The sequence below is a fragment of the Anas platyrhynchos genome, chromosome 2, assembly GCF_047663525.1.
Source record: "Anas platyrhynchos isolate ZD024472 breed Pekin duck chromosome 2, IASCAAS_PekinDuck_T2T, whole genome shotgun sequence".
Taxonomy (NCBI): Eukaryota; Metazoa; Chordata; class Aves; order Anseriformes; family Anatidae; genus Anas; species Anas platyrhynchos.
In genome coordinates this window covers 156,968,217-157,112,395 of record NC_092588.1, presented here as the reverse complement: position 1 = coordinate 157,112,395, position 144,179 = coordinate 156,968,217, and the positions used below count along the sequence as shown (strand labels likewise).

General features: G+C 44.3%; 1 protein-coding gene across 2 annotated transcripts; it reads left to right on the top strand.

The window, feature by feature from the left end:
• Nucleotides 1-31,318: 31,318 nt before the first annotated feature.
• WNT3A (Wnt family member 3A) lies at nt 31,319-125,085 on the top strand. Of its 2 annotated transcripts, none has more exons than XM_038175400.2 (4): nt 31,319-32,257; nt 80,882-81,123; nt 113,008-113,273; nt 116,484-125,085. In XM_038175400.2, exons 1-4 carry the CDS (start codon nt 32,187-32,189, stop codon nt 116,961-116,963), a joined length of 1,059 nt encoding a protein of 352 aa, XP_038031328.1. In that variant the 5' UTR covers nt 31,319-32,186; the 3' UTR covers nt 116,964-125,085. The 2 variants fall into 2 exon arrangements, with proteins under 2 accessions (XP_038031328.1, XP_071890013.1); XM_072033912.1 differs by lacking the exon at nt 31,319-32,257 and adding an exon at nt 40,663-40,771.
• Nucleotides 125,086-144,179: the final 19,094 nt, after the last annotated feature.

The following is a 144,179-nucleotide window of genomic DNA, read 5'->3' as shown; positions in this document are numbered from 1 at the left end:
TTCCCAGGGCTCTGGGGAGGGCAAATCACTGCAAGCGAGGAGCATCCTGGCCCTGATTGCCCCCATCCCATGTGTCCCCACCTCTCCAAATGAAGAAGAGGCCCCAAAACCTGCACCAGTCTGTTATTTGGGGCTGTTCGAGGCAAAAAGGAGAGCCTGTCATGTCACGATGGTCTGTGTGTAGTTATCCACCACATTTCCCCTTCCGTCAAGGACGGAGATGCAGGGACATGGGGGTGCCATAGGGCTATGCCTACTAAGTTTTTGTTTGCTCCTCTGTGATTCTACCCTAGAATGAGCTGATCTGATGAAAACAATCAGAACCAGGCCAGGGCACAGGGCTGCCATGGGCCAGACCCCTGGCAGGGCCCCTCGCACCAAATCCCTACAAGCAGTGGGTTTCTCTAACCCTCCCTGACATCAGAAGTCCCCTCTCTTAACTAATTACAGGACCCATATTAAAATACTTTGAAAGAGACTTACCCAACAGGTCCCAATAGGCATCTGTTACACAGCAGCAGCTAAATCTTATTAAGCTTTAGCAAGCACCTTACTCCTGGCCTGCGGTAACAGGCTCATGCAGATCCTTTCTCAGCATTGCCAGCTCTTGGTATAATCAGGCAATCTCATAAAATATGTTTACAAGGGGCCTCAGGAGGTCATCTGGTCCAGGCCCCGCTCCCCAGCAGGAGCAGCTCCTTTATTTATTTTCTTAAAAAAAAAAAAAAAGTATCAGCTAGGCTTCAAGGTCCCCATGGGGGTGAAGAATGATGCTTTGGCAGGACTCTTTATCCATTGATGAGATTAATTCATGCGGGCAACAGGGACTTTCAGTGATATGGAGAGAATAGGATGACTTGGTGGGTATTCCCCAAATAGCTGAGCCACAGGAAAATACCCACAAGGGTCCCCCAAGCCTTGGGGCTTGCTGATATTATATGTACATGTGTGAAACCAACTGTTTTCAAATGTTTTACTTTTATTTATTTCTTCATCATTAAAAAAAAAAAAAAAAAAAAAAAAAGGAACCATAAATTATCTCATCTTCTTGGAAAGCCCAGCAAATGTTTTTCTGAAGGCCCAGGCATTCCTCTCTCTGGCAACAAAGAGCATCTGTTTTCTGATCTTCCCAAGAGCTGGCAAAATGACTTTAAAACAACCTAAAAATGGGATTTTTTTTCTTCCTGCTTCCACGTGTATCATTCCTGAGTTGTGCTCTGCACTTTCAAAGGTTTTTCTGCTTAAGTACCGTCAAAATAGCCCCTTCAAGTAGACCCAAGCAGGTTGTCCTTAGCATGGACACCTCTCATGATTTCATGGAGAATCAGGAACTTCATAGCATGGACCAAAGTGACTTTTTTAATGTAACTAGTCCCAGTACAAAATAAGGTCCTTATTGTCTTTATGACAATCAGGCATGTTAGGAATGAATGTGTTTTTGTTAGACAGAGCTGCAGGAGGTGTTTTTTAGGTCTGAAGGAATAGTGCCAAGCAAGCTTGGACTCTTTTCACGATCTGCCTGAGCCTGTGCTGTAAAATGCAGTGATTGACCAGCCAGTATTTGAGGTTGTTTACTGATAGTTTGCTTCCTTGGGAAAATCAGCAGCCAGACAGAAGAGAGAGACCTGGATCTGTGCACTGAGAGGCCCTGGGTGAGCTCAGAAGCCCTTTTTAGCTTGCTGATAATACCACAAGTGTGGTGCCAGCCCCTGGCTGTGCTGCTGGGGGCTGCTGCAGGTGGTAGGGAAACAACCAGAGATGGGGAAATCGGGAAACTGAGGTTGTACATGTGTGTGGGAGGCTTTAGGGGAGCTGAAAGTCAGGGTTACTGCACGGACAGATACCAGGACACTGCCTGCAGATCCATAGGAGACCTCATTAGCTCTGTTCTCATAAAACCTCTTGTTTACCTCATCCTTAGGGTGACAGGTGCCCTGGGGTAACCTATTCCTCTATCTTTAAGGTCACACACCTTGCCTCTGTATCTTAGGGATAGATGGCAATGACCAGGGATATGCCCAAGTCAAGGGTCTTTGACCTTGAACATATATTAACCGCGCAAGGGCCCAGGGAGGGAAAAGGGGAGATATGATAATGTGGGAAAAAGGGGAAAGGAGCAGACAGAGAGAGAGGGAGAGAGAGAGAGAGCAGGGAGAAGAGGCTGATTTCTGCAGCCCAGCAGGACCCTGTTTGTGTGCCCTGGCTGTGGTCACTGCTGTCCCCTCAGAGGGAGGTACAGAGAAATGTGCAAGCCCTCCCAAGAAGAAACCCCATTAAATCCATGGAAACAAATTTTCAGTTGAATTTTTTTAATGGATTGTGATTTTCTAGCCATCCCAGTCTCCAGATGTGGCCATACACAAGTTTTTTGAAGTTCCTCTGAAGAACTGCTGCTCTCATTTAAAAATAAAAACCATCACCATCCTTTTATTGACTCCTCGTTTCTTGCCACTATCTCATTTCAGGTTTCTCCTTGCTGGTAATGGACAAGTCATAGCATCAGCTTTTCCCAAAGTGTCTTTGTGCACGTGGTTTGCAGCATGAGGCCAGATGAGGCTGAGATGGGCTGGTGTGTGTTGAATGTCAGTGAGTGGTCAGGGGAAGGAAGGAAGGAAAAAGTGTGGGTGCATGGGGCTGGAGAAGCTCATCTTGGATCCAGTTCCTTCCACTGGTTTCACTGTAAAAGGATATGGGGTGCTCGGTCAACTCTGAACATGGCAAAGTACAAGACATAATAACAGGGGATGAGGAGCAGATTTGGATAGTGTCTTCTATTTGGATAGTGAGTTTTCTGGAAATGGACATTTGGAAGTGACAGAAGATATAAATTCCTGTTGAAATGGTTTGGGCTGGAGAAAAGGTGGGAAAAATTTTCTGGGAAAAAATAAAAAAATCCTTGCCATGGTCTCAAGGCAGGTCCAAAATGCCAACAGATTTCCTGAGATATTTCCAAATGTGACCTTTTTTTTTTTTTAATGATACACTGTCTTAAAAAAATAATAATAAAATAAAATAAAATATAAAATAAAAAAATCTCTATATGCAAACCAAAGGCAGCAAAGGGAAGAGCAAAATGCTTTCAGAAAGAAACAAAATCAGTAACTGAGCCCAAATGCACAGTTACGAACTGAGCCAAAAGGACTTTTGTTGTTCTCCAATTTCACTTTTCTTTCTGAAAAACCTGGGGAAAAAAAAAATAATAATAATAAAAAACACCTCTGGTCTTTCCAATCTACCTGTGTTTGTTTCTGTCCCCACTTTCCAGCCCCATTTGGGGCTCAGCCTCCCTTGACTCTCACTCAGAACCAGCTCTCTTCACCTGTGCTGGGGCTGCTAGAGTTTTGCAGAGATGAGGCAAAAACAGGATCCAAAACTTTTCACTGCTAGTGCATGGATGGCAGGCGTGTTCCCAGAGACTTCTCCTGCCTTGCTCCATCCTGCAACCAGGCACACTTAAACAAAGGGAAAAACCTGCTGCTCCTTAGTCCTGCTATGCCCCGTTTGCAATATTGAAGCAGGACCAAGAAGCCATGGGTTGTCTTTCAAGCAGCTCTGGGCAGTTTCTCTCAAACTGTTGGCAGTTGTGGGGGCTCAGAACAGGGCAATATTTCTAGGATATATACGAGGGAGTCATTTCCCAAGTCCTGCCACGCCACTCTCTGTTCACGCCAGGCAGGTTAGCTAGCAAACCCATCTTATTGAATGCTGAAGCAGACTGGATCCAGCCAAGAGATCTGGCAAACCATCAGCTGCAAAACAGCCAGAAACAAGCTGAGGGAAAATATTTTTGTAGTCACAATATCAAGCCCACCCATTGACCATGCATCAGGTATTTTCCAGCACCACTGAAACTCTCTCTTAGCTTTTATTTTTAGACTAAAGGTGCTTTTGGTCATGTTATTTCATTTTTTATTTTTTTTGGGGGGGGGAATTTCTTGCAAATAAAAGGGTTTTATTTCATGGTGTTTAGTTTTCTTTTAAAGTCTAGTAAAGCAGGTTTAGGATTTATGGCTGCAACTCCAATGTCATTGTCTTAAAGGTTGCCCTCTCTCTGGTCTTCGGCCAGAGAGTCTAGGAGTTGGGTGTTTTTACCTGTGTTAAGGTGTGAGTAGGCTGCCAGATCTTGGCTCATGAGCTCCCAGAGGGCAGAAATTTCCCATGAGAGAGTCTCAACTCCCATGAGCAAAGTGAGCTTTTTGAAAATATAAAATAAAATAAAATAAAATAAATAAAATAAAATAAAATAAAATAAAATAAAATAAAATAAAATAAAATAAAATAAAATAAAATAAAATAAAATAAAATAAAATAAAATAAAATAAAATAAAATAAAATAAAATAAAATAAAAATAAATAAAGCCCTCGAGCTCAGAAGTCAGCATCACAGTCATTGGGTTGGTCAGCAGTGATACTCCTGGATGGATATTGGGCAAAACACAGAACCATCAGTGGGACCCAGATCCATCTGTCTCCTGCAGCAGCAGCTGAAGGACACCAGAACACTCTGGGGCATCTCAAACAATACCAGATGACCATGTCTGGACCCTTGAATTCCACCTCATTGGCTACACTTAGTGTCTTCATTGGCTGTAAATGGAGCTTGGACACCCAGGTTGCTTGAAAAGACTTAAATGTTTTTAGGGTTATGACTGCCTGAGCAGAGAGTACAGGATCATGCATGCTATGCTACCTGTCAGCTGCTAGTCCTGCTCTCTGCCTGCTTGTTCAGTGTTTAATTCCTCCCTGCACAGCCAGGGTGATGAAATAATCATTTTGCAATGTGCCAGCTGCTGCTCAGGCTCTTGCAAACCTTATCCCAGCCCACCACTGAAATCCTTTACCACTTCTTTCCACCTAAGAGGCAGAATAAAAATGCAGATCTCAATAGGGAACTCATTTCTGGGGAAAATCTGAATATCACTGCTGAGCTAGCAGTGCAGCTGGGGTGGTCTCCGAATACAGCCATTGCAATGACTCAGGGCTGAAATGAGTGATTCCTTCATATTTAGGTATTCGGATATCACTGATGGTGGGAGACCATCGCAATGAACAAGGATGATAATAGCACATACTGCTTGATCCAGTGTAAGTGCTTGCTGAGCAATCTCATCTCACTGTTTCCTTATGTTGTCTTCCCTCTCCACAGCTCGTTGCCATCTGAGTACAGTCTATAGGGTAGAATCCTCATCCTGGAGGTACCAGCTGGGTCTCTCCAGATCTATCCCAAAATCCAGCGGTTGGTATATGTCTGGGTAATCCGACTTCCACCCAATCCTTACATAAGGTTCACTGAGTTGCATGTAGATGACTCCATCTGAGTTAGACACCCACGGCAGGCTTCCACTATAGCTATTGGAGATCTACACAATATGCGTGGTGGGACCTAGATGGTAATTCTTCTCCCTTTAAACACCTAAGGCCTCATTCTAGTCAGTACAATCCATTCGTGGAAATCAGTTGTCTTAATACAAGCATCTTAGGCCATGTGAGAGAACCTAGGATATCCAAGACACCAGCATGTAGCTGGCAGATATGACTCAAGCCCTCCTGGACCAGCAGTTGTAGTCCACGCAAGACTGACTGAGACAACATCTCCAGAGCCACAGCCCTGAAGACTAGGGCTCGAGAGCCAAAATACACTGAGTCTCTTAGTGAGCAACCCAGGCAGAGTATTGGCAACTAGACCCAGGAGCACATGAGAAAGCAAAATAACCCACACCCTGCCTGACACTGGCATGTTGAGCACACTGGGGATTTAAAATATCTTGCAAAATGTTCCTTTAGCATCCAAAGATGTAATATTGTGTGCATGCAGAGCATCTGCTGCCTGAGCTGAGCTGAAGGTGTGCTTAACTCTAACTGTCCATGTCTTTGAAAAGTATATGTGCATCAGTTTGAAACAGCTGGGCAAGGTTTCCTATCTAAAAGGACTAGGGGTTTCTGGAAACGAAGGTTTTGTTTTATTTATAAAGCTATTTTGGGGAAAAAGGAAGTAGAATTTAAGCTCAATATGTTGAAGTGTTTCCCCTTATTTGTTTCAAATATCTGTTTTATTTTGAAATTTCTGTTCAAATGTTGGACTTCCATGTTTTTTTCTTTCTTCCCTGTCTTAAAACAGATCTTTTGTCTTCTGTCTTTTTTTTTCTCCTTTATTATACCAAACACCCTTAGCAATCCAGCTCTCAGACACCTTTGATGATCCCAGACTTAGTTCTGTATTTGGGGAACTTCCTCTTTCACTATTCCCAGGAACCCAGGTATCCCATATAATAGACTTACAGCTTGCAGAACACCCATCCAGTCTACATCCATGTACTAGCCTGAAGAAAAAAAGGTATCTTTCTGTGACAGTATCAGGTGTTTTGTCTCATCATGACTTTGATGACATCCTGATCAAACAGATTCTCCCATCATATTATTACATCAGAAATTTTCCTTCTCATTAGAAATTAGAGAAATGGAAAATTCAATTCCCTGAATTTCCAGCAGCACGCACCAAGAATGACAGGTAATTAGTACTGGATAACTGAGCATTCATAGAGCAAAAATACAGATGGGACGGTTGGACTGGAGATGCATCTAAAAATGTGAGAATGATAGCACACAATGCGGGGATTAATTAGTAATGATAAGCTAGAAAGGAGCGATTAATTCTGCCCCATGCAAGAACTGATTGTGTTTCACCTGTGATGAACCTGATGAGTAAATCTTGTGCTACAATGCTGCTGACCTCAGCCACAGCATTTCTGCATCCCCAGCAAAGCAACAGAAGTGAAGGTGCAAAACAAACGGCGGCTACTAAGCCTCCTGGGGTTGTATACAGAGCATGGATTCTGGCAGGATTAATTTCCAAGGTCAACATAGTGCCCATGAAAACGTGGGGAGCACCAGCCTGCGGCACATGATTTGTTGCGTGGGAGCCCAAAACGAGCCATTACATGGCAATATCCTCATGGCTCTGTCGGCAGTGGTGCTGGCGAGATGGGCAAGTCGGGGTGCTTTCTGTATGGGACCCATTGTTTGGCAAATCAGAGGACCTTCCTATGTGGTTAATGGGTCAGCAAACTCTGTTGCTTTAATGGTTAATCATCTACTCACATTGTTCAACGAGTAAACCCGTGCAGATAGTGCTCCTTGCCTCCAGCGCATGCGACAGGCCGACTTCCCAGCTGTGAGCAGGGAAAGTATTCGACACTGGGAGAATGGGAGAGAGGAGAAATGTGGGGCTATGGGGCTCTGATTCCAGCTTAGTGGAAACATCTGGAGCAATAGCACATGAATACATAGGTGTGTCCATACAAAACCAGGTGTGTGCACACGCAGCAATGCGTGTATGAACAGACACTGATCCACATGAAATGAATGTGTCAGCCCCACAGCTCTTTATGACTATCAGACACAACGTAAATGGCTGCAAGCTGACATGCAGAATTCACTCTCACCTTTCTTAAGCACCAGCTCAGTTTGAGGGCCATCACCACTTAGAACTTCAGAGTCTCAGTAGTACCTCTCCTCCTGGTTGTTTAAAAATCATACAACTCCTGGATCCCAAATTCACAAATCCTACCCGTAGGCCCTGCATTGTCTGCATAGATCTAGCATAGATGTTTTGGACCTCAGTTTCAGGTGACCTAGTTGTCCCTGATTTCCTGGTGTCATTTTGGAAGCTTCTCTTATTTGGACATCTCTAAAACAGTAACTACACTGCTGCTTCAAGTCCTGGGAGCACCTGGAGTCATCCAGATGAGAATTTAGAGGTTGCCAATGTCAAGGTGGGAGTCACTGAGTTCAGTTTTCTGATCTACAGTATTCAAGCAACAATCAAAGTGCATAATTATGTCTTGTCTAAAAGTCTCTGTCTTTATCTGGCTGAAGGCAATGGAGATTTCACTCCAAGCTCCCCTATTTTGACAGCAGCCTAAGCTGAGCATCTTAGCCCCACTTTCTCCAGATGGTCACTTCCAGAGCACGACATGTGTCTGCCCAGGGTGTCTCTAGGAGGCGATGGAAAGAATCATCAATGACCAGCATGCCAGGGAGACTTCCTCTACAACTGCCAACAACACGTTCCCGTCTCTGTCAATAGGATGTGGTGACTTCCCTGTCTGGTAAATCACACAGCCTGGCAACCTGAGGCTGGGGGAAATGGCACTTAACCTAGATGAAAAAGACACCTCTCAGACAATAACACCTTACAGGCCAGACAAAGGGCTCCCCACAGCAGTCTCGAAACGCTCGTGACCCAATACAGTCAACACACTTCAAGCCCACTTAGGAACAACAGCCTTGACTTCATGTCATCATCCAGGGTGGTAAGAGGCAATAGGAGAGCGGTCTACAAACACTTGCAGTGTTTGTTCCTTCCCAGGGGACACTTTTCACTTGGGAAGTACTTCAAGCCTTCCAGGTCACGGATGGGTAACCTTTGAAGTAAAGGTCCCCTTCCTATCCTGAGAGGCACACCGACACCTCAGCCTCGCCAACTTTTTTTGTCGCCAAGCAGTGAACATTTTGATGGATGATGGGGAGAGGTCATGGCCACGAGGATAAAGAGGAGGATCATCAGTAACAGTTCCTGTCTCCAGAGACAAGATGTGCTTAACTCACATCCTAAAAATGGGGGGAATGAGGCAGGCTATAGTTGCTCCGCAAGGAAGCAGGTTGAGATAACACTTACGGCCTGAGCTGACATGGATCTTTATGCCCTGGTTTGAGACATGAGTTCCTCCCCTTGTCCTCGTGCCAGAGGTTTCAGCACTTACAGAGGAGCCTGTGGGATGGAGCCTTGCTTCTCTCAGGTGAGCCCACTGCCTTGGCCAAAATAACTAACCCCACCGTGGGTAAAACACTACAAGGACATTAACCTCCCTCTTGCATGAAGCAGAGCCCTCTCACCCTGTAGTCCCAGATTTGGCCTGTTAGCACATACAAAAACTCACGACCCTTTACTCATCCCAAGGCAGGAATCCTCCTGTGCTTCCTGGCAAAAATAAACCTTGACCTGCCTCAGGCTTTCCATTGCTTCATGTGGATCCTCTAGAGAGGAGAAAGCAACCAAGAGGAAAAAAGAGCTCAAAAAAAAGGACCAGTGAAGGGCAATAGACTTGTTGGGTACAGGGGAGACTGAGGGGAGATGGGGTCAGTGTGTCCACGTGCACTGCTGGGAAAGTGAGGGAATAAACTGCTTGCTCATCTGGAGGGGAGAAAACTCTGAATGCAGTGACACAGGCTAGAGTTAAACATTAGTGTGACCCGTCTGCAGGCTGACCAGCACAGACCGGGCTCAAGTGTGAAGGGGTCACTCATAAAACAGCAGGTTGGGCCTCCCACCCTAGGGACCTGAGGACATTCAGCAAAATGTTCAGCAAAATGTTTAGCCCAGGGAGCTAAAACTCCCCCTTTAACCAAAGTGAATAAATCTGTTCAACAAACAATATTTTACCCAAGGGAGAAAAGGCAGAAGTAGCAATTCTTAAAATCCAACACAAATTCAAATTCCACCTCATTTTCTGTCAAAGAAGTCTGCAGTGTATAGAAAAAATATTAAATGGAGCCAGCCTTGGTCATTTATAACTCCATACCTGCCTTCAGATTTCACTGCTGCTTCTTGCAGCCAGTCAGCAGCTCCCTTGTCTCACTCTTTCAAAGCTTGTTCTCTTCTTCGCATTGTTAGAAAAGGGCAGGAACTGAAATTCTTGGATAGGCCAGGGATGATAGAGACTGGTATTCCTCCCAAAAGTACCCAGCACAAATCATTGCAATTCAATGCAAATAACCTGGTCTCTGCTCTCCCACACTCCTCTTTCCTACAGATGTAATGTGTTGGTCACAGTAATTGTTTGCTAAAATAAATAAATAAATAAATATTGTTCAAACTTCCATTTCTTCACAGGGTGATTTCTCTTTACAATGTCATTGCTGTAAAAAAAAAAAAAGCTTGTGGGTAAAGCTACCTGGATGCTGGTTTTCGGTGATTCCCCTTCTGAATGTCAACCACTTTCCCATAGCAAACCATTTTATATTATACTTTCTCCCTAAGTGCTCCACGTGAGCTCTGGAGCTCTATGGCCAGAGGCAAGGCTGGCTACAGCCCAGTGCAGCTCATTCATAGCAGACTGCTGGTCACAGAGCTCGTAGCCAACAAAATGATGCCGATGGTGGAGACCTGCCTCCAGTCCCCAGTTTCCAGATATTCACCAGCTTGGCTGGTTTCTGACATTTGCCACTCCCAGGTAAGGTCCTGCTGACAATAGGATGCTTTTGGATTAACCTCTACCTTGCAGGAGCAGTAGAGGCTGGATTTGGTTATACACAAAGGAGCCTGAATTTTGCTATGTGCATCTGGAGGCACAGTTCAGTTGTTTAATCACAAATACGTGCTACCACCTAAAATGCTCTCCAGCACATCCCAACAGCCTCCAGCTTCCACTCCATCTGAATGCAGGTATCTGAAAATCCCTGTGTACTGCAGGCCAGGCTCAAGGTGTCCTGATTGCCCCAGGGTGCCTCAAATAGCGCTAGATTCCTTCATCAAGGCAACTGAATCAAGCTTTGGGTTCTCCATCTGAGTGAACATTCGAGCTCCCATTATAACCAGTGGAGACCTGGCCACTGGGGACTGTGGAGTGCCTTAGCCATCCACGTGCTGGTGTCTCTGGGTCTCTTGCTCCTGCCAGGGATTGATGTCAGCACAGGGACTCGGCTACCATGGCATTTGCCACCGTCATGAAGGACATGGACAATCAGCCAGCTGATCTGGGCAAACACACAGCGACTGCTTATCTTCTGCTCACGTGCCGGACCTGAGGGAGCCGAGTAGAATTGCCTGAATGCATGGAAATATCACTTAAATTCATTGGATTCATCGCTGCCTTTTTTGGGGATGCATTTTTTTCACAAGTGGCAGGTAACTTGCACATCACTGTCTAATGTCCTCACTTTTGACCTGGTGTGAGAAGCAAATTTTGACCTTGGAAGGAGCCACAAAACAGCCTCCCTGTGGTTCTACATTTGCATCCTTCCTGACAGGGAGGTTATGGGAGCCCTGATCACTAATTTCCAGTTTATCTCCAGTTTACTTTTCCTGTCCATCTTTTGTGGACCAGTGCCGGATTTCCAAGGATGAGCTATTAGGAAAATGTTCAGTGGTGTGCTCTGAACACTCAGTCCTGTTTCTGTGTGTTGCTCAGAAATAGTCACACCACAACACGGGACCATGTGTACGAGTCACAGGTCAGGTGCTTTGCCCAGAAACATTTGCCCAAGCTCTTCATTTTTGCAAGAAAGCAGTGCATGTGTATGAAAAAGGGATCATAGAATACATGTGTATGTATACCAGTATGCAATTGCTCGGGATTTTTAACTTCCAGCCCATTTGGGGGGGGAATGCAGTTTCCCTGGGAGCCACCTTTAGGTCTGATCAGCTTGGGGCAGCCACCCTGTTCGGAAGGGATGCCACGCAGGTATCAGACTGTGCTTTGTGCCACTCTGCTTGCCTTCAGATGAAGACAACCTGATCCAGCTTGTAATACTTAGTGGCAGGAATTTTGCCACAGGGCTCTGGAGCTGGCCTCAGGTTTGGGAGCAAAAAACAGCACACCCAGCCATCCTGCCCAATGAATTCAGAATGGGATATGGCATTTCTGACCAGGGGAGTTCATATGTGATTTGGTGGCCTTTCTCAGGGGTGCAGGGCTCACCCCATGTCCATTCTGCAGCCCACTCCCCAATACCTGCCTGCTATCCTCATCCCTACCCTGCTGACAAACCTCAAAGCAGAGCAAGAGGGAAGCAATCTGCTCATCCCCCTTGCCCTGCACAGCTGGTGGCACTGAAGAGGCAAAGCCTGCGTGTCCCATGCCAGGACAGAGAGCTGTCAGCACACACGGGGCATTTCAGCACCTGCGAGTGTGTGTGTGAGCATGCAAAGCGCTCCTGGCCTGTAAATCATTGTCAGCATTCACACATATTAGGCCATAGTTCAGGGACTAACCAATGAAGCATCCACTCCCAAACATGCCATTGCACCCCTGATTTACCAGCAGCCCCAGCACAGCACTCCTGGGGCGGTTCCTCATGCTCAGAGGGGTGTTGGGCTGTGGGGAATTAAACCCTTGGGTCGAAAGGCAGCCTTGTCACATTGGGGTGCCTTGCACATGAACGATGCTGATTTCACCGGTGACCAAAGTGACAGAGCACACCTATAACATCGACCAAGGGTGAGGCCAAATTGGTTGTCAGCACCCACTCGAGCACTTGGCCACTCCGTGACCACACTTTCACGCTTGTGATTAGTGTGGGTGAGCCGTGGCAAGGCTCAGAACACCGCAGTCCATCGGCCGTGTGCCAAGAGTCTCCTCCGGGTTATCTGCTGAGAGATTTTGTGGTTCCTAAGCACAATGTTGATGGTTAATGTCAGCTGGAGCCAGGCAAACAGCAATGTGGATGGAAAACACAAAGATCACCGTGATCAGCTTGCATAAGCTTCTCTTAATCCCCTTCTTAACCTTTTTATCAGCCCAGGTATTCTTTTCTCCAGCCCTACATTCTTTCTGCATCCCACCTCCATGACAAACAAGTGCCTCCCAGCCATCTCCCCACATCTGTCCTCACCCCTCACTCGACCAGACACCTCCTGAGATCCTTCCCAATCCAAATTATTCTGTCATCCTACAATTAATAGGGAGCTTGGCCCCATTTGGACAGGGCTGTGATAGGGTTTCCACCACAATGGTGGCAGAAAAGGGCTGGAATGGGTGGCCTGCTAGATCTTTGCTACCCCATGTTCGGGAGAGGGTGCAGCACTCAGGCTTCCTGCCAAAAAAATAAAAAATAAAAAGAAATGTGTGCCTTTCGTTCCCTTCACCATGGCATTTTAAAAAGCCAAAGGCATGTGCAGCCTCCAAAAGCATGTTTCTGCCGGCCTTTGCTGCTGGGCAGATAAAAGCAATTCTCTTCTGTTTTACCCACCTGCCTCAAATCCTCAGAAGTATGCACGAGTTGGCCAAGGTTTGCTGGCACTTTTCGCACAGGCTGGACCTAGTCCATCCTTCTTTCAGGTCCTGTCTTGAAGCAAAGCCATCCTGAAATGTGTAAGGGCTCATGCAATTGCAAGTTACAGCAAATCTGGGACCGGCAGGCCCAGCTGTTACAAAGAATGAAGGTTTAGCTGTTGAGGGCAGCCTTTGTGCTGAAAGTATCTGGTCTTGTAGTCTTGGACAACAGGAGTCTAAAGCCTGGGAAGAGGCTTCAGGATGAACTAACTGGCCCTGAGAGAGGATGCAGGACACGGAACAGAAGAACTAGGATAGAACAGAATTCGTTGCAGTGAAAAAATTGGGTATTTTCACCCTGAGAAACCCAAGACTTTGAACCTCTCTAGAGGAGAGGTTTCTTCTTATTTTTGGCAGCCAGGAAGACTTTTATCTCCAGATGGTGGAAGGGCTTATTGAAACTTCACCTTTCCCTGTTCTGGAGAAATGAATGCAGCGCAGTCCTCTAGGAAGGGAGGATCCCTCAGCTGAGCATTTGACTAAATCTGCAGTGTGCATAAGTTCACAGAGACGTAGGGCAGTGATGGGATGTCTGGTCTAATAGGTGCTTATGGCATGGATATGAATGATGTATTCCCAAATGGTGTAAATCTTTTCTCCTCTTGGTTGTATGTGTCTGGATGCTTTGGGGCAGGATTGGTGTTTTTTCAGGTCTGAGCAATGGCACGTTGAAAATGTTATTAGTGAGAGTTAAATTGCATGAACTGAGGGATTCAAAATCATTTTAGAGTCCTGCACTTGATGAATGGAAGCCTGGTGTTAGCTCTCAGGCAACACCACCCCATCACTCTGTAGCCAATGGAGATGTTTTGGGCCATCTTATCCTGCTGATCTTTTCTTTCTGATGGACACCAAGGCCATTTGTCCCTGTCTTGTGATGATTTCTGACCAAGAGTGATGCTGTTAGCGGACACAGGGCTGGAAACAGAAGCACTTCCACCAGTGCGACTGGCTGTAGCCTTGTAAAATTATAGGACAAGTGGTCATCTGTGCTGAATTATGGTTGGTGGTTCAGACATGCCCTGGATTAAAAATGAGGCTGACAAGGCTATTCTTTGATGTCTTTTTTTCATAGGACATAGGCAATAATTCAAAAGTTCAGACAATTAAATCCACTCACCAAATGCTAGCTAGCAGGCCAAAGCAAGTCAGAGCGCCACTCCTTTTAAATTGACCACTTCATCATGTCTAAGGGCAGTTAATCAGCAGGAAAAATCTGCTATGGGTGTCTTTATTTCAGTTTTCTACGTGTTGAGGTTTTAGTGTCCATGGGAGTGAAAAAAACTACTGAAACTGGAAGAAAAGAGGAGTTCCTGTCTTCCTCTCCAACGAATGTTTCTCTGTTTCCCCCAAAAGTGGGAGAACTGGGATTTTACACCATTCTGGCAGATCCACTGCTGCTCCCAGATGCTGCTCTGGGAGTCCTGTGATTCACCAGTACAGAGAGGAAGAGCAGCTGATGACCTCTTCCAAGTGCCCTGAGTCACCAAATTATTAATAGCTCAATTTTCTCAGGGCACAGACCAGACCTGTAGTATCTCTGAAGGTGAAGAGTTCAGGGAAATGGATGGGTCACCCTTGGCACTGGTGGGTGTGGAAAGCGCTGGGGAAAGCTCAGTGCTGTTCATTCCTGGGGACATAGGACAGCCTAATTTCATCCCTGAGGAACCAGTGCTGCCCTCAGGTAGCTCCAGGCTATAATGGGAGGAGATCTGATAGGCTTTTACAATGGAAAAGAAGTGGAGTAACAGGAGACATGCTCCTGTCTGTCTTCTGGCCTTTCGCAAAGGGATGAAGGAGACCTTCATCCCTTCCTTCCTTCCATCCTATCCTTCACCCGGGCACAGATCTTCCCCCATGACAGCACCTCACAACCACATATATGGGAAGCCTTCTTGCCAGGCACCCGGGAACCACATCTGTGAGGAACTGGGAGAACCTTCTCTGGTGGACCTGAAGGTGGTAGGTTTGGAAATGGCCCCATCTATTGGCCACAGAACAGATCCCAAGCACCCAGACCATCGAAACCAAACTGAAATGCTCAACTATCACTGGATAACAGTCCTTAGTCTTCTGCTTTTCTCATGCTCACCCCAGCAAAATTGTCCTTTAATCTGTCTAGATTTGGGACTGTGTCTGCAAAGAGGGAATCTGGGGTGCAAGGCAATTCTCATGTTGCAGATGCGGATCTCCAAAACCTGGGCTCCAGTCAGGTGGAGACAAAGCTACACTTACGTTTCTAAAAAGCAGCAACCAACAAGGTCCCCGGGAACACCTTGAAGAGGGGCTTTACCCCAAGCTGAGGAGCACAAGCTGCTGGGACGGAGGTGATGCACCTGTTCCCACACCGTGCTCCATGGAGAACCAGTGCCATCTTCTGGCAGAAGGGACCTTTCCCAGCCCAGCTCTAGCAGGCAGGCAGCACTCTGCCTGGACATTGTCTGATGGTCAATGCAGGACACCAATTTTTAAAGCTAATTTATGTAGAATAAAAGCTTGTCCCTGCCCAGAAAAGCTGGAAATCCACCCCTTTTCCTCATCTGTGCATGATTATATGATTATACCATGAGATACTAGCTCAGTTTGGGGCTTCTCAAAGACAATGCAATGGAGACAGATTAACATAGACTTACTTCAGCTTTCACCATGAATGAGCCAGGATGTGGTAGCAATTTTGGTCCCATTTTGCTAATCCAGTGTCCCACAGGGTTTTGAGAACGAGTCAGAAATTTGGTTCTGGGAAGAGGCTTGGGACCATCCTAAAGGAACTCATCTCACAGGATGCTGAGGATGAACAATTGGGAAACAGCCCCTTCAAATCACATTCCTTCCTAGCAGTGGGTCCAGCTTATGCTGCAGAAGTCAGAGCTATTAATTAATTTAATGACTTTAACAGTCTACTAATTGAAACCATTGGATGCAACCTATGTGACTCACCCGTAGCTCAAGGACAACTGTAGGAGCTGAACAGGCAATAGGTGCCCACATCTACTAAAACACCCTCTCTATGGATAAGACACCTCCAGCCAGGTGTAGATATCGACTGTGTAAGCATCCAGCCTTATTTCTGAGCATTGGTAGAGAGCGAGTCCGTGCTGCTGCTGAAGTCAGGGCACGATTCAGTCACCCAGAGGCAGACAACTACAAGCAGTGAGACAAATCTCAGCTCAGAAATGCACATTGCTTCCTACAAATGGTCTTGCAGGGGCTATTCGGATGTGCTCACATATTCTGTCACACTTGAATCTGAAGAGTTGAATCTCAGCCCAGCTTTTCCTAAGTATCTGGGCTACTAGTGCAAACCCTGATAGACTGGACCCGTTAAGGAGCTTCAGTGAAGCTCCCTTTCTACCTGCCCAAAAAAAGGCAAACAATAGACAGCGAAGCACTTGCTTCAGATGCAACCCTAAAGTATTTAGGATTAGGGTCTTTGAGGCTGAATGGTCTACTCCCTTCCCATGTCTCTTGCAATTGACCCTAAAGCCAGATTTCCAGAGGCTGTGAGCTCCCTGGCGGTCACTAGATGGCAGTGACTGTTCACATTTGGCAAAACTTGAGCTCTGAGGGGCATCTGAGAGTGAGAAGAAATAACAGTTTGGAGAAACCCTTCTCAGCGAGGACATTTCGGTGGGCTGCGGGGACGGACGATGACTGGCAACGCACCGTGAAAACCTAATCAAACCTACTCAGCGAGGCAGCAAAGCTCCTTCAGAGGCTAAGAGCAAATTTGGGTCAGCATCCCAACTGCTGGTACTGCCCCAAAACCACACTGGGAATCCCTCGGTCCTTGTTTTACAAGGATTGAGCAGAGTATTTCTCCGGTGACCCTTCTATCCCTCCATAAATCCTGCATTACAAGCACATTCTGGACATGGTTATAGCTAACAGTTTGGGAATCATTGGCTAAAAGCCTGCAATGCTGATCCAGGCACTCTGTGAAATGCACCTACATTTCTGAAGACTATAAGGGGATTTTTTCACCAGTGAAAGTCAGCACTGCAAGATACTGAAGCAAGACGACAGCCAATAATTTATTCCAATACCAAAATGGATTACAGATTTCTGCACGTTATAAAAGCATAGGGGTATGTAACAGCAAATGCAAATGCATTGCAATGCATTGCAATGCAATTCAATTTTAAAATAAAATAATAAAATAAAATAAAATAAAATAAAATAAAATAAAATAAAATAAAATAAAATAAAATAAAATAAAATAAAATAAAATAAAATAAAATAAAATAAAATAAAATAAAATAAAATAAAATAAAATTAAAATAAAATAAAATAAAATAAAATAAAATAGTAAATAAAAACCAGCATTGTGACAAGGAGGAAAGCATTCTCATTCCAGGGCAGAAAGCAACCCGTTACTTCTGTGTCTGAGTGATCTCCCACAAGATCATTTCCAAGGAGAGCACTTAATTGGGCACAGTTTGTAGTTAGTTATTAAATGAAGTAGGCAACTAATCTGATCAATTATGGTTGGCCCAATGCTTGCATTCTCACCACTTATATTTATCTCCTGAGGTAGAAAAGCCTTGGGTGATAGAAGGAAACCTTTGAGAATCTGGGCCTCAGGACACAGAGGAACCTATCTCTCCTTGGTTAACCACCACTCTGACATCTCTGAAGAACTGGCTCTGAGATGTTGAAGCCACATTTGAACACGACGTTTTTGCCTTTCTGTTTGAAAGAACATGGGTGGAGATGCATGTCCCTTCCCAGCTTAGTCCTCAGCCTGGTGGTCATCACAGGTTTTTCCTTCTCTACAAGGGGTGGCTTTCTTCAGTGACCTCATGTGGACATCACCGTGCCCGTGATGGAGCAAGGGGCCAGGAGGACAGAAAATGTTGTCCATAGTGTTGTCTAAAGGGCACTGACAGATGAAGAGGAGTTGGAGAAGAAGGAGTCTGCTCCCCACGTGAGGGCACTGCCCTCTACTCTTCCAGGGGACCATATGAGCACCATGAGCCCATGGAGGGGGTCAGTGCCATACAGACAACACAGAGGGAATGAAAAATACATCTTCAGAGTAGGCTTTTTGGATGGTTAAGGAAAATATATTTCATTCTCCATTTGTTCTTGAGAAACATGAAACAATCCAAGTTTTACAAAGTCATCAGAATCCAAATAATTATTACAAAAACATGTTAGGTGTCCCACAGAGTAAGGCTGTCATTGTGGCTGGAACTTTAGGGGCCTACGCTAAAAATAAGAAAAAATGCTTCACAAGATGTGTCTCACTGTGGTTCTCAAGACAGTGGCACATTTTCTTCTCCAAATTTGACCAAGGAATAAAATTCTTAAAAACAAACACAAATGGAATCGATTGATTTGGCTTTGTTAATTTTTTAGCTGATTAAAACTTTGACATTCCAGATGGACATAGGACAATGAGAGCTCATCTACAATGGGAATTTTTAATTTTGGACATAACACCCATTAATATTCTACAATTATCCCATGTATTCGGTGAATGTCCACATTCTGGTGAGTGTAGGGGGAAGAAAGAGAAATTTATTTGCAAACTCATCTCCATTTAGTCTGTGTCTGTGCCATCACTTTGGGAACTACAAATAAACCTCACAGTTGCAAGAAACTACATCCAATGCAAGCCACTGCTAAAAATCGTTGAGAAGGCTCTAGCAAGGCCCAAAACAGAGACTCTGAGCCATGCTAGGAATGATAATACATTTCTCCAAAAATTAATCTAGAATTATTTGATTTATCAGAGTATAACGTTGTTTTTTTCATTTCTGCTGGTAAATCATTTTTTTTTTTTTAATTTTATTTTAATCCTGTTAAATACCTGTGCTGTCTTGTGGCAGTGAGTTCCTTAGTTTAATCATTAGCTATGTATATAAATGCGTCTGCATTTACTGGTTTTAATTTTGTTGCTTTTAATTCCATTGGGTTGGTATCATGAGTCAGAACAAATTATAGCTTCTTGACTGATTCCTATCCTGTTCATTATGTTGTACATCTCTTACTCACAACCTCTTGGCAATGAAACCCTGATATTTTTAATCTGCACCTCTTTTTCTCTTTCACTCTTTTTTTAAATTTTGACAGAGGATGACTAGAACATGAGTACTCCAAACATCATTTTTGCTTTCTTCCTAGATATATTCTTATTCCCTTTCTCTGTTTTTCTATTGTTTCTTTATTTTTTATTTATTTATTTGTATTTTTTAAATCTTTCCTGCATAAGCATCTAACCATATAGGACAACAGCTTTTTTCAGGGCAGTGATAGTCCATGGAGACAACCTGTGTGGTGGCCACCAGTCTAGGTTCTTAAAAGGCAGCATCACCTGCTACTTGCTTTGGGTGCTATTCACCAGCCTGCAAGCTAATTGCCTCACTTTCTCATTGTCCATCAAACCCCATTTAGACTAAACCATCAGTAGATTTTTAATGCTTTCTTGCCACATCCATAACCTATATTTTAATAAAAATATTTGACTTGGATGGTTCCTCCTCCTTCTTCTCCTTTAACAGCAAATAGTGTTTTCTCCCCTGCCCAGACGTTTTTCTCTTTCCTCTTTCTTGTTCTTCCTGTCTCTTCATTTTCCATCTCCCTCAGCATTTTCTTTCTGATTTTACTAGATTTTTCTTCCAGGCTGGGCTGCTACATAGTTTCTCCATGAGCAATGCTCCTCCTGGATTCTGAGAAATCTATTCCACATTTCATGGTCCATGATGTCGTAGTAACCCCCAGTCTAAAGGAGGTGACAGGCCACTACTTTACATCCAGGATGATGCAGAAAGCCTGAAAATGCTTTTTTTTTTTTTTTTCCTGTATCCCGTGTTGGCTGATGTGGTGTTGCATCTGTTCAAGGATGCCACCACTGAATAACTGCAGGAATTGAGCAATGTTGGTCCCCTCCATCATGCTGTCCATGATGGACAGCAGCATTAAGGTTATCAATCAAACTCTAAAAGCATGAATTTAAAGTAGGTTCATTTGAGTAGGTTCAAATGAAGAGCTGTGGTGTCTGGTGGTGCAAAGCTCATGAGAGCATATTTCATCCAACCATCCAAAGCAATGACACATTTCCAAGTCCAAGAGACCTCTCCTTTCCTGCAACCTCTATACTGGTAAAGGAGGAAGGTGTTAACCTTTTGCCACCTAACTCTCACTTAAGAAGCTACCTATGCCCATTCTTCAGCTGTAACCTTATACTGGGAAATGCCCTCAGTAGCTTTAAACAAGGTCAGTGGGTCCTTTGCTTCAGGGCATTTTCCAGCTGCTTAGCTGAGATGAGAACATCGTTGTGTCAACCACCCTAAAACTCACTGTCCCTTGTATCTGAGGGAGCTCCAGAGTTTGTTATGTTTCAAGACAGTGCATAAAGTGCCAGCTTTTTGAACCAGTGGTATGGCTGAAAGACAGTTTGGACACTGCTTGTCCACCCCCCCAGCATCTCCCTCCCCACCTTTCCTTAACTAGCCACACTGAGCTAGTCAGTAGGGACTTATTCCAATTTCCTCCCACTCCCAGCTCCACACAAAAACATCACTTAGAATTTCAAAGAAATTATAGGAGAGGTAGGCAAACAGAATTTTCTTCAAAAATGAAAATACTTCCAAAATTTTGTTTTCTTTATGACTAGTCCTGCCTACCTCTTCCAAATATAGTTGTGACTTTCTCCATCTCTTGCATTACTTCTCCAAATATCTACATCTCTAAATTAAGTTAGCAAATATCTCAACCCTTAGTGGGGATTTTTTTATTATTTAATAATTTTCTTCTCAATCGACTGGCTTCTGGAGCCATGTCATTTTGTGCAAACATGCACTAAGTTTCATGATGTGCAAAATATTTCACAAACCATCTTTCCCACCTTTTTTGAAAGTTCAGAAACTAGAAAAATAAATAAATAAATCATGATTCCAAATGCCTTTGATTCCTTCAAACCTTATGGGGTTTGGGAGGAGGAAACAGAGGCAGAAAGAGCTGACTCCCGATGTCTGAAGTGCCAATGGTTTATTGCTCGATGTCTTCTGAATTTGCAGGCTCAGACTTGTGCGGCTTTAGCTCTGAGGAGTCCACTAAGGGAAGGTGAAGAGAGGATGAGAAAGTACCTCAGGAGAGGACTTGGCAGCCATGAACCATCTGCAGGACTTTCCTAAGTGGTAGCTGAAGATCTCAGACCTCTCCAGTGCTTTTCCAGGCACGTTCTGACAAAGGCAGTATTGCCTCCATGTCCCAGGGCTGGGAGCAGAACATTCTCTTTTCTGGGAACTGTAGGGTTGGGAAATTATAGGCCAAATGCTTCCAGGAAAATGGGACATCTAAACTGACCCAAATCTCACCAAAACAGTACAGACCTCACTTACCATGGGAACACAACCAAAAAGTACCTCTCCCTTCTGTCCACTGGTCCCTGTGAAGTCCCACCTGAAGCCAATAAGTCAGGGCCATGAGGAACCAGTGGGAGCTCCACAGTTCCCTAAAAAGAGAAATGATGTGTAGTGGAACCAGAGCAGGTCCCAGATTTTAGCACGTTTATAGGTAAGGGCATTTTTCCTGATGCATGACTAGCTCGTTCTTAGTGTGACTCCAGCAGGACAATGGCACATGGGTGACCCAGCACCCTGTGGAGACCTAGCCACTTTTTCTACCTGATGTGGCTGCAGAGAAGGCATATAAACCCTTTTTCTTGGAGGGGAAAAAAAAAAAATTGCACAGCTGCCAATAGGGCCAAGCCCTGCAGTTTTTACACCATTCTTACTCCATAGAGCCAATGGTATTTCTGGGTAGGGATTGGAGCCAAGGAGGGCTGTTAGGAGGCAAAGTTCTTCAAGCCCTGTGATTTCCTTGCCATTCCCATGAAAAAACCAACTCCAGCAGGGCCCGTCTCTGCTCTTGCTGAATCCAGCCAAATACAACCCACATTAAGGGAGTTGCTCTACATTCATATTGAAAAGCTGGTGCTTGCCAACCTTACGTGCCTTCAACTCCTTGTTTTAAACTCCTGAGCACTGGCCTGGGGAAAGGATTGTGTTGAGGAATATGTTCATACAGTGCCTGGCACTGGGGGGTTCTGGCTCATGACTGGGGTTTGTAAGTGCTCCTGCAAGACTTGCAAAGGGCTGCAATGCATTTGAAGTCTGGTTTCCTTGGGAAACTTGGTTTAACTGATTATGTTGTATGTCTCTATCCACTCATTTCCTCCCCTCCAACTTCTGAACCCCTCAGCCAATCCCAGTCAAATTTGGCAGAAAGATAAAAGTTTCAGGGAGATTAAGTTGTATGAAAATAAGTGTACAGGTAGGGAAGAAAGACCTTATTACTGTGTTTCCCCTCCTTTCCCCCTGGGAGAAACGGGCTGCAATGAGAGCTCAACCTTTATTAGCCACCCAAAAGCCCACATAGGAAGTGGGAAGGCTCAGCAAACACCAAGCATCACTAGGACCATTCCCCACTGAAATACTGGTTGCTTCATGTCCAGGGTTTGGAAACAACATTTTAGAGTGGTGTGAAGAATGGGAGGATCCAGGCTTGCTCCTCATCCTGCAAACAAGAAGCTGAGAGCAAAACAGAGTGATGCAGTCCCTGCTTTTACTCCTGCACATTGCCCTGCAGAAATTCCCACCTGTTTTGCTCCTGGGGTCCATACAGCTCCCAGCACACCACCACCCCAGCCACGACCACAGCCCTTCCTCACCTAAAGCATCCCATGGGCTTTGCAGAACTATACACCAATCTCCAGTCTTCACTAATGCTTAAGCCAGAACAAAATGAGAGCAAGCATCTCACCACAGCTCCAACTCCTGGCACTTTGCCCTATACTGATAGGTAGCCTCGGACTTTGGGCAAGAAGCCATCTGCAGGTGTCACTCCTGCACATGGAGTAAACGCACCAGGAGACAGTTCAGGACAGGTGGCCACCCAGCAACTACATTAAGACATCATAACTTTGACTAATTTGTAAACAGGCTGAAAGAACATCCACCCTCCCTCGAAGGGGAAGAAGTGTCTCTTTAAACCCTGGGGATATGACCTCTTGTCCTCTCTGTTTATAAGAGAGAGGAAAAAAAGAAAGGAGGGAGAAAGAGAGAGAAAGTCAGACTTGTTGCCGTGTTAAAACCTCCCCCCCACCATCAGCTTTTGTGATGAAAATGGTAGGAGACACTCTCCAGCTCCTGGTTTTCTCTCTTTGTCATTCAGACTTTGCAAGGGAGAGCTCCTTTCTGTTTATTTATCAACTTGGATCCCTTGTCAACACCTCACTTGGCTGAGGTTTTAGCACCTTGGTGGGGTTTTAGGGATTTTTGGTGCCTTTTTTTTTTTTTTTTTTAAGCTTGCTCAGCCACATCAGCCTGCTGTTTTGTTTTGTTTTGTTTTGTTTTTTCCTTTCCTGAGCTCAGGAAGATCTTTTCTTCCTGTCAATTTGCAAGAATGTTTTTTCTCATAGCATCAGCGTCTCTTACTGCAACAGTCCCAGGCAATCTCTCTGTTCATCCCTTGCCAACAAGAGTGATTTTTTTGGCATTCCTAAGAGAGATTGTTGCTTATTTCATTATTTCCCCCAACCTGGCAAAGCTCTGGCCCCACTCATCAGACCCTCACCCTCCCCTCCCACACTCTGCAGAGGTCTGGTAACCAGTGCAATGCAGCTAATCATTTTCACGACAACTTTGCATTCATGATATTTCATATTATGCCGATTTAAAATAAACTCAATTCCAAACAAGCAGATAATCTAACAACCTTGATGTTGTTCACTTATAAAACACATTGAAAAAAGGATTTGGAGAACTCAACAAGGTCTCTATGCAATACTGGGCAGTAAAATGATTGCCAGTCCAGCAGATGCTCCTAGGATTTCACATTGTGTTCTAAGTTCCCAGGTATCGCTTTTAAGGTATCTTAATTAGCCTTGCTCTATGCCTGAAGAGGAGACACTCCAGTTTGGGTAGTTTTTCAGTCCAGTGCTTGTCAGCAGCATAGAGTAATGCCTGCTTACAATGTATATTGATTTGGAAGCAAAAGACTTAATCTGTATGGATGGCATCATTGGGTTTCAAAGAGTGGTGTTAGGAGTGCATTTGCAAAGGGATGAAACTCTGTTTTCAATTTTAGCTTTTCTCTTATTTTCACCTGTGGCAGGTGTGAGGAGTGTGTCTTAGCCCTGTGAAAAGAGGTTGTTTGAATGTTTTGTAGGAGTGCTATTAGGAAATTACAACTTCAATGCTTTGATGCTTTCATAGCTAACTGTTTCTTTTATTGATCTTCCTGTTTCACAGACACTTAGTTTTCCTTGGTTTTGGAGGGAAACTTCCCCAAAAGCCCCGCTCTGCTCCTATGCCTTTCCTCTGAGAGATGTATTACTGCATTTGTAGTAACGCTTATTGCAGTACTGATTGTTAACTGTGAGAACCACTTTGCTTGATTTTAACTTTCTAAGTTTGGGCATATATCTGAAGGTAGCTGTCTAGGCTGTCTCTGTAGTTAACGAATGGTGGCTGCAGGAAACAAGGTCCCCCAAAGGACATTTGATTGTATCTTTGAAAGACATTTCACTTCCACAGGCATGAGCTCCCTTTGGGTAAGTTCTATTAACAAGTAGTGGTCCCCCTTTTAGATGCTGAGATTTCAGGAGATGGATACCTCCAGAAAGGGATGCAGGGCCACCCCACCCCACCCAAAGACCCTAAAATGTTCTGTCAATTAATTTGGTTAATTACTATTACTCTCTTGGAACAATTCCATTGTGTTCAGTTATTAGCATCTAAGCCTGCATCGCCCTATGAGTGGTTATTTGTACACATTATAGCAGGTTCAGGCCCTCAGAGATTATCAGCTTCCATTGCTGATTATTAGTCTTTTTTCTGAATCCAGCCTAGAGAAATTCTACATAAGTAAACACGTTACACTCTCAGGGCTCGGGTTATGTATACATTTATTGAATTCAATTACTTAAGGGCAAACTTTCCCTGACCAGATCCTTCAGTCCCTGTTTGGGATCGTTCCACTATGAATCTGAAGTTTGCAATGTGACAGAAAAACAGGACTACCCCTTAGGGACTCAGGGAGTTAAGGTTGCCTTCAAGTGGGCAGCTTGCGTTCAAAACAAATTGGATTTCCCCAAACCACATCCCGTGAGGAAGAGCCCAACTTGTCCTTCACAGCACTGATTTCTCAGAGGACGACCTCCATCAAGAGCTTTTGCTGGTGGAGGCCGTCTGCAGGAGTCTTCCCCTCTGTCATGGATGGACCTGCTGAGCAGAGCTCCGACTGCTCTTGCACTACCCAGAGGGGCTGTGAGAAGCTCTGGAGGAAACAGTTAGAGGTGACAAACTCAGCAGGTTTAGGAGGAAGTAGAAACAAAATAAAATGGTTATCTGAAATGAGACAAGGCACTGATTTCTTGGCTGCTACTGCTGTCTGATAAATAAAATATCAACAGAGACCTGAATACACGGTTTGTTCCCTTCCATTGCCATCTATCAGGGGAGATCTGGGCGCAGCCCTTGCTATTTCTAACAGCTACCATCGCTCTCACAAGACATTTTCCCTGCTGCTGTACCTACTTTTCAGCAGGGAAGAAGGCCAGGGCCAGGGGTGCTGGCATCCCCACCCAGCTGATGCTACTGAGTTGGAGGTGACAAGAAGTAGCAGCTTGGTGGCACTGTCCTAGAGCCCCAATCCCTCCTGAGAACTGAAGGGAAGAGGCTGGAGAAGAAAAAAACCCCACAGCTTATCCTCCTGCCTTTCAAGGCAAGACCTTGCTGCCTTCTGCCTGCCAGGCTTATCACAAAGACAGCCCACAAAGGGCATGGGGACAGGCCCCTCTCCATCTTGGGCTCCTCAAGGCACTTCTGAGGTGGGAAAGGAGACCCACAGAACCTCCTGCACCAGCGACGTTCTTGGGCCCTGTTGTTTTCTCAGCAGGTTTGTTCTCCTGCTGCACCACTAGGTGGGCCAAAGCCACGCTGGTGAGAGGCCTACCTCTCCTGCAGGGAGGCACTGCAGGTGGCTGCCTGATCCCAGCCAGCCAGGGGACAGCCATCTGAGGGACAGGAGATGCAGGAAAGGAGCAGGGAAAGGTGGCAGGGAGCTTTTAGTTCCACCCTGAGCCTCCCTGTCACTCAGCCCTAGCAGAAGAGCTCTCCTGACCTAAAGTGACCACCTCAGGGACACAAACCCCCTTGGGAGGTGACATGTGCCAGTGGAATTGTTTGAACAAAATGACCTCACAGACTGGTGGCAAAGGCAAGAGCAGAGCCCCCATCATCAACCCAAGGCCTGGCCTTGCCACCTACTGCCTTTCTGAAGGAGCTCCTTGATGCTCTTCAGCGCCTGGCACAGAAGAAACAAAGTCAGCATGAGTGCCAGCAGGTACACCTGGAGGCACACAGGACATGAGAGAGGAAACCTCCTCCAAATAACATTTTTCTTCACCCAAGATAAGGTGACAGAAGCTCCTGTATGTAAAAGTCCAAAGGGAAGGGGCATCACCCATGACGGATCTGCTGTACTCTGCAGAAGGTCTGGCTACTGGTGCATTGCAGCTATTTTGGTGCTCTGCTTCCATTAAGCAGAAAATCATGCCCTATACCTAGCCCTTTCCATCCTCTCAGGGACATACCAGTTCTGCACCTTATGTTTTCAGCCATCCTGAATGTCTCTTCTGAGCACTGTGATTAGAGGACAGCATCACCAATGCCTTTTGTATAGAAAAGCTTTGATGGAAAACCAGGAACTACCAAAATCCCAGTCTGCCACTGGCACAGAATAACCTGTCCAGATGGCAGCCATAGCCAGAGATGTTTTAGGCATTGCCAAATGCCTAAAATTGCCAATTGCTCTCCACTTGTAGATGGGGACAACTTACAGCCCTCACAGCTGAGAATCCCACCCTGAATGTGCTGGTCTGTTCACTGCTATCAGTGCCTCTTCAGAGCCCAGAGAAGAGGCAATAGCCTGTAGGCATCTCACTTAACTTCAACCATCTGAAGATTAGGCACCAAGTAGAAACTAGATATCAAACAGAGAGCAATGTGTTTCCAGAAGTAATTCACCCCACCTACCATTGACTACCATTTTCCATGGGCTGTGATCTCTGTTGCTCCATTGACCATGGAGCACCTGAGGTTATCTAAGTAGGATTAAGACAGCTACAATCAGGTGATGTGGAACCCATGCTGTTAGTATATTGTTAGTAAATTTGGCACATTTCTAGAAATCCTCTCCATCTCCAGCATCAGACCAACCTCCAGTTCTGGGCAGCAGCCACCTTGAATTTTCTCCAGTAAAACTGGCTGGTCATAGAGAGATCTGTCTTGAAAAGGGGTCATGAATCCAGCAGCAAAATGCATTCTTTCACTAGTTCTGCCACTGAATCACACTGTAAGCCAGCTCTTATCCATCTTCTGCCTCCTTCAAATCTGATGAAATCAATATTAACTAACCCACCTTGTCCCTATTTGCATTGCTGTGACTGCTGGTCACAATGTACAGATGAGACACAGGTGATGGAAGAGCTCAGCATTTAAGGACCTTAAAGACATAAAGGAAAAGTGACAGAGGGAATCAAATCATTTACCACAAATCAGCAGGCCTGTGACAAAGCTGGGCCTCCAGAAACACAGCATCCAGGCTTCCAGGATCCCAACACTTACATGATATTTCCTGGTCATCAGTGGAGGGAGAAGGTTTAGTCTTTACAGCATGTTTTGATAGCTATGTCTGGGAAGAGAAAGGGAAGGAAACAGTCTTATGGATGGGTTCCCAATCTCTATCACAGAGGTCAGCATGAATTTGAAAGAAAGCAACTCCTATCAAGGATCCTCACCAGGGCTGGTTTTAGGCTGGGAGACAAAGCTGCCTGGTGGCTATTTACTGGTCCTTCCATTACAGCAAGGGCCTCTTGTTGTGGAAGAAAAATTAGGTCACGGCTTTCTCATGCTGCTCCAGTGGTTATAGCCAGCCATGGGGACCACTTTGTCCAGAGAGGGTTGTTTGGGGCAGCCAGTGAGTAAACTGTAAATGGGACAACCAGCTATCTCCCAGCAAGAACTGTCCACAGAGGCACTTTGCAAAAGCAGTTTATGAATCAGATTTTACTAATGGAAATTCAAATATTAAAGTGAGAAGGGCAAGAATGCACTTCTGTCCTCCACCAAAAATAAGCAAAACCTCCCTCCTTAAGAGGAGCCTTCCTTGGCTCTGTGTTTGCTCCCGGTGAAGATAACCTCTCCCATCTTGCAGCCCTAACAAATCTTCTCCATGTAGGGAAGAGGGGAGAAGGAGATGAATAGCAAGACAAGTAACACACAGGGCATTTAAGACATTTGAGGATTGTGCTGCAGCATTCTACCCGCCTTCCCGTCTGCCTGGATCCCTCCAAACCTCCTCTCCTTACCCCTGATTTCTTTACATAGATGTCTTTGGGGTGGAAGCACCCTGGACATGCCTTTTTTTGAACAGAGAAGAGCACAGCTGTTCCCTCTTGTGACTAACTGCAGAGCGAAGCAGTCATGTTTCTAAATGCAGCTCTGTTTGCACACTCAAGTGGGCCCTGAAGATGCCAGCTGGGCCAGCCCCGTGAGTAAGCAAGACCAGAGCAGCTTGCCATGGCTTCATAAGGCACTCCAACCTCTGACTTTGGGGTCAGCTTCATGTCCTCCCGTCCCCTTTTCCCAAGCCAGTTCTTCTAATGAAGCTACCCATCCCCTTTTGCAGTAGGCTTATGGGCTGGAGGAATCAGCCCCACAACTGCAAGCATGGTCAAGGTTTTATTCTCCCATTTGATGGTGATGGACCTTCACTTCCCCAAGAAGTCAAGAAGCAAAACAGTCAATTACTTCGCTGGTGTAAGGCTGGGCACAGTGGAAGGTCTGTGCAAGGCAGGTCCCAGCTCCACCAGGAGTACAACTTGGTGTCTACCACTGAGGATCCACAACCCTGCACTCAAAACTTCTCCATGGGCACTGATGAGCAATGCCAAGAGTAAAGAAGCCAAGGCGATGCTGCGGTCACCCAGCTGAGGGCCAGATCCTGCCCATTGTGACACATCTGAAGTCTGGTCCAAATGTTTGGAAAAGGTGTGAAATGGCTGGAGCTCAGCGGACCAACATGGGTGAGCTTAGCCAGGGTCTGACACCAGGCCCTAAAACCAACTGCTGGGAGAAAACGCTGCTGATTTGAGCAACCAAATGTGAGCAGTCTCATATTCTTACAGCCCATGGCAGCCTTCTTCCTGGCCCTAATGGCCTGAAAAATCTTCTCCTTGAAGGGCACTGGTTCAAAGGTAGCGTTGATAATAAATAACCAATTTACAGTAGCATCCCGAGCCCTGGGAACAGCTACCATACACCCGACTGCCTTTTTATCAGTTAATTGAAAGCCGTTGGCATCAGAGCAAGTAGCAGTGTTGCCGGCCGAAGGAATCGATACGCTCCTGCCTGCCTGAGTGTGCTCCTACGACAAAGTGGATTATCTCCATCCTCCCCAGCCAGCAGCTGCTGCCTAAGAGGAAAAGGGAGAGTGGCTGAATTTGTACCTCCAGGTGAAGTTGCCTGGTGCTTCCTGGTGGGAGGGGCAGAGGCTCTGGGGGATGTTTAAAACTCTCCCCAGGAACAAAAGGAGGGGAGATTAGCTGGACCCCCCCAGGAGGGCCGGGTATCCTGCCCCTGCCTCCCACCCCCTCCCCGGTTTGCGGCTCGCCAGGACCCCAGCACCCAGGCTGGTGTCTCGGGGGTCTGTGTGCATGTGTGTGTGTGTGTGTGTGTGTGTGTGTGTTCCTGTCTGCAGTGTGAGCAATTTCACTTGAAAAGACAGAGAAATCCCCTCCTTTGAAAGTCTCAGCGTTTGGTTCTTTCCAGTAATGCTATAATTGGATGGGATTTTCTCTAATACAGAGGGAAAGTCCTTAAGATGATTTTTCACACACCACCACCACCACCCTCCTCCTTTCTTCCTCATCCTACCTTATGCAATGAAACTCCCTTCACCCTCTCCAGCCTCTGTGGCTGCTCTGGGGAGGGGAGCTGCTGATGGAGGGGGGCGATTTCATGCCCTCAGTACAACTGCGGCATCGACACCACGGGAATCTGCCGGGAGAGGCAGGGAGAGCATCAGTTCCTCCTCTGGAAGCAGCGAGCAGCCGCTCAGGTCGACTCAAGCTCGGCTACGCAGGGCGATTAGATCTCGGAGCACTTGCCAGCGCTCACATTTGCAATCACTTGTCATCCAACCCTAAAGAAAATAATCAGGGCCCGACCCCTGCCAAATTCCCAATGATTTAAATATCCCCGAATGAACTGCATTTCCAGTATAATTTCACTAGAATGAATATATCTCTCCATCTAGCTAAACACAAACATATCTTTATATATATGCATATAAAGCTCTGTGTGTGTAAATAGGAATATTCCCTACTAAGGGAAAATATATATGCAGTTCTTAATGAGAAAGAAAGCGCATTTTGATTTGAGCAAATGCAGGGTTGCAAGCCTTCCTCCAACAAAGTCATTAAAAACCGTACCTCTCTTTGTTCCGTGTGAGCCACAGAAATTTTCTGATTCACAGATAAAATGAAATAAAGTCAAATAAATAAATAAAATTGCACCCAGTTCTCTCTGCTTCATAATAATAATTAAAAAAAAAAAAAAAAAAAAAAAAAAGCAAACACCCAACAGGCAGCAGCCACAACAACCCAAAAAAAAAAAAAAATCACGTGAAAGAGAATTGTTGTTGTTATTCTGGGGAGAAAATATCTTCAGGCTCGTCCAGCGCCTCCATCCCCTCGGTTTCTCCTCTCCAGCCCCCTTTCAAACGACCCAGGGTAAGGGGAAAGCCTGTCAGCTGGGTGACACTTGCTCACGGACACGGCAAGCTTCAAACAATATGTTCCAGAGGAGCAGCAAATCTACCCGTGCACCCAGGCTCGAGGAGCTACATCTTTATAATAATACTAATTATGATCGCTTTTCTTATTTCCACCCCGCTGAAAACCTGCCGATTTTGGAACCACGCAATCCACCCCGACTCGCCCCCCACCACCACCACTGAAAGGAGAGAAATTGTTGCAATATGTAGAGAGAGAAATTAAAAAAGAGATCAATTACTAGTGCCCCGTGGGGTGGATCTGGTGGATGAAGTCGTTTGCAGCAGCGCGTTTGCAAGGTCCGGGCTGGGACTCCCGCAAATGGGGATGATCTGGATGAGCCTTGGTGAGATTTGCATGGAAGAAGTTGATTTCTTAGCAGATGTCTTCACTGGAGCCCTTGGATCTCTGGCTGGTTGGACTGGTGGGGACGGGGGCTGCATGGCTGCAGGGGGTGCGTGGCGGTGTGCGTGCGTGCGTGTCTGGGTGTAAGCCCTCTTTTTAAGGAAAAAAGGAGGAAAAAAAAAAAAGAAAAAAAGGAACCAACCAAAAGTTTCTAGAAAGTTACTTCAAATGCATCCCGACCATCACCGTGAGGAAAAGGGGATTTGAGAAGACAGCAGAATGGCAAGAAGGAGCAGACTGAGAAAATAATAATTTAAAGAAAAAAAAAAACTTCACACTTTTTTTTTTTTTTTTTTTTTTTTTTTTGCATTTTAGTAGCTTCGACCCAGGGAGTGAAATCCGGGCAGGTTGTTATAGCTACCCAAATCCACAGGGGTCCCCCCTGTCTATTTAAACCCCCTAAATCTTCCTTCCCCTTTTTAAAACTACATTTTATCCCTTGGCTTGTGGGCCAACGTGCCCCCTAATGAGTATTAAAACACTATCTCCTTGCAATTAGCTCATTCCTGACTTCGCGCTCCTGATTGACAGAACAAGCCAAAGCATCAGAATTCTCCCTTTGGCAATAAGTGCTGATTGGGTCCTTTTTAAGAGAGCTACTTCAAACTTTTTTTTTTTTTTTTTTTTTTTTTTTTTAATATTTGCCTTCAGTGTCTTGGCTGAGAGAAGAGTTTTTTACCTCTCTGAGATTTTTTTTTTTCCTTGAGAGTAGTAGAGGAAGCAAGAGAGGATTTACCTGGTCGGGCTGAGTTCACTTCATTTGACTTTTTTTTTTTAAATTATTGTTATTATTATTATTAAAATAATCATCCTGCCTCAGAAGAAAGGAAGGTTTTGGCAACTCTGGTTAAAAAAAAAAAAAAAAGAAAGACAACTTTTCATCAATGGCCTCTTTTGGATATTTCCTGTTTCTTTGTGGGTTGAGTCAGGCTCTGTCAAGTTACCCAATCTGGTGGTAAGTTTTATTCTTCTTTTTTTTTTCCTCTCATTTTCATTTATTTTTCCCCTCCTCTGTTTTCTCTTCAACCCCTGCGCTTAAGATGACTTGAAATTCTCCTTTCGTTGCCACTCAGCTAAAGAGGTGGGATTGTTCCAGCGCCAGCAAGTTCTTAGAACCTGCATTTCACCTCTTTTATTTATGCATTCACTTTGTTTATTTTGACTGGGTTATACCTGATCTCTCCTTCTCCTACTGTAAAAGAGAGAGAGCGAGCGAGAGCGATCGGAAAGTTATTTTTTTTTTTAAGTGCTTTGATCCTCTCCTGTGAAGAACAAAAGGCACTGCCTGAATTAAAGAGATAATGATACAAGTTGACATGAGCATTTCAAGGTGATTTCGAGCTAGTCAGGTGGAAGGAAGGAGGGGGGAAAAGGATGAAAACATTTTTTTTTTTTTTTAATTTTTTTTCCCCTTCGCTTTAAGGAATATTTAGGGAAGGAGGGAGTGCGAGGGAAGAAAGAGCAGGGAGGTGAGGCGAGGCAGAGCAACCTGGGCTGGCTGTGCAGGGACAGAGCAGGGGTCGGGGGAGATGCGCCCGGGGATGCGCGGAGCCCTGCGCGCCCCCAAGCTCCGCGCATTTGGGGCCGGGCCGCCGCTGCTTCTCCGCGCTCTCCCCCTACGCCTTTAAGAGGCTTTTCTCTCTCCCCCACAACAAGCAAATGGTGCTGGGCAAAGGCATGTAACTGCACGATCTGCTCTAATTACCCCGCGGAGGTAATTGGGCTGAGGGAAGCCCTAGGAAGGCTACAGCTCCGCGCTTCTCCGGCTGCTGCGGAGCGGTGCAGGAGGAACGGGGGCACCCCAGGGCTGCGGCGACACCCGAGAGCTGCGGGGACACCCGAGAGCTGCGGGGATACCCCAAGACCGCGGGGACACCCCAAGGCTCCAGGATACCCCAAGGCTGCGGGGACACCCCAAGGCTTCTGAGCGGAGGCTCCCCAAATCTCGGAGACGGAGCCGCTTGCTGCAGGGGTGCCGGGGCGGTGCTGTAAATAATCACCCCAACCACCCCCCTAAAAAAAAGAAAAAAAAGAAAAAAAAAAAAAAAAGAAAGAAAAAAACAATGCTAAAAATATATATTATGGTTGGAAAAATGCACGGCCCCCGGCCGGGAAGGGGGAGCAGGGTGCAGGTGGCAGCAGCAGGGTGGCTGAGGAGCTGGGGGCCGGCTCCGCGCTGCCCGGCGGTGCAGAGGTGAGGGTGTTGAAGGCAGCCTCTCCAACTATGTCAGGTATGTCTGAAAGCAGGGAATTCGTTGGGATGGGAGAAAGGCAATAAAATGCAAATGCGCGCTTGGGAAGACAGGCAGCAAGAGCACCTGGACGGGAGTCATTAAAAAGCAATCTTTTATTCCCAGCCACGATCTAACTTATAATTAGAAACTCCGCTTGCATTCCTGATTGGAGAAGGAAGCGCATTCCTCCAATACCAACATAAATATTCCCTTGTCACCTACCGAGGGGAGAGGAGGGCAGGGCGGCTCCGAGCCCCCGACCCGCAGAGGTGCCCGGCGCTGGTGAGGGCAGCTCTGCTTCCAGCCGGGGCTGCAGGTGTGACGGGGATAGGGAGGGAAATGCTTTTTAGTATTTTATTTTCTTCTTTTCCCCCTCTCCTCCTTTCCCTTGGTGCCAACCAGCGGTTTTAGACGTTTATTTTGCAAAGAGAGCGAGCCCCCTTAGGCCATGGAAATGCAAAGGAGGTTTTGATTGGGGTGGGGGAGTCGGAGGAGAGGCCGGGTGTTGTTACGTGTGCTGTCTAAATTCCCCCCCGTACACATCCCTTTCCCTCTTTATTTATCCCCAAGCAAGATATAAACCCAGAGGCACACCCTGACCGGAGCCCCGGACACCCGGAGGCCGGAGGTGCAGCACGGGGGTCCCTCGGAGACCACAATCACAGCAGTGCAGCTTCTTTTCTCCTGGCCAGATCGCTCCCTGCAAGGACAGCCTGCTTCCAAACTAGACCATTTAGCAAATCGATCACACTTTTTTATTTTATTTTGATTTTATTTTGTCCTTGCTTTTTTTATTTTTTTTTTTTTGACTGCAGGGAGGGAGACAGGGCCAGAATTTTTTTAGTCGGATAGTGCAAGCAACAAACATCTCATCCCAAACCTCTCTGTTTAAAGCCTCCTGAATGTTTGCTCCTAGCTGCTTGACTGCTTGGAACAGCAAATCTGTAATTTACCATTCCCAAATTGTGCCCCCCCCCCCTCACCCCCCCGTGAATAATAGTTTCTAATTAAAACGTAAACTCCCCTTAATGCACACAGAGCTACAGATACCTACTCTGCTTTCAGCTTCGAGACAATTTGAGCAAAAGCAGGGACTAAGAAACGATACTTTCCTGTAGGGCTTGGTTAATTATTCTCCCAAAGGAAAGAAATTAGGGGAAACACCAAGTGTGTATTTGTCAGGGAGAGCAAGTGGGCATGTGTCTGTTACTGTAATTGCCTCCACACAGAGCGCCTGGCTTGGCTGTGCTCTTTAAGTTGCTGTTCCCACCATGGCATAGGGGCACCTGTTTAAAATCGAGCTGTGCAGTGCTGGGTGGGCTCTGCACAACCCCAGATGCGTGGTATGTAAAAAAAAAAAAAAAAATAATAAAAAAATAGAATAAGGGTAAAGAGAACATGGAGAAAAAAGGGAAAGATCCCCCAGAGCTCTTGTGCTCTGTCCTCATCCTTTCAGCAGCAATGGGGGTAAAAGTTACGGGAGGGTCTTAGAGACAAAAATCTCCAAATAACGAATTTACAGAAGGGGATGAGATTGGCTTTGAAAACTATTATTTAAAGTAATAAAATAAGAGGGTGCCGGTTCCTATTGGGACCGATGTGGCAAGTCTGCAGGGACATGCTGGGGTGATTTATTGTGGCACAGTAACCCCATGGGACCTTCCCCAGCACAGCACAGCATTGCACCCTGCGACCTAAAGCAGGCACTGGTAGCAGCAGCAAGCTCTTCTGCACCCAGTGGGCCAGATTAATAGCAATATATATATATGTATATATATAATACATAATATAATAATGTATATGTGTGGGGTTTTTTTTGTTGTTGTTTTTCCAAATATTAGTGCTGTTCATTTTTTGTTGTTGTTTGCTTGTTTGTTTGTTTTTTTAAATAAAAGAGAGATCAGACTGGGTGAAGGAAAGAAAATTAGGAAAATCAGAAGCAAAATTCATGAGCGGAGGGGATTAGATGTCTCCTGTCCTGTTGGAGTATGGGGCAAAAGCAGTGTCATGCTGGCAACATGAACAGAATTACAACTTTTCCCAGCTAACTTGCACTGCCTTGGCTGGCTGGCTGATTGCACATGCAATGGAAAAACATTTTACTTTATTTTTTAATCAGTGGCATGATGCCGGACTTGGTCTGAGGACAGTCAGAGAGGCAGAAGTGCTTCAGAAGGGATAAGAGTTTGATTTAGGAAGAAAAACCAGCACTAAAAGATGAGCTGCAGTGCTGAGGATTGGTCTCCCCACATCCTGGGAGGTGGTGCCTGCGGGAGGAGATGGCTGAGCGGAATCAGAAGTATGGGCAGACCTCCTGGCCATGGCTGGAACCTGCCAGCTGGCATCTCAGATCTTGTTCTTCCTGGGGTGTGAGGCAGCTTGGTGCATGCTGAGTGGTAACAGCGCGTGCCTGGGGAAGGGCTGGAGGGGGACACCTCAGTGGAGGAGATGGTCACTGTACAGGGCTTTGTGTGGCAGCACCCTGTGTGTCCCTTCCTCTGTCCCACTGATCCCCAAGGGGCCTCGTGTGATGTTCCCCAGATGGGGGTAGCCAAGGAAAGCACAGTAGCACATGAGATCCAGTCCTGAGAGCCAGCTGCGAGGTCTTGATCTTGGGCCAACGCCTGGCTACTGTGCACTGGAACAGGGCTGCACAGAAGTGGGTGAAATCCTTTCCCTTGCCCCTAAGGGACCCAGCTGGGCATGAGGGGCCACCCTCACCCCTCCTGGCTTGTCTGCTTCACCCCAATGGGTTGTGCAATGTGAAGAAGGACAGGATGTGGTGGAAACAGGGAGAAGACACGGCTGCTCCTGTGTGATGTGACGTAAAAGTAGTCGCTGTGGTTTATGCTGCTCTTGCACCCAAACCTGAAGGTTTGGTAGGACACAGATGATGCAGTGTGGTCTGGCCAGGGTGCACTGGAGGTGCCCTATGTCAGAAGTGGCACAAAAAAAGGAAAAATGATGAGGGTTTGATGGGTGAGAGCTGGTGGACCTCCTGTCCAATCTGTTGCTCTCTGTAAGACCTGTGTCACATCCTAAGTGGGGAGGGATGAGATTGGCCCCATTACGAGTTGGGTAAGGAGATGAGTAATAACTGCTGGCAGCAGAGTAAAAGCAGTGTCACTGAAGATGCCAGGCCAGCATCAAGAAGTGGCTGTGAAGAGTGAGTGTTAGAAATATTTTCCTGTCTGTGACCTCGTTTTGCACTGATTTTAGGTTCTTATTGCTTGTTCTCCAAGACCAGTAACAGAAGCACTATTGGTTGAATCATCCATGTGGGATGAGGTTGGCCAAAGTTGGTGATGTTCTGCAGTAGCCACTTTACAGCCCAGAAAGGCTGGAAAAATGATCTAATGGATCTATCCATCCCCATTTTTTGTGATTCAGGAAATGTAAGTGCATGGGAGCAGGGTGGGATGGCAGCCTTGCCAATAGAAAGACAAGTGACCTGGAGGCATTACTCCAGCTATATGCAGGTTCAACAGCTCAATGTGCTCTGGATCCCATAAGAAACACAATTCTCCTTTCGTTGCAAATCCTAGAGAACCAAGCTGAGTCTTGGCAGGCTCTGCACTTGAGAAATCGAAGCTTAGGTTTGGCAGAGAGTGTATAGGTTAAGTGAGAGGTGATCTTTCCTCTTTAGCCAGGAGGGAGGCAGAGCCATGGAAGGTCACCCAAGGGGCAGCGTGAGCCATGCACATTGACATCAGAGCTCCTAAAGCAATCTCTAGAGCTCAAAAACATGAATTACATGTACCTGTTCCTCCCCTGCTTGATTAACCTAAGCTAGGGATTTTGACATTTCTGAGGCAATAGCATTCATCTTAATTTCCTCTGCTACTGTTTGCAGTATGATGTTAAGCAGCTGTCACACTCCTCTGCAGAGGTGGCTGCACTTCAGCTGTATGCTGTGCAATCCCTGTACATGCAGCCCTCTCCCACCCTTGCCCCAAGGCTTGGGAATTACCTTTATATATATAATATCTATGTTACAACACTATCTTACATGGCTCTGTTTTGCCAGCCAGTGTGTAATCAGAGAAGGATGCTTTAGCCTATTCTCAAATACCAACTCTCCCACCAGCTTGTATTTTCCTCAGCACAGTGTGCAGAGGGCAGCTGGGTAAGGAGACCATGTTGCATCAGCATAAGCAGTAGAACCTCTTGTGGGGTCTATACTTGGCATGTAGTGTGCAAAGGATAAAGCACATATCTTACCATCTCCATTTTTTCATGGTGGTACTGGAGAGGCAGACTCTAATATTGTCTCTAGCATAGTCCAGGGATGGAGAAATTGTGCCGTGAGACTGAGTGACTGGACCAAGGTCATACAAGTCTCTGTCACGACAAGAACAGTAAATTTTGCAAGGTCCTAACGAGAGTGTTAACCCTGTTTCAAATATGGGGTTGGTTGGGATACTCCCAGGGAGCACAGAGTGTGCTAAATGAGAGCCCTCATCTACTCAAATTTTAGTCTGACTTTAGTAAACAGTGTTGTTCTGATACACTCATTGATTCTTGTTTAATTATTTAATTATTTATTTTCATTTTAAGAGTATTTTATTAGGTGGCAACCTAAAACTCATCAAGTTGATATTCAAAGCATTGAACCAAAACATTGGCTCAAATAGGGCCTTTTCTAACAAAGAATAAAGAAAAGTGAATTATTCTGCTACCCAGCTCTTTTCAGATAGCTCCAGAGGTAAAACATACCTTTGCATACTTTGAACACCTCTAAGACATCTCACTTGAAAACCATGGAGCACTTCCTAACATGGCTTAAGCACTGTTAAGTACCCAGGAAGGAGGACGGTGACTTTTATTCCCATTTTACAGATGGATAAGCAGAGGCAGAAGACTTTAAAGGCCCTGTCCTGGGCCATACAATGAGCCCTGCAGCAGGACTGGCTGTAGCACCAAGACACTTAGTTTTCTGGTTCACCAAGGGAAGGCAGCTCTTTTCTCCTTCTTTCTAAAGACCTTTCTACACAGGTTCCATGTCCATGGGTGCTATTGCAGTGCACAGCATTAGGCAGGATAAAGAGGTGATTGCTTCAGGGAGACAGACATTAATGAAATAGGTGGGTCTTATTCTCCTCTCTGAGCTCCTGTACTGCTTTGATGGAACTTTTCCCTTGTGCACATGGTTGTTTGTTTGTTTTTTTTTTTCCATACTCAGTTGTAAAGCTAAGCCTGGGACATGGCCATTGCCCCTGCTTTATTTGCCAAAAAAAAAAAAAAAAAAAAGTCATTTTAACTGATCTCTCTAAAGGGTAATGCTGGAGGAAGCTTGGCTTTTGCTTTGAATTTGTGGTGTCACTTAGGAAAGAAAAAATATAGATTGTTGTTCTTATCCTGGAGGTACCAGGGGAAACAGGGCTGGTGTCTCCATCCCAAACCCATGGGATGCCCTTCCTGCTCACAACCCTCTTCCTACAGCTGGGATGAGCCAGGGGCTGTGGGGCTGTGCACCTCTTACTGCACCACCCGTGTTTTGCTGCTTCTCAAAGCAGCCAAAGAAGGATGCTGTTCTGTGCTAGATCTCTCCAGGAACAGATGTTCTTGCTTTGCATTTGCAGGAGGGTGAGAAAAGCCCAACAAGACAACCACGTGTCGAAGCACAGGCTTCCCCCTCGCTCAGCACCGGCCTTCCTTGGGGAAAGGTACCCATGCTTGCGTTCCTCGAGAGCATGATTCAAATAACCCAGCCACGTTTCAAAGGGCTTTATTGGGCATAATGACAGCACTTAACAAGCATTACACAAGTGTGTCACAGGGGGAATCCTCCGGGCTCTGAGTCACAAGCGCTCCGTTTGGACAGCTGGGTTTTATGCAGTGTCTGTGCTGAGCACACAGTCCCATCCCCAGGGCCTTCTGTGAGCAGGGGTGGACCGGTCTTGCTTCCACCAAAATCCATGTCAAAATTTCCTTGCTGGAGCAGGACTGGGCTCACGTGTTTGCTCTGGTTCCCAAAAGAAACATTACAGGGCCTGGAAGAGGAGAGGAGAGGCACGCAGGAGGTCTGGAAACCTTCTCTCCAAAGTCAGAGAAGAGGTTTCTAGGCTCAGAATAGGCACCCGATGTCTTTGGGTGATGTGGAGGTTGGTGCTTTCTGCCCAGTTAGGTGGGGCTGCTGCCAAGGTGTCAGTGTCAGGGGAAAAAAAAATAAATTTATATATATATATGTATATATATAGTGGATAGGAAGGAGAAATAAGAGAGGGAGGACTATGGGCCTGAGCACGCATGTCTCATTCACGTGCTCAGGTAAGGCCCAATGGGGCACAGCCCCAAGGCCTCAGCAAGAGCTGTTCCCATCCCATCTCACTGAACCCAGCTCTGCTGACACCGCCAAATAAAGGCCCAGGGTCCATCAGATTCAATGAGGCTTCATCCTGAAGGGAGGTGAGCACTCAGAGAAGTCTCTAAGGAGCCCCCCATGACATACCAGGGCTTTGCTGGGTTAGGCCCAGGGTGAGTCTTGCAGAAAAAAACACTCCTGATGCTGTCTGTGCTAAATGTTTCTGTTTAGCCTGGGTCACTTATAATGATTTTCTTCCCTTCCATCCCTTTAAAAGTGGCAAGGTTTGCTCTGAATCCTATTATAATCTTAGCACAACGTGTAAAACTTCAGCAGATCACCAGCTCTCTCCAAATTCTACCAGTGCTTGCAAAAAGCAAGGGGAGGGGAAAGAGAACCAATACATTAACTCCCTTGTTCTGAACTCTTAACATAGGGCACTGCTTTTAAAAACGACCTTTAAACCAGGGGAGAGCGTTACGCATCACAAAGACGTTGTTTGTCTCTTCCTTGCTTGTCACCTGCATATTCGCAGTCCCCTTCCCACTTGGGTGCTGCTGATACCCAGAGAGCACTTTGCATTTGTAGAGCCTGGGCCATCAAAGGAGTTCAAGGTGCCTTTGGTCTCCCCATCGGTTTCTGTTCTGGTATCAATATGAGTCAGTTATGCTTTTTATGGTATAGTGATAATTCTTAGCAGGGATGCTGTTACTTTTCTAACATGCTTTTTCCTCTTCCTACACCATACTGATGTGAAATGCTTTTCTCTCACTGCATCTTTCCACACCCTGAGGCATAGCATCATAGAATCACAGAATTATAGCATCACTGGGAAGATCATGTCACAATGTGGGGCTGGGTCCCCTCTCACCTCACAGGCCTCACATCACAGGCCCAGCTATTGAAGGTTGCCATTTCTCCTCTTCATGGGGTAAGTCAGGTTTGCCTGGATGGCTCATAGAGTGCCTCAGTGGCAAGCTGAGCTTGCATCATGGGAGACCTCCACATTTCTGGCCTGACCTCGAGTCTACCACAAGTTATGGAAGCTCACTTTGTCCTCGTGCATCAATCCTGGTATTCAGTTTAAGCGCATCTTGCAGGAAAGACAACTAATTTCAAAATGAAGATACCTGGATTTCCATCTGGTGAACATGCATAGGTAGACATCTACTGCCGGTTAAGATGCCTGATGGCATCCTGGTTGTCCTCATTGGCCTGGTGGGGATCATATAAGGTCCACTGATGATGTGCTTCTTTTCGAGCTTCAGATCGAAACTGGTCAAGAAACCCCTAGACAATCTCAGTGTCTCTTGATGCCCATCTGCAAAAAAATGTGAGGCCTCAGGATGGAATTCATTTTACCCATTATATTTCTGTAGTTTAGATGTCTCCATCCAAGACAGGTGCTCTTGGCTTCATTTGTTGATGGGGAGAAAAGGGCACTTTCTGATGGTTAAACCCTCTGTGACTACGGAGGAGCTGAGGCAGTCAGCTCAGAGACATCCCCACCACTGGCATCCAGGTTTTGTCAGATTATTCCCAAGACAGGGATTGCATTTTGAGAGTTTGCTCATTTGTCTATTTCCTAGCTGTCACAACATGCCATCCAGGCTGGTGCTAAAATCCTCTAGACCACCCCTCTCCTCAGCAAATTCACAGTCTTATATTTTTTCATGTCTCAACATCATTGCTGAAAGCTTAAGCAGCCTGAGAGTTTTGCAGCTGTCTCTGTAACACATTTAACCCTTCCTCTAATCCAGCACACTCCAGAGCACAAATATATCTTCCTCATCCTCCTTATCCTCAGCTGCCAAACACATCCAGAGTCTCCCACAATCCTCCAACCATATCCGCAAGTCATTGATACAAGCTTATAATAGAAAGCCATCTCAAACCTTATAAAATAATATTTAAAATAGCTTTCTTGCTTCCCCATAATGACGAGTGTCTCAGCAGAGGACACCATCACCCCTAAATATTCAAGAATTATATCTGCATTTCAAAGAGTTTCTCTGATTTTGTTTTCACTTTCAGTTCCCTGAAATAAAATCCTTTCTCTTTTCCCAGCATATGTCTCCAAATTCTGCTTTTCCAGTTTCATATTCCCTCTACACCCCTTTTGGAAAATGCAGTTTTTTTATGGCAGAGGTTGGGCACACTCAGGCTTCCAGGGAATTTGCTGTTATTCGGCAGAACTCCCACTGTGGGACAGAGCAGTGAGAAAAGGCAGAAACGAACTCTGCTGCAGCCAAGCCTGTGAGACGAGGCCAAGCAGCACTGAGCAGAGCAGGGGTTTCTTCTACTACCAGAAGAGTGCACCTTGTCTAATAGAGATATCTGCTAAGGGGTGGGAAGGCAGGAATGAAACTCCTTGAACAGTTGCCAAGCCCACTATTCAATTTGTCCCTCTGCCCCCAGAAGAACAACAATAGAGCCTGTTGCTAGATGGTGTTGTGTGGCTTGACAGAAAGCAACTCGAAATCCTCACAGGCTTAAGGGAGCATTTCCATTTTTTTACAAGACTATAGTAACTGGGAAGAAGCAGGACAGTTTAAGCTCTTGCTGGATAAGCAAGGTCTTCTCCAAAGCCTAGCGAAGGGTGGGGAAATAACACTGGGTGTCAGATGAGGTTTGGAGAATTTATTGGGAGACCCATGGCTCCTTTAGAGGCATAAAATCTGGTTAATGCTGGTTTCTGGGGGATCCAGATGTGATTCCTCTCCCTTCTTAAGGGAGAACCATCTTTCTACATCAGCAGTCTCTAGCCAAGTTTTCTTTAGAGTTATTGGCTAGAAATAGGATGCAACTCATCTGAGGTATGTTAGACATTTTCTTTTAGATGGGATGAATCACTCCCCAGCTGTGCCAGTTTTCTCACCATTGCCTGCAATAGGATCCTGGATGACAAGGTCAGACAAACATATCTCGTTTTGGACAGATGAATTCAGAGATGAATTCAGATCCTTTTTTTTTTTTTTTTTTTTCTTTTCTTTCAATACACTCATAAAAGATAGGAACATCTAGGCAATTAATGATCTACCTTGCCCTGCAGATTATTAAGAGGATGCTTCCATTAGAAGAGCCTTTTGAAAATCCCAGTAGGCATTTCTTTACATCTTTAGAGACTGAAATATCTTTAAAAATCTGTCACCTGAAGTCCTGCTGTTGCATTCCACATATGTACAAAAGAGCTGAGAAAAAGTCCCATATGTCAGAAGGGCATTTGAAATAATTTCTTATGAAGAAAGGAAAGAATTTCTTATTTTTCCAGCATGTTCTTCTGTAGGAAAAGCAGACCTGATGCATTTTGTTGTGAATGACTTTGCCTTACCAATCCAGACCAGGAGAGCTTCACTTGACCCTGCATACCATAGGGATGCTGCCTGTCCTAGTAGGTTGGCTTTGCAGTGGTGGTCAAGAGCCATTCTGGAGGTTTTGGAAACATTGCTTTCTGATGTGCAGATGTTAGGAATATGGTCTAAAGGTGTTTTGATGCATATGCTGTGTGTTGATATAGTCTTTTTTTTTTTCTCTCTTTTTTTTTTTTTCTCTTTTTTTTTCTTTTCTTCTCTAGTAGTAAGGGATCCTGCCTTCTGAGGGACAAGGAAGGCCAGTCCAGCTTAGCCCATTTAACATATGGCTAGAACAAAGTGTATTGATATTTTTCAAGGCCTTGATACACTCTCCTTTACAAACAGTGTAAATCTCTATAGAGAGAGAGTAGCTGCCTGATTGCCAAGATCTAAATCTGTTTTGCTGCAACATGAGCATCACATGCCATAGAGAGAACAGAGGGTGAGCAACAGAGATTTAACTAATTATTATTAGGCACCTTAGGTTAGTTGAGATGTATCCTACCATGGGTTTGCAATAATAGACACAACTTGTACCATCATTAACTCATTCAAACAAGGAATCATCCATCCTCACGTGCCACAGGCTGGATTAAATGTACCTAAATCACAGTTGTAAAGAAGCAGTGGATATAAGAGGTAGTTAGCACTGAGTCATTACTAACAATAATATCAACTGGATGAGGAAGGAGCTTGCTGGATCACAGTGTTTTTCTAACAAGACAGGTCGTGGATATTAGCGGTTTGATTGCAAAACTTAGAAGTCACTAACAACAGGAGACCAAGGGCACAGTGGGAATGAGTTTTTGCCTGAAAGAGTAATATGGTCCAGACAGATGGGGCAAACAACTGACTTGAAAGAGAATAGATAAGACACATTAGCAGAAGATTGGGAATCAGACAGGGAAATGCTAATTCAGTGGTCACTGAAACCCTTGGTGCAACTTGCCCACAGGCATATGGGAAGTCTGTGATAGAAACAAGCAGTGAGTCCATCTGTCCTGCTGATGCAATGTGTAGTCTCAGTCTCCTGGTGAAGGAAAAGTTCAAGCTCAGTCATAATATAAGGCAGGGTTTTGTCAGCACAGTTTTCTAACAACTCCACTGAAATTACAAGTAAACTGCAATGTCTACTAGAAGACTCTCCAAATTGTGGTATGGAAACTAATTCAAGGGTTATATAGTCTGGCATATATTTACAGCCGCAAACACATCTCAGCTAACCTAGCTGTTGTGTCTGCCACCAACAGTGCTGCTAGTGGTAGTTCCTATTGCCTCTGACATTGGTACTCATACGAAATAAATTGAGAAATTCTGGCCTGCACTCAACTTCCAGAAACAGACTGAGTGCAAGCTAGCACAGGCTCCTCTTTCAATTCTTGCATAGAAGAGCCCAGTTTTGCCATCTTTAGTACAAGAAGGTTTGGACAACATGGAAGACCTTGAATATCTAATGAGTTGTAGGCTGTGATAAACCAGGGGAAAAAATTGATCCTGGGGATAAAGCATGTCCTTAGGATATGAGAGCTTTGGTCATATTCCTTTTCTGCACTACACAAGCTTAAACAAATAGCTTGGTGACCTGGGTGGATGAGAATCAGCTGGGGAAAAAGAAAAGGAAAAAAAAAAAAAAAAAAAGGAAAAAATGTTTCCTATAGTCTCTAGCAGAGGCAGGCTGCACATGGCTATTCATACAACATGGGGTCATTGAGAAAAGCCTGAGGTATGGGAAGAGCTGTGCTGGACTTGCCTTTGACTCACTGTTTCCAAAAACATTGGAGTGAGGATAACAGCCAGGGCAGCTGGACACTCGTGAGTCAGTACAACAGAGACCATGAGCGAAGAACTTAGGTTTGTTCACAGTACTGTAGAGATGTACACAACGCTTACACACTGCAGCCATGCCGAGCAGGATTCGTCATACTCCATCTCAGAGCTGGACATCTCATCTGAAGTAGTCATCTAGGTTCCCTCTCCAGTCAATGAATGAAAACTGACACTTCCTCACCGTGACTCATCAGACCTATCTGTGATGCCAATCTTAGGATGCAATGACTCTCTGGAGCAGCCAGTGTCTATGTTGGTGATCAAGAGAACCAAGATGAACACCCGAGTGCCTGACTTTAAATAAATATGGTTAGGTCAAATGCCCAAGATCCATCATTCTCAGTTTCTTAGAGTCATATGGACCATTGCTGTGAGTCCCCATGGACAAGGAGTTTGTGTTTCTGTTAAATACTCTCCTTTCTGGGTTTCTGTCGTGTTAGCCTATGAGGCAAAACTGATTCAAAAAAGGCACTCTTGCAGAAGTATCATCAGTCAAAGACATCAGTCAAAGACATATATCAAAGACATAGCTCATTTGGACTGACATTTGGAACTGGTAATGAATTGCCACATGAAGGTACTGTGACAGATACCTCAAGGCCAATCCCAATTCTGAAATCACTACAAGTCATCAACTAATGTTGCCTTCTCCCAAGCCTGTTGATTAGGAACTTGCTTTGATTTTTTTAACATATTTTCCTTTTAAATGCATTAGCGAGTGTCCTGTTTGTAAGAGCTTAAACACATGAACCCTCCATTTTGAGAACATGGGAAATGACTAAAGTTTTATTAGGAAAAAATTAAAAAAAAAAAAAAAGAGAGAGAGAGAGAGAGATTATATGAACTTTTTAAGTGAGTTTGAGATTTCTATGGTTCTGCTGACCTTGCTAAGGAGATCTGCACAAATTTCTTCACACACTTGTGCGGTCTAGACCTCAAATTCCCAGACTGTTTCTGTTACTGTGAATGCGGAAGAGTTTGGCTTATCTTAAATTTCCTTTATCTTAAAGATGTCAGAAAAGATACCTGGGATTTTCTTTGATCCCAAAAGGATATGGTGGCATCGATATAATGGAATAATGATAGAAGTGTTGTGAACATCTCTTTATACTACCTACATTTCAGGTCTGTGTATAGGTTTTGCTGTTAAAATTGTCTGGTTTTTAAGTTAGACATGATTTTAGCCTCGGGCACTACTATGCTAAGTTAGACTTTATTATTAATATTAGTAGAAAATAGATATAGACACCTCAGGTGTAATTTGTGTGCTTTCCAGCTAATGTTGGCCCCTTTCTCTGTGAAATTTAGGCCCTTCCAAAGTTTGTTTAAAATGCAGAAGTGTAATTGTATGGGGAGAGCTTGTGCAAGGGGATTAACTTCCTTCAGGGTATGTGCTTCGTGGTGCTGGAAGGGCTGGCAGGCTGGGAGCAGGGAGGGACTTATGGAAGGGCTCTCAGACACCTTGTTCCTCTGCTCCATCTCTTATAGCTGGCTTCTACGGAGCCAAGGGTTAAGCAGTCCTGTTGCCTGTCTCCTGGTCCCCCTAATGTCATTTGAACCCATCAGCCAAGTGAGCTTTGCTTAGCAGAGGTTCTAGGAGATATTGGATAAGCATGAGTCGTGGAGAAATGAGCAGCTAACAGGAGGAGAGATGTGATTTGCAGAGGGAGAGGCTGCAGTGTGTGTGCATGCTCGTGTCTGTGAGCATGTGTGCACACACGTGTGCATGCAATTTTCCCTGGACATCCAGGCAGACAGAGAAGTCAATGCTCTCATGTTTTACTGCCCAAAGAATAATGCTTAGCTCTGTAATTTTTTTCATCCATTCATCTTCTTTCCTTCTCATTTTGACCGTGTGATTTTGGGGAGGAAGGAGAGAATGGAGTGGGCTATACCATCAATCTCTTGATAGATGTATTACACCATATGACTGAGGAAGAGATGAAATGAATGAACTTTCTCATAAGGTTCAAGGAGAGTGGAGGGTTCTGCTTTTTGAATTCCTATGCTTTCCAGCCACTGCTCGTCCTCTGCACCAAGACTGTACATACCATTTGTATTTCTCCAGAAAGGAACCCGAACATACAGCTGTGTGTTACAAGTATTTTGACAGAGGGTCACAGGACAGAGTAGTGAGATTCTGAAAGAGTTTGTGTGAACCTATTTCTCTCGTGGAAGGTATTAGCAGTGACATCTCCCAGAAAAGTCCAGTTAACAACTACTTGGAGGATTTTTTGGACAGAATCAAAAATGATGGAAGATGATTATACACAGGTATAATACATATTACATATATGCTTATATAAATATATATCCCTCTCCCCAGTCTTGGCTTCCAATCCAAAGACATATTGAACTCAAGAGAAATCGTGTCTTCTCTTTAACAGACTTTGGAGCAATCTTTTTGTCTTGTGTCTTAGACTCTTAACTCATTTAAGTCTTAATCCTGCAAATTGCTTCATACTTTGATTCTGGGCCAGGGAGGTGCTGCTTAGCCTTGTATTTATCCTAAATATCTGAGCATTTCTGTTCGTTTTCCATGCATAGGCACCAAGCTGGGTCACACAGGTTGAGATCAAGCCCGAGAGCAGGGAGAGTCTTTCCTGTGTTGGGCTGATGCTTAGCACATTATTATACATGCTATCAGGGACATACATTAATAATGTATGTAAATTATAGGCATATCTCTCAGTCCCATCTCCTATCCCATTGCAGGAGAGAGAAGGATCCCAGTTAAGGCTTGTATATATCTGACAACATGTAGCAAAACTTGGCTAGGAGCTGGATGGGGTTTTGGGGCATGCAAAGGCAGCATTGCAAGAACTTTTTTGTGTATCCCAATCGGCTTCAGCATTTGCAGAATCCTTCTATACAGCACCTATCCCAGTCTGCACCCAGGTCTCAGATACTATGGGTGTTAAGATGAGAGCTCCTGCTCTGAGATCCACAGGTTTCTGGCTGAGTCTCCATTGTTGGCCAAGACTCAATCAGTGTGAATAATTGATTTGGGAGCTCTGTGGAACAGAATAATCTGTTGGCTAAAGCATGCTACTGAGATTTAAGAAACTTGGGTTCAAAATCCTGCTTCAAATCAAGCAGAGGAAACTTACGAAGCTCATTTTCCCATACTATGGATGACTGCCCTAACCACTAAGCTGCTGACTATGAGTATAAAGGGGACATTGCGTCCTCTAACTTCACTTTGGGAATGGCACCTTAGGGGATGGGCACATGAACAAATTACCACGAGGTAAATTAGGGTGTGATCTAATGAGATGCCAGTTTTTCTGTGGTAACTGCCCGTGTGAATGCTCTTACCCTGCAATAAGTGCAAGACGGTTCATATATACCAGGGGCTAAGAACATTCGCATAGATGTTCACATGGCTCACACCCTGCTTTGATTCCCAGTAACTTGGTTCTGTGCCTCCAATCTCAGTACCCCTGAGAATTCATTCCGGGAAAAAAAAAAAAAAAAATCAAATTCTTCTGTTTTACCAAATCCCCAAATCTGCCATTTTGACATTTCCAATTGTAATTATTTTAATACATTTTTGGTTTGCCAGAAATGATTTGCCGAGTTTGACTCCGTTGCACTCTTTTGGCAAAGAGCAGCTCCACCTGAGAGCCCTGCAGCCAGCTTTAACCAACACGGGCAGATAGTCTACTGACGCCTCACAAGCTCTGCCTGCCTTGTAGTCAGAGACCTTCTGGGCACTGACATAATGTTAATATCCCCGTTTCTCACAGCCAGCCCCTGAGCCCTGAAGAGGTTTAAACATGTGGAGATATGAAGCTAGGCTTATAAAACACTATTTAGCCTTGTGAAGAAATGGTGGTGTGGTTGGGAGATGAGCAGAGCTTGCAGGTTGCCTTGAGGTCAGTGGGTGCTCAGCACTTTTTCATGCACTTCCCATAGGTCTGGGAAATGGCCACAAAGGATAGCAGCAGCTCCAAAGAGAAGACCTTGATTTCAGTTGCTGGCATACTGGTCTGGGAGACTTACAAAGCTACAGAATTAGACAGCAGTGCCTGGGAGCAGGCTGAGTATAAGTGTGCATGGGTCCAACTGAGGGAATAGGAGAAAATGCCCCTAAAATGTTCCAGGAACTGGCCCCAACATTCCAGTCAAAAAACACTTGCTTATAGGGTGGGACCTTGTCTCATGATGACCCCAAAGGCAGGCTGACTTGAGCTGTCTTGAGGCATCTCCTTTCAAGGTAAATTAGGAAGATTCAGTTCATCTTTGAATTGAATTCCATCAGCATGGGACAACCTTGTTTGAAAATAGGTCTTGCTGAGAAAGTATGAGGACATCTGCTTCCAAGCACGTGAGGAGTTGTATCCATACTCTCCATTGGGTGAACAGCACACTCCCCTAACAGACCTCTGTGGATGGAATTCACTTACTTAATTTTAGCTATGTAATGCTTAAATATCTGAGCAAATCATCTTACCTCCCTCTAGAAAGATGGGCATCTTCTGAGGGCGATTCATCCTTCCTGAGATAGGTATCTTTGGTGGATATGATGAATCACTGTCTGGAGTTGCCTATCTTTCTCCATCCACTCTAGAAACAGCCTAAACACCCAGATTTTAGACAGCTAAAGTTGGGAGGTAAGACTGAGTTCCTGAACACCCGACAGATGTCATTGATGTGATGCCAGTTGGTGTCCGGAAGGTTTTTATGCCTTTTTTAAGAGTGGCTGATGAGAAGTCTTAAGTGCTTGTGAGGTCCTTGAACATCCTTGGTGATATTGACCAATATAAGAGGTAAAAGACCCAAATCCTCTCTGGTGCAAAGAGCAGAATTCTTCCAATTAGGTGTATGCAGAAACTTAACTAGGTACTGCTTTGCGAAGTTACTCTCAGGAAAGAGAAAGCCTGACATTAAAAAATGAAAATGGAATGGGAAGGCAGGTCTATTCTTGGAAAGAATTGAAAATGACCTCCTTTCCCAGGGAAAGTGAGTTTTATAATCTGTCTGAGGTAGAAGCAGAATCTGATAGATTTTAGCTTTGTGGTAAACAAGAGGATGTTAATCAGTCCAAAAACTTAACAAGATTCAAGAGGACTTTTCAAGAGATTTTTTTGAGAGAATATTTACAGAGATATTGCTAATATTCAGGACTGACAATTTTTTTTTTATTTTTTTGTGAGAGAGAAATAAAATCTTTTATTTCTGGGCTTAAGGTGACTTCTGGCTATGAAAGATCAGAATGAGATTCATATAAGGAAATAATATTCCACCAATGTCCTGTTCAGAGTACTTACATTTTCTTCTGGGGCAGCTGGATCTGGCCACTCTCAGAAAGGTTACTTGCCTCAAAAATGGTAATTACTATATTTCTGTAGACCTGTAGCATTGTTACCAGCCTGGTGTGCAAAGTGCTAATTCATTTAGGGCTGTAGTGGGGATGGTATTATATTTGTAGTGGAAATAGAAACACGTAGAGCACAAAGGTGTGGAATTAATTTCAACAAACTTCTGCCATTTCAAAATTAAACAACTAGTTTGTAGCTTTTGTGTAAGTTTACTTTGTAGTGACTAAGTCCTCCAAAAGGCAATTCAGCCTAATTATCTGAGACACCTATCTTAGGACAGAGCAACTGACGCTTCTGAGGCACTGATCTCTCTGTAATGATGACAGAGGGGTCTTGGATGATATCATCAACTGGATTCCTAACTTTGAGATGGATAAAGGGAGGTGAGATGAAATCTGTTCGAGGCAACCAGCTTTGGTTGAAACACTGTTTTCTGCCATGAGAATGTGTGAGAATTCAGTCCTTGCGAATGGAGAGGTTTTGGCAGATCTGTTGAAGTCCTGCAGCCTTGAGAACCTGTTTAAAGCTGAAATGGTGTGACCTGGCACAGCTGAATAGCCTACAGGATGAAGACCACAGCTGACAAATAAATATCACACAAATGGAATTACAGTGCAGAGATGAAATATGAGGTCATTGTGGCTAAGGAAGCTACGGAAGCTGCTTGCACAGTGTTATGGCTTGAGAAGTTTACTAGTACGTACACGTCTTTTCAAAATCTAATTGTGCCAGCACTACAGCAGCCCTGACTCCAGGGAAGTTTTAAACCAAGCTATGAATCTCTGGAAGCTTCCTTCTTGCCTTGCTTCAAACTTCTACAGTGAGAAAGTCTCTGTCTCTCAACTGATTTCATAAGCATAAACCTTTTCATTATTTTTTTGTGGATGTGCATTTGGTCGAGGCCACGTGGAAACTGTGAGGTTTCCTCAGAACATCCTGAGCAAATGAGAGGTGTCATTGCAACTTACATGGCTTTGCAGAGCATGGGTTTGATCTACACTGACCTGCACAGTCCTATGGCAAACGTTTTTGATGATACTCCCATTCATAATGTTATGGCAAAAGAGTTAAGATTTAATTTGTAAGTAAATGCAAAGCCTCAGCTTTGAAAAATTTAAACAAAATCGACCTCATCTTTCTCACCTTGAAACATTCATCTACTTTCCTGTAACCTCATGATGTCTGAACACTTTTCCTTTACTTATTTCCTGCTCTTTGCACTGTATTTCACCTACCTTTTAAGAAATTTTCAGTTGTTTGTATAGTGCAGTCCACACATATGCTTTGCTTAGGAAGTCAGAGGGAAAGGTGGAAGCAGCTAGCTCAGCTCTTTAGCATAACACAGGTCCAACATTTCCAGGGTTTTCTTGCAAATACTGAGAGCTTGGTCCCAGAGGTGATTGGGGACCCCTGCAATCCTGGATAAATAAGGTATAGTTGCAAAAAAACCTCTGTGTGCAGTGCATTCATCAAAGCCAGAATTAGGCCTATTGGACATACCATTTTTGTATGCAGACATCTAAGTGTGTGTTTCAGTCTGTGAACTGGGTCCCATCCTGAGAAACTTCAACATTAGGTGACTGAGTTTTCAACCCATGTGAAAATGCAAGGCTCTGTGGGCTCTTATCAAGATGATGATGAGGACTTCATATTTTTCCCTATTTATCCAAACAAGTTGTATTGGATGGAAAAGCATTTATAGGAAGAGCTTTCAGTTGTGATCTGAAGGAGGGAGAATCCATTCTTTCCCTTGATGGACGTTGTCAGTAGGGAATTAGTCACCATCACCATGCTTCAGGTCTACTTCTGAGGTGAATTTGTCTGGTTTCAGTAAACCACTACTAGTAACAATTTCACTTCTAGATTAAAACAAACAAACAAACAAACAAAAAAAAAAAAAAAAAAAAAAAAACACTTTATATAACCTAAGTGTCTGCTGGTCTGGAGTTTGTCCCCTGCTGAGTAAGTTCCCCAATGGACCTCCAGAGGTCTGGGAAACAAACAATTGCTGGAATTTGTTCCAGGCCCTATAGTCTGTCCTGGGCTTGGTGAGCTGAGCAGGTCTCTCCTTATGTTGAGATTGCCATTGAATATGTCTATCTTCTGTCTGGAAAACAGACAACATAGATGAGATGGATTAAAATGGTCAGTGTCTCTCCTGAAAGATGTTGTTCCTAACAGAAAACAGTAAAGTGGCATTTCTCACCTGGAGCTAGCAGGACTGTCACTGCAGTTCTGACTAAGGACATTGGTGACCTTTACTTCCTATTCTCCTGTCTCAGAAGCAAGTGTTCTATCAAATTATTTATAACTTAATTTATCTGTAATAAATTTATGCATTTTATTGTTTTCTATTAGTTACAGATAGATGTTTTACAGTAGGTGCTAGCTGCCTCTAGTGAATGAGATTTCTAGCTATGTGACACAAGTATCCCTTGATGTTTTAATCTGAACAAGTATTCAGGAGTTTAGTTTTTTCAACTTTTGTGATTGTTAGATATTTCCATTTGAGCAAAAAGGAAGATTTTGGAGGAATATTTTCTCATGCCCACTGTGTTGCATTACTTCCCAGCTGAGAGGGGTATTGGTGTGACTGCTCCCTCTCCTTAATACAACTTTTAGTCAATTTTGTACTGCCCGAGGCTCTAGCAGAAATTAGAATCCAGGTCTAAAGGTTTGCCTGTGTGTGGAAGTTATAGCAAATTAAACTCATGATCAAGTTTCTGCGGTGTAACAAGTTACCACACATCAGCTGACCCTTGGTAACTGTCTGTGTGCTCACTGCTAGCCTGCAGCAAGTGAGGTAATTAGACTTTGCTTACCCACAATAAAAAAGGGTTAATTTAAATCACATTCACTAGCATTTGCTGTAGGCTAGGAATCCACATATGTAGGATTGCTGTGGGTCAACTAGCATGTTGTAATTTGAGCTTGACTAGCTTGACCATGAGATTGAGCCCTAAGCAGAGATCTGGATTTATCATGCAGCGATGTCTGTGCACTGACTCCTTCAGGAGGCACTCTAGGACATCCTTGTTCAGACATCTGCAACAGACATCTTCTGACTCCTTCACTGTTAATAGAGAGGAGAAATGGATGGTACCTAGGATTTTTCTCATCCTAAATATATTTAAAAAAAAAAAAAAAAAAAGGAAAAAAAAAGCAAGAAAAAAAAAGCTTACTGAGCTGTTCTCTAAAAGGGTGTATTTCTCTTCATTGCTGAAAAGGAAATCTGAATGATTTGAGGTAGACCTTTACATTGCTGAGAAGTGAACCCCACCTCCCAGTGTAATTCTGTTGCAGGCATTTAAGGGTCCAGTGCCATCCAAAGGGCCTTCACCTGCCCCTCCAAAAGGGCTCAGGTCTCCCAAAGGTCCTGCCTCATAACTGCCAGTCCCACAAGCATGTTTCAGAAACTGTGCTGTCTCAGATGAATTGAACCCTAAATGTGACTTGCCCCTTTTCAAAGGAGAATGCTACTTTTGAAACAATTTAACATAGGTTATTCAAATGCATGTCCTGTTGACCATCTATATTTCAGGTTTAGTGAGAAATGGGTAGTACTTAACATACTTAAAATCCAGGTTGCTATGCAATGACTTCTCATGTAGGTAAATCATTAGTGATTTCAATACCTGTTCTATAGACGTAGATGATGACTCAGAGAACAGGAGATTTCCTGCAGAATGCAATTCCTGTCTTCACTTGAGCCAAAATAATAGGAGAGTTGGTCAAATTCCAAGGTAGCTGGGTAGCTGAGCCCTCAAGATATGAACGGAGAGGTTGAATGTCGTAGACATAATGAACCAACCAAACATATTTTTAAATCAGTATCTTTCAATAGCTTGCATAACACTGCAGGTTTCCTTCTCCTAACACAGATAGCCCTTTTTGTAATCTCAGTTGCATGAGTCCTTATTTCTGTCACAATCCTCAGCACAGAAAAAGTAAAATATAATAATAATAATAATAACAACAACAACAATAATAATAACTTAGTCCTATGTTGCATGTGGTGAATTTTCAAATTGAACTGTAATAATCTTCACCAAGAGTTTTCTATCTGTCTGAACACAGGTATCTAAAGCCATTTGAGCTTTCCCTGGGGTCCACATGCTGCTCTAGAAAGGTGCAGGCCTCCAATAGATCCCATGTCATATCTGCAAGCCTTGTGTAGGTTTCTCACATAGAGTCTATACTGTGGAATTATTTAGGCAATTGAATTCATTCCTGAGCTTCAGATCCAGGTACTTTAACTTGGTTTTCTACAATATAGGCATTAGTGCCTAATCTCATTATCTGCCTCCCACTACAGTCAGTGGAGATTGAATGTTCATTATAACTATGTACACAGAAGTCTGTAGTGCCATTTGGTATGCTCTGTGTCATCTGAGGTATCCACATGCTTCAGAAAGGCAGGCTGGAGCCAGGTGGATATGTAAAGTACCTCAAAAGGTACTCAACACACCTATGCTTAAGCAATAGAATTCCTCCCTGAGAATTCAAGCAAGCACATACAATTTCTCCCCCCCCAAAAAACAGAATGTCTGTTTCCCAACTGAAGGCTATATTATGTAAAACAATGTTATCTAAGTTATGTACAGCAATGAACATTTATCCTGGTAATGGTAGTGATAGTCGAGTAGTCTGCTTGCCTGGACATGGAGCCTTTGGCTATAGCAGGACATTCTGGGAATTTGCTGATCATGGAATCAGTGGGAAGAAATACAGGAGGGAAGAATTAACCATCTTCTGGTGTTTTGGTTCAGTTCCTTTGGATCAGGTTCAGGCAAGTGGAATATCATACTGCCAGTGTGTGCAGATGTGTGGTGACGAAAGAAGACTGCAGTTACCAGAAACTAGTAATCTAGCACTAGTCACCTATTTTAAATTCACTCTAAGTTCTTTTAACTTTGAAGAGTCACCCGGTATTACCAGTGTAGACCTGTGTCTGATTACTGTTGAAGAAGAAAATTAAGATCTGTTAGTCTTATCAAGAAGGATAAGCTGTGGTGTTGCATAGGAAAATCTTAAATTTACTGCCACAACAGCTGCACTAAAATTAAAGATAGGTGGGTTATCAGAGCATTTAATATCATTTAGTATTAAAAAAATAAAATAAAAATATCATTATCTTCAGGTGACAATGCAGTACAGTTGCTGTGGTTCAAGTTACCAGCCATCAGTAGCACTGCAGCACCTCCTGGTACACATGAGGTCAACATTCTAATTTCAAGGTGAAAGGAAGAGACTTAAGCTTTTAAGTCTCCCCTCCCGGTTGGTGTAGGCTAAGAACACTTGCATGGACAGTTGCAGCAGCTCTGCTGGCAGGCAGGAACTTGTCAATTACTTGATCTCATTCACTGTGTGCCAATACCTTGCTTCTCGTCACCTTGGTGAGTAAACAGAGGGAGGTAGAGCCCCTACCTCTACATTTATGAAAAGTGTTGCCATGTCAACATGCACAACTTCACACAGACACAAGTGAATAGATCAGCTATGTACAGACATGCATCCTTCATCCTAAATGTGAAATGCAAGGTGACGGGAAAGAAGAACCTGCATGATCCAGTGCACTGAGCCCTTGAATTGAGTTGATATGATGATATGGCTCCAGAGTGCGTGCACCTGGACTGCTGTATTTCATCCCCTGCTCATGCCAGGAAGATCTTGACAGACTGGAGGGTGTTCAAAGAGCCAGAGGGCTGGAAGGACTGATGCTGATGAGCAAAGATTAGCAAGCACTACTCCAGGCCAAATAATGATATGATAATAGCTCTCAAACATTTGTCAGGTGTATATAGTAAAGGAAAGTGAAGAGGAATCATTCCACAGGGTACCAGTGGACATAACTGGGTATAGGAAAGAAAGGAATATCAATTAAATATCAGGGAAAGCAACTCATATGATTTCCTAGAATGTCAGAGTATAAAGGTTTTTTAAATGCCGGAAGCATCAAAATATAATTTAGCCAGCATCAACTACGGCAAGACCATGGAGAAGTTGCACAGGAGATCTCCATTTTATGAAGAGGCCTGGTGGTTCCAGGGTAAATAAGCAATTTTTTGTGCAATTCAGTGAGGGCTTATCTTCAGTTGGTGTAAATCAACATATCTCCACTAACTAGTGGTGCTTTTCCACATATCCTAAGACATAGAAGAGGCTGATAAGGAACTAGAATTCAGGATATGACTGTGTGGACTCCCTACACATTAATCTGTGTACTCAACCTGAGGACTTGAGCATTCACTTATTTAGATATAAAATGATATAATCACCAATCCAACCAAAAAACAGCAAGCTATGTAAACTCATAGTTTCCCTCTGATTCCAGTAATGTCCTGTGAGCAGATTAGTATGCCTTCGCAGTGTTAACCATGCACCTGATATGTAACAGTATTTCACAAATAGGATTTTTCTGATTTATATTACAATAACTCAGATATGGTAGGTTGAATTACCTCCTGGAAGTTCCTTTCCTTCCATCAAATCTAGCAAGAACTGACTGATTAGTTGAGACTAGACATCAACACTTTAGGTGGTTAACGTTATGTTAGGCAGAATGAACCTGAACAGCAGATGGACATTTGGGAAGTTACAGAGTACACAAGAATATACTTTAATTTGTCAGAGATACTGAGGTCAATGTTTTACTTTATATTTTTGTAAGTGAAGATGAGGTGAAGGAGAGATCTCCTGCTCCTTGCTAAAGTAGGACCTAGATACTCTTCTCTTTTGGGTTTCACCCTCAGTATGAGATGGTCATTTTCTCAACTTCCCCATCTTATGGTGTGTACAAGGGCTGCGTCTACAGCAGATGTAAAAAGACTCTCAGGCTCAACATCATTTAACCACTGTGTTGCTTCTTTCTTTAGCACCCTGATGAAAAGTTGGGCAACCAACCTACTCATGCAAGCAGAGAGTTGGCTCTAAAGAAGAGGCTTTAAATGGCCAAAGGAATGCGTATATATGGGCAAAAAGGCACAATTCAAATACTGACAATGAGGTAGATAAAGAGAATATGTAACTTGCAAACTCATCTTTAGGTTTCCCAAGGCTGTGCTGAAGTTCCAATATCCTGGATGCTGTGGCGTTGCCATCAGTGCTTAGACCATTGTGTAAATACACAAGTATGCAGCTGGTAGAAGGAGAAAGGGTTTTCTCAGCATAGTTGCAGTGGAGTAAGTATCTTAAGAGACAGGCTGGGTGCTAAATGTCTTTAAGGACCTGAGTCCCTGTTTTCTGAGAGTCCAGGAGTGCTGCTCCTGTTTGACACCACCTGAGGATCTGTCTTCCTTCAGAGCTGATAGAGATCACTGGATTTCAGTAGTGTTGTCATGTTACATTATGCACTGTTCCAAAATGCCTTGGGATGAGATTTATACAGAAAGCTGCAGAGGACAGAGTCTAGATGAATTATGTCTGCAGTGAGTTCCTTCCAGCTGAGACAAGCTCAGGAGCAGAATTTCGCACTTCCCATCCCGCTGGCAGCCAAGTACAAGAACAGATCCTCCCCACCCCTTCTCCCAGCATTGGCTGGACTTCATGGCTCATGTGCACATTGCATGGAGACCCTCGTGGTCCTTAGGCAGTAACTCTATTAGGTGAGTCAAAAATGGAGCCTCCACCCCGTTGGCCGAGCTGTGCTGAACTTGTCTCAGCTGGAAGGGACTGCATATTTTACCAGAGCTACTGAAATATGATTGATTCCAGGCTGAGGCGTGACATGCAGCTTCCTAGCTCATGTAAGCAGATTTGCCTAGTGAATTTGGATTGCCTCCCAGATGCTGAATTATCCAACACATATACATTTCTTCCGCACCTTTGCAATGTTGTATTCCAGGATCTGGGATGCACCAAGAGACAAGACCTCAGACACCCATCATTTGGGTCTGAAGTAATCCTTTTGCTCAGTACTGACCTATCAATCCAATCTAACTGACTTAATACCTCCTCTCACAGCCCAAGGTGGAGATTGTGTTAGGCATATGGAAGGAATTCTGCCATGCACCCACATTCCCCAGATTCTTGGGCCATTAAACATCTCTGAGAAGCTCCAAGGTTATTATCAATTATTCTAGCATCTCGATTAGTCCCTGCTCTGTCACCTTATCAGTAACAGAGCCATTAAGTGGGTCTTTGTGATTCTTATCTCCTCACTTTGATCAAATCCCTAAATCTTGATAGAGCACTAGGTTGATCTTGTCTGCACTCTGTAGGCACCCAAGAGCAGTTAGCAGGCAGAAACCATGCAATGAGACTCAGTGTGCAAAAAAATAACCAGATCCTGCTTTATTTTGTCCAAAACCCTGGCAAAGCTCTGAAGCCAAATCTAGACATTAAATACTGCTTTCACTAAAAGCAGATTGAAGTGATGCTCATAAAATGTAGGGAACATGCAAAATAACTTTGAATTTCAATTCTTTGGGAGCTGAGCTCCTGGCTCCCTTGGGTGAGATGAGCACAGCCTGTTCTGGACTTTTTTCTCCTGGGGTAGTGCATGTGATAGTTGGGGCCACCAGAATCCAGCCTTTCTCCCAAGGGATAGTGTGACCACAAGATTCCTCAGCTGTTTCTTTTTGTGAGAAAAAAAAAAAAAAAATAGAGAAGAAACAGCAGAAAAGACAACCTCAAGATTGACATTCCCCAGAATTAAGTTGCTTGACTTAATAAATCACATTACAGTTTAGACACTACTCATCACTTGTCTTTGGACTACATGGATCAGGCTATGGATTAAACTTTCTATTAAATCTAATAGAAGTACATGATGTGCCTACTTAGTCTAGGACTGCTAAAACAACCTCAAATATATTTGCCAGTTTAGTAACTGATAGGAAGAAACAATACCCTCAGTATAGAAATTCTGAATTAAATCTGTAAAGTGAATAATTACTGTTAATAAAGCAGAGCTGGAGATAGGTTTATTGGAAATTTCACCTGAGCCATTTGCCATTTTTTTCATTATTTAAAATATATATATATATATATATATATATATATATTTCTCATGTTTTTAAATTATGAAAGTCTTGGTTTCAAACAATAGCAATTTCTTCTGGGTAGTGTCCAATGTTACAGCACCAAACAGGAAAACCTGGATCATACATGGGGTTGGTTACTCACTTTTATTTCACTAAGTCTAATCCCCATGAAAACTTTTGTTCAGCCAAACACTTCGCCACATGTTTAAGCACCTAAGACATCCTGTCTTTACGTACTTGCCTATGTTTCATTGATCCATAACCTGGCTGGGTTGTCGGGTAAATTAGGAATAAATTTAATTTACCCAGGAGTCAAAGAAGGAAATTTCCAGTTTCCCAAGATTTGGCCTCTCTAGTTAAGAGGGTTGATAGCTTGAAAGTAAAAAATACACCAGGGGTCAGAGAAGGCTTTAGTGAAGTAGCAGAAAACTATTTGGTGTTGCTCTGAAGACTGCAAGGAGAAAACTTTTTGGAGAAGGTAGGGGGATTCCTATGCAGAAACAGAAATGAAGCCTCCCACACCCAACACCATATTCATAGATATTACAGTGAGTTCATCTGAGTGAGAAGTCAGGTTTGCATACTGTGTCATCCATACTGTCAAACAGCTGGTTATAGGTAGAGATGCAAAAGGCCTCTTCCCAGCCTTTCCAGAAGATAATAAATTCAGTGATGATGCTATGTTCCTGTGGTTGACAAGAGCCTTTTTGAGCCTCAGTTTACCACTGCAATATGCTTCATTCATTAATAACCCATCATCTAAGTGTTAATGGCCTTTGTCTTTAATTCCTTTAATGCCTGGCTATTTTCATGAATGGGTATGGTAATATTATTCCCACTTTACAGATGGGAAATTGAGGGAAACCAAAATGCCTGATTTACCTCAAGTCCCACAAAGAATCTTTTGTGCACTGAGGTATTGAACCCACAGTACTTGTGTCCTCAATCCATGCCATCAACCCATGCCATCTTCCCTCCTAATTAAAGTTAGTTACTGATATAATTGATCCATGTTCTCTCTGGAAAGATTACTATCTTCAAATCTGATGTTAGCTGCATTATGGACAGGTTCATAAATCGCTTAATCTTTTGGTGTTGAAGGTTCTCCATCTAACACAAGAGGGTTGCAAGGCTTCATTAGGCGGTGCTTGTGAAGTTCCTATCTGTGCTTAATCCAGAGGTGGGAGCCTGAAATTATCACTCTTAAGGTAAAACAAAAAACTGGGGAAAATCTGCTGCAGTTCTGATTGGCAGTGTTTGATGATTAAAAACATGATTCATTCAAAAACAACCCACGCCTTTTAGTCTGTTCCCAGAGCTCTGACGCCAACCAAATTCTGGGTACCGAAGAGACAATTCTGTCCTGTCACAGCAAGCAACATATAAATTGCAGCAGGGCAATTCTGCTGCTGCTGCTAGCACTGGGTGTCTTTCACAACGGTGACCCAAACTGAGTAGAATATCACCTGCAGGGAGAGTCTGGGGTGCAAAAGGCAGGATGTCACAGGACAATGGAAAGAAGGGGCCACAACTGAGATGTTTCCAAATAGCATTTTTAGTTTAGGGCCTTGGCTGATAAGTGATTAGGTGCTCTAAACAGAAAGGTGGTGCTAAAAGGATCAACAAGGAAAGTCAGTGTTGAGTGGAAGCAATTTGCTGGTGAGAATCAACATCCTTATTCCTGTAAGGCTGAAGAAGGCTAGTAATTCCAAGGTATAAAAATCCCTTTAAGGCTTGCCACATCCTGGTTTCAACCAATGCTGGGATGGGTTGAAAGCAGGAGGAGCAGCATTGTAAATGATCTTATGATCTTATCCACCTCTCATCCATCCAACTATTTATATGGTTGCAGATATATTGCATCCCATTGTCTAAGGCACATCTTGGTGCTCAGCCCTTTGAGGGCTTGTAGTGAATGTTCCTCTGATCAGAGAATTTTATAGCACTTGGTGATAGGAGACTTTATGGCCCGAAGCCATGGACCATCTTGGGTCTGATCGCGTCAACTTCTTTACCTAAAACAATAAGGAGGTTGAGTCACTACTTGGGTGGGAAGCCTTCAAGGAAACTAAGTATGATGCTGTCTCTTCAGGACCATTATGACCATGATGTCTGAGTTACACCTGGTCACTCCTTCATCAGGTCTTGTAACTTGTGTTTGAGCTACAGCATTTAGAAAGATGTTCTGGGTGGCATTTTCTGAAATGTCTGTAGTCTGCATTCAGACCACTATTCTTAGACCTCAGAAGAACTTATAGGTGCATACTGTAGCAATTAAGAACAAGAAAGTAATGAACAACTCAAGTCAAAATGCTAGTTATCTCTAAGTTTCCAGAAAGAAACTCAGGTAATATTCAAAGCATCTCCTGTATGTGACTAGCTTCAATCTTATGTCTGCTTTCTTCGTTGTTTGTAAAGGGAAGAACGATGTAGCAGCTTTGGACTGGAGATGGTATGAGTCCACCACTGCTCTCTCAAGCTTCATTATTGCTCTCTCAAACTTAGATCCCATAGTAATGGAATTTGGTCCACGCAGGGCACTGCAGTAAATTATCTAAGTACAACCTGTGTGACTTGGGCATACATATCCCACTTTTCAGTTTGTTTAGGGGTTTTGGCCTTCCTCCTTGAGAAAGGGGATAAAGCCATGAAGACTCCACTACACCCATTAACCATCAGCCTTCATAATGAAGCTGGCACAAACTTGCTCATATATCTCCAGTATGGGTTGCCAAATTCTTACTCCTGGTAGATGAATCTCATTACTGCTTTGTCTGATGCACTAAAGAGACCTCTGGCATCAGAAATTCTCCTTTTCAGTGTTTTTGTAATGCAAGGAAGACTTTTTAATGAGATCAATAAGTCCTTGCTCCCTCATAAAACAAAATGAGGTGGCCCCTGGGATTTCTCCAGTTTTTCAGTACCTGTGGATATGGTATATCTCCTTCTCTGAAGATATTCAAGGCCTGTCTGGATGCCTACCTGGGCAGTCTGCTCTAGGGAACCTGCTTTGGCAGGAGGTTTGGACCCGATGATCTCTTGAGGTCCCTTCCAACCCTTACAATTCTGTGATTCTGTGATTTTGGTAATGTCCTCACCAGTGCTGTGTGCAGAGGTTGTACTCTCCTCCTCTGTCCCCACTCTCTTAACCAGCCTGTTGTACTCAGCATTCATACTGGGGGGACAGTCACCCAAATCCCTACATCCTCTTGGGGCCTCAGCACAGTTTATAGCACTCCTGAAAGCCTGATTTGGCATTTGGGGCACAACAGTGGATTCGTGTGGGCACATCCTAATCCCTCATTTTGTACTGCTGCCTTCTCCATATAAATAATCTGACTCTTACTCCCCCAGGGCTTTAGCATCCTACAGATTTTTTCAGTGATGGTGTTATGAAGGTTTTTTTGGACCATTGGTAAGATAGTTTTAAATAGCACTGAGATGATCTTGGAGAGTTACTGTTAGAAACAGCCCCACCTGATGATAATTGCCTACCAGAATGATACTAGAAAGCTGTCAGCTGTGCATATATTTGTTATGTATTATATTCAACCTACATATTAACATTTTGAGTTCTTTATTCACTCATATCCTTTATATTCTGACAAAAGTGTTACATCAACAGAGTTACATTTATCACTTATGTTTAACAATCATATCTCAAAATTCCATGAAATTAATTTTCCATATAACTGTGGTTTCTGCCATTATTTTTTATTACAAATCTTTCATTCCCTGTGGATTCAATCTTTTATCATCCATTCCTTTTTGGGACAGATAACAGATTTACAGTTACATTTTCCGTTTAACAATACTGTAGATTCCTAACTTGTTTGGCATTCTCTTGTATTCCATCATCACTTTGAAATTTATTACAAATGTTAGCAGTAGTTGTCCAGAAATATCCATTCTTTATCTCTTTGTTTATCTGTATATGGTTAATACGTTATTAGGGACTATAAGTGTATGTTTATGTATGAGTGTGCATGTGTGAATATCTTTGTATATTCCCTAATAACACATCAAACAATTACTTACTGGTCTTTCTCATGTTCTTAACACTACTAGTTGTGGATTATTCACTGATGACTTGAGCTTCCCTTATCACTTATCTGCCTTACTTAGTCCTCATTTATATTTGCCATAGTCCCAGTTTCCCACTCTTTTCACATTGTTCCTAAGAGCATGTAAAAATGAAGCCAGTCTGAGATTCATGGGCCCTAAGCTATGAGCTGATGGACGATTTTTAAAACTTCCCATGAGATTTCACTTCTACTGTCATATTTTGGTAAGAGCAGAGGTATTTACTTTGGGGAATTACGTTCGCTTTACCTAAACTTTTCATGCTACTCCACCTGGACAGACTTGTCTTTTACCTTTCCTCTCCTAAGCCATAGTTCAGTGCTCCTGTCTCACAGTCAAGGTAGATGGATTAATTCCCTTTTCCTGTATGCAGTCGGGATATTTGTGCACTTTTTACAGTTTTCCCCTCCAAAATGCTTCAAAAACAATTTCAGACCCCCTCCCAGCCCCTCTCAGCCCATCTTTGTCATTTCACGTCTCACCTTTCAAGATCTTTGCAATTTTTTATTAATTGCAATACATTAGCAGTTGCCAGTTCCAAGGAAGTCGAAAGGCTCGTTGTCCTAAGCACCTTATGCGCATACAGTGAGAGACAGTCCCTGCCCTGCAGCACTTCAAATCTAATCTAAAGAGACAGGAAAAAAGGTGGGTGAAGCGAAGAATTATTAGTATGCCACGATGTTAGCAACTCCTTACCCCAGATCCCTGGCAGCCTTCCAGCCCCCAAAAGGGACATGACTGCAGGTATCTCTTCCCAAGGTCACCACTGAGGCAAGAGCAATGGGGGCTTTGTGGTGGAATGCTCTCCACCCTGATTTTGCCACCAAGGAGGGATTCTTTTTTTTTGGGGGGGGGAATTTGACATACTTGGAGCAGAGCTCTGTTGGTGCAGGGAACAGGCAGCTCCATGCAGCGATGGCAGCATCAGATCCGCCTGCAGCTGCTGAAGGTTATCCCACTGGCACCTCAAAATATCCACATTTCTGCAGCTGGGAAATTCAAGGGAGCTTTCACCTTCTCCCTGCCGAGATTTGACATGTGTGGACACAGACAAAGAGCAGGGTTTGCTTAGGCAAGGCACCAGTGCTGACTACTGCTATTCTGCTAGCTGCTAACTTCATTTTCTACTTACTGCTGCCTCTCATCCTACCTCATTCCTGGCCTCTTTTCTCTGTTTCGTTCACCCCTTCATGTCCTGCCTGAATGCAGACAATAAGCTTTCTACGGCTGAAATCAGCTCCTTGACATTTCTCCATAAAGCTCTTAGCACAATGGGAGCCCTAATCTTAGACTCAAGTTCAAGGCATAATAGTCATAATTATCATTATAATAACAATGATGGAAAGATTGAGAGAAAGCAGAAAGAAAAAAAAAAAATCTCTTGCTAACAGCAAGGAGAGATTAGCCTGATCCTGGAAAGAGGTGTGCATCAGCAACTTTATTCACCAGATAGTCTTCCTCCTCCCATCTGGGATGTCACTGCAGGCTGGGAGCTCCAGTCCTGCTCCATGGCTCTGTGATGGAGCACGTGCTAGGGGTTGTACGAACAATTAGGTGCAGTTACAAAGAGGTGCAAGAAGACACTTTACATAAATGCAGGTGCATTAAAGCAGGGGAACAGACTGCAGGCATCCATCCAGGTTCATCAGCAGAGGGTGGCCTAGACCTCATGCAGAGAGAGGTCAGCGTTTGGCCACTTGCAGGGTATGTAGCACGGGGTTAACAGCCAACGTGGGCATGTAAGGCTTTCTCCCTCTCCCTTGTTTCTTCTGAGCACACCAGATAAATAGCTCGAGGTGAAGGCCTGCACATTCTTTATGAAGCAAAACGTGCTGTCGGTGTAAGGAGGCGAATCTGTGGCCCGGGGCACCATGTGCAATGTAATGTGTCTCGAGTCCCTTGCACGGGCTTGTTTGAAATATGTGTCAATAACACCAGCAGCAGCAGCAGCTTGCTGCTCAGAGAGCAAAAGGAGGTTGGCGTTGCGGGGAGCTGAGGGGAAAGCAGCATTGGGGTAGGGGGAGGTAGGTCCCCCATCCTGCCCTGTCAGCCACCTTAAACCCTGCAACCTTCCCCTCCCTCCCCGCCACCAAATCCTGCTTCAGTTGGTGAGATCACCCTCACCACCCAGCAGAAGCACATCAAGAGAGATCCAACGTGCTTGCTTGCAAACTCATTTTCAGCAGAAGGAATAAGTAGAGTGGGTGAAGCCTTTAATTACTATTTTTAAGGAAGCAGACCAAACCCGTATTAAAAATTACAGGAGCTGGGGAGACAGAGTGCTTTCCCTTTCTTGCCTCCTATTCTAGGCAAACTACAGGTCTGACCCATTTCAGAGTCACATTAGCACCTGCAGAACCCGTGTATAGATGGACATATTCCTCTTCCACAAGCATCTACACCGCAGTCCACAATTGCCACCCCTGCCACAAGCGACTGGCTTCAGCACTAGTAGCTCTTACCAGGGCAGGTGGTTAGCCACTGCAGCACATCCCCAGGGGAGATGGTAGATTCCCCATCTCTGGATATCTTTGGGTCAGATACCCTTCTGGAGGAGGTGACGCAGCCAAACAAAAGGTCCTGGGTTTGCTGGGGGTAAATCTGGTGCCTGAAATGCAATGGCCAGTGGTATAGAAGAGAAGAGCAAATGTGTGGTCTAGCCGGGAAAGTAGATAAATTGGTGAGTCAGTAAGATGACTGGTCTGTTGAAGAGAAACTTGTGAGAAAGAGCCTGTTTGGGGGGGTTGTTTTTTGATTGTTTTCTTTGTTATTTTTTTCTCTAAGAATTTCTGAAGGGTTTCTAGACCTTTGGGATTGTCTCTCACCAGTTTTTCTGCACTGGTTCAGGAAGACTGTCTTGCACGGTGACCAGTGAAAGGAATGGTCCTGAATCTTCGGAATTCCATGTCTCAGTGGGAGTCCTGTCTTGGGCTGCAGTGAGAATTGATATCTTTGGGTGTCTGTTCCTGGATTTATTGCACTTCTCACAGAGGGGCCTCCTACCCCCCTGGAAACCCCCTTCCTTCCTCAGCAAGTCTCTGGAGCACCTCCAGAACCAGGTCTTTGCTCAGCCCAAGGGTCTGGTGGGGGTGAATACAAACCCCCTGTTTATGACTTGACCACATTACCCTGAATTTGAGGTGGGATTCACCTCATTAAATACCCACAGTGTCAGTAATTCACTTCTAAGCTCCAACTCTTACAGCCAGCGGAGTCCAGCACATGACTTCAGCTTGAAACAAACATCCAAAGTAGGCCAGATGACTCGTGTCCTAATTATGCCCTTTTCTCTATGTGTGGGAAGCATAGGTTCGTAGTTCAGGCCTCTGCTGTAGACTTCTCCATAGCACTGAGGTGAACCCCACGCAGCTCAGTGATCCACATCAAGGCACTCAGGTTTGCCATAGGCTCCTGGCAGTGCCCAAGGTAGCTACCATCCATGTCCTACAGAAGAATACCCCTGCCCTTTGGTGGCACCAAGCTGTGGCACCTGGGAGGCAGGTAGGATCTCCATGGGTAGCTGGAAGGGCAGGAGATGTCCATGTGCAGTCATCCAAACTGACCCTCCCACATCTTGAAGTGTCTCCCTTGGTTTCAGACATTTGATCCACCTTGTTCTGAGCTTCTGATTTCCAAACATTATTAATATTAGAAGGAAAATATATGTATGTGTGTGTATATACGTATATATATGTAAGAAAGATCTCCTTGGGCACTGTCAATGTTTCTGGCAATGCTTGGGTGCACTAGAAGAGAGATTTTTAAATCGTGCCTTCATGGACAAGGATGTGTCAATAGGTGTGTCTCTGCGTGGGTACAGAAAGGGAAGAGAACAGAAGGCAGAAACATCTGATGGTGGCATCAAACAACCATGTTTGTGTTGCTTATGTTTATGTGCTTATGTTCATGATTTTGCTTCCATTGTTGTGTTCATCCTGCAGTCCAACAGTAAAGGAAGAGGCTGTTCCTTCCAAATAAAAAAAAATCTTTCTCTTTGCCCTCTGAATTAGTTACAAATGGGCTAATGTCCCGTAGCTGAAGTGCTTAGAAACCCTTAAAACCCAGGAATCTTTGTGCTGTCAAATCTCCAGGCATTCCTGTATAACGTACTATAGCTGCTCCCTTCTTATTCCTGCTGAGCTCTGGCCCTCAGTGATAATGAGTTCCATTAATTAATTGAGCATTGAACACAATACATCATTGCAAATAGTAAAACCCTCAGTAGTTCAGGGCTCTTTAAGTTAATAGTTGTAACATCTGCGTGTCACTTAATATGTTGCTCATGTAAAAATATTTGAAAGCGGAACTTTTTATTTTCCAAGCAATATGGACAGTTGGAGATTTCTTTATTTCTTAACCAAAATGAGTTACTACAATTCTGAGTGATTTGTTCAACTAAATATTTCAGGCCAGTCAAAACACCTCCTTTAGATTTCTATTTTTCAGTGTTCTAATGCAGGCAGGATGATAGTAAATGATTATAATGCTAGAAGTTGATTCACTGTAGAAAATGCAAAGAATAAGCTACTTGTACTGCAACAAAACATTGTTCCAACAGGAAGGAAAAAAACAGCCATGGTGCAGGTTTAGTGTTCTGTGCATCACAGAAGAAAATTGCAAATGCACACTTTGGGGGATTTAGACTTTTGAGGATTTGGGCACAATCTCATCCAGAGCTTCAACTTTCAATTCAGTGCTAACGGAAAGGAAATGGAAGAAATATTTGTGCACACTTTCTGTCTCTGTCCCTTCTACAAAAGGCACCACCAGAACCTGGAGAAATGAGCAGTCTTGTTCGTTGCTCCTGCAGCTCTTTGGCAAGACAGAACTGATTCTGCTGCATGGAGGAGAGCAACGATCTCCTGCTTTATGGTCCCTGAGGCTCCTCAGACCTGGTCAATGTCCACAGGTTCAACACGAGATCCGTAGGTCGATTTGATTTTCCCTAGCGTAGCTTCCTTCCCACAGCCTCCCATTGTCACTGTTCAGATCTCCTGTGAAACCTAATTAATAGCATTGCATAATCCCCCAGCAACATCACTGCTTCAGTTCTGCAGGTAACGAGAAGAAATCCAAGCTGGAAGGAATCCATCTGCTAAGCTGAGTGACCCTGCAGCTTTATTATTATTATTATGAAGAGGAGGGCTCGTCTCTAGTTTCTAAAGTAAACATAGGAGGTATCTTGGCAGGGGAACGTGCAGCAGAGAGCTGGGATTGCTTTCCCAAATTCTTGGCTGCTTCCCTCACTGCATGTCAAAGCTGGTATCTTTGCCTAATAGTGATCGCCCCTCCACGAGCTGATCACTATCTGGCAGCCTGTCTGCATTGCCCCAGCCACTTTCTGAAAGAAATCATTATGGCAGCGGTGCTGTGCAGAGGTCTGCAGGTGTGCTCCTGGCTGCTGCCTCCCTGTGAGAGTCCTTCTGCAGGAGGCTTCTGACCCCAAGCACTGAAGGGGAATTTTCCCTTTACCAGACAGGGAAAATGAGCCCACTGCTATGGTCATTGCTTGTCACCCAGTATTTGATTTCACCCTCCCAGTCAGAGATTTTGGGTTAGTTTTTCCCCTACCCACTTTCTTGCCTCTAAATCCTACCCATCCTACACGCTTCCTCTCTCACTTGAGTTTCTTCCCCATTCATTCATCAGCCTGACCGCCGCCAGCCTTCTTTCAGCCGGGCACTGAGTCACGAGTCCTGCTGGGAATTGACTAGGATGGAGAACAGTTATGTTTTTCTGAGTAATATCATGGCACCGTGTCTGCCCAGTCACTTGGAGAAGCTCTTTGAACTGTGGCTCCTGGTGTGTGAACACCAAACACCAGCAAGTTTGGGAAGAAAGCTCAGCCCTCTGTGCCCAGATGCATTACAGAGAACCAGGCCGGCTCGGTTGTTTAGTCATTCAACAGATTGGAAGAGCTTTTCACTCAAATCACCCTTTTTTGACCAATAGATTTGGAAGTCCTTGGAGGGAGAGGCCTCCTTCTTAAGAGTCCAAGGAAGATGGCCAAGAAAAGCAAGCTATTTGTGACTAGATTCACATTGCATATACACAGGGCTTTCAATCTCAGAAAAGATTATAAAACTTTGATTTAATGTTGGGCTGTTGGCATCGACATAGAAAGTTTGGGTGCTTTGTTTAGCAGACAGAAAATGAAGATGCCTTATGACTGAAATGTTCCTGAGTGTTCCATTCACATCTGAATAAATTTGGGGAAATGAAGGTGATCACTCATTTCAGCAGACAAGTTTTATCCACAAGCAGTGGTAGAAGTCAGTTCTGTAAAGTGTACAAAATCCTTCTCTCTCTGCATCAGGTTTTATTACTCTTGCTATTCTGTCTGTTGTCAGAGAAGATCTTTTTGAGAGAGAAATTTTCTCTCTCAAAGTATATACAAATGCCAGGACATACACTGGCATTTTTCCTGTACCTTTGAGCGACTCATCAGTCTGTGCCTCCTTAATTTTACTGAGATCTAGCTGAAACATGTCAAAGAGCCATGAGGATTTTTTCCAATGCAAAATAGTTTCTTTGCAAAAAAAAATAAAAAATAAATAAATAATCAGAGGCTATGTCTCATGGCTAGAAATTCTGGAGTCTTGCAAGAGTTGAGTTGAGTTCTAAATCAGGGTTGACCTTTCCTTTGGTTGGGGTGCTTGTCATGGTCTTCATGGTGTAGATTCTCTGTTATCTAACAATGGATTGTCTTTTGCTGCAGCCTTTCAAATACAGAGCTAAGGAAAAGTTCAGGTCTCTGCTTTCTGGTGCTTTCCATTTTGTCCTAAAGAGACAAATACAGACCTGGAAAGCTGCAATGTATTTTTTGAGGAAAAAAGTGTCTAGCTCTCGTGACCCTTTCCCATGTATGTTTGGACCAAGATCCAGATCAGTATTCTCCTTAGTCCTAATTCTATCCTGTGTACAGAAATGGCCCTCAAAGAGGGTATAGGGTGTGCTCACACCTACATTGTGACCTTGGAACTTCTGATTTCAGTATTGATCTGTAGTTGAGCTAGCCATTATTAGAGGGATTGAATGAAATGAGTCTTGTGACAATTTAGACCAAAGGAGAAACAGATTCTGTGGTGAGTCCATCATGAACAGATTATATGAAAGGAAGCACAATCAAAATTCATTGTGAAGTACTTGTATGGAATTTTGATGGTTAGTACAATAAGACTAGCATCTAGATCTTTTCCAACAGAAATCAAAATATTTCATTAAGTGTTAAGTTTTTGAGTATTTTTAAAGAAACGTAAGAGCTTTTCACATGAATTACAATTGTATGCAAACAAAACCCTATAGAAATGTTTTTAGAGAAGATCGGGAAAATGTAACTTCCTGAGCACTTAGCAAATGTGGCAAACTACATAAATGTGCAAAATGCTCAGAATATTTCAGGGTTGTATTTTAAGTACAAATGTTTTTATAGGTAAATGGATTCATTAAAAGAAAAACAAACAAACAAACAAAAAGTACCCAGTTCTAACTGGCAGTTTCAGCAGAGTAGGTAAACTAGTCCAGGAGAGACAGTCTTCTGTTCTTCCTCAGAACTTGGACACAGTGACTAGAAGTGACTACAAGAAGTGTCGAAATTCCTGATGCAACTGGAGCTGTTCTGCGGGTCTAAAAAGGAAGCAGTCCCTGAAATTGCTCAATCAAAAGCTCTAATTTAGTATCGATAATTAAAAAAAAAAAAAAAAAAGCAAAAAAAAAGCACACTCAGGTGTATCAGAAAGTCCCTTACTGCATGCCTTGGTGCAGTAAAAGTCCTTAAACATATGCTCAGTTTTAAATATATGCTTAAGTCCTGTTGATTACAGCATTAACTTGAAGCACAGACTAAAGCGCTTTTCTAAATCAAGGCTTCCTGCATTTTCCTTGGCAGTAGTTTATGACCAGAACAAAAAGTAGCTGTAGGATTCATCAGAAGGAGAAGGGAAAAGAAAAAAAGCAAAAAAAGAAAAAAAAAAAAAGAAAAAAAAAAAAGAGAGAGAGAGAGTGCAAAAGGAAGGAAAAACAAAGAGGAGGAAACTTTATGGCTCCGTAAACAGCTGTAAGCAATGTCTCTGGTCGGGTCAGACCGGTCTGAGTTGACAAGGCAGTGTCTCCAATTATATAGCATGCTGTAGCCTGTAAAAATGAAATCAATTTGTTATTTTTCTGGGAGAACATTATAGCGTGAGTTCACACATTTGGTGAGCCTGATGACTCAGTTAAACCCAAAGAAGGAACTCACAGACGTGTGCGTGTGTGCGCGCGCACAACTGGGCGAGGGTATGTGCGTGTGTGTTCAGCGTGGCCAAATGCATATTCAAAAGGCATCCTTGGAGAAAAGGGTGAGAAATAAAAGTAACTCGGTATATTAGAAAAGTGGGTAGAACAGCAAAAATCGTGTTGTTCATATAGGGTTACCTAAACACCAAATGACAGAGCTTTCCGTCCACGGTTCTCATTTCAAAATTGGCTTCATCACTAAGAAGTTTCAGGATAAAATTCCCCCAAGCACTTAAGCACTTAAGCAATTTAGAAGTCCAAATCCAATCTTCGCAAGCATCTGAGGTCTTTGAGCCCAGTCCTCCAAGGTATTTAGCACTGACATAGCCCAGAACAGACCTCAATTCAGGGGGATGAGCGTTAATGAGAGGTTTGAAACCACAACATATAATTTATATTGCTGATCATTTAAAAAAGGTTCAAGTTGGGATGCTTTGGGGGTGGGGGGGAACTCGGAGGGATAAGACTAGCCACACTCCTAATTACTATTGAAATTCATAGTAGGAGTCTAAATATCCTTAAACACTGTAGGCATTTTTCAAGTATTTGCCTAATGTGTTGCCTTCTCTCTTCCCTCCATTACTCTAATTTAGCACACCTGACCCAGAAAAGCTGGTCTTTTTTTCATGAAAAACTTTATCCCAGTGCCCAGGATATATCAGTGTTACGCTGGGTAGAAAGAGGCAGGTTCTCTCTCAGGCCAGTCAGTCATTGCATCGCAAACACACACATGCATACATACTTTCCATTTGTCATGAAACCCTGATAGGGGTTAGGCTGGGAGAAGTCTAGAAGTAAGGCAGCAAAGGTGTTTACATGAAACTTTAAATTACTCTTCTTTCATTTGCAAGTAACTGTTGTTCCTCATCCCAGGTAAATTTATCCATCAGCAATATCATTAGATGAGTTCATTGTAACCACGAGATTTACAGCTCTCATAAACTGCAGTGTAGGTGGCAGATTAAAATGTTAAGGCTTATACATCTCTAATACCCTGCACTGCAATCCTGGCAAATCTTTTGAGATAAATGGAGCTGGATGGAGGTAGATCTCAATAGAGAGACCTCCGGGGAGGAGCCCCAAATGTGGGATGTGTTGTGGGATCAATATCAGGGTCCCTGTGTCCTGGAGCCAGGCTTGAAAACATGGTTTGAGGGGCCATTATTCTTCTGGATGGGTTGTTTTTCAGATGACATGTACAACAGAGGAGTTAATTGCCTAGGGTAATTAAAGAGTTCCTGAGACTTTTTGTAAGGAACTGGGTTGTTAATACTCGTATTCTCTCCTGTTCTCTTCTATTCTCTAGATCCTAAGGGAAGACAAAGTCAAAGAAACATTTCTTGCACTCATAGTGGAAGGTGCTGAGTGTTGTGGTGTGCCTTAGTTCCTGTGGGAATTTACTGTCCTGGCCAAACCTCAACTCAGATAATTATACACAGCTTTCTTAGTATCCACTTGAAGTTGCCATTAAGTCTGCTATTTTCCAATTCCAGACCCAAACTGTTGCTGCACATTATAAATAAGTCGCTGTGCTCCACATTAGAGATAGCTGCCATCTATCACTCAGCAAATACTTGGTGTCCTCTTAACAGCCCTCCAGGCATTTCTAGGGTTCAGCAAAAATGGGTGAGATTCCTGTTCTCTAACTTTAGCTTGCTAAAAACAAGGTGTCTAGTTTATGCTCATCACCCAAGCTTTTCCACAGTCAGTCCTGCCTCCTAGGCATCTCCAATGATTCAGCCCACCTATCTGAGGCACCTATCTTAGGATGGGCTGAATTGCCCTCTGGAGGTGCTGATCTCGCTCTACGGACTCTAGTAGACAGCTAACTTGGCCGAGATGCCTAACTTTTAAATGGTCAAAGTCGGGTGAGATGAGTCCCACGCTTCGAGATCCTCTGATGAAAGGTGCTAGAGAAATACAATGCTGCATCATCATCACCATCATTATTATTAATGCAGGGTAAGGGTGAGGGAATTATTCATGGGAGAAAAGGTACCTCCATGCCTGCGTGTTTGCAGGATCAGACTCAGCTGCACAATTATGTACATACTTTCAGGGCTAGAACTGGAAAAAAAAAAAAAAATAATTAAATATAGCTCTTGTGCTCTACTTTAGGATGAAAGAAGAGATATAGTAACAACAGAAGTGAAAAGAACAGTTAATCCTGTAGTTTTCAGTCTTTTTCTCTCCAGACTTGGAAAAAAAAATCTGGAAGGATAGACAGGACAGACACCTGTACAGTGAATTTCAGCTGTCTGACAACGGGCTTAGATTTCTTAGCTCTTTCTGTGGACCTCTTAGGAATACTCTGTCAATATAAAGGTGCTCAGAGACCAGAAGGTGAAGACACCACTGAAATAAATGTTACAGACATTCATAAATTTCTTTATTCATCTACGTTAAGGTGGTTTTCAAATTTGAAAATTTTAACCAAACATTTTAACATAAAGAAAATTGAATTTTTCATTATAATTGACATTTTTAATTGCTTGGGTCCAGAACTGTTTTCATGCCTAGAAGAAAGTCCATCCAGGAGGGAAGTCCATCCAGAATGGAAATTAGTTAACAGAATTATTTATTTTTCCATTCAAAATGATGAAGTTTGTCATCCCCCCTTCATTGCTTTCCTATAAAATTTCATTTTCTTAGAAAATTAGAATATTGGTGGTTTACTGTGTAAATAAATGTAGATCTCTTCATTTTTCTGTTTGTACACCCACCTGACCTTTGAGCTCTTGACTCAAGCCTCCAGAAGTGTTTTCTGGGAATTAGTGTGTGCTTTAGGAGTGGAAGACATAGATTCAACTATACCTCCTACACATGGTCCCTGTCTCTGATTGAGATGCTCTGGAGTATCCTACCCAGTTTCCAGCTGTGCGTGTTAGATAGACACTAAAACTCTTCTGTCATGTATGCCAGCCCTGTGTGGCATCCTGGGTGTGTGGGATCTGAATCAAGGCTGACTTACAGGTCTTAACCCCACGAGTCTCTTGAACATTTGGGTGCCATTGGCCTTTCATTGGCAGCATTTTTTTTGGAAACTTCACAGCCTCCTAGTATGTCAGTCCTCCTCAAAAATGCTTGAAGGCATCTTCAGGTGCCTGAAGTTCGTGTTTCTCAGCCTTAGCAGCATGTGGGGGATTATGGTTAGGGCACCACTGTGGGCCTAGTTCTGATGCTGTAGGATGGAATAAGGGCTGTGCCCACTCATCACCTGCAAACGGATTTTCTGTGAGCCCTTCTTGCTTAGTACCAGATGTGAGAAAACGTGCTGGGTTTTCGTTACAGCTTAACAGGACCTATGAATACCTCTCCCACCACCTTCTTCACTTCAATCTTTTAGCCTCATGATGCTGAGTGCATTGCAAATGTTCATCATTTTGAATAGAAAGCTTTGTACAGCCTGTCCCCTTCTTCCCGGTGTAGCTGAGATTCACCTCCAAATCATTAGATGCAGTGCCGTGGGATGTTAGAAAAATGAGGGAGAAAGGAAAAGAGACTGAGGTGAATCTCTGGAAATCTGAATGGATTATGAGAAAGGATTTGGAGGAGGTGTGACGTCCTCCTGTTTGGAGAGTCCATGCAAAGGGAGCAGGGTGGAAGAAAACCTAGGGCATCTGCAAGTGAACATAAATCCTTGCTAGTATAAGGAGATGGCCATCTTTTAACGTAATTTCTGCACCAGAACTGGCTGCCACCTGGGATCTGTGTAAGACAAAAGGAGCAGTGTCATTGCTGGTGCTCAGTTCTCAGTATGCAGGGGGAGTTAAGTGCTCTCTGGATCTTATACTGGGTCACTGCACAGACGTTACACTCTTGCTGTACAGCATTAATAAGCACAGTTATTTTACCTGTGACGGGAACCCCAGAAGGACCTCCACTAAGGAAGCTCTCAGCAGCACTTGGAGCCAGCAAAAGGCCTCTCCAAGGTGAATAGCAAAACAGAGCTCCTATAGAATTCAAGAATAACAGAATTCAGGAAGAGGCAAGTAGACGTACGCGCCTCTACATGCTGCAACTGATGTTTCAAGGACTTTTGACAGCCAATATTGAGAAGGTAGTGACCTTGAAAACTCGGTAAAGTGGTGCTGTACAGCAAGGTCATCCAGAACTGAAGCCTTCTCCTTTTTCCTGAAGAACCTATGAGAATATATTTCCTGCATATTTCTTCCTCATAAACTGGCTGGGGTGTCCATTCCAAGAGGGAGGGTACATGTAATTTATTAAGAAGGTGCCTGGGTACTTATCTACAACCGCTCTGCTGAAGGAGCAGATAGATTGAGATAAGGGAAATGAAGAGCTCTCTAGGTGTGTTGGCAAAAAAAAATGCTCATTGAAGGTTGAATTAAACACTTCAGGGCATGCAAGGCTTAAAGATAAGCGAAGAACTTTGGCTGTGGACATACAGAATAGTGTTTTCATGGCTCCTCCTGTGCTAATGGCAAGAGAAAGCAAATTGGTTTGAAAAAAAAAAATAATGTATCTTTGACCCTTTCCCTTGGGTCAAGCTTAATCAGCTCCTGTTCTGGGGATGAGTTTTTTTGTAAACCTGGGTGCTTCATGAATTCTTCAGTGATAGAAAAAAAAAACAAAAAAAAAAACAGGTCAGTGTCAATGCATCCAGAAAGTGTTGGTATTTAAGAAATTTGAAGATGATGACTGGTTAGACTACAATATTCACCACTTGGCCCATTTCTTGACACAACATTTTCAAAATCACCACTATGTGGAAAACACTTCAGAAACGAACTGCAGGAGAGTGGAAAATACAAAAGACGGATTTGATCATTGGAAACAATGAGGAGAATCAACAAAGAGAGCTACCAGAATGTTGAGTAACACTGAAATGAGATTCTGATCTTCATAGGCTTTCCCAGTCTTTTCTAAAGGTTTTGGTGGGTTTGGTTTTTTTTCGGTGGTGGTGGTGGATTTTTGTTTGTTTTTTTTTGTTTGGTGTAGGTGGAGTGGAAAGTTCATAAGGTTCATATCTCATGATCAATAAAAATGACAGGAAGCTGAAAGAATGTGGTTCTCCTAACAGTGAATTGACCATAGAGAGGGAGAAAGTGTTTACATTGGTAGCAAAGCAGAGACCAAAAGAGGGTGCTCCGACTGATGTTATCATACTCCAGAGTCTGCAAGTGAGCTAGGACGAGGACTGTGCTTAGCTGTGTTTAATAGCAGAGACACTGTACATGGAGGGATGTTGAGATTCTACCCTGTATCTTCAGCTGGAAATGAAGTGACTATACACTCCTCCATAAAATGCCAAATTTACATTTCACTGTCTCAGTGCCTGATGACGCCTTGAGAACAAGACTCTTGCTGGAGATTGTCTTTTGCAGATTAAACTTTCCAGACTGTAACACAGATCAAAGCAAGGTGTGACTGTTTCCCTACTGTATTGAGAAGGGAGCAGTGTGAAAAGCAATTAAAAGTATTTCTACATGTTTTTATTTTTTTTATCTTAGATGATCTTCCCAGCAACGGAAACGAATAGTTGAGGACACCAACCTATAAACTCCTCTTCCTATGTCTAATATTTTCACTGTACCACTGCAGTAACTTCCAAAAACATAGAGAGAGGCATGAGTTTGGATGTTCACATAATTTAAGTTTAATTGTAAACCTAAAGTTTCATTCAGGTCCTGTCAAAATAGCTGAAGAATGTCCTCCTGGCTTCGCAACATGATGTATGGAGCCAACAACAGGTTGATTCTATCTCAGTGGATATTTTGTCTTTGTTAGGAACTGAATGAGGCACTTATGAAAGCTTTGGGAAGGGTATTGGTGACTTTGGTTGATGTGGGAACAAGCTCTATAGATATTTTAACCAAAATTAACCTTAGGCACTGGAAGCAGCCATCCTAGACTCTCTCCACAGTCAGTGGAGGAACTACTCTCTGAAGGATGAATCAGAGCAACTAAGTTTGTGCTCTTCTCTGGAGACTGGAAGATTCACTGTAAACATCATTTTCTCTCCAATGTTTATAGAGATAAGGAACATGTAGCTTTTGAGTCTACAGTGTCTAAATTTAGCTTCTGGAAATACCTCTTATCTCCCAGGTGTTTGGGGACTGAATGGGCTTTGAGTTGGAGATGTAGCACCCTAAGACTCCATAGGCTCAACAAGGCCACAGAGGGATCACACCAAGCAAATACTCTGAAGCCTGAAACAATATTTTAGAAAGTGCCTTTAGTCCAGGAACTGTGATCCAGTGTTTCATATATAGTTTAACAGTGAACTGAAAATGTACACAGCAAAGTCAAAGTGAAAACACCTGACACGGGCTCCACTTCACTGGTGTTTTTTGGCCACTAGCTGTTCCCTGAATTAATCAAAAGCTCCCCCATCAAGCCACAAAGATGTGAAAAACAAGGTAGCTGGCTCCTTTCCTTGACTGCTCTTGAGCACTCCTGCAACTTGTCTCTGTCCTACAGCTTAGCTCTTTGCGTAGACTTCAACACAGCTCTTAGGTTTCCTGGGCTGGACTTTTTCAAGGAACTTAGCCATCCCATATGTTAGCTATCATGATTCATCTGGAGACTCTTACAGTGCAGACATATCCCACTCAGCCAGTCACCCGGGTGTCTTGATAGCCTAGTCAACACAGTCAATGGAGGCAAAGTCATGATTCACCTAACCAGACATCTATAATGGGGCAGATGAATCGTACCCTAGAAGTGCCGGTTTCCTTCCACTAACTGATTACTAAAGCAGCCTGGGGTGTGTAGATAGATGGAGATGTCCATGTTGAGACATAAGAAGGTAGGTGAGATGAACACTATTCCTAGTCCACGTAAGCTGCTTGCCTTACTCTTTTAATTTGCTGAAAAGAGACAGGGACTTCTGGAGGGCAGTTCATACTTGTCTCACACTCCTTTCTTGGGTTAGGAAGAACTGTCTTTTAATGTTAGTTGAAATTAATCCTCTCCTAGTAATGCAGCTGAAGTGGAAAGAGGCACCTAAGTTTAGGAAATCAGTTGAAAACCCTTTACTTTCTCAGGCACCTTCTACCTTGTCCATCTAAATTTAATTTACTGGGCAACATCTTGGAGGCCACCATTTTGGCTGAGCTGATTATCTTAGTGCCAGTGTTCTACCTAGGGAAATCTGGGTTTGAGAAATGAATGTCATGACATAGGGATGTCTCACCTTCCTGGAAAGGACAAATTTCTAAAGCATAGCCTATTCACTCTTAGTAAAGCTGCTGAGTTGAGCCTAAAATACCTTGCTACCTGATGATCTGAATGTCTACCTCCTTTTCATCTCTGTCCTCTCTTCACTGGGTACCCACCAGGAAGGCATATTACTGACTGCAAATACTCTTCTCCCATAAAAATGACAGACAATGTCAAACAATTTTTATCCTAGTCTGGAAAAGTGATAATGTCAAGCTAATTTTCTTGTGAACCCAAACCCCAGAATGAAATATTTTTTGTAATATATTATTTTATTTTATTTTATTTTATTTTATTTTATTTTATTTTATTTTATTTTATTTTATTTTATTTTATTTATTTAGAGCAACAGAGAGTGGAGACATACTCCCCGACTGCTTGTTGATAATACGAACACACCAGGCAGTTCCCAAATGAAAACCACACAGCAAAAATGAATGTAAACAGAAATATACACTGCCCAGGCAGGTTTCTGTTTGTCATTAATTCCAAGCAGAAAAGTCAATCAAGAGATTTAATTAGAAGAAAAGGAAATTATATTCTAAAAATCCCTTCACTTTTAGTAATCAAGGTTATTATTAGAAGCACCAGTAAAAACACTTTAAAAATCTATCTAATTAGCTACATATCTGCTGATCTCTCTGCATAGCTGACTTGTTTGTCTCGAAGGCTTCAACCAACAAAATGGTTCATGGACACTCCTTTCAGCAGGCTTCCATTTGGCTCAGCACAGGAGTTGCACTCAAGCTGTTGTTGTGGTTGTTGTTTTTAATTTTCATTTTAATCTCCACATTTTAACCAAAGCAATTCACAGACTGATGGTCAAAGTAGGCTCTCCATATCCCTGTGTCAGTACAGCAAAGCTGGCATTGTTTTGTGAACATATAACCCTGCTTTTGAAGTTTCCCAGATTAAAATTAGTGTGAGAGTAAAGTGAAAACCTGCTAAACTAATATCCAGAAGGACACTGGCTGTCATTTTAATAATTTATTTTTTAAACACTTCAAACTGATTAGAAAGCCCCAGCATAAAGTTTTGCAAAGCGCATGCCTGAATTAAACAGGTGTTACTGGAAATACTTTACTAAGGAGCACAAAATCTTTCCGAGACCACATTTTCAGGGAGGTTACCAATATGTCAGCCATGGCTCCAAACTTGCATGCACCCTTGCATGAATGTCTCTACTGACATGAGCCCCTTTTTTCACACAGCGGAATAGCATTGATATTGGACACTTATTAAGCCATGGGAGTGTTTTTTCTCAGCTTACCTTCTTTCCATTGGGTCTACATTTCAATTCCCATTTCTCTACAGCACAGGAAATTTAGCTCCTTATGAAAGTGTCATGGTGTAGTGAATTTATGTAGCGTTCCTATGGCATTTAGCTCAGAGTCAGGTTTTTAGTTTTCATGGTCCAATCTGCTCAAATTTTTACATTGAGTTTCAGTGCACACAAGCTACCTGATAAGGTTCAAACATACAGGGCACACTGATGAACTGTGTGGTGATCAACAATTTTTCGTGTTTCCCTTCCAAAGACTTGGAGCATGGTGTCTTCTACAGTATTACCCTGTGTAACTCTGAAAGTGCTTTTGACTCTCTAATCCCTGGGCTTCTGCAGCTGACAAAATTTCCTGTAAAACCCACCTGCTTTTGTGCAGGTATGTGTGGTTCTCAAAGAAAGAAATATGACTTGATCTGCTGGTTGCAAAGGAAACTAACAGTATGAGATGAGAATCTTTGGGAAGAAGCTCAATGATAACTTTGAGAGGATGAAGGAAAGGGAAGGAAGATATTAAAGGTAGAGTTTCTTGCCCTGTTGGACCTGTAGAGAACCTCAGCAGAGAGATTATGTTGTTTTGGAGAGATGATAGTGTAAAGGAGGACTTCTGGAGAGGGGAATGCACAGAGGAACTGAAAATGTTGGTTTTCTCTTTCCATTCTTGGATTCAGGTAAAAAGGTGAAAGCCAGCCTGACAGCATCTCTTTTTCCTTGTGTTTTTTCCAGGTCCTTGGCAATTGGTCACCAGTATTCCTCCCTGGGGACTCAGCCCATCCTCTGCGGGAGCATCCCAGGATTGGTCCCCAAGCAGCTACGCTTCTGTCGGAACTATGTGGAGATCATGCCCAGCGTAGCAGAAGGGGTGAAGATTGGGATCCAGGAGTGCCAGCACCAATTTCGAGGGAGGAGGTGGAACTGCACAACTGTCAATGACAGCCTAGCCATCTTCGGGCCCGTGCTAGATAAAGGTGAGCCTGGTGCTATGGATTTGGTGACAGCAGTGTCCATGGTGGAGTAGCAGCAAAGATTTTGAGAAACCTGCTGTGAACTTGTATATGTGTGATAAGTTTCTACATAAAACACATGCCTGAATGCCTGTCCTTTTCTAACCTCATGGCACTTCATGCCACATTCTCATCTCTTCCAGTGGTAGAGGGGAAATAATGGGCATGGCAGCGTCTGAACTCAGTCCCTTTGGGGATGGTTCCTAGGGGTTGAACTTATCAGACACTTCAGTGTTGGTGCTGTAGTGGGATACAAAGAAGTTCAAAGGCCTGCAGAAATCTTATTGCAAATGGTTCTGCTTTCATTGGTTTTGAACATGGCAAATTAAGACAGTGCAGTCATTCAGGCAGCTAATTCTGACCCAGCTCCCCCTGATATAAGCTCCAGCTGATGTAAGTGGGAACTATTAGAAATATTTTGTCCTAACTTGCTGAATTGCTGGGTCAGGCTCTGCCTCTCCCTTGAGCACAAAGGAGTTTGTCCACAAGGCAGACTTGTTTTGCATTTGGGTCCTGCTGAGATGGTAAATCCAGTTGCCCTGTGCAGAGCACCAGAATAGGAGAGCACCAGAAGAGGAATGGAAAACCTTCCTTCTTTTTTTTTTTCTTCTTCTTTTTTTTTTTTTTTTTTTTTACCATTTTCCTCTCTTCTTTTGGTTTAGCAAAAGGGAAACAGTTATATATTCCTGATAGTCTGGCAGCTGGAATTGCTTTCTCTGGAACAACAGGCAGCACTATTTGATTTTGTATAAGGAGAGAAGAGAGCGTCTGGGATATGTTTCAGGGAACCCTTCTGATCCAGTGTATGTAGCTCTCCATCTAAGGGCACATCCTTCCAGGACTTGATGTCAGTAGAGAGGGGATTTTATGGGTTTTCATTTGTTTTTCCCCTGATGTGTGACTCAGAAGAGGCTCGGGCATTTCTTCCTGCGTGGATTTTTAAAAATATGTCAGAGAGCACGGCGGCAGCCAGCAGAGAACAAAGCCTTGATTTGTATCATGGCCTCCACCAGCCAGAACAGGCATCTCACACGCACCCAGCAGAGGTGATTTCAGCCCTGGGTGGGTACCGTTACCCGGCTAGGAGCTGAGGCTCCGCGCTTATGCTGGTGTCACCATCCAGGTTTATCAGGGAGAGATCATCCCAAAACAATTACACCTGTAAGAGCCGCAGTGTGCTGCACTTACAGCCATATCAAGGTGTCATATCACAATGTTTGGCATGTAATTAAAGCGCTTATTCTGGGTGCATCACTCCTGGGTGACTATAGCGTTTGAATTAGGCCAGCACAGCAAAACATTTTTCCCATCGGCAACTTGCCCAAGGTAACTTGCCCAAGAGCAGCCACTGGGCACAGGGAGTAGGTAAACCAGATAAATCAATGCCTTTGCTTTGTCACAAGGCTGGATCTCTTCAAGGACACGTGGATCTCCTTGCACTCCCAGAAGCTCTTGGATTAGATACTTGGTGTCTCCTGTAGCAATGACAGCAGGAGGAAAGAGATCTTGACCTCCTGGCTGACCAAAGGGGCCCCAATCCTACAAGCGTTATCTCATAACAATGTCAACATGAAGGGTCGGTCCCTGCTTGAGACTGCAGGCTTTCAGTAGCCAGGCTCAAAGAGGGAGAGAAGGCTGGGACGATTTCATAACTGAAGAATGTTGTTCCTTGAGGGAGAATCAAACCACCCTTCAGTTTTGCTTCACCTACAGCAGGAGGGGGGAGAAAAAACAGCTCAGTCACATTCTTGTGCGGCAGATCCCCCAGGGTAGGAACATATTTGAGCTCCTACCCAGAAAGAAAGAAGGAGAGGAAAGAAAAAGAAAAAGAGAAAGAGAGAGAGAATGAGAGAAAGAAGGAGAGAGAAAGAGAAAGAGGGAAAGAGACAGAGAGAAAAACAGAATGAAAGAGAGAAAGAGACAGAGAAGGGGAGAAAGAGAAAGAGAGAGAGAGAAAGAGAGAGAAAAAAAGAGAGAGAGAAAGAGAGAGAGAGAGAAGAAAGAAGAAAGAAAGAAAGAAAGAAAGAAAGAAAGAAAGAAAGAAAGAAAGAAAGAAAGAAAGAAAGAAAGAAAGAAAGAAAGAAAGAAAGAAAGAAAGAAAGAAAGAAAGAAAGAAAGAAAGAAAGAAAGAAAGAAAGAAAGAAAGAAAGAAAGAAAGAAAGAAAGAAAGAAAGAAAGAAAGAAAGAGGAAAAACTCTGCATTGTGTCCTGAATTTTAAGTCACCCAAGATCCAACTTCAGCTTCCCATCTCTGTCAATAGAGGCCCTGTCTTCCCTCAGCACACACCAGTGTAGTCACTAAAGCAATTCCTTTTTGCCTTGCACGACTATCTGGATTTCTTTGATTGAAAAGGATTGATTTTAATGCCTTCAGGAAATACTTCCTAGGCCCAAATCTCTCTGAGGCTGCCTCACTGTCTGGGCTGCCTGTGCTGCTTTGGCATCTCATTGCTAATTCAGGGCTAGGCTCAGGCTGTGATTCAGCTGTGCCAAGCTGTCACCAGACCAGGCCCCTTAAGAGACATATTCTGATATCTCATCTGGAACCAAACTCTTTTCCCCACAGGCCCTATCTGTGGGAAGAAATCCCACCTGTTTCAGCTACAACTATGTATACATATATATATTATATAGATAGTATATATATATCTTACAGTATATATATATAGTAGTATATATAGTACATATATATACTATATATAGTGTATATATATGAGTCTTCCTTGTAAAATGCTATGAGATAGGTGTCTCAGGTATCCTGAGTTGTTGGGAATTCAAAGACCAGGATGTTCTTACAGGAAGAGAAATGAGCCTGATCTCCTTCCTCCTACCTAAGCCGATCTATCAATCATACATAAGGGGCCACAGTTCACGTTGCTTTTGGTCTCCCAGAAGTTCAAATCTCAGCTACTGTGGAGAGAAAAGCACTTGAAATTTTCTAACAGAATGAATTTTAGAGGAAAAAATATGTTCTTATTTGTTTCTTTGGCGTTCATAATGTTTTTTTCACCTTTATTGTGTGAGGCAGTGGAGCAGAGTGTGGGTATAATCATGCGATATTAAGAGATCATGTTAGCCACAGCTCTTGCCCAGCTGCTTACCTGAGAGGTGTGGCTGTTTGTAAGGCAGTTTCCATATCCTTCAGTTGCCTAAAGATCAACGAAAGATTTTAAAGTTGTCTTTAAAAATATACAGGATAAGATTCTGGAGGATGTAGTAGAGGGACGTGCCTTCACCAACAACAGAAAGTGAACTGCGCAACCCAGGAGTTCTCCATCTCAGAGTTAAGTGGCTATTAGTAGTTGTGTCATTTGCCACATTTTTAACATTTATGGACTAAAGAGAAGTTGTGGTGCATTTTCTAGCCTCTCAGCACAGTGCAAGCTCTCTTTGAAACTCCTCTAGGCAGAAATATGAACCAATCTCAAGAGAGCTAACACAATAAAAGCTTATCATGGCCCTGTCTCTTTAAAGGACCTCGGCACATAATTAAGTCAAAATAAAAGTTTCCTCCCTCTCCTCCTCCTTTCAATAAAAGTAAATTGCCTCAAACTATTTAAGCCCCCCAGTTCGTTTAAATTTAAAAAGGGAGCCCTTGTCTATCTATTTCTTTCACTCACTCCCACCTCCTTCTGCTAAAGACTGGCTGGGGCTCTAAACCTGCCAGCTGGGCTGAGAAATGGTTAATCGTCGTTGTGGAGGAGCAGCTTTTAATGAACTATTGAAGAATGATACATTGATGGAGTAATGGGAGTTTAAGTCGCTCTGTAATGAAACAGGTTCTCAGCGCGGACCCATTGTGGTGTAAATACGGCACATCTCTCCCACTGTTTGGTCAGGGCTAAATAGCAGAGGCCAGAGGGGGGTCAGTTTATGGGGTCTCCGCTTTAGTTAATCAATCTGATTGGATTAGGGTCACTGCGATCCCTAATAATGTCAAAGGTTACGCCAAACTGGATTAAATGCTTTGTTGGGGAGGGCTCGGATTCTTTCAGCTTTCACCGACGGGGCTTGTTTATTAGAGTTTAACACTCGTGCAACCTTTGGAAGCCACTCCGTCCCTTTTTTCATACGTCGGGGCGTTTGCCGGCATGCAAGGGGGCTTGGACGAGCCAGGGCGGGTGGCTTTGTCAAGCGTCTGCACCCGTCGGATGTGCCCTCTGAGGACATATATCAAATTCCCCACTGGACAAATGAGAGTCTAATGGGTGATGCAGAGGCTCAGGGACATAAATTAATTCTGGAAATAATTGTTGGCCATTGATCATGCTAGAATGGAAAAGACCAGAGACACAGAAGTGGTGGAGTGCCCAGGTTCATGCCCTCCTGGCATAGCCCCCTTCCTGCCCAGCAGAGACAGCCTTTTTGGTACATCTCCTGCCTGAGCAGTTACCAGGGTGGGTATGGCATGAAATACAGTGGATTTGAGACCACAGAATTGCTTTGGCTGGGTAGATGTCTTGCCTTCCAGCACAAATCAAGGTGGGATGAGATGTCATCCATCACAAATCAAGGTGGGATGAGATGTCATCCACGGTGATCATGAATCCTAAAGAATTGCTGTTATATCCACTCCTGATGTCACTGCAGAGGACACAGACTGTAGATACAGCAGAGTGTCCTTCAGAAAATGATGGCAAATCATTTCCTTGGAGGACATCTTGCAAAGGAACGGGCAGCAATAATAGTGTGTGATTGATACAGATATGAAATCACTGGATCCCAAATGCCTCTACCCTCCTCCCATTTCCCTCCTTCCCTTAGTAGCATGTTCACTGCATGTTTAAGACCTGTCAGGACTGTCAGACTATCCAAATTTCTTTCAAGATGCAGACTGGAGTATTTCACCTCAAGACTTCTGGAACGAAACCAAAATCTGAATTTGACTAGGACATCTCTTCCCAAAAGTTGTCTTGTCTTGACATACCACCAAGAGATAGAGGATCTAGCACTCCTTTTAGTAGTTTCCTCATTTCATGTGCAGCACTGCTCTGGCCTTGACAACCACTCACTATATTTTTCCTTGCTAGATTCAGGATAACTCTCATAGAGCAGGGCATTGTCTTTGTGATTTACACTTCATAAACAGGTCAGTCATCAATATCCTGCTAAGCTAAACATGTTGCTTGGGAGAACTTCTGACGTTGTTCTCCACCACAAGAAATTAAAAAGTTGAAACTGAGGCCTGCAGAAGAGCCATGAGTCAGCAAAGTTGGGTGCGTTATGTCAGACGGTGAGACGGGTCAAGGGAGTTCCATCTGATGCTGGGGTCCTCTGGGCATGATTCATTCGATGCACTGTAGACATCTACGGTTAAATTATTCACACCCTGAAGTTTCTACATCTCTCCATCAATCCAGGGAGGGAATCCAGGGAATCCGGCTCTCTGGTGAGAAGACTCCTGCTCCCATGGACCACATGAGGGGCAGAACAAGCGTTCGTCTAGCTCATTAGGGATGTGGGATTCAAGTCACATCTAGTATTTTATGGGATGCTGGCTGCTGTTACCTTTGAAGCTAGGCTTAATTTGGATTCTTGATCTTCTGGAGATAAGCCCCATGTCTCTTCTCTCTTAAGAATGCCAAGATGTAGCTATGTTGATGTGTTCACTCTTTTGTCCCTGTCAACTTGTGCCTAACAAAGTCCATGTGAGTTTTTCCCCAGGTTTATCAGGAACAGAAAAAGACTTCTAAATTCAGTTATAATACCTTGGAGACACAAGTATCCATATTTTTTTTTCTCGTTGTGTTGTAACAATACCACTCCACGGGCTCTCAGATAGAGCTGATCTCATCTACTAAAGTTAGATGTCGAAGTCTGAGCTAGTCACCCCAGGCTCCCTTTGTAGTCAGTGGAGAGCAGTTGGTATCTCCAGAGAGCAATTCATCTGACCTATCTTAGACACCTATCTCAGGATAACATGAATCATACCAAGATGTTTATTTCTCTCCATTGACTATAGAGGGAGCCTAGGGCTACAAGCTCAGACTTCCATGTGCACTTCTTAGAGGCCCATTTTGGGGGGCAAGTGGCTCCCACCCACCTCTGCCTCTCTCCTGTTAGAAAGCAGTCCTGACATCCAGCCTGTGTTGGAGAGGCCATTTTAGTAATGTAAGAACATGGCACCGAAAAGGATCTCCTGGACCACTGAGTACAGACAGTCCCTTGCTATTTCAGGCATAATCCCATCCCATAATGTCTTGCATGATTTAAAATTAAGATGTTTAGCAGACCTCATCATATTTTCCTGATGGCATTCTGGCATCTCAGTTGTCTCTGTGCCAAATGCTTCCCCCCCCTTCCCCTACTCTAGATCAGACTTCTCCACTTCTGCAATAAAGTAAGGCATGAGCAGAAAGCCACAAGATACTGATCCATCCAGGAGGTTAGTTACATGTAGGAGGTACTCTCTGCTCTCTCATGAAACTCTTCCCAAGAGGATCTGATTTCCAACCACACCCCGTCTACCTCTCCGCTAATGGCAATTTGGGCAGCTGCCCTGGTATCAACAACGGAGATCTACAAACTCTACCCTGTAACTATGGGGAAGGAAACTGGAAGGATCAGGATTGAAAATGTGACTATGCAAGCTCCACTCAGCCATCAAGATGCATAAATACTGTAGGCCAGAGATTTGCCAGTGCTGCTGAGAAAAAAGACTGGCAGCTCCTGGCTCAGGACAGAAGCATCAGTTGTGCTCGGTGTCAGTATAAATTGAGCGTGGAGCTGGGGATTACTTCAGGAGACGAGACAATAATAAGCACCAGTATATCACAGCACTGCCTGATCCCGTGTTCCAGCCCACAGGTACAGAACAGCTCATATCCATGGCTGCAGCGTTTCTGAACTGACTTTACTCACCTCGCTCAATACCAGCAGCAGCTCCAGAGAGGAATTGGGTTTTGGTGAGGTCTGTATGGGCAGTAATCACCCCTCTGGTTTGTAGCCCATGTCCATACTGGGAGATTAGTAGCTTCCACAGAGCCTTGGCAAGAATAAAGTTGCAATAAAAGCAAACATAGATGCCAAGGGAACTTGCCAATGTGTTAGTCCTTCAACCTTTGGGAGCAGGATACCCATGACGTGGCCAAGGAGCTCCTTGTCTTACTGCTGGGGCTGCCGATAGGGCCAGGTCAGCATCCAAAGGGATCACTTCAGCCTCTTGTGACTTGAGTGGTGTACGAGGACAAGCACTGAGCAGCCCTCTGGTACCACAGGATAGCACCCAGCAGACCATGGTTAACATCACGTCTGGCTGCATTTGCCTCTCCAATCCCATCATGAATAGGTGAGACAGCTGGAGGCTGCCCTTGGTCTGTGTTCAGTGGGCTTAAGTGTAGTTAGGGTTTCTTAGCAAGAGGTCCTGACCTTATCACCTCTCCACCTGCAAAGTGATCCTGGGATAAAGACCTGGCTCTTGTGCCTCTGCAGAGCCCTCTGAGCCCGTATAAACAGCTCCCTTCTGCAGCCAACACCCAGACAGAGGCTGCAAACCCAGGAGAGTGCCGATGGTGAAAAGGAAACAGCAGCAACGCCAGGAGCCGATCCTGTTTGCTCGCCGCGCTTCCTCCTACCTCCCACTCCACCAGCCTTCAGCTGTCAGCCCTGACATGGAGATTTTTTTCTGGCGACTAAAACATTAGACGGGGGATCGGGGAGGGGAGCAGGAACAAGACAGCCCGTGGCTACAAAACCGGTGGCGTCTCTCCCGGCAGCGGGAGGCACTGGAAACTTCTGCCTCAGGCGGCGTGCACAATGCGATGGGCTGGCAGTGAGCGGGCTGCGCAGTTATAGATTTATTTCCTCCCCCCCCTCCTTCCCCTTTCCCTGCTGGGTACATTGCATTCCCCAACTGGGCTCAGGCTGGTTGCAACAAGGAGCTCCCTCTGCCGCATCCCAGAGTGCCAAGTCCAAGCGTGGGAGCTAGTCCTAGACAAAAGGCAACAGTAGAGGGAGCTGATTAGCATCCCTTTGTCCTGGGAGAATCCCGACCCCAAATGGGCCCTCCGCGCGCAACGGGCGGCACAGACACGCACACGCATGGATGGGAGCCAGGAGGGAGAAGGGGGCGGCGGAGGCTCAGTCGCCTCCATCCGTAAGGCCACCACGACAGGCTTAGGGGGAAGGGGACGTGGTGGGCTTCAACCCCGAGCACCACATCCCAACCCACCCCTGTGGGATGGGTCCTGAGCTGGGGTCTGCGAGGGTGGCTTTCTTTGGCTGAGGAGCTAGCCATGCGTCTGCTGATATGTACCTAACAGCCAAAACAAGCAAAGTCTGCTGACAAAGAGAGAGCCAAGCCAGTGAATGTGGATTATTTTTTTCCCTTTTTTTTTTTTTTTTTTAACCCTGGGAGATGTGTTATAAGCTGGCAGTGCTGAATGGATGCAGGGATTTTAAGGCCAGAAGGGGCTGCAGGATCATCAGGTCGGATCCCTATAGAGCATTTCCTCCTGTTTCTACATGAGCAGATACAGATGGGCAGCAAGAGAAGAAAAACAACATGTAACACTGCCCTGCACACTCTTTTCTGCACGGCAGGGGAATGGATGCACTGCCTGCATGTCAGGGCTTTCTCAGAGTATTGCAGTCATGTCCATGGCCTGTCTCTCATTCACACACACTTCACAAACCTCCTTGGCACCTCCAGTACAAGGGACTGCAGAGCAGGAGAAAGCCCAGGCACTTCTCAGCAAGGGATAGGTTAGCATTGTCCCTGCAAAGGTCTGCTAGATGCTCCTTGATGGATTAACTTCTGTGGTTCCCTGCTCCCTCAGCCTCATCTTTCAGGTAGGACATTCTTCAAAGGAAGGACTTGTCATCCAAGATCCACAGGATTAACAAAGAGGCAGGGATCAGGCTTCAGGGGGAGGGAATTGTTAAAAGGGACTGTTATGACTGTATTTTAGTTGTACCTGTGAATGATGTGCTCATAGGAGCAATTACGGCCATGTTGCACAGGCTGTCGATTTAAGGATGAGAAGTGAGGACAAAGCAGGAATGAGAGGATAACAGGGGTGCTACAAAGAAGAGGCATTTTTTTGGACAAAGAACATGCGATGGGCGAAGCTTAGGTACCTGAGGATTACCTAAAGTGGACCCAAAGGTATTAAGCAGGGAAGTTTCCAGTGTACCATCTCCTGCTCACCCTCAGCATGCTCCCACAGCTCGCTGAGATGCTTCTAGGGAGTGCTGCCCACAGCAGATCACTAAGTGGGCCAAAAAAAGAGGACAATAAATATAACAAAATATGGATATGCTTTCAGGAAAAGCTTGAAGGAAGCTGTCGTGGCCTTGTTTTAACTGAAGCTGGAGGCACGGAGGGTGTTAAGAAGCAGAAGGAGGCATGGTGAACATCAGGGAGGCTCTGAAGCTTTGGCTGTAGGTGGCTGTAGAACCTGAAGGCAAAACACAGACAGAAATCCAGAGACCAGCAAAATACCCTGGGCAATACAGAGCCATCCACAAGGCTTGAGGTGGAACTCAACAATGAATACAGGTCATGAGTGCAGGAATGGAGAGCATCTTCTCCTTTTATTTCATATTGGGGAGACCCATAAAGGGTCACCCGATCCTTCCTGGAAAAGAAAAAACAGTTTATAAAGCATAGGTGTTATTTGGCTGTCTGCTCCAGACTCTCCCTGGGCCAATGACAGGGAACAAGGCAGAAATGTTCTTATTCTGTCTCTGCTTTTGGCTTTGATAGAGACAGTGAAGCAGGTCCTTGCTCCTCATCATCTCTATTTCCCACGGAGCGCATCACAGAAATGACAGGACACTTCAAAGAGAGTGATACCAAAGTAGGTCATACGCAGGGCCCTGCAGCTCTTGCAACATAATTTGGGTAGTTTTATTGGGCTGTTTATAACTGTTGCTCTCAGGTTTGATCGACAGGGCAGTAATGCTTCACAGAACGTTTCCTGGTAGGCTGCAGTTTGTTGACTAAGCATCTGGCACAATTTCCTTTCCATTATTTCCAGGTGCTAAATCACATTAAATGATAGCTAATAATTATGGTTTATCCTTTCCTAATCATGCTGCTTTCCCAGGGAAGCTGTTGCCACAGGGATGTTGTGGGAGTGTGAATGGGTGGGGAGGGCACAAGGAGATATTTCTGTTCACCCGGAGACATAAAAAAGTTGGAGACCCCTTAGGCTAGGCACACAGAATCCAGAACAGGAGATATTATATCTTGTCACAGACATATTTGTTTATTTACTGGGCCAGTTTTCAATCAGAAAAGTCAGCTACATAAAAATGGAGGTGTTTTGCAAAAGCCCCAAAATTTCAAGGCAAAAATGCACGGCTTTGACTTTCTTGTTTTGTTTTGTACGTTTCATCTGAGTTCTTGAACAGAACTCATTTTACTTCTTTTTGGTTTGAACACGATCTTATGTCAAAATAACAAGTCATTAAATTATCAAAGAAGCACATTGCTGTACACTTAATATTTTATAGAATATTGAAGTGTTTTGATATCATTGAAGCTGAATGATTTCATCTTGTCAAACAAAATTCCAACATTAACAAGATAAAATGCTTCACGAGCCTATTTTTTTCAGCCTTTTATCACATGGAAACATTCAGACTGTTATATTCTCTGTCTGATTTTCAACACTCTCTCAAAATAAATAAATAAATAAAACCACCACTAGAATTTCCCATAATATGGAAATCTGATTTTTTGGCCCTCATTGCTAGCCTGAGGCATGACATACTCTTCAGATAACTCCTTCATTCTGACAAGCTGCCTAAATCCAAATTCACTGGGAGTGAAGTAACAGCAGTGCTCTCCTAAGGACCCCCTAAATTCATAAAGCAGCCTTACAGCTCTATAAAACAGGGGCTGTAATAGATAGGCCCCAAATCCATGGCTCATTCTCCCCTGTTATAAAACAGAGAGTTCCACCAAGAAGATGCTCCAGCAGGAAATTGCACAGATTCTTCTTGGAGAAATAACAAAAGGTGGCAAAGTATTTTAGTGCTGCTGATTCTCGGTGGAGGAAGATGTTTGTGTTCATCCAGCATTTTCAGTTTGCTTTCCTGGCTGCATTTCAGATATAGATTGTTCCACAGCTGGAGCTGAGAGCCCTGAGAGGGGCAGGTGGGAGCTCTGTGGGGCACAGACAGTCTCTGTTAGATGTTCAGTCACTGCCCCACACAGTGGCATGTGATGACATTTGTAATAGCAGTAGCATCAATTACATCTGAAATGAGGAATATTTTGTATATTTAGCTCCTCTGAGCCCAGTGTCTTCTCATTCAAAAGTTACTGCACGTCGCTTGTGCCTGAACACATCAATTGTGTTCACTGAAAGCAAGATGCCTACAAATAACAGGTTTTGAAAAGTTCTCTGTGTGACTTTATTATTTATAACTTTGGTCCAACACATTCCCATGTCATGGTATTGGTCCTTGTGGACTAGGAAAGAGTTGAGAGAATAGAAATATCATATTACAAAATACTGTGTAGCTCCATTGAGCAAGAAAATGGCATCATGCCTTCTTGTGCTGGTTTTCAGGATGGAAAAAGGACACTGAAGCTTTTGAACTGCTCAGCCAGGACCATATTTCTTATGTTTCTCCAAACAAAGGAGCTAATAACCAAATGTAAGAATTAAAAAATTTCACTAAAACCTGTCACTCCAACCTGAGCCATTAGTATGTCTGTTCATTATTCATATTAAGGCTACCATGACTTCTCTGAAATCATTAAAACAACCTAATGTGAGGCCAGTGTTTTCAAAAAGCAAAGAGAAACAAGAGTGAAAAAAAAAAAAAAAAGTGTTTGCTTTGTGCTTCTTTAAAGAGATCCCAACATATCTCTGTGTTTAACCTGACTTTCCCAGTAGATATTTTAGAAATGGATGATACTGTGCTCCAGCACACTCACCATTACAGCTCTGGCACGAGCCTCATACAACTGTTGTTGGCTGCAAAATAATAGTTAGGCAGTCCTCAGAGGAGGAAAGATGCAATTTAAAAATATATGTATCAGCATTACAGCTCCACTGGCAGAGAAGCTGTAATCATCAGTGTTGCAACTCAGTGAGATCACTGCATCAAGCACTCTGAATTATTACCTACACTTATTTGCCTATTTTATAAGGTTGATCACTACTGTGTTTAACCAAAAGCTAAAAGCGTATCAGGCTTCTCTTGCTAGGGGTGGGTACTGTGCTGTTTGAGAGGCTGTGGGGCTGACTGATAGTTTGTCATCCTCTCAAGAGGATTTTGCCCACTGCCGTTTTAGAGTTTCCTTTGATTCCATCACCCCTTCCAGAGTAAGGCAGATGTTCTTCATTCCAACTGGGCAACTGAACCAGGTAACCCAGCTTAAAATGACAGAAGAGCTAGGCTTGGTCCTGATTGGGATCAGATGGCTTGGGATGAATCCCAACACATGATAGCGGATCTTCTTCATTCTGTGAGCCACATGTGACATGCATCAGGAAATCCAGGGTAGTGGTGCACCAGGGCTACCTCAGATGATGACGGTGGCTCCTCTGGAGCTGGCCTGGACACGCAAGCCACATCCCAGGCTAACGGCAATACTGGGCTCTCTAGCCCCTACACAGCATAGCCCTGCTGCTAACCACACACCATAGCTGGGGCAAAAAATGCATGCAAAATCTTGGAGAGCCACAAGTGACTCAGGAGCTGCTGGGCAGCCACTCCTGCCTTGCTGGCTTGAACTTTGGCTACTCAGCCAAACTAGTACCCAAAACTGCCTTGAACTTAAGTTACTCACCCAAACTGCCTTGGCTTAAATACTGTTTTTACTTACCTTAGCTAACTGAGACTAGCCAGCCTGGGTGAAGTATGTGTCTCCTGTGTGTACAGCTTAGTGGATGGGAGCTCTTCCTTTTCATGCTTGATCTCTAAGCAGCTTTTCTGACTATGAGAATCTGCAAATGGTGGGTGGGCATTTTGCTTCTTAAGTTAAATGTATTTACTGAACAGCACTTCAAGCTTCAGAGACTGACATGTTGCACCTAGCATTAAAGTGAGGGCAAATACAGGCTCTGAAACATGAAGAATCCCTGCAAGAACTCACCAAAATCTCTGCTCTCTAGAGGAGATCCCATCTCCAGGGTGGAGAGGAAACCTATTCTCAGCTCTGCTTTGCTCAGCTCTGTTCACAGTCCCTGAGCTCTCTGCAGGCTTGCACCAACCCCCAAAATCAGCACCAAAGTTGATGGTGCTGCCCATAGTGCCTATGTGTATCCAGAATACCAAACATACCAACTAGAATAAAAGTACACCAAAATCTGCACCATGGCCAAGAAAAGCACCAGAAAAAAAATGTATAAGTTCAAGAAAGGCAGGAGGATGGAGGGAAACAGGAGTGATTTATGGGCAGCAGATAATATTTATTTCCAGCAGTGGCAATGCTCCACTGCTAGATAGTATGGGATGGAGTATGCTGGGTGACCCAACGTCAGCAGCTCCAGCTGGCTGACTTCCTCCCACACCAGGGCATCCACAACACTGGTGGCCAGTGATAGACCCAGCATGGGAGCTGAATTTCTGAAGTATACCATTCATCTGAGGAGCAACCGTGTGGTCAGTCCTAAGCCAGGAACCAGACCCGATTTCCTTTAACCCACTGACAGCTTTCCACCCTCCCCAGCTCACATCCATTGTGAACACATGCAAAGGCTCCATATCCCCTCGCCAGTTGCTTAATCCATTCCTTCCCGCCCCACTGCCAATACAATAATGCCCCACTGAGGAGACCCACCCACCAGGAAATCCCCCTTTAACACCCTGCAAAGGAGCAGCCAGATTTATCTCTGCTGCTCTTCTGGAAAAGTAAATGAGGACTCATCGGCTGTAATCCCCCCTTCAGATTTCAAGATGAGGCCTGTGTTCCCGTATTAGCATTTCTAACAGCTCCTACGTGTGTACTGCAAGGCACAGAGGTAAATCACGTACCGGCACATACTTCAGGTGCCCTGCTATCTCTCTCTGGAGACACAAATGGCTGAGCCTTTGCAACAAATTCATAAAAATGCCTGAATGAATTGAGTTAAATGGGCTTGGAGATCTCCCTGGGGAATGAATGTCATGATTCATCCACAGTCTGCTGCTAGAGGGTTTGGGGACTGCTCCTTACGTGTGGTGACACACGGCATCGCCACAGGCCTTGTTTTGAGTGTGGCAGCAGTGACTTCCTTGGGGTGGGTAAGGAACAGGTATTCCAGCTGGAGGAAAACTGTTATTTCTGCAGCTGGAATGACAGCAAGGCCTTTCAAGACTTCCACAAGTCTTGAGAAGCCTTGACAAGGTCTCCAAAACCTATGGGCAGATGTCATCCACTGAGCAGATGAAGGCTCAGGGTGAAGGTGACCATTTAAGATGTCAGTGACTGAACATTTCTCGCTGTTTTTGAGGCTTTGCTGTTTCATGATGGAAGTCTTAGGTTTGTTAAAGAGCTCCAGGAGGTGTTTTTGTGGTTTCTGATGGGCAGTGGGAGGCTGGGAAGGGATAGAGAGGCCACAGGCTTCCACCAGAGCTGACTGGTGTGGCAGCCCCTTCTGAGCCACACAGCGTTTTATGTCCCCCCTGTTATACCATGCTGTTATACCACGCGCCCTGAGCACAGCACAGCACACCCAGTCTTCCTGTGAGGAGTTGTCCTGGGCAGGCTTTCGAACTAAACCTCTATTACACAGTTACCTGAAATTCCTGGAGACAGGATTTTCTGACCAAGGCTGTGAATCAGACCTGGATGATGCTAAACTATAGATTGTGTGATTTGATCTCAGCCTTTTCCCAAGACCCAGACTGAATTGGTCCTCTTAGGATAAGCAAATTCCAATGACTTTTGCTGTGCTGTTTGGGCTAGTTTTTGCCTTCTTTTTTTGCATTGTCCCTGCCTACCTGGAAGTTGGAAATACTAATATATCTGCTAGACTCCTGAATCACGTTGTCCACTAAAGAGACTTGTTGGGCCATGCAATATGCAAGCCCAAGAGTTTTTACACCTCCCAGCTAACTCTGGAGACACATCCATTTGGAAGGATGCATTTTCAGGCCCGTAGACGTCAGAAACTTTGTTGTGCCAGCACAAATCCCAATTCCCGTTTCCATACTCAGTCTTGCAGCAAGCCTTTTTGCTGGCAAGTCTGGAGCTGCACTGAAGACGTGAGCCATTTGCATGATTAAAGGTTGCAGGACCAAGCTGATTAGAAAGATTCAGCAAATTCTCCAATCAGAGCACTAGCACAGATCCACTAGGTGAGGAGCTGGCTCTGGGTACGTAGCTGGCTTCTCCTCAGAGACACAGAGCAACTTCCACGGGTTTCCACTGAGAGCTGGAAGTTCTCAGCTTCTCTCAGCATTGATCTCTGCACCTGCAGAGCGAATGCCTGTAAATATTGTTGTGGGTTTAGTGGCTTTTTCTTTCTAATATCAAAACCTGCTGCTTTGATTAGAGGTGGGGAGAGGGGAGGTGGAATCTGACACTGTTTTCTGGCATTTAGTCTCTAATTAGAATATTCCCTTTGGGTATTTAAAAAAAAAATATTAAATTGGCCCAGAATTTTTTTTATGAATAACACTTTAATTAAATTTTTACGTATTAAATGTGCATCAATTGAAATAGTTAGACAAATAGCACGAGTGTTAGTCATGTGTAAGCAAAGAGATGAATCAGCCGAAGACTGCGTATGTTACAACACCCTCTCTCTCCGAGGGCACATGTGAGATGCTGAAAGGCAAAGGAAATTATCCAGGAGAGATGGAAACGAGTGAGAAGAGGGAGCATAGGAAAAGGCCAGGAGAAAAGAGGGGAACCCACTGGGATTAATAAGGTAAGGGCTCCCTCACTTATATCATGACTCAGGCACAAGTCACGGAGTGAAGGGACCTGAGCTCTGCTCCCAGCTCAACTTCACAGCATTCCCTCCTCTTCCTCTCTTTCTTCCACTTCCACCTCCTTTGCTTTACCTGGGTCAGTTTAATGAGTTCTCCTCCATGTCCACTGAAATCACAGCTGGGTAATGGGGTTCGGCCATAGGAAGAGAAGTCTAACGGTGAGGGCAGCGAAGCACGAGAACAGATTGCCTGGGGAAGGGGTGGGAGCTCCGACCTGGGAGGTTTTTGAGAACAGGTTAGACAAACATCTGTCAGGGATAGTTTAGGCAGACAGGATCCTGCCTTTGGGCAGAGGGGTGCAAGGTCCAGGTCTGATTCTGATGATTTTGAGGTTTTCTGGAGCAAAGGCTGAGCCTACCAGCCTAACTGTAAGGTGCCTGCCTTTCAGAGCAGAGCTGACTTCAGCAGGGGCTTCTGGACATCAGCATCATGCAAAATTACAGGAAGTGAAGTGTTTCCGTAGGAAAAGTAGGCTTTTCTGTAGAAAAAGTTATAGCTTCTATAACAAGAGTCACCCCCAATAACATTCACTTAACTTTTCTGCCATTTCCATGATATTACATAAAGGTTTCTCTGATTTACACCAGGACAAGAGGAGAATCATGCCCCGTGTTGTTTTGCTGATGGCCAAATTTTACTTTACCAGATTTATTCAGTAACTGATTTTCAAAGACATTTCCTAAGGGTTCTTGGTTGTTCTTTTATTTTTTTCACACTTCACATCTCATCTACCTCCACTCATTACATAGGGCAGCAGCAGTGTTGCCACCAAGGGAACTTACATTTAATAGCAAGAGAGGAATCTTTAGCAGCTCCTATCCCAAGAGGCCAGAGGATGCGTGACTTTGATTTGCTGCTGTAAGACAGGCAGGGATGAAAGCGATGTGCACTGCTAGCAAACCCTTGAGGTACTGGGTTCCTCCAGCAGTTTGGTAAATGCCTTCCGCTCCTGCTGAAGTCACCAAAGATCATGTATGCAGAACAGGTCATCACCCTTCCTTCCCATCCAAGTTAATGTGCTGGGTGAGGGGTCATGTGTCGTTCCCACCATCTCTGGAGTGCCCACACCCATAGCTGTGGGGTGTGGATGCCCTTTGACAACCTGTACCAGAGCTTCAGGAGCATTTAGAATGCAAAATCAGGAATAACATCGTGACCAGCTGTCAGATATGAAGGCAGGGTTGACACATGAGCAAACTAGCACTGAGTGAATTAAAAGCAGTTAGGATAAGAAGTAGAAGCTGGGAGTTGCAAGTTTCCTTGCTTGGCAAAGCTCTGGACCAGACTTGTAATGCAAAAGAGAAGAAGAAACTATAGCAGTGATGTATAGCCTGAGGAAGAGAATGCTTCATCAAAGCAAATATTATCATTTGGCTTAAGATGGGTTAACATAGACAAACCCAGAGACAGAGGTGGAAGCTGGAACCCTACATCTCTCCTGTGAAACCAAACCCACAGCACCTGCCTCTTCTTCCCACTCGCTCACAACCTTTTTCAAAGAGCCCTCCATCACCACCTGGCGGTTATGCACACTCTGGGTGCCCATCGTTTTCCTTGCCTGGGAGGGTAAAACCCATGTGCAGTTCAGGCTAAGGGATCATCTCCATAGGAGAGAGCATCTCTGTAGTCTGCACACTTCCAGCTCCGCTCGCCACGAGGGCTGGCGAGCGTATGACACGGGGCTGGGCGAGAAAACTGCTTCTCTCTAATTAGGTAGGTGGGTGTTATTTGAGCATAAGAAACCTGGGCAAAATAATGTAAGCAGAAGATTAATGAAATTGGCTTGCCTTATGAATACAAATGATGGTTGAGAAAGAGTTTTCTGGAGGTGTTTGGTATCCTTTGCTTCGACAGCAGGGGTTTTTTTTGTTTGTTTGTTTTTTTCTTATTCTTTTTTTTTTTAGATCAGTTAGTTATCTCATGTTGCAACAACTCTGCTGCAGTTTTGATTCTAGGAAGGATCATGTAGCAAGAGACTGAGGCATGGCCCTCCCAACAGCTGTCCACAATTTTGAAATTGTTTTGGGGTCACCGGCTCAAAAAGCTGCGTAACACAGTGAAACACAAATTGTCATCTCTGTGAGCTCCTTGGAGGGCATCAGAAAACCCATACCATTCTCCCAACCTTGGCTGGATATTCAGGCTGGAAACAGCAAGCATGTGGCTCTTTTCCACACCACAGGATGAGAACTGCATGGCACCCACCTCACCGGTATAGGCACAGGCACATGGGTGGACAGCTGCCCATGACAAGTAGTCCACTCATGTTGGTGGAGGCAAGCTAGACACTTTGTGTGAGAGCTTCAGCGGTTTAAATCACAAGTAAATACAAAATATGAGGTTTTTATTCTTGACATTATTATTGTCCAACCCCTAGCTATCACTTGACAGTGAAGCTGAAGGAGAACTTCATTTATCTCATTTCTGTGCGCTTATATTCACCAAGAGCTCTTTGCATTATGTTGAACATGAGAGATTGCCAAGTATCCACTTTTCATTTTTTTGCTCAGCTTCCCCATCCAAATCAATGACACATTTTCAGTTCAGCAGAATAGCATCACAGAATGTCTCAGGTTGGAAGAGACCTTAAAGACCATCCATTTCCAACCCCCTGCCATGGGCAGAGATGCCACCCACTAGATAGGTTGGCCAGGGCCTTATCCAACCTGGTCTTGAACACCTCAAGGATGGGGCATCCACAACTTCTCTGGGCAATAATAGGATAACTCTCACAATAGCTAAAATGAACCATTATTAGGACATGCATGCAGTAGAGAGTGAGCTCCTGTTTGAAAGCACCATGGTGCACGTTCTTTTCTTCAGTGTTTAAGTACTAGGACCCATTTCTCAGTGTCCAGGCCCAAGACCGGGGTAATTTGGGATCGGTCTCTTCTCCCAAGCACCAAGTGATAAGAGAAGAAATGTCCATAAGTTGCACAAGAGGAGATGTAGGTTGGATATTAGGAAAAATCTTCTTCACTGAAGGAGTTGTGAATTATCAGAAGAGACTGCCCAGGGAAGTGATTGAGTCCCCATCCCTGGAGGTCTTCATAAAACATACAAATGTAGAACTTAGGGACATGGTTTAATGGTGGACTTGGCAGTGCTAAGTTAAAGGTTGGAGTGATGAAGTCTTTTCCAAACTAAATGTTTCTCTGATTCTAGGATTCTATGACCATATTTCACAGACTTTTCTTAGCCAAACTGCCATAGCACAGCGGTGTATTGCCATAAGATCTGTGGGGACAAAGTTCAAGGTCTGCATACTGTTGGCCAGCAGATGTGTTCATGGAGGAGCACAGCTATTTCCTTCAGAAAAGGGTGGTGTAGTTCTGTTCTTGAGGTTACTGCTCTGGCTGGCTAAACTGCTCGATTTGTTCATTTGCTTACCCTTAGAAGATGTGCTCCATGCTGTAATGTCCTCACATGCACTCCCCTGTGATGGACAAGTACAGAACTGAATACTACTTTAGACAAGTGTTCAATATATTTAGCTCCCTTTACCGCTTGCAAATTGTACAAGAGTTTCAACTATAATCAGAATATCTGTCATCCAGAGCTTATCTCCTGGCTTATAATTGCTTGTAAATCATCCAGTCTGTGTCCCGGGCTTTGCGATTTTCTTATTCCTCTCTGTCTAAATAGATGTGCAGCCCCATTGCTTCAACAGCTAGCTGAGTCCTCGAGTGCTTGGGATTAGAGAGCAGGAAGAGGATGATTGCTCTCCATTCCACAGGTGGGCAACTGAGGCAGGGGCAGGGCACATGAGCTGCTCTGAAATCATGTTTTTTAAAACTGAGACCCTTATTCCTCAGGAACCACAGATCCAGCCTCCAAACCATGCTTCCTCTCATGAGCTATTTATAAAGCAGCTTTTGTTGTGCTCTTGGAGCTGCACAAAACATTTCTGCCTCCCCAACAGGGTGAAACTGAAACCCACAAAAAAAAAAAAAAAAAAGAGAGAGAGAGATTGCCAAAGCCTGCTGGGGGGTGAGCAGCTCCCCTGCAGTTCCACCAGCACCCAAACTCCCTCCCTTCTCCAAATTGAGCCTGCAAAGCAAAAACTTCTGCAAGCCAAAAAAATTGCTTAATTGCCTCAAATTGATTCCATGGTTTTATTAAGATATTTGCCCAGCTCTATTATGGTTAATTATTTGTATTACAGTAGACTCTGAGGCCCCAAGCAGAGATCAGGGCCCCATTGTGCTAAATACTGTACAAGCACATAATAACAAAATCACTCCTTGCCCCAGATAGCTTACAATTAGGTGGAAAGCTGCAGTGGAAACATACCACAGCTGGTGTGAACACCTTCTGGGAGAGACTAACGTGGATTTCCAAAGCCAAAAGGGACCCTGGTGAGAGCATGGGCTGCTCTCATTTTGCATGCTCCCTGCAGCCCCTCTTTTCTTGCTGAGCACTGGTGGGAAAAATCAAGGGAGAATGTAGCCCAACAGAGGAACCCCCTCCAGCCCCAGGCTTCGTGGTGGGATGGGGGGAAATAGAGGAAAGAAAAAAGGGGGGGAAAATGAGTTCCTGTTCAGTTTTTCCCTTTGCTTTTTGTTTCCATGCATCCCTAAGCTCTAGGCTTAGACTCTGGGCTGTGGGAGGTTCATGAGGGAGCTTGTTTCCCTGGGGATTTCCAGCCTCATTCCGCAGACGCAATGCGTTCCTCTGTTTAGGTGAATGCTAAGAGGAGCACACAGCTCTCACCCAGCCTCTCAGAGACCCCGTGCCTTCGTCTGCTCCCCAGCCAGGGTGAGAAAGAGAAGCAAAAACACAAACAGGGACCCTACACTTCTCTTTTCCCCTCCTCTTGCTTGCACCTCTCAAGCTCTGCGTGCAGCTCAGGGCTGCTTAGGAAGCACCTTGCATTGCCCATCCCTTTCCCGTACTTTTCCCTGTGTTGCAATCCAGGGTTGAGAGGACTTGAAAGACAGCAAACTGTAGGCAAGAAAAAATGGGAAAATCCAATTGTTCCCAAACACTAAGCTCAAGCCTCAAGCAGAGCGGGAAGCTCCAGAGATAACTCGGTGTCTGTGTGTGTGTGTCTGTGTGTAAAACGGCCTTGCAGAATCCCCCAGCTTTAGCGAGGCTTTGAAAAAGATCTGGGTGGTGATTCAAAATCCAGGTTATGACCTGTGACCTTTGGATGAGAAATTGTTGCCATTTAGGATGTGTTAGGAGGTCCATCCTTTTCATCAAATGCGTGTTTCTTCTTGCTGCGGGAGGCAATCACACCGGTATATCATTAACTCGCAGAAAAGGAGGCTGTAAAAGAAGTTGATGGGGGACCTTAGCCCACACCCTGCTGGGGTCTGCTCGGAGCACAATATCCCAGCGACCATGAGATTAAGCTAAAGAGAAAAGTGAAAATGCTTTTCACGATTCACACGCCCTTTAGATTGTTTTATTAAACCATTTGAATAGGGATTTCCCTTTCGGCCGACAACGGGGCCCGGCCAATGCATAGTTCTAGGTTGCTATGACTTAGTTGGTGCTGGCTAATCACAAGTGAGGGCAAATTTCATATAAAATATCTGGGGCCATTGTCAACCTAATGCAGCGTGACAGTGCCAGCACAAAGGGGGATTCATTCACCCCAGCAGGTAATAAGGACGATTTGCCATACCAACCAGGCAGTCTCGAGGGGGGCTGTCAAATACGATCAGAGCAGCGAAATGGAGCCTCGCATTCCATTCTCAGGTGGGCGAAGGCAATCCTTTTGTTGGACCATGTTGCTTCTGATAACAGAATACAATTATTTTTTTTTCTTCCCCATATCCTTTTGACCAGCGGGGCTGTTTTGCATAGTGGTCTTTGGGGCTCGCCTTTTTTTCTTGCCTTTTTTTTTTTTTTTTCCAGGCCAGGAGGGACCCCGGTGAACCCTTTAACCTGGAAGGCGCCTCGGAGAATTTCAGCCCAGTCCTTCCCCGCTCCTTTTCTGCCTTCCCCTTTCATTAAGGACTCGGTCCTGCCACAATGAGCGTGGTGTATCTCTGCTAATAACCCCCAATTGGCACACAGCTTCCTTTTGTCTAAAGCCTTCCAGGGACATCAGGCCGTTGGGGAGACAAGGGCTCTGGGTAATTCGAGGGGCCGTGAGGAGTGCACTGTTTCAGGACTCGAGACGGAGATGAAATATTCAGAAGAAGGCATTTAAGGAGGTTGGGGGGGATCAGCCACCCGGCGTTTCACACATGACCAAGCCAGCAGAAAGACAGATAAAACGTGCTTGGGTTGAACAGGGTAGGTAGGGAGACATACACGGTAACGATTAGATCGACAGAGAGATAGGGCGATAGGGAGAGCGATAGGGGATGTTTGCTTTGCAGGTATCAGACATGGCTTACTGATACCAGGCTGTCCTGCTGATTTGCCTATCTTGGGGGTCTGGTTACCTGCGATCACCTGGGGTTATTTTGACAGCGGCTAATTGTCAGGAGCATTCCAGCCCCCAACCCGCTCAGGCGGGCAGCGCGCACCGGCCCTGCTCCCAGGCTGTCCATGATCTGCCTCTACCTGTTTGGGATTGCAGGTTGCAGCCCTGGTGTGCTGGATGCAAGGGCAGCCATAAACAACCAGCAGCCAAAAAAAAAAGAAAAAAAAAATGTTCACATGTTTTAGGGGAACTTGGCCTTCAGGATTTTACAAGCTGTGTTAATCCGACCTCCTTCAATCCAGCATTCCCTCTTATCTGTATCGCCTTCATGTTCCCTGGCAGGAATTGCCCATTTAATAATTTCCCTCCAATGATCTGAATCACAGCTAATCTGATCAAATGTCTTTTTAGGGCCTTTCATCTTCCCAGGGATGTGTTGACACTAGCTTGCTGGTTCAGAGGAAACAAGAACTCAATCAGAACTTCGTTCAAAACACAGATGGGACCCAAACCTAACCTTTCCTTTAAGATATGCAAAAGTGTGGTTAGCTTCTTGTTATTATGCTTCGCATTTGCATAAGTCTTTGCATTTTGAGGCCTGATTTTTAAAAGGATAAAAAAGTCAAACAAACCCTGGAGCTGGATTTTGATGAGAAACAGCGCAGAATCAGCTGGGCATGGAGTTGGCATGGCTTTTTGGGAAGAAGGGCAGAGGCTGTGGTGTCACACGCAGCCCAACATGGGCTGTGGAATCTGTTCCACTTGTGGGTGCTCCAAAGCCTGGCGTGGGAGAGCTGCATTTCTTTCACCCCATTCTGGGGTTAGACCTGAAAGTCTTGATTACCTGCAGCCCCCAAGGACTGGGGTTTTTGCAAATCAGGCTTCTCTAGACCCAGAGAGAATCCCACTTAGGAAATGCTGCTAACAGCTAAGGGACCCGAGATAAACCTTACAAATGCATCAGGTATTTGGGTTTTACAAGCATATGGCTCCAAACCATTCAAATCAGTCTGTAAATCTATGCTGAGACTGTGATCCTACAAAGAAATGGTAGGGGAATGGACTCAGTGAACCTCCTGCATCCCTTTAGATCTGCAGTCATTTAGATTGCTCTTGCCCAAGGGATCTCATGCAATCATGCTCTTCTGGAGAAGACTGATGACGGTTTGCATGGCTCTAGACGCATCTTCTCTGTGCAACACAGAGCTGCTCTGCAAAGTCCTAGAGCTACTGCCAAGACCTGCAGCAGCTATAAGCCCAGATGAAGTGCTGATAAGAAGGCCTACACAGCTCAGAACACTGGCAGGTTGAGGTACTGAGGTTTTCCTGCAAGGCCTTATGCAAGAGGAGTGATCCAAGCATGAGCATCACTCCTAGGGTAACTAGGCATCATGCAGGGTGAAGAGAAAAATCTTCTCTTTTGCCCTTCTCCTCCGTAATACTGTAGGCTGAAAGGATACTCAACGATACAGCTGTAGGGTATAAATTGAACTTTCTGTCTCATATGGACAGTTTGCCAGATCTGGTCTGAGGTGTTAGCCAATAGTTAGCCAATCCCTGAGCATTTCATTATGTGGCATGAGATATTAATTTTGTGCATTTTTGCAAATGGGGAAACTAAGGAAATGTTACTAAGTTGCTCGTGTCCAGAGAGGGACTTTGTTCAGCATTTGTAGCCCACTGGGTGATGCAGTCACTGGGCTCTGATCTTCCTGTAGTCTTCTTGAAGCCTCCAGAGCCATCTCAGAGTCACAACAAGGACTTCAACAGCCTCCTTCCTGACTAGCACTGATGTGAAGAAAAGTCAGAACCACTTGGATATTTGGTGCTTAGATTTGGAGGGACACCAAGTAAAGAAATTAAAGCTTTAAGCAAGCTCTGGATCTCTTCCTACCGCTTTGACTTTGAAAAACATTTTATAGTCAGTATAAGTTTAGCCAATATGAGTACAGCACATGCTGCTGAGTTTGGGAATGGGCTCTACTTCACCCTCCCTCCAAAAAGCCTGGCTTGCCCCCTGCTTTTTCAATCATAGAATCATAGAATCAGAATCGTTCAGGTTGGAAAAGATTTCCAAGGTTGGAAAAGACCTCTAAGATCATCTAGTCTAACCTAGTCTAACAACAACTTGTCCAACATAGTACTAAAGTTCACCACAAAATGAGGGTACTAAGTTCTAAATCTATAAATTTCTTGAAGACCTCCAGGGCTGGTGACTCAACCACTTCCCCGAGCAACCTATTCCAATGGTGCACAACCCCTTCAGTAAAGAAATTTCTGCTAGTATCCAACCTAAATCTCCCCCCTAATCTTTTTGTTGAGGTAAGGCCAATATCCAAGGCCTTCACTTGCTCCTCAGCGTCTTTCGGGATGGAAGATGCATCTTGAAAAACAAGCAGAAAGCTTGGCAAAAGCATTCCCTTTCACTGTAGTAAGGGGATAATTGAGGAGACTTCAGTGGCAGGGCTGGAGAATCTGTTGCAGGACATCAGTGCATTGAGGTTGGCAGGACTGGTTTGGGGGACATGAATGCTGGAAACAGGGGACTCTCCGGAGAAAAGCAAAAGGAAGCTTGAAGCTGAGCCAGCCAACTTATGTAAAACCCTTTCAGTTGGTTTATCTGAGATAGGATCCTCTATTGCTACAATCGGGAGGAATGTGGTGAAACTGAAGCTCGCCTGCCTCCGAGGCTGTGAGAGCCAATATTTTGTTTCCAACGTTCCCAGTATTTTCCCCACAAGCAATGTCAGGCTCACAGCAGCCGTGACACCTCTGTGATCCTCCTCCTCCTCCTTTACTATGGGAACAATGCTTGTTCCCCTCCAGCGCTTGGGCAGCAGGCAGCATGGATGGATCTGTCAGCCAACATGTGCCAAGGGGTTCCCTGTTCTCTGCTTTCACCTGGTGCAGTGCCAACATTTAATAGTTCTGATTGGCAAACCATTTGCTTCTTTGTCAACATCATAAAGAAAAAAAAAAAAAAAAGCAGCGCTTTCAAACATTTTTTCACCTTTCCTCCTCCTTTCCCTGGGGAAAAACATGTCCTATGATCTGAGATATGACCCTTCACATCTCTCCTTATCAGACTTTGAGGAAGGGATTGGTCTAGTGCAAAGAGAACATCAGAAGGTGGGGGACATCATCCCCATGTCCTGAACCCTCGGTTCTTGGCTTGGAGGGACCTGCTGGTGGCAGGTTTTGCACAGAGGCTGGCTGGGCTGAGAGGACTGAAGAATTTTCTCCTGGTACATGGGGCAAGAAAGGCTGCATTGCTGCAGGTGGTCTTGCCTGTTCTGCACAGAGATTTCAGGGCAAGCAGGGCATTACTGTTGGTATAAGCCAATATCATCTGTTTTTGCAGCTCTTGTGAGCTCACCAGTCCTGTTGGATTTCAATTCTGCTGTTCAGAAGGTAGCTGCATTTCTGTATTTGTTGATGTGAACCTAAAGAAACCCCAGCTCTCCCAAGTGTCACCTTCTTCTTAATATCTGATGAGGATCTGGCTGAAAGTACCTCTGAGAAGCACTCATCTCATTTAGAGATGAGACCTTGTCCAGCCTTGGCTTCAGTGTAGTTGCAAACAAGGAATAGGCAGTGACATTGACTCCATCAGTACTTCAGCTCCTGCATCCGGATTCAAAACATCCATTGGTATTAATCTCTTCTGGCATCCTCTGTCTCCATCCAAAGTCATAAAACATGGCCATTTACACGTATTCAATCCCTTTTGGTTTAGCTTTTACCATGGAGGTGTTTATGGGTGACCCTCCCCACAAGGGAACGGCACAGCTCTTCTCCCACCTCTAGGTAAGGTTGCTCTCTTGATGGATTTGAGAAGGAACCCATAGTGTGCTGATAGCAGCTGGACAATCCTCTTGCTACCACAGCCAAACAAAATCCACCTTAGCTTGAGACAAATACTGGGCTTCAAATCTCTCAAAGCTCACTTCACAAATTCATCACTGTCTTCCTCCGCTGGACAATTCTTTCATCCCTTGTAGTCCCCATGATGTCTAACCTGCAAGAAGGACCCCCAGCCACAGTAATGAGATGGAGTCATTAGCACAGGCTCCCAGCATAAGAGGTGGGGCTGTGCTGACTCCAAACACCAGAAGCACTAGTCTCTTATTTAGATTAATTTTTTAATCCAGAGTCAATGTAGTGTCAACTGTTGTGCAAATCCTAGCATGAGAGCTGTGGGTTTGTATCCCCTCAGGCCAAGGAGGGAATATAAACCCTTTCTCACACTCCCTGGGTGCATGCCCTACCAGACAAATGTTGGAAAGACTTTACACTTTCCACCCCTCAGAGATGGGTTTCTGAAACAGGTTGCCTGGATGTCTAAAATAGCTGACACAACATGTAGCTTTCTCTTCTCTTTTAGCTTTGAAAAACAAAGCAGAGAGAAAGCAGCATGCTTCCTCCCTGCAGTCAGTAGAGCAGATCACACATTTTCTCCATGTTATCCTGCTTACTAAAGGACTCTTCCAAGATCACTTAAGTCTATGGTGTCATAACTTCAAGGTTTGCAGCCACACCACTGCAGATCCTCTTCTAATGGGGGCCTAGGGAAAGGATCCTCTGTTCAAGAGCAGAGATGCGATGATCGCTGGGAGGAGTGTCTCAGATTTAGAGACTCTTTCCTTCACTGTCATACATTTCCAGTGGCAATCTGTGACAATTCTATTCTTTTTCATGCTGTTTATAGATCATTCAGCCCAAAAAGGCACCAGGTCAGTGTTTCACTCCAAGGGCCATGTTTTAAAAGGGATGGTGGCTAGGTCCCAGGAGGGGAGTAGAGGGCTGCTGGCATGGGAGGTTTAGCTCCCCAGAGCACAGTGAGTAGCTGTTCTGGAGACATGAAGGTTCCCTGTGCTAAGGAGCTTCCACACCTTCAGGAAATCTAGAAAAGTGGGGTGCTGAGTGGGAAGCTCTTGGAGCAGGGTCCATCCCCAGTGCTTGGCTACCTGTTCTCCAAGCTGCAGAGGCCTGCTTCCTTCCCTGCAAGATGTGCAACCCAGAACCACCTCAAACAAGACACCTTCCTTTCTTGTCTTTCTCTCTAAGATCACAGAGATCTCACTGCTTTCTGGTAAAGAGAACTCAACAGAAACAGCAGTGCCCCCTGTCTTAGAACTGGCCTAGCTCCTCAAGCTGTGATCAAGGACACAGAACTTGCAACTTCAGCTCCTAGCACATCTGATGGTGGTTGTGTTGCCCTCTCCCAGGAGCTTGCTGTTACCGCCAGACAACAGTGCAGAGAGGAAGGAAAGATTTAGGGTGTCAACAGTAGGGAGAACATGGCTCTGTGTTATGGTACAAAGGTGGTAAAAATGGACTGTAGATTTCTTTGACAAAATGAACCATTGTATTCAACCTTCTGCTTCATCACTGTCTTTCCTGCCTTAGATCTGGGATATCCGCCTGACCTGGGGTTAATCATTTAGTCACTGAGAGAAAGGTTCAGGAAAAATAAGTCACTGTCTGGGCAGCAGAACGTACAAGACCGGGTTTCATATAATAGACAGTCCAAATATTTATGTGGTTATTCATTTGCCTTCCTCACTCCACATCTTGATGACCCTTTGTTTGGCTCCAACACCTTCTGCCCACAATTCTGAAGACATCACTGAATTTAGCATTGCAGGCCTCTGGGGAGATAAGCAGGATTGTCCTCAGGTGTACGGATAAGGAAGCAGAAGCACAGACTGACTAAGTCATGTAAGAAAGTTGTGTGAAAGCAGGAAATCAAATCTTAGGTCACCTCATACTCAGACCTCTGAATTCTCATGATGAAACTGCCCAACCATTTCTTTCTGCAACATGACAGAAGGCAGTCAGAGGTGTTCTGCGTGGACGATTCACTCTCAGCCTCATAGACTGGGCTTCTTAGGAAGCAATTTGCAGAATTGTCCAGCGATTTGTAGAGGTCTCTTTGTAGGGGTACATGCAAAGCATCCCACAAGGCCCTCTGTAAGCCTCAGGACTCTTTTCCCCAATAGGCAACCCAGTCTAAAAGGGTCCAAAACGGGGTACCTTAGAACCATCCAAGTCTGTAAGCCCTCCAGGGAAACTTGAGAGCAGGCAGGAATTAAACAAGCTGAAGCCAGAGCTTTGGTGACCTTGTGCTGCACTGAAAACAAAGTGGTTAAAATACTCTTAAATCAACAGCCCCATCAGGTATTAGTCCCTATTAACCTTCTTTTGCCAGATGACTTTCCAGAAGCTCTCTTCAAGTCATAACGAGCTGCTTGTCTCCTGCTACCAGAACCACCCAGAGAGGAATGAGGCGACCTGACAAATATACTGCACTTTCCTGTTATCTTTGCTAAGTCTCTTGCATTTTTATATGGCACCTTAATAACCCCTCATTTCCATTACAAGTGCATGCTTTCCTTCTGCTTATCTGTATCTCTATACACTCCTTCTCCATTCCTGCAGCCACACCGCCTCCGGCTACAACCTGGGGAGCTCTCCAGAGCTCAACAGGGTCAGGTCTGCTTAGTAATGGAAGGACAGTCCCATAACTTGGTAGGTGGCAGGACGTGATTCACGCGATGGCGCTCCTCCATCTGCGTCAATATTGAACTCGCTGCCTTAAGTTAGGGGTAGGAGAAGTAAACCCAGTGCCCTAATTTCATGCAGTCATTAAGAGATCGGCTGCAACTTTCTCAAGAGACAAACTCCTAACCCCAGTGCCCGGGGCCAGATTTCAGCTTTGCTCTGCCTGCCTACATTCCCCAGGTAGTTACGATCAGATACAATGCTATTTGCTTCCTGTTGTGTGCTGTTAAGTGGTGGCTGCACTCCACCCCAGGGGTGGCTGCATTTCAAAAGCAGGGGAGTGATTACCGCATATACAGGCTGTAAAAGGCATTGGGCTCTTTCTGGGAAGAGGAGAGACAAGTATAGTCGGCGCTTCTTAAGGCAAATCCTATCAATACCCTCCTGGAGCTGGAGGCTTTCAGAAAGGGCCAGCACCAGTGGAGAGCTGAGGTAACAGACCTGGGATTTGGGCAGAAATGGGTACCTACAACCAAAGCTGTGCTACTGTAACTCCTGGTAAATGCAGAAGTACTGCAGACTCTCTGCATTGCTCCCTTCTTAGACCATGGCTGCTGATGAAACCTGGGTAGAATCCAGCACTTGTGGGCTCCTAACCCAAGGCCACCCCTCTCAAACCCACACAGGACCAGGCTTTCTGTACCAACACTGTGGCTGCAGCTGCTTTCTTTTAAGTTCTAGCATGGTGAGGCCATGTGGCCAGTGGGATCTCCACAGCATTCACAGACACCAATTCAGTGCCTGCAGCTCCTTCCCAAGTAGCCAAAGGGGCCTCTGCCACAGAGCAGAGGAAAAAGGCTTTAGCCATCACAGCTATCGGGCAGAAGGGGTGAGGATGAAGAATCATCATCTTCCTCTCCTGTCTGTGGTATAACATCATATCAAAAGCTTTCAAGATGAGCTAGGCCACAGCTGGAGAAAGTAGATGTTTCAGCTGTTTCCTGGTCACTGTATCCTCCATCTCTGCCAGGTAGTGATGGGATTCATCCCACCAGCTTGTCTGACTGGACGTTATGAGAAGCCTTTGCCTTTCACGAACCCAGGCACTGGCCATCAGAGACACCATATCAAACCCCCACTCCAGGGTTCTGGTTTCAGGATCCCATCTGGGCTTTAGCAAGGGCAAGAAGCCAAATCCCCAGTCCAGTTAGAACTGGACTCACCTACTCATGCTCAAAAGCCAAGCTTTCACACAGCTCAGGAGCTGTACGGTCACAGCTGTGGGTAGCTGAGATCCTCCAGGCTGGACAGATGCTGAACAAGGATTTTTCAAAATCACACTGTGGAACTGAGGGTTCCTGCATTTTCCTTTTTTTGGTTCCAGCCCTCAGTGACTTACTAACCTCACGGTGTGCACTGACATCGTGTTCCAGGACATTGCTCATACCTTCGGCTTGTAAGTTCATGCACATTATTTGATTTGCATATTGTTGTGTTTGGTAGTCTTCCCAAAGCAAAGAAGCACTGCAAAAGGTCTTGCTTAAGCCTTCAATCCAGCCGAGACTTCTCTGCAAGCATGCAGTTTTGATTTCCCCCCAAGAACATGTTGGATTTGGGGCTTGGCATATTAAATTGTCCATGTGTTAGTAAAACCTGGAAGCATCCAGAAGGTAAATATTAAGCCAAAATGCCCAGGGAAAGCTCAGATCAGCAAAATGTGGTCCAATGAAGATTTTAGAGGATTTATGGAGGTACCTCGTAAGATGATGCAAAGCTCAGTGGAAGTTGGTGAAGCTGCATCAGCTGAAAACTTAACCTGCCTTCTTGGTTCCATTCGCTGTACTATCCTAATCATTCAAAAGGCGTCAGGCAGCACTCTTTCTTGGCTACCTGGTCTATAGGCAAGACCTATAACTCTTGTGGGTAAAGGCATATGAGGTTAAGGGAGGCAAGTTATCAGAAAAGTTGCCACCTTAGAACTATCTCAGACTCAAGGATTTGAGACTAGCCATTTTCATGATAAAAATGTCATTTTTGCGGAAGCCAAAAAACATCACAGTGGTGTTTTCTGAGGTGTAGTGTTGAACTCCAAGGTCATTTTCAAGTGAGTGAAGAGAAAGAATGAGAGGAAAATTGGAAGGAAAAAAAAAAAGTGATAATTTGGTATATTCCCCTTTTTCAAAGCACTTTGATTGGTTTTCATTTCAGCACATTGTGGAAAAAGCACTGGAAACCAGGAAAGCCATACTAACTCTGAGCTGCCCTCCTACTCCCAGCTCTAACTATGAAAAAAGTCTGTGAAGGAAGGTCTCCACAGAGACCAAGGCTCATCAGTCCCTAACTATGAAATCTTTTGGCTGATCCCATCCCACATCTGCAGCAATAGGCAGAAAAGGAAAGCTCATTCTCAGTCCCCTTAGCAGGAGCCTTCATTAGTCAAGTGAACCAATGCAAGTGAACCAATGAACTTGGTGCACGCAAGTTGCTATATTTTGAACATTGTCCCAAGGTGAGCTTGCAAGGCTAGGAAAAAGAAGGTGGAGTGTGGGGACCGTATTTAGTTTACATAACAGTCAGGATAGAGAAGTATCAAAGCACCCTGACATTTTTCCACCTTCCAGCCATCAGCAGCTCTCCCAGTCAGTGGGTGCTGGTCCCACCATGAAGGGTGATGGCTGGCATTAAGCACAGATCTGCATTCATGGCCCAGCTTCTACACATCTGAAGCCAACATTGCAGCTTTGTGTATGGCTGCTTGTTGCATTGCCAGCAAAGGACTGCATAATGGCTGCATAATATAGTTTGTATGCCCTGTGAAGCTCATTTTTCCACTGCTTTTTGTCTTCCATGGCTCCATCCTAAGATCTTAGTCAAAAACGCATTGTTTGACCTCAGTGAGCTTGCATCAAGCCTGGTCCTCTCTGCACAGGAGCTCATTTCCATAAAGCCATGTGTTTAGACCACAGAGGAGAGTTTCCTGGCCTTCTGCTATGCCCTCAAGAGAAGGTGTTCACAGCTCTGGTCACGGCCACACATAGCCCTTTCATTGACCACTATTCCTTGATTTCTGTCTCTCACAGCTACCAGGGAATCAGCCTTTGTCCATGCCATTGCCTCTGCTGGAGTGGCTTTTGCAGTGACCAGATCCTGCGCTGAGGGCTCAGCCACCATCTGCGGCTGTGACACTCGCCACAAAGGCTCCCCAGGGGAAGGCTGGAAATGGGGAGGCTGCAGCGAGGATGTGGAGTTTGGGAGCATGGTGTCTCGGGAGTTTGCTGATGCCCGGGAGAACAGACCAGATGCTCGGTCAGCCATGAACAGGCACAACAACGAAGCTGGAAGGACCGTAAGGACATTTATTATTTTCACTTTCTTGATCTCCTTTACTGATTTCTTACCTGCCACATTAGAAACCTGCAGCGAACATCCAGAGGGAACTGAGGCAATAATCACACCTAAATCTGGGTTGGTTTACATGATGACATGAGGCCCACAAAAGTTCTTTCAGAGAGGTGGTCAATGGTTCTCTATGCCTGGTCTATTGAAACTAAAAGTAAATTCATCCACTCAGAGTAAATGCCTACCTTGGAGTTAGTTGTACAGACATCTCTGCAGTGAATGGATGAAAACAGGCAGTGCTAGGGTGGAATTTCATCTCAGCTGAAAGCAGACATTTGAAACAGCTCAGCTGAATGATACCTGTCTCCCTCCCCTGGCTTCAGGCAGGAGAGCTCTGAGATGTCTGCACTGTAGGCATCTGTAGTTAAGATAAATGAACCACAGTTTATGGGAAAGATTCAGCTGGTTAAGTGAAGACATTTAAATATAACCTGAGAAAGGTATTCTGAAGCATCCAGCTTGTCTGTGGGTAACTACTGGGAAAGACTGTGGGTCTGCAGGTCTTCTGCCCCCTTTGATCTGATGCCTTGGACACCCACAGGGCTCACAAATGGCATTAGATTCTTGAGTTTAGGAAATGAATCCAAGTCTGAGTGCAACTGTCAGGCAGGAGATGTGCATCCAGGCCAACCTATGAAAGGACTTTGCTGCCTGAAGTGAGATTTCTGTACCCAAATGTACAATTGCAGACCCCTTGCTTTATACTATGGACCTATAAAATCTACAGACATCTCAGCTAGTGCCCCAGAAGTCCCCAGCATTTGTACCACTCTGGACACATTGTCTAGAAAGTCCCGTCAGGATGGAGAAGGATGAATCACTGGTGTCCACGGGGTGCAATCCTGCAGGAGCCCTTGCAGAGAGCCCAGTGGTTTAGGGTCCTTTCCCCTGGGACCACCATCCTGCCCTGTAGACTTGAAAGTGAGGAAGAGCGGGAAAGCATTTCGCACCACCCTTCTTCTCAACACTCTTTCCCAGAGAGTGTTTAGAGAAAATGAATGAGAATGTGACTCTGGTGCCTCCTGATTAAACATTGACCATACCACAAAGCCAACTAGTGTGTTTTCACTTCAGACAGACACTGAAAAACTATATAAGGGAACTGAAAGTACTAAGTCTTGCCCTCCTCACAGTGATTGACTCACAAACAGTGAATTTTCTTTGTAAGGTGGGAAAATCCCAATAACAGGGCATTGTCTTTTTCGTCTCAAGAACACCCTATAAATGCCTAAAGAACTTAATCTATGGGAAACAATTTGTGAAATTAAATCGCAAAGCTCCTACTAATGGATACCATTCCACAGCACCTGTAAGATAACAGCTTTTTTTCCTCATGCAATAAATTTGAATTAGCCCACCCTTCAGTGGAAGAAAAAATACCTCACTGCAATCAAAAGAGGTTAATGTGGTCTTGTTCCCTCAAGAGCAGACCTTACACATGCCTAGGAGAACACATAACTGTACCATGAGACATAGCAAATCAAGCACAGTTGCACAGGGCTAGGAAACCTCTGTCCTTACTAGGACTTTGCTGGGAGCTCCTCAGGTGGCCAAACCCCTGTGGAGTTACCCCACCTCACACCACAGGACAGCTGGTCTGAAATAGGGGGTACAATCTTTCAAAATAAGATACCACCACAAACAAAAATTGTCCACGGTGAGGAAGAATATAAAAAGTAATGTGGTTTCCTCAAGCACTGGCCCAAATTATTCCAGGTACCTCAAGGTGCATTGCTGGTGGTAGTTACTGGGAGAGCTAATGAGATAAAGAGGACTGTGGAGAAGCTGTGGAAAGGAGGGATTTCCCTTAAAGTGAGAGTCCTTGGAAAAAAAAATGAGCTGTGAACAAACATCCGTGTGATCTCAGGCCTAGAGAGAGTTGACATTGAGTTATTCTTGGATGTTTTACAAATTTTAAAAAGTAGGGAGCAAATGTCCCATCTGAAATCCTTTGTTTTATAAAGCATAATGTTTGTCATTCTCGCCATGCCAGCACTCATGGGGTAGCTGTTCCAGGCCTCCATGCTCAAGTGTTTCCAGCTAAACCTGAGCCATAGGCAATGTTTCATGTTATGAACTCAAACCCTACCACCAGGCCAGAAGCTTTGATTAAGTTCAGCATGATTATATGAACCATACATTTTGTGGTTCTCTCTCATCACTAATTACAACCTCCTTTGCGGCGTGTGATACTCCGTAAATAACACAGGAAAGCACCTGGTGAACATCAAGGTGCTGATTCATGGCAAATCTTTTGGACTCAGGCTGGCACTAGTCTGTTCACGTACCCAGAAATTTGCTGATCAGCCTGAAAATGCAGATTATCAAGTAAGTTGCATAAGGCTTGTCTCCCACCTCAGAATACTGGAGGGCAACACCTCTAAAAACCTTTAGAATAATTTCATGAGTGGTGAGAGCACACAGCAAACCTCTAAGCTCAACAATCACCTTTCCGTCTACTCTAGCACAGTTCTTTATGTTGAAGTCTGAGCCTTTCAAAATCAGAAGTTGTGCTCCTAATTTTTCTTTGAAATGTTTTTAAAAACATCGTGCGTTTGGCTTAAAAATAAAAAATAAATTACTTTTCAGGTTTCTGAACATAGCCTAGAGGCTAGAACCTTGTTTGCTTAAGTAAACATGCAAACATACATAAAAGATGGAACTCTGGGCTGGATGATCAGGCCATCTATCATTTATTTAATTTCCAGTGGAATAGCTATATATTCCACTTATGAAAATATTCGTTTTAGTAGGTTTCTCTGTTCTTTGCTTTTCTGCCTAGATGCATCTGAATTGTATTCTTAGGTGACAATACTGCAATACTCACACATGAACATTGATAAGATAAAAATTAGAGTGTACAGATCACTTCAGCCCTTAGTGAAAGCACTCAATAGATGCTTAAAGTTGGGGTGGGAATCAGAGATAGCTACTGAAAATAATAAAGTTGTGAAACTTTTATTTGCCTCAGACCCCAGTATCTGTGCAGTGCATTGACTGAAGGATAAGGTGGTTCTTGTTCACAAGTGTGCAAATATACCTATGAAAACACTCCAGTTCTTTAGGAAATCCTGGCTAAATAGCAAAATGATTTGTGTTTTGATTACAGGCTAACGTCTTCCCTCTTCTTTGCCTTTCCTCTCCTTCTCTTTTCCAGTCTATCATTGAGCTCATGCATCTGAAGTGCAAATGTCACGGCCTCTCAGGCAGCTGCGAAGTGAAGACCTGCTGGTGGTCTCAGCCAGACTTCAGGGTCATCGGTGACTACCTCAAGGACAAGTACGATAGTGCATCTGAAATGGTGGTGGAAAAACACCGGGAATCCCGTGGCTGGGTCGAGACCCTCAGGCCCAAATACAATTTCTTCAAGGCTCCAACTGAGAAGGACCTGGTTTACTACGAAAACTCTCCAAACTTTTGTGAGCCCAACCCTGAGACAGGTTCCTTCGGGACCCGTGACAGGATCTGTAATGTCACTTCCCACGGGATTGATGGTTGCGACCTTTTGTGCTGCGGCCGCGGGCACAACACGAGGACTGAGAAACGGAAAGAGAAGTGCCACTGTATCTTTCACTGGTGCTGCTATGTCCGCTGCCAGGAGTGCATACGAGTCTACGATGTCCACACGTGCAAATAAAGTGGGCAAAACCCTTTGCTGGGCTCCAAGTGGAGAAACGGATTCGAGCCTACTTCCTCTGAGGTTGCAGACATGAGAGAAGTCTACTTTTTGATATTAAAAGAATAAAAAATAAAAAATAAAGGCTAAAACTGGTTGGATAGAATAGGTCTAATGACTTCTGGGCTATCCCGAGGTACATCTGGCAGTCACACAAGTTATGCCACAATGATGCATCCTGTAGGAGACAGTGGCTTTTTAACTAGCTGACGACACAGATCTGGAAAGAAGAGCATCAGCAAAAGCATGGATTGTTCTGCTCTTGCCCACTTGAAGTGACTTGTGTGATTAAGTGTCCTTTGAAAGACTTGCATCTTCCTATATATCTCCTTTTCCCTCAGCCAGGGAGAGGCTGTGTTGGCCAGCAGCACTAAACTTTCTGAGATTTATCTACATACCCAAATGGCCAGACTCTGTGCATAATATGAGCAACAACAACAGCAGCAAAAGAAATAAAAGCAGATAAGTTAATGATTTTTTTTTTTAAATGCACATTTTCCTTTGCTTTTGCCCTGGAACCAGAGAAGTCTACAAATATATTATAGAGCTGTAGAGTGGACAGGCTCTTCGCATGAACTTTTTAGCATAGTAGCTTCTGCCAGATTTGACACAGGATGCAGTGACACCTATAGAGTGGGAGGGAGGGAGAAAAGAAGGGAAAAGGAGAGAAAGAGAGAGGACTGCCGATGGTTTCCTGCAAATGCCCTATTGGCACACAGGTGATGTGCATGGTACAAAAAATTTCAGTGCCTGATAAGTGAAGTGAAGAGGACTTGGTCTGTGCATTGAGGAGACAGTCCCATGATGGACATGGTGCTCCAGCTGTGGCTCAGCCAACGAGTCTTCCTCGGAAAAAACAAGAGGTGCAGGGTGATTCTCCTCGGGCTGAAGTGCAGCTGGGGGTGGGATATCTGACTCCTGAGCACCCCAGCTCGTTCCAGTAGAGGAGGAGAGGGAAAGTGTTTATCTCTCCCACTCCATTACAGAACACCATCACCAACAGTGGAAAGTGCACTTAGTCCATCCACTCTCTGCACCCCATACAGGCTTCCCCCGGGCACTTAGCAAAACCCTTAGACCACAAGTCTGTCAGGAACATGACTCTGAAGGACTGTTTGTCACCCAGTAATTTACGTGAGCCAACCCTCTCCCCCCGCAAGTTGGAGCAGTTTCAGACTCTAGACAAATTTGGTTCCTCGCCTAATTTCTACAGCCATTCCCGTATCTAAAAGTGGCCCAGGTTAAAATGCATGGAATCCAGACTCTGAATGAGCCCAGAGGTTGGACACGGAGCCAAATCCCAACTGTGCAGTGCTGCCCCGTCTCCACTCTTCACTTCCAACTGCCCTTCTTTGCACGCTGCTCTACTTCGGGTATCAGATCAGGACTGCCAGTTTACAGAAACACCTCTCACTTCTTCTGCAGGCATCAGGGCTTCCTTCAGCCATGTGGGTATCAGGCCTGAATCTCAGCCCATCTCCTTGGTATTTACAGCACTGTAATTCTGCTCTTTGCTTGAGTTATTCCTGGTCAATACCAGCATAAATGAGTGGTGAATCGAGCATGGAATCGTAGTCTATTTAGCCTCCGATTCAGTTGCCCTATGAACTCTTTGACTCACTCATACCCTTGAGTTCCTATTTTGGGAAAAGGACTAAGGATTGGCATTTTTTTCTTTCCTTTCATTCAGGGAGGGAGATGGGTTGTGGTCTAACTCCCAGTGACCCATAAGAGTCTTTTCATGAAGAGTAAGGCAATGTAATCATGGTTGTTAGCTAGTTCACACCTGGATATCTGTGCAGTGAAATCAGAGGGCTCTTCTCTCCCAGCATGTCAGCTTATTCCCAGAACAGAAAGAGAAAGAGAGACTATGCAGAAGAGACAGGGAGCAAATAGAACTTAATCCCATCAGAGAGAAAGCAGGGGAAATGATGCCTCCAAGGGTTGACTCCATGAGTCATGGCGTCTCTCAGGACTACTCCTAGGCTGGTACAGTTTATGCATCACCCTATGTCTCAGGGCTGTGCCCAAGGACATGAGGAAGTTTTGTGTATTGGTGGAGGCACTTCGGTTAACTCTCTGCAAAAAAGCTGTAATGAAATGAGGGGAGAGATACGGGAGGGAGGGAAGGAGAGAAGGAAAGATCAAGAGAGACAAAGAAAGAAATAGGGAGGAAAACGATTGATCTGTATGCGTAAACATTGCTTGCAGTGGATGGTCACAAATCAGCTGATGAAAAGCAATAGGTCACTAAAAATAGAGACAAAGATGAACCAATGAATAGAAGTATGGCTGATTTTTATAATACTGTCTTGGGAAAAAGGAAAATCTGATCATTGTAGCAAATAGAGAAGGAGGCCACTGCAGGGGGAAATTACCACAGTAACCAATATTCAAACACAAACTGTCAAGAAAGAAAACACTAAAGGAAAAAACATACAAGGTAGAAGGCATTAATTGAAAAAAAAATAGACAAAGGAAGTTAAGTCTGGTTTACTTAATATAACGTAGTGATAGCAGTTGCAGTGAGAGATGTTAGACGTGTCATGCCAAGGACTTGTGTCAGAGATTTCTGCCCCAAGAGTGAGGATGCAGATCACTGCAGATCATGTTCTGTCTCGGTCCATTGACTTCAGCAGGACCACACCCGCTGATTTTACCCTGATATCTTTAAACAGAGTGATTTCAAACTCCTTGTTTTACAACATGCCAGTGAAGAAATGGGTTGAAGGATTTGACTTCTTTGCATGGGGGAGTTGAATTTTAACCTCAACCCATCCACAGCAGGCTAACATTCACAATTTCTGCATTTTCACCAGAACCAAGCTCAATATCACTAGCATGTGAAGCTCTTTGAGAAGCATGGAAACAACAAAAATAGCTAGGCATCTCCTGAGCAATTGCTTCTTAAGGTGAACAAATAGATTTTGACTGCAGCAGTAGAATTTACTTCTACTCTACTTTTCTACTAGGATCAATGGCAAGACACAAATAAGTGCAGAAGGTGATTCATCATAGCCTAGGATGGTATCTAAGCTAGGTTTGGTAAATTGCCTTCTGGATGAACCTCTGTCTTTCCTCCAGCTTTAGCTGATGAGCTCATACTAGATGATGAACTTTCAGACTGGGTACAGTCTGATGATGTGAAGTCCACCATGAGTCAAAGAGGTGAAGCTACAATCTGATTATCAGCTGAAATTGGCTGGAAACTGTACTCCATTCAAAACTGGGGTTTTGAAGGAGCTCAGTGCTCGGAGACTTCCAGCCCATTCGAGGGATTTTTTAACAAAACCTATGCATATTTTTTAGGTGTTATTATGTAATTAGTCATCAACTAATAGTAAGGGGTTGTATAGTGTAAGGGATGGAGCAGCTGCTAGAGAAGTCTATGAAAAATACCTGTGTGAATTCAGCTAATGACCCCAGGTGCATCTGAGGGTCCTAGTTCCGGGTCTGTCTCTGCCTAACTATGTGGAGGGGAAAGGGAGAGCCTGCTGGGAGTCTGGAAGCAAGGGACTGCTGAGTACACGTGCTAGGCCTGCATCTGGCTCCATGGCTTTGGAGAATTCACTTGGGGCGTTGCTAGTTTATGCACATAAATTCTGGGAATGTGTTTGAAAAGCTAAGATGCCACTCCACTGTCTACTCTTGGTGTCTCATGTCAGGATTCCCATTGCAATGATCTCAAAGACCAAGTCAATGAGGAGTGAGGTGCTGTCTCTCCCCGTCTATCATCGCGCCTACGATGGGCCTCATTTAGGGAATGGTCTAAATACAACCCAAAGCTGCCTTCTGCCTCAGATTCTCCAGGTCTTTCAGAACAGTAGGGCCTTCCTCACATAGAGGACTTTGGGCTACACTCAATAATACAAGCATCTAGTGACATTTGAGGTGCCCTAAAATATCCCATTGGGATGCAGCTGTTGCTTCAATGCCATAGGACTCCCACAGTCCTGTGTCATTTGTACTAAATCTGGGCAGATACGTTAGAGACCATTGGGTACCAAAAAGGACACGAGATGCCTATTGTAGACAGTTGAATTGTTCAATTGCCTGGCAGTGGGTTTCTGTAAAAATTTCCCCTCCACATTAGTTTGTGACAGTTTCCACAAAAGGAAAAGATCATTGATTTCCAGCTCAAACTCCATTTTCCATGGTACCCTTTTCCTTTATTCTTCACGTGTGGTGAGGTTTGTCCTCAAGCAGATGGTTTTTATCAGGGATGTGCCTGGCAGTACCAGGGAAAAGGGAAAGGGTATCATCCAGCCAAGTAACACAGATGTAAAAAATGAAAATAAAAAGGAACATAATTTAATTCATCTTACATGCTGCTATCCAACTTTTCCTTTAGCTGAACAGATGGGTTTGATTGGCCCATCAGTTCCGCATTCAACCTCATTGAAGTCAACAGAGTTATATGCGAGGGGTGAATTTGGCCTCACCTCTTTTCTTTCTGTGAAAGAAATGGAAGGTTTAGGAGCTTTTTGTTGTCTTGGTTTAGGGGATTTCTCTTTCTCAGAGAAAAGAAAAATGCGGGGAGGGGAATGCATGACTTTTCTATTACTGGACTCCTGATGTATTGCACTGACAGTCTTCTCCAAAATATTTTTGAAGTCTCCAGAATTGTCTCCACTGCTTACAAGGGGCTTTATTTGCACAACCAAAGCAGTCAGGATTTAATCTTGGGAGAGCACTGCAGGGACAGCCATGTCACAAAATGCAATCTGGTGCAGAAATCTCTGAGTTTGCACCAGTTATATCAGCCCCACAAACAGAAATGCTGTAATCTTAGCTGGGCACTGCAGGATTTCTGTGTTAGCTAATCCTCATAAAGAAATTTTGTCTGGAATTCAATCTGAAATATTTTGGGTGTTTTCAGTGCATTCAGTTCTATTGCTATAGAAATGTCCATGGATTGTAATGCATTTGTCATGTGTGTTCATATGCTTGTACTTTCCCCACCCCTAATTTCAAATACAGAAGAAACACTTCCTCATTCTATGAGCTCTGGGTCACTTTTTAGCTTCAAGGGGAGGTTTCAGTGCAGAAAATCTGTGTTTTGGTGTTCCAGGGGATATTCTGGGTTACAGTTTGAGCACACAGCAGGAGCTGGGAGTTTTGAATCTAGTTCTGGGTCCTGTGCTATGGAAATTACCCCAGCCTTCCCTTGATGCCTTAATGATAAGCTTCAGGAAGATATATAAGGCCACAAAAAAATGCAGCAAATCAAATTTCCCTGCAGACACCAGCCATTGTGCCTGGTTAGAACTGACAAACAGTATCAGCTTCCCATCAGAAAATGACTCCTGGTTCTGCCAGAGACCTGCAGAGAACTGAGGCTGCTGAGAAGGCGATGCTCTGCTCTCAGTGGCACACTGAGGTGTTCGCTCAGGTCTGTCAGTCGTGTGTTCAGGCAGATATTTGGGAAAAGCTGTAGAGAGAGTGTTAGAGGATGGGAGAGAAAGTGGGCTGGGTGGGAGGAGGTCCCATCTCTTCATCGCTGTATTTCTTCTGTTCTCCACTTTCCCTCCAAGATGAAACTTGGCTGTTATAGTAGGGACTTCTTAGTATGTGAAAGTCTTTCTTCTAGATTTCCCTTATCTCACGGAACAGCAGCAGTGGGATCCATCTTGCTTTTTGCTCAATCGTTTTTCTTCATGTCTTAACTCCCAGTGCTCACGTTCCCTGCCCTCTCCTGTGTGCTCCAACAAAAGCTGCTGATCTGCACTTCATCACTGCTCAGCCAGGGGACAGGACCCTGCTGCCTCAGGTCTCTGTTAGCCACTGCTAGGTGTAGATGTGTCCATTGGGTTGGAAACAGAGACTCCTTTGCTTCCTTTGTGAGAAATGGGTGTTTAGCCCTCATTCCTGATGTTGATGGTGGCTGTGTGGGCTTGGGCAAGTCATTCTGCTCCCACTTCCCTGCAGTTTCCAGAGGTGTCTTTGATGCGTCTCCACCTTGGAGGGAGAGATTTTCTCAAGAACGAACATGAGGCCATTATATCTAACTCCCAGGCACCAGGGGTTGGGATTCAGGACACAAAGTGAGATGCTTTAATGTAGGCACCTACAAGTGAGGTCGATGCTTGAACTTCCATACAAGCAATGATGATGGGATGCATTTGCCTAAACATAGCGTCTAGGGTTGAATTGAATCATTGAAGATAGGCATCTAGAGTCATTTGGGATGCCCCAGGGTACCCCGCTGGCTTCTAGCAGCTGCTCTGGAAGAGTGTGGCCTCCCTTTAAGTCCTGTGGCATATCTGCCAGCCACATGCAGATGTCTCAGAAACCCCAGGGCATCCCAGATGGCACTAGATGCCTGTGCATGATCAGCTCAGTTGATCTCCTAGTCAATTGGCAGTGGAGGCTAGCAAGCAGTTCATCTGGCCAAGTCTAAGTGTCCACTATAGGGCAAGGTGAACCATTCTTTAGGCCCCACCGATTGTGCTGACAATTTCCATCAAATACTGGTGTTTAGACATCTAACTCACACAGAGACACATGCTTGCAGGCATCTACAATTGTGTGTCTTAATCTCTGAGCTGGACCCCACTCCAGGTGCCTAACTCTTGTGTCTTTGGAGACACTAAGATGGAAATCTGTCTGTGGGCCCAGTTCTGCTCTCCCTTAGACTGACATAAATCAGGAGGCATCATTTCCATAATGCCAGACTTACAAGCATATCAAAGGGAGGGTGGATGTATTCTGGAGGAATGATTATTTGAAACCAACTTACTGACTGGTATGTGATGGGTTTGACCCCAAGGGAGCATCTCTGCTGTTCCTCTTGGTGAGCACATAATGAATATGGACAAGTCCCACCAAGTCATCTACAGGCAAAATCTTGCTGTTATGTGAATACCATCCAAATAGAGAAAGCTCCTGAGACACAACAGTCACAAACATCTTCTCCACCTAACTTTGTCTCTGCAGACCTTGCTCTTTTTATACATGTTCTGTGGACCAAGGGAGGTCTTGGACAGCTCTGCATGAAAGTAGAGAGTGGAGAAGGTGTGAGGAGATGCTTTTTTCATTTTCTTTTATTTTTCCAAGTTTCTTCTTATTTATTAGTATTTATTTATTTCTCACTACTCATTCCACTCTACCAAAAAGCCTGAAGGCACATCTGCTACATAGGCTAGTAAGCAGCTGAGTATCACCCGTGTTTTTGAGGGAAGGCACTGTTTTGTCAGGGACCCTTCCTGACGCACTTGCCACCCACTGCTGCCACTTGCAAAGCACAAGAGGCCCAAGCCTTCCTGAGGCAGGCTCCCAAAACCTCCCAAATCCTCCTGTTTGTGATCAAATCCTCCCCACTGAAGCCTCCATTCCCACTGATAAGCATTCCTCCAGACTCAGTTGCCCCACTGCCTGCCTGTCCTCTACTGACTGCAGCTCAGTCTTACGCCTCTTCATCTTGGTGGAGACCCACTCTATCTCTGTCTCTTACAGCATCATTTCTGTCACTCCCAGGCCAAAACCTGCCCAAACAGGACCTCTCATTGCTTTGGACTGTCTGACAAGCCCACTAGCAGTGTGGAAGGCATAAAACACAACCCTGTAGTAGCACAGGGGATTTCCCCGTGGTACGAAACATGCTTGTCCAGAAGTCAAGGACAAGTATCTTCTTGCGGGTGGGTTTTTCGCTGTTGCTTTCCCTTCCCACAGACTGTCTGCCTGATTACATCTCCCTGTTCAGAGCTACATCACTGTCTGTAACCCTTCCCCAACCTGCCCCTGCCCTTACCCCACCTGAGCACCCCTTTGTACAGAATGCATGTATGATACAACCTGAAATTCCAAAGCTATTGTACAAAGTAGGATTGTCACCTTTTTTTTTCCTCAGTATTTTGTTAAGTCTGATGATTTTTTTATGATTATTTATTTTATGAATAAATGTATATATTAGTAAGAGAATATATTTGCGGAAATAACTCATCGGGACAGTGTTGTTGCTCTGCTGTTGTGCTTGTGACCTCATTGGCTTTTACCCTATTCTCTACTGACAGCACACTAGCAATGTCTTGTAACTGTTTTTTGTTACCAGTTAAGTTTGATAGATGTGTTAACTTTATAATGAAAATTAAAAAAAAAAAAAAAAAAAAGCATTAATTTTAATCTGTGTTTGGATGTTTTTCCAACCGTTCTGCAGTTCTGATGGGATGGTATTCCGTACCATAGGCTGAAATGCAACTGGGGAGAGGTAGGGAAGAAATATATACATCTTGTCCTTGTAGGACAGAAGCCATGTTCTTTGGAACAAGAGATGCCGTCTGATTTGGTGCCATTTAACCCATGCCCTGCTGTGTGGTAGATGTCAGTAAAACATGTACACTCAAACTGCCATGAGCCCATTTCTCAGACGAGCATCACTGGGACAGGGAGCCAGTTTCCTTCCAGGAGTCCACATGTAACATGAAGAAAGGTGGCCAAAAGACAGCATCTGGCTTCAAACATGGGGAAGACAAAGAGCATCCATGGGGTTACTGATGTCTGAGAGATGGTGCATGGTAAACAACTGCTACTACTTAGGAGACATTCAAACCATCCAGCTTCGACCCTCACAGACCAGACATCTCCAAACCAGCCCCTGAAGACCCTTTATAGGCAAAGGAGGGAGTTGAGCACATATATTCATCCTATTTATATAAAGCATAAAGCTGAGATGATATAAATCACCTTCCAGAGATGTCTATTTTTCTACAGCAGTTCTAAATGAACACATCTACAAACAACAAAAGAATGTTTCCTATGGGAAGGTTCTGGGAGGCAAGTAGCATACTGTGACACCCCAGACATAACATCCCCCCCAAACATACACCCACACCTTGCTTCAAATGACACAGGTCAAACACCACAGAGGGCTCTCAGCATACCGGACTCAGCATATTTTCCAGAAATAAATTATAAACATTCTTATTAAAGAGCCCTTGAGATAAGTTTGTTTGTCAAGCTGTGTTGCCTGTTTCTCCTGGTTCAAGCAAGAGCCCTTTCTTTTGGCTTATATAGGAAAAAATAAGAAATTTGTGGACATCTTAGTCACTCTTACCTTCTCCATGAGGGCATACGTGCTATTAACCCCTACAGGCCATTTTATGAACTAGAGAAGAAAGTCTGGTGTTAATAACCCATTGCTGCTCCATGGCTTGGAATTTTCACCTTTTGGGATGAAACGCAGAAGTCCTCTCTTTTGCAGAACAATCCCTTTCCTCTGCACAGGTAGGCAATATATCCAAACCAAGGTCACATTTAGCTATGCCAGTGGGCTTTGCTCATGACAACCCAACTCATAGAAGTCAACTAAAACTGTTCTACTACCAAGTGGCAGCTCTTTCATACTCAAAACCAGGGGGTCTAACCCTATCTCCTAGCATAATTTAAGGACTGATGCACACAGAGGCCTTGATGTACAGGGCGAGTTAGACACCAGGTTTCCTTGTAAACAGGGGAGTTGGGATATTGGCATTTCTTTGATAAACAGCACATTGAACTTGGGTGAAGGTTTGGCTTCCAGCAAAGAGTCAGTACTAGACTGATGAGACTACTCCTCCTAAGCCACGGCCAAGTTCACATGCCTCATTGCTGGCAGTACCACATCACCTCTCCTGACTTCTCTCCATGCACAGGCATCCCAGACATATATAAAAAGTAACTCAAACAAGTCTGAGATGTGCCAGATCCATAGCTCATGTGTAAATTGGCTTCTACCTGCAGAGCCCAAGGCTTCTGAGAGCCCCCAGTGTCCTTGTGCCTGTGCACCAGTCTGGTGGAAACAAGCCACCTCTAGTCAGACAAATCTGCATATGACCAAGGTATCCAAAGCCTCCACAAAGCTACAGACTTGCCACACAGGCTTCACTGATTACAAGGAGTGGGTTTCAGCTCACAGACTCAAACACAAAAATGTCGGTGCCCACAGAACCACAAAGAGGCATATCAATGCCCTGTAGGCATTTCAATCTGGAGGATCCTGCCTGTCCTCCAGGTGCTCTCCCTGAACTGCCATGGATCTCCTGCAGATCTGTGTCATGTCTGGCAGCTCCAGGAAGATGTCTCAGATAGCCCAAGACATGCCAAAAGCAACAGACAATTAAGATCAGGCAAGTGAAGCGAGCCAAATGTCCCCAAGTTTGAACTTTAAGTTTCTATTTTTGGCAATAAAGCCTAGAGAGAGCTTAATTTCACCGTAATGTCTGAAAGCTGCCCTACATCACTTATGGCATCTGCAACATCACCTGGGCTTGGCACAGGTAGTGCTACAGACCCTTAGGAGACCCTTGCCCATTGGATTGAAAGGTGCAGACCCAGGAGTTGCCTTAGATGGTACTGGACACCTGTGTTTAGGCAAACACATTGAAACTTCAGATTCCACTGGTTGTAAAGGGAGTTTAGAGTCTCTGAGAACGTGTACAGCTCTCCTGCACATTGCTGCCTAAATTTAGATGTTTTAATCTGCAAGCTGAATCCTGCTTGTACAACACAGCATGCTTTGAAGCTGCTAAAACCAGCAGAAAGCAATTCCTGACCAGCAGCTAACCAGGCCATGAAGAAAGAAGCTGTGACCCAATGTAATTTTAAAGCCTTGCCATCTCATTGCTACCCAGCCTGGCTTTGGAATTTGCTTACTGATCTCTTTTATTTGCAGGTGTGGAATTTTTTTCCTCATCGTACAGTCATTTGGAGGCACATAGCCAGATTTGCATTCCACAGGGCTACAATCCGGTCTGGGATTTGCCTGCGAGTGTCAACGGGTGAAGTGTTAACTAATGAACTTGGTGGTAGTGTTAAGAAGAGGTCAGCTCGGTTTTTCTTCAAGTTGGCTTCATGCAAGGCCAGCAGGGTTAGGGAGAATTTAACAGCCATCTAAAATAGATCTGTGCTCTGAGCCTGACCCTTTGAAGCCTTGTTCCATCCTTCCTGGTGTGCGCATCTCCTGACATCCTAAACTGCGTGCCCTTCTGTCATAGGAGAGGCACAGCAAGGCTGTGTTGAGCGTCTCTCACCCAGCAGTTGATATCTGAGAAATGAATGAGTCCTGTGATTTTTTTTCCTGGGATATGCAAGATTATGGTGGGAAACAGTGTTGGTGCTGCCTTGTTGTAGTGAGAATATCTTTCATGCAAGCATCTGAGGTCTTGAACCTGTTTTTTCTGTCCTAGTCAATGCTGCTGGGTTATGCAGGCACTGTCTTTCATCCAGGGAATATCAAGGTCTTTATGCAAGACAGGATAGCTTCAGTGAGAAAACTATCCCAGAACAGCCGCGCAGCAAGGACAACAGGCAGCATATGGAAATCCACGTGCAAGCCTCCCCTCCCCATTAGACAGAATAGAGACTTGAACATGGAGCCAGTACCCCAGCTGAGTCACCAACCATTCCTGAGTGACTGATAGCTCCAGCCTTGTCTTGAGCAACCTTACTGGAACTCTAGTTTCAACAAACTGCTGCTTTCCAGAAGAAAAATATTTCCTCTAAAATTGTTGCTCTGTTTCTCATACTGGTAGCTGGTGAGCAATACACTTGAATTCCAAGTGCTTTCAAGAATAAAGAAGTAATTCAAGTCCCACACACTCTTTAGACCCAAATTCACAGCCGAGGTTTCACAGTAGCCTTTGGCTAGTTTGTGTGAATGACGATGGGTGGGTTTTTTGACAAAGACTTATCACCTTCACACGTGGATTGAAATGACACACAGCACCTTCAAACACCCAGCAGATCGTTTTATCTTTCACAATTGCTAACTCAGGCCAGAATAGCAGGCTGGACTCTGCAGATTTCTCAGGAGCATGGTTTCTGCCCTGTCAGTTGGGACAGTAGGGCATCTCAACGAGGTGGAGTGGGCAGGACAAGTAAATAGTCCTCAATAGGTAAGTGAAAGACTTTGGAAGATACTAACAGCTAAATCAATAACCACACTTGTTACTGGTTCAAATGCGGACTGGTAACACCATCCCCCAAGCTTTTCTTTCTGGCCGTGTCCCCCGGGAGGAGTTTGGCACATGGAGGGCTGGCAAGAAGCTAACCTTTAGACTTGTTAATGAATGATAATTGAGTGGCCCTCAAGAGCTCTGAATAAGTTCCCTGGCTGCCCAACTGCTGTTACAGGCTGGCAGGGACTGCTTGACACACCTCGTCTCAGCAGCAGATGTTGTTCCTGCAGGGGAGAGGAAGGTTACACATTAAAAGGCAGCAGACACTCCAAATTCATAGGGAATAAACTGCAACTCAAAGGCTGGCTGTGCAACTTTGTTAAGCTATTTTTTTTCCTCCCCTTTAATTAGGAGGGTTCAATATCTGAAGGGCACAATGAGATCTGGGCATTATTGTTATTCTGATAGTCTCAATCATAATCATACTCCTTGTCTTGTGACGGTGTTCTCAGTGCTCATCACCCCTGAAGACCATCCCTTGTGCTTGGTGATGTACAAACACAGGACGAGGAGATGCACCTTGCTCTAAAAGACTTCCAAGGCCAAGCTATCTGTTTTTACCTAACCCTGTTTACATCCATCAGTGATTCTGACATATAAAAATACTTCCTAGACATTACTGTAGGTTGCCTGAGCCAGTTTGCCTGTTCATACAACAACCAAATCCAAGGAGGCCACAAAGTCATACCCATCAAGCAGACGTCTTTTAAACCATCTGAATGTGAAAATAACATTAAGATAGTAACAGTGACATTGGCTTAACTAGAGAAAAATGAGGTCCACCTTTCAGCAAGAGTTATCAGACATGTGATGTCAAAGAAATTATTTTTTTCACTTGAGCCTTGGAATTAGTGCAAGTCAATAAAAAAAGCTAGAATTCTGCTAGCTCACCAAGCATGTGGTTATAACTTGCTGGCATAAAGAAGGTGGGAACTGCCTGTAAGCAGAGGCCATAGGTTGCAAGCTTCAAGAAAAAAATAAAATCCTAGAAGCAGCCAGGCATGGGAAGATAATACGTCTGATCAGTGAATATAGAACAACTATCCACCATATCTCACAAAGCTAGGAGACATCCACTGCAATCAAAGGGTCAAAAAGAAACAGAACAGGTGCTATGCCTCATAGCTTGACATAGTGGGACTCTGCCGCAGGGGTCTGTGGATATTTAAATTTTCTTGAGTTTGAAAAGCAACTAGACAAAATTAATTGAGGAAAAATGCATGAAGATTTTTTTAAACTCAGAGATGTAGCTCCTCAATCAGAAATCTCTATGCCAGAGGTTGCTGGAAGTTGGGCATATGCCAATGGAAGTATCACCCTCTGTTTGTCCTGTTCTGCTCTTCCCCAGGCACTACCCTTGGCCTCTGTCAGAGACAGGAGATGGGGCCAACACAACCTGCTGTCTGATCCAGTGTGGCTGATCGTATATTCACTGAGATGTAAATGTCCATGAAACAAACTTGGGAGACAGTAATATTCTTCCTACACTTCAGGGAGGAATGGCTTTCAGGAAAAAGGTGATTTATTCTTTCGGTCTGGCTAAAGAACTTAAAGACTGGGTTCATTTCACCTAACTTTGAACAGTTTAAAAGTTTAACTGCTCTTTACAGCCAAGGGAGAGATCAGGACATGTCCAGCCAATGATTTGCATGACCAACCTTAGAAGTCTGCTGTAAGAGATGAATCTCCCTCTAGGGGTGACTCTCTTCTCCCTTCACTAAAAAGCAAGCCTAGGCTGACTAAATTGGACCTGGGCATCTAACTTTTAGTAGCCTAAGTTAGGGCAAATGAAACCCTCCCAGAACTGTAAGCCTCACCTCAAATTTGCAGGAATCTCAACTGTGGAGAGAAGGTAGGACATAGAAAAATTATATATATATTAAGCACTAAAGAAAATGCATGTATTTTTCCAAATTATATTGTATAACTAAATTTTGATACCCAAATGTATTTTGGACCCTCAGGTTTACATGCCAGCTCTTGGCCCAACAATAGATTTACTTGAGAATTTTAGAAATCTGCAATATTCCCCATAAGAAGGAAAAGCTTTTGAAAATCACAGGGCATGCAGAGTGAAGTCCACTTTTGACTACGGAGAAACCTGTAGCTGGAGATGCCAAAGCAAATTTTATTTCTGACCCCCAAATGGCCTTAATGTCTGTCCAGACCATGAAACAATATATCCTTAATGGGAGTGCTCTGAACAGACTCTACTCGGCTGCTGAAGAAGCACAAAAGGCTTGAGTTGAGTCAGCCAGATTTTGACTCTGTGGTTGCAAGGAATCTAGGTAGTTCAAACCCAGCACTCGTCTTGCTAAGCCTTCCTGTCACAAGAAGTCTTTCAGAGTACGCCAGAGGTGGTGAGTAGACTCCTCTTTCAGGTCCAAAGTAATAAAAGCAGCGTTGTCTTTTCACTTCCACAAGAGGTCTTCTCGACAGATTCAGGTGCTAGTTGCAAATCCAAATTGTGGATGACTAAGAGTCTGCAAGTGCCACAAATTCTACTCCTACTGCAGTTTTTAAAGACAAACAGGAATGTGTTGGGGGAGGTGGAGTGGACCACACCAAGAAGAAAGGGAAAAAAAAAAACTTTGGTACATTTCATTCCTAACCTGCTGTAGGCTGACTACCAAGGAAGATAAAATAACCTGTCCCCTTGGGAACAAAGTCATTCACAACTTGTGAGGATGTAGGGAGCTGTGTACTTACATGTATTCCTGGTCTGTGATCTCTAAATGTCAAAAAAGTGCAATTTCCCCCTTCATATAGAATATTCTAAAATGTTATACTTCCCCTGAAGTCCATCTCAGACACTGTGAGCAAAGGTAATGCTTTTACAGTAACTCCCCTTTCATATTTATTTACAGGTTCTGGGTTACCAAATTACTTGTGGTCTTTGTTCTTAAACCCTCTCATTAAAGTCCACATAAAGTTCCTCTACTTCTGACCTCCTAAGTGACCTTCTTATTGCTAATCTTTCAACACTGCTGTCATGTCATGGGCAGACAAAAACTTTTGATTCACAAAGCTCCAGAGAATATTTGTTCCAGTCCCCTCAACTCAGGGAGATGCATCAAAACCCACCCCTGAAGCACAGTATCTCCTGAGATGGTGAAAAGCCAACTTCTGGTAGAAGATGTTTAATAAAGAAAAGTTACAAACCATAAATAAACATTTTCTTATATGACTGGAGTTCCAGTATTGTTTTCCTTGTTCACCAGGGGAGCATGGAGAGACATCTGGTGGCTGAATAATTTTCTGCAAGTAAGCACATCCTCTTGGGATTTGTCTTTGCTAGGTGGGTGTCCCCAAAAGAATGTGTATCTTCAGACATCATGCCACTCAGTTCACCTGCAGCACTATCACACACCATCACAGATCACAACTCAATAACAAATCTGCCTTCTGTTCAGAGGGGCAAAAACATGTCAAAAATGTGCCTGACAAGACAGCAGATCTCTTCTTGATATCTTGAACAGTGGATTTCACTGGAAGTTGCTGACAGATCTGAAATGAACTGAGCATAGTTCTCACCTTTATCTCTGATGAAACAATGGCAGAAAATAGATTTGAACAGAGGCAATTCTAGGTCTGAGTTTTTTGTATAAACAATCTCTTTTAAACAACAGATTCAATTTCTTTTGCTCTAAAGATTCTATTTCCTACCCTTTGGGCAAAACCATCAATATTCTGGGAACTGCTTGTGAGCAGTTGTGTGAGCATTGTCCTCATAGAAGACAGTGGCCAGCAGGTCCCTGTTGTTCCCTACACTGCAATGGCAGTCACAAGGTTCAGACTTTTTTTTCAAATAGATCTTGAATGTGCTGTGCAAACATAAAGGGCTCAAATCTCAAAACTCAAAATTGCACACCCTTAATGCAAAAAAAGCTGTTTGGTGTAGTTGGTACTAGGGAGTTTTTTGCCAGAATGGTCTCAATAAAATGTTGTGGGTTTTTTTTGTTAACTTCTATTATGTCAAAAACACTTGTTGGGTACTGGGCATACATTTAATAATAAGTATTTTGCCCCACCAAAATGTGAAACATAAATAGGAAGGATAAATCATGGAAAAACAATTTACAGAAGAATAAAATTATCTCACGAAGTTGCAGGGAATCAGGGAATACAATTAAATTCTTACAAATTCCAGTTCTGGCTTCAGGACTGTATCTCTCACCCCAGCCCTCTCTGCTCTCTCTCATTTTGCCTTGAAAACATCCAAAGCATGGTGATCAGTGAGGTCTTGATTTCTTCTTTTCTTAACAAAACACTGGCAAAAGGATCTTTTTCTCCAACCAGCCTTCATAAGAAGCTCTTCTGTACTCTATAGCAGAGGTTCAAGCAAGGCAGGGGATCAGTTAATGCACGCAACACTCCGAAGCAAAAGCTGATTTAAAAGAAGAGCTACAGCATTTAAAGCAGCAGCCAGAAATAATCCAAAAGAGGCACTCAGTCAGTAATTCCTCCTAATACTCCACTGCAGGACTGATGTGGAAACCTTCTCAAGATCTTTAGGTATTAGGCCCGAGGCATTGCTGGAGATGATGCACCTTCACTGATTGTTAATCCCCCCTAGACTCTAAGCCTGAAGATTCACCAGCTTAGGTATTTGGTCTGCAATTGTTTACTCATGGGATAAAATAAAAGGTGAAAAAATATGACCAAAGTGAGGTTCCGTTTGCTCTGTAGCACTACATTATATGGTCTTCCCATGGTTCTTGGTATCCCAAGAACTGAAGTATTGGACTGAGCTGGATGACTATCACCATCCCCACTTTGGTACAGGTACAGGGATCTGTAGCAGGTGTTGTAAGATGTAAATACCCATTCTCAAAAGTGCTCCAGTAGTGACATGTACTCTTCGCCCTTCCATGTCAGAGAAGGCTTTTAGATGAGCTCTTCAGTCTGATTCAGGAAGCCAGGCTGAGGAAGATACAGTCAAAGACGGTAAAATTTCTTCTCTAACTCCAGCTCTCCAACAGTGAAAAGGCTCTTTGTCTCCTTTTGTCATCATTACATTGTTTTGTGTAGACAAATATTTCCCATTTGCAAGTCCTCTTCATCACAGGTGACCGCTAACAGAGGGCAATAACATGTAACAAGGCAACAGGAGAGTCCATCCACTCTTCATCCACCTGAGCCTGGATATTACATCAACAAATAGATTTGACAATGTACCATGCATGTTGACAAAGTAGAACAACTCCTCACCTCTATTAATGTCTAATATGATTTTTCAGGCCCAGCGAAAACCAACACAGTTTTAGCTCTCTTAAAACAGTTTAGCACAGCCCTTCCACTTCAGCTAAAGGGTCTGAGCATGCAGAGGACCCAGTGACAGCACAAGGACAGGCCAACCTACCCATGAGATCACACAAGGTTCTTCACAGCTTTGCCGCGCTATTTCTCTTGATAGTGAAGCAATGCCTACAAAAATTCCCCAAGTAGTTCCAGTTCAGGTAAACTGGAGCATCTCCTCATCCCAGGACCAAGCTGGTTTCTTCACCAACCCCAGTCTAACTCATGAGTGTGGCTGAAACTCTCTCCTGCCAGTGATGCCTCCCAGTGGTGACATCTATTTTGACTACTGAGCATACAGGAATAGGGATGAGGTTTGTTGCATACAACCCATTTTCTGAACTGCATGCCTTTACTCACTGTTCAGCAAACCAGAAGATGGGATAATTAACCTACACTGCTATTCCAGCTTTATGGCTACAGCATATGAGCACCTCGTTGTCTTTAACATATTCATCCCCACATCTTCTCTATGATGCAGTGCAGTGAAGTTCTCTATTTTATAAATGAAGAGCAGAGGCACAAAGAAACCAAGAGGACTCATTTCACCTGAGTTTTCTCCAAATTAGGTATCAATCTTCTGCTGTCCTCAGGAGAGACAGATGGGCACATCTCACTCTACAAAGCCTGCTGAAATGAGACTTTGACTTGCTAGACCTTGAGCTTACAGTCTTGCCCTGCCTCCAAAATGGGTGGGATAAATCACTTTCTGGACAACCAGATCTCTTTAGCTGTAGAAGGTGAAAGACCAGCTTGAATTAGACATTATTTTTTGATAGGTAGTGTTATCTGAGATGAAACCTACATCAGATAACTTCCCCAGTGTTACACAAGAAAGTTGCATCACGAGGATTGAGTCCCCTCATCCCAAGGGCCAGTCTTTCAACCTAACCCTTGTAAGATGCCTTTCAGCAATAAGGAAAAAAAACATTTGATCCATGTATTGTGTAGGGAATAGGTCTTGCAACAGACTGACCTTGCAAACCCTTCTCTCTGGAGATGTCCATTGACGTCCTCAGGAACTTTTTCTCAAATAAGGTGAACTGGTACAAATAATTGTAGCTGGAAAAGGCCCCAAGCTTCATTCTGAGCATAGCTTGATGAGATAAGGCGCTGTCTACGTCACAGCTTGGAGGCTGAAAACCATTTACCACCACAGGGCACAATCTAATCTACCTATTTCATTTGTCTGATCTCTCCTAATTTTGACTAATCTAGATGAGGAGAAGATCTTGTGTACCCAGAAGCACTTCTTTCTGCTCCAGGTGTATCAGATGGCCTATGTAAGATATTCCCACTCCTGGCAAACTTTGAGTGCCCTATAACTATTGTAGTGTTGATTTTCACTTTTATTTATAGAGCATCTTTCACCACCAAATTGAGGGCCAAACTAGAGGGTATCCCTCACCCTCCGTTCCCCAACACAAACTGTTAGGATTCTTCATTTTCTACATAAGTGGTGGAAGCTAGGTAAGCAGCTGTCCTCTGGGGCGGGTGACATGGAGGTCCCATGGTTCAGAGATTCAGAGATGCTTCCACTGATGTATTGTTTTATCACTCACATGGTCACATGTGATTGATGAAACAGAAGTATCACATCCACCAGGGTTAGGATGGGTGATTATGAAGGCAGGTCACTAGCAACCAAGGGAGGCAAATTTGCCAGCTGGAGCCAAAAAACAATTGAACCTTTGAAACACATGTTAAACCTAACACAAGGTATGCAGGAGGAGGGAGCTGAGCCACACAAAGCACTGCTTGCCAAGAAGTAAATATGTGCAGAATTATACAAGAAGGTGGCAATTTCTAAGAAGCTCAGCTATGCAACTGAACTAAGGTGCAAAGATTTTGGATTCAGAGGGCTCACTGGCATTTCAAGCCTTTATCACAGACACTGCAATAGTTTTAGTCTTAATTGTGTTTGCCCCTGAAAAGTTGATATGTCCCCTGATCTGAATTAGTAGGGTGAGTCCCAACCCCTGTTTCAGAATAGAAGTCTCCTGAAGAAGGATTTGTTTCATCATCATTCTTGCAAGTCTGTGTTCAGATAAAGCTCTAGCTTCCTTTCTAATCAGAAAAGAAGCAAATGCCTACAGAAAGCAGTTTGCCCACTCTAAGATGCCTCTCCAAGACAGGTGAGATTAACAGCTGCCTGGAGGAGCCTCTCACCCCATTAGCTGTAGAGAGAGGCAAGGTGGCCAGCCCACACTGGATGACTTAATTTTAGACAACTATATTTCAATGAGGAATGCCTTATTTTTGGGGGGTACGTGAACGTGATGCTGCAGAGAAGGGCACTGAATATGGCATTAGTATGGCCACATTGCTCCTGACCTTCATCAGATCAGGAATTTCTGTACGTTATCATGTGCTGTTCTACACATACACATTTTAACGGCAAAATAACAAGGGCTTTCCTAAACAGGGTAATTCATCTGGAATAAAATCTCTTTCCCCTTGAATAGTGGCACCATAGAAAGCTAATTCAAAAATAGCTATTCTGGTCACATTTGCCATGAAGACAAGTCCTAAGGAGATGTAAAACTGGCACCACAGACCTTAGCTTCATATCCCCTGTAGTGAATTTCTCAAAGAATGTCTATTGTCTTGCTTGCCTCTGACTGAGAGATGATAAAACCAAGGAGCTGAGGGGAGCGCAGAAAGGAAAAGCTCTGCTGTGTAAAGAGTATTGCACGTTGCATGGGAAATCTGGGCTCTTTTCTGGCAAATGTATTATAATTACCTCCTTTTGTTTACAGGACCATTTCATGTACCATACCGCAGTACTGCCCTAGCCAAGCAGCCCAACCTTTACAGTCATTTCCCCACCAAAATTATAAGATCTATTTAAAAGTCATGAGATTTTAGAAATAGTTCAAGCTGGATTCATGTCATTTATTTTCTGATTTCTGAGTCTTTGTGGGAGTTGTTCTCAAGCCTAGTTCTGAGAACTAAAATTCCAGGGAAAAGATTTTTTTCTTTCTTTTCAGCTCATTTATCACATGGCTGACAATAGAAACATCAGGAAAGTCCAGGCATAAAAGGTTTGCAGTATAATCACAAATTACCCTAAGCAAGAAAAAAAAAATCAGCCAGAAGGTATTGATAATTCTACATTGCACACAAAGACATATACGAAATGTGGTACAAGGGGCTTATTCATAGTCATATTTGTTCATCCTGATGTTGATGTAGATAGAGGAGGAACCTGTTATAATTCATGTTCAGGGAACATTGCAAACAATCTTAAACTTAAGTCTTTTTGAATAAAACTATTATTTTTTCTAAGGCTATACAGAGCAGTTTTTTACATTTCAAAGAACAGTCTGCAAGTGATGTGTGCATCATACAGTGACAGTGGAAGCTCTACAAACTCAAATTACATCTTAATGATGACATTTTGATTTGTACCATATAAAATAAAATAAAATAATCAATCAGGTTCTCTTCTGCAAATTGCTATCCTTAACCAGGATGCAAAAGCTCTGGTGTATGTTTCAGGGAGAGCAGAGTCTCTGTGCAAGAGGCTCATATTCAGGTATAATTTATTACAGTGAAACTCAGAAGCTACTCATAATGAAAAATGTTTGTGTGAACAAGCAGATGAATAATTTCTGGTTGGGAATTATTCATTCACAGACTACTCACAAGTGAAAGAGAAAGAGATAGATTTATCCGTTATTTTCTTCCGTGCTGAGTCTACCAAATATCAATTGCTATCCTTGTAATTTTCCAATTATCTTTGCCATTATATTCTATTTATCCATGGCAGTCCTTCTGCATGAGAGTAGATCTGTCAATTTTAGTAGGAACCTAGCATGAGTGAGGATTACTTGTGGCAATGTAGCCGGGGAAAGGTCTGATCCTCCACTTATCTCCAGGCAGGGACCTTTCATTTTTAAATTGTTAATAAAGGGACGTGTGCACCACCGGCAACAACCACCCACCTTTTTAACAAACTTAACTGTGAAATTGGATCCTTCCCATTTAGCCTGGTTTTGCCTTTGATGCAGTTCCAGAGCTTAGGTTGCCTTATTTGCCTTTAATTTCTAATCCAGGCATATAGCCAAGTTTAGGACACATCGTCTCCTGTATTACAATATCCTAAGCACCAGCTGTAGCAGATCTATGAGTATCCTACTGCTCAAGGAAAGCTCTGGTGGATCAAACCAAGAGGCTGCAGAGCGCCAAAACCAGTCTCCAACAGCAGACAGATGAGGATGGTTAGAGATGACCACAAGAAACAGAGTAGACTGAGAAGGATCCCTTCTTCTGCTGACTCTCCTTGTCTGAGCCCCAGGCTGGTGAAGAGGAAGGTTGGGTGCCATCAGGATGAGGCCTGTCCTCAAGAAGGTTTTGGTCCACCAAACACTGTTGAATCAGTCGTCCCTGCTTAGCCCCATCCAGGTGTTCCTCCTTCATCCTGATCTTTGATGTGCCAAGAAGAAGTGCAGAGGAGTGGCTGTGGGGTCAGCAGTGGGAGTCACAGTGGAGAAAGCCATGGGGCACCTGATGGACCAGTCAGGGGCCCTCCTGAATATCCATGGGAGGTGGCTGTTCAGGGAGGTTACAGCTGATATTTCTGTATGATGACTGAAAATGGGCAGAGAAGGATCCAGGATGCCAGCCTCTCGTTCATAATACGGAGATCAGCGTTGGCTAACTAGGAAAGTGGGTGTAAGGCCATGATCCAATGTCTATGGGCTCTCTATGATGGGGTAATGATATTCCTTAGACAAGAATATCCGTATTATATACCCTGAAATATATTAGGTTTCATGCTTTAAAAAGAGCCAGGAGCAACAAAGGTGGTGCAAGTGTTTTTGTTTTTTTTTCTGGGACAACACATCATCACCCAGATGGAAAGCGTGATGATTTTGCTCAGTTTTTTTCCTGAAGTGAAGACAGATGGAGAAGAAACATCCTAGGGTGGGATGGGGAATAAGCACATTCCCCAAAGGAGAGCAAGTAAACAGTTTATCTGTGCCTGGCTCATCACAAGACATTTTAGTGTTTTGGACCATAGTGTGATATCCACCTACACTGATGGTGACTCACCTACAAGCTCCCTCACCACGAGCAACCTCAATTCACATCTTTCATCCTTCTCCCAGCATTGCGGGTGATTCAAGCAAGCAGACGTTTAATTCTCTTCTTGAGAATTAAAAAAAAAAATAAAAAAAAAATACAACAAACCTTGTGCACCTCCTTCCCAAGCCAGCCTTATGCCAGCACTACAGGGAGACAACTCTATCCCTGGGAGTGTGTAAAAAAAAAAAGACCCAACTTACAAAAATACCAAAATAATGCAACACCTCCCTACTCCTAGCTGGCAAGCAAGCCCTAGATCCCCTCGCCTTCCCCCCCTCCAGTTTTAAACATCTCAGGCTTCCTGGCTGAACTTGGCTGAGGGCTAAAAACATGAATAAGCTTCCCCTGTCCGAAAGCCAACTGGCAAGGCCAGCTTGGATGGGACCCTCCATTTGTTACGGGGGAAAAAGGCTGGTCCAGTTCTCCTTGTTCAGCGGCGCACTGCTGGTCGGGAAATAAAGACAGAAGGTCTGTTTGTAACACTGAACACACAATCCCTTCCAGCCTCAAAGACACTGAGGCGGCAGAAAATCTACCCTATTCACCAAGATGACCTAGTTCTGTTGTCAATAGGTTAGAGCGGAGCAAAGTTGAGGCAGAATATCCTGATTAGAGGGATCTCCCACAATTGAACAGTGAGTACCCTTTTGTCCCTTAATTTTCCCCCCATACCCTAATGCCAGGCTTGCTATCAACGTATAATTGGGTGTGTTACAGCCTCGTCCGGTTCACCTCCTCCTCACTCTGTTGGAATCTCAAAGCAAATTTTTACACCAGGGGCAGATCCGGCCTCGGGTTTTGTGTCACCTGGTGCAGGCTGGTATGGAGAAGGTTTATTCTGATGATTTTTTTCTCTCTCCTCCTCCTTCTTGGGCTCAGTCACCAAGAAAGCAGCTGGCAACAGCTTTGCCTTCCTTGCACGTATGACCACGGGCTTCAGAGCCAGGGTGCAGCCAAGCTTCCCGTGCCTGGCGAGACCTGAAGTCCAGCCCTGGTCCAACATCCCCACCGCGGCCGGGGAGCTTCTCCTCCTGGCACCGACACAATGCAGCTCCTCCACACGCAGAGTATCGGCGCACGCGGCAGAGAGAAAGACAAGAAAATCAAAAATGGAAAGCTGCTTAGCCCCTAAATAAAAGAGCAGGGGAGAGATTAAATTGCTTGTCTGCGCCTCCCCGATGGATGGAGGATGGACAAACAGACAGACATTTCCTTTTTGTTCTTTAATCACATTGCAACACCCCAATGAAAGACTCTTCTAAATTTAAAATGTATGGACATCTAGAAACATGACATGCTGTACAGCCAGCCCTCCGAAAGACATATTACTGATTTATTAACCATTAAGAAATGTTAAAGATAGAAGCTTGAAAGAAAACATTTCCCGTTCCTCTTCCCTTTTTCTTGTGGTGACTGTTAATAAAGGATTTAATCACCCATTTTACATCCTGTTTAAAAGAGAAGGGGCTTTTCCTGATAACAGATGCCCCTTTGGCCAACTGGCAAGGAAAAGGCAAATATATGGGGTATATAAATCTATTTGAGAGGAAAGGCAGCAAAATGAGGGAGAGGGGGAAGACAGAGAGGGAGAAAGGGAGGAAGAGGAGGAGGTTAAAAAAAAAAAAAAAAAAAAAAAAAAAAGAACCTGAAAGGATTAGAAATGAAAAAGAAGGTATTTTGTGCTGAGCTAAATATTATTTTGTTTCCATTGAAAGGGTTAAGAAAACAAAGACAGAGTTGACAATTTCTCCCGACTGGAAGCTGGGAATGGCCCACGGTGGCACAATGCTATTATTCTTGCATGGGCCCATTCTCACTGGATTTTCCACAAAATCTTTAATAATTTGATTCTTTTCAGCCTCAGCAGCCAGCTGAGCTCTTTAAGAAACAGTAACAAAAACCCAGAGAAAAACCCACTACTGAGAGGGGAGCTTTGGCGGAGAGCTGAGCTGAAGCCGATTAGTTTGGCCTGAATAGAGGCAGCCGGGTCCTCGAGCTCTTGCTCAGCCTGGAGCCCTTCGCCTCATTCATCCCAGCACAATATCACCACCAGAGCCCGGGCCTAGACACTAAATTACACTATTATAAAACTAGATTGATACACAAACTTTCCCTCCCAGGCTGAGTGGGGGACTTTGGAAACAATGTTTTTGGGGGCTCGGGGCTCTATTCAGGCGTTTTTGAAGCATCCCCATTCATATCGAGCATATCAATTCTTAATTGTGCCACACACACAAGTTGCGGGGAGGGGACGCAATCCTCCCCAGGGGGGGCTCGTATTGTCCCCAGGAATTCACCTCGGAGCGGGGCTGGGGCTCGGTGGGGAACGCGGGCATTTGGCCCTCATCCCATGCCGGCGCCAGGCAGCCCCGAGCATCCTCTGGTCCTCCGTGGCCATGCAGTGGATGAGCTCTTCACCCAGGTCTTCTTTTGGGGGTGGAAACATTTAAAAAAAAAAAAAATCCACAAGGTTCCTTCCGTGAATATTTCTCATTTGTTTTGAAGCTGTCCATGAGCCTGGATTTTGCTGCATGTTCCCAAATGCCATTCCAGAGGCTCCCGCAGGAGCAGGATGTGTCTTTTAACCACTCTAGCTCAGGGTGGCCAGATCCAGTTAGATCACACAACCCCTTCCTGCCCAGCAATAAGCCTTCCTTCCTATAGCTGCTCTTTTTTTTTCTTTTTTCTTTTTTCTTTATTCTTTATTCTTTTTTTTTTTTCTCAAAAAAACAAAACTTTAAATCCTTCTTTAGGAGAAAGGAGCATCCTCAACATGCTCACCTTCCTCAGCCTGCAGGAAAGCCCTGTTAAAATATTGTTCATTTCAGGCTGCTAAAGGTGAAATTAGAATTGCCACATTGTAAAAAACTTTATCTGGGGAGGGGAAAGGGAAGGAGAAATCAGAAAGAAAATGTTGTATACATCAGAAAACATGGTCGTCTGGTGTATCCCAGTCCCATGCACCCTCACCCTCATGGACAGCCCCTGGTTTGCAAAACCATCTGGACACACAAAACTCGATGCTCTGCATGGAGAGCTTTGCACAAGCCCCTCTGCACATGTTTTCCAGCCTATTTGTGGATGGGATCTGCATGCCTTCATGCATTCTTGTGCTTAATCTTTCCTTGGGACCTGCCCACGTTCATCCCTGTTTTTTTTATTTTTTTTTATTTTTTTGCCATCAGTACAGTTATTTTTATCAAAGCCAATGCTGTTCAGCAAATAAATTTTTAAAAGTAACAAAATAAAAAGAAGGAAATACAGTTGTTTTTTTTTACTTATTTTGTCTAGTAAAAATACAGAAAAAAAAAAAATCTGTACTGGTACTTGTGGAATTTATTTTCTCCATCTTTTTAATTTCTCTTCTGAAAGCCACATTCACCAATGGAAACAATCTCACTCTCCAAACCTCAAGCTCCCCAAACACTCTGAATATATTAAACACAATACAAAAAGAGCAGCAACCCAACATGCAAATGAAATTAAAACTCACTCTCCGCAAGAGGGAAATAAACAAACAAACAAAACCCCCACAGCTTATATACACACAAAGAGGAGAAATTAAAGGAGATTTAACAGTTCGCAGGAATTTGGACTGGTTTCAATAGCTTGGCTGAATGGGAGCTGTTGCATGACATCAGCACCGAATATCGGTCACTTCTGGAAGAGGGAGATTTTTGCAAATCATTCACCAACGGGGAAGTCTTTTTGAGCATTTTCCACTTAAGGTATTTTGGACACAATAAACACCAAGAAAGGCAGTGGTGGATGTGGCTACCACTGCGATCTCCACAATTTAAAAGCGCTAGGTCCAGCGTGAGTGGGACAAATTTGGTGCACCAGATTTCTAGCTTGGGAAGCCCTCTAATTAAGATGGCATGATTATGAAGCGGCAGCAGCACGACGGAGACCAGGCTTTGCTCTTGGGCGCCCGGATCCTGCGGCTTTGTGTTATCCCGTGTGTGTCCGTGGGGAGGTTTTATCGTGGGAATGCAGAGCGCGCGCCTGTGCGCTGCGTGGCCTGTGTGGCCGGGAGTGATATGTGAAACCCAATTAGGGCAGAAGGAATAATTAGCATTGCAGCACATGGAGGAATGGCCCTAAAACATCGGAAAGCTGCGGCTGCTTGCAGAGAGAAACAAAGGAGCCAACGGAGAGAAGAAAGCAGCAATTAGAAAGGAGAGAATGAGCTGGGGTGTTGAACCGCAGATCTGTAAATGGACACAAATTGTCCTGGCTTTTTTTTTTTTTTCCTGCTTCTCTCACAGGACCACTGGTTGAAAGAAAAGTCATATAGGAAGGATATCAGTTCTGCAAATCCAAGGGCTAGGATCTCTCCATTTTAAGGTCAATGAAGGTTCTTAGATGTTAATTCAGTTAATTATGATATTCACCTATCAAAGAGGATGCTTCAACGCTGACAGACAGCCGTGTGCAACCTGCCCAAGACAGATCTCACACTTCACATGGAAGAAGAAGAGCAAGGAGAGAGAAAGAGGCAAGCAGCAGGTTGTGCTGGTGTTGCTGGATTGCCTAGCTATCAGGGAAGGTACTCAAAAAAAAAAATCCAGAAAGGGAAGAAAAATAAAAAATCAGGCAATTCTGTACCCCTCTGTCATTACAAGTTACCCGTTTGGAAGTGCATGCAAAGTGTCTTGTCTTTTGGGGCTGAAATATGTTAGCAAGCAGGTCCCAAGCTTACAGCAGCCCCACCTTAGGGAAAGCGAATGGTGGGACCCAAGTGACCTGAGGAGGACAATGTGGGACTGGTGGAAACCAAAGAGTTGTCAAACTGCACCACTTTTCCAGATGCTTTTATCAATTCACTAAAGTATTTTTCTTTTTCTTTCTATGT

Coding starts and splice junctions, on each gene's coding strand:
- WNT3A (XM_038175400.2), top strand. CDS start 32,187: ATGGCCTCTTTTGGATATTTCCTGTTTCTTTGTGGGTTGAGTCAGGCT. Junction 32,258..80,881: donor TCAAGTTACCCAATCTGGTG/GTAAGTTTTATT, acceptor TGTTTTTTCCAG/GTCCTTGGCAATTGGTCACC. Junction 81,124..113,007: donor CGGGCCCGTGCTAGATAAAG/GTGAGCCTGGTG, acceptor TGTCTCTCACAG/CTACCAGGGAATCAGCCTTT.